The 141381-nt window shown below is 36.1% G+C and overlaps 16 protein-coding genes and 2 pseudogenes across 28 annotated transcripts in view; 7 read left to right on the forward strand and 11 right to left on the reverse strand.

The window, feature by feature from the left end:
* Positions 1-928: 928 nt before the first annotated feature.
* On the forward strand, positions 929-6627 carry LOC145603679 (uncharacterized). 2 transcript variants are annotated; one of them, XM_081659631.1, is made up of 15 exons: positions 929-1160; positions 2554-2673; positions 2934-2993; positions 3102-3203; positions 3617-3691; positions 3775-3893; positions 3972-4073; positions 4158-4274; positions 4534-4602; positions 4724-4790; positions 5326-5379; positions 5481-5570; positions 5902-5964; positions 6052-6090; positions 6235-6627. In XM_081659631.1, the coding sequence occupies exons 1-15, from the start codon at positions 1143-1145 to the stop codon at positions 6349-6351; spliced, it is 1212 nt and encodes a 403-aa protein (XP_081515757.1). In that variant the 5' UTR covers positions 929-1142; the 3' UTR covers positions 6352-6627. The 2 variants fall into 2 exon arrangements, with proteins under 2 accessions (XP_081515757.1, XP_081515765.1); XM_081659639.1 differs by lacking the exon at positions 929-1160 and having other exon boundaries at positions 2644-2673; positions 2934-2988.
* A 213-nt stretch (positions 6628-6840) lies between these two features.
* Positions 6841-11907, reverse strand: LOC145603691 (uncharacterized). Its single transcript, XM_081659650.1, has 13 exons — positions 11613-11907; positions 11470-11524; positions 11118-11173; positions 9261-9361; positions 9038-9107; positions 8643-8712; positions 8403-8459; positions 8209-8276; positions 8054-8134; positions 7752-7829; positions 7459-7614; positions 7204-7356; positions 6841-7116 (listed from the first exon to the last, which is right to left on the reverse strand). The coding sequence occupies exons 1-13, from the start codon at positions 11757-11759 to the stop codon at positions 7033-7035; spliced, it is 1176 nt and encodes a 391-aa protein (XP_081515776.1). The 5' UTR covers positions 11760-11907; the 3' UTR covers positions 6841-7032.
* Positions 11908-12971: 1064 nt separating this feature from the next.
* LOC145590446 (uncharacterized) lies at positions 12972-24159 on the forward strand. Its single transcript, XM_081646994.1, has 9 exons — positions 12972-13128; positions 13621-13699; positions 14670-14749; positions 14889-14991; positions 15087-15243; positions 15541-15669; positions 15806-15892; positions 22953-22997; positions 23589-24159. The coding sequence occupies exons 1-9, from the start codon at positions 13020-13022 to the stop codon at positions 23724-23726; spliced, it is 927 nt and encodes a 308-aa protein (XP_081503120.1). The 5' UTR covers positions 12972-13019; the 3' UTR covers positions 23727-24159.
* A 771-nt stretch (positions 24160-24930) lies between these two features.
* Positions 24931-29238, reverse strand: LOC145590504 (ubiquitin-like-conjugating enzyme ATG10). Of its 2 annotated transcripts, none has more exons than XM_081646998.1 (7): positions 29180-29238; positions 28744-28923; positions 28140-28190; positions 27988-28071; positions 27755-27854; positions 27458-27555; positions 24931-25448 (listed from the first exon to the last, which is right to left on the reverse strand). In XM_081646998.1, the coding sequence occupies exons 2-7, from the start codon at positions 28915-28917 to the stop codon at positions 25248-25250; spliced, it is 708 nt and encodes a 235-aa protein (XP_081503124.1). In that variant the 5' UTR covers positions 28918-28923; positions 29180-29238; the 3' UTR covers positions 24931-25247. The 2 variants fall into 2 exon arrangements, with proteins under 2 accessions (XP_081503124.1, XP_081503126.1); XM_081647000.1 differs by lacking the exon at positions 29180-29238 and adding an exon at positions 29078-29167.
* A 657-nt stretch (positions 29239-29895) lies between these two features.
* LOC145590462 (rhodanese-like domain-containing protein 4A, chloroplastic) lies at positions 29896-32914 on the reverse strand. Of its 2 annotated transcripts, none has more exons than XM_081646996.1 (4): positions 32241-32914; positions 30976-31078; positions 30734-30891; positions 29896-30197 (listed from the first exon to the last, which is right to left on the reverse strand). In XM_081646996.1, the coding sequence occupies exons 1-3, from the start codon at positions 32861-32863 to the stop codon at positions 30751-30753; spliced, it is 867 nt and encodes a 288-aa protein (XP_081503122.1). In that variant the 5' UTR covers positions 32864-32914; the 3' UTR covers positions 29896-30197; positions 30734-30750. The 2 variants fall into 2 exon arrangements, with proteins under 2 accessions (XP_081503122.1, XP_081503121.1); XM_081646995.1 differs by having other exon boundaries at positions 29896-30230; positions 32241-32913.
* Positions 32915-33875: 961 nt separating this feature from the next.
* On the forward strand, positions 33876-37794 carry LOC145590488 (uncharacterized). The gene is made up of 6 exons (XM_081646997.1): positions 33876-34027; positions 34146-34247; positions 36098-36349; positions 36433-36519; positions 36659-36792; positions 37291-37794. The coding sequence occupies exons 2-6, from the start codon at positions 34146-34148 to the stop codon at positions 37391-37393; spliced, it is 678 nt and encodes a 225-aa protein (XP_081503123.1). The 5' UTR covers positions 33876-34027; the 3' UTR covers positions 37394-37794.
* A 9273-nt stretch (positions 37795-47067) lies between these two features.
* On the reverse strand, positions 47068-51743 carry LOC145603699 (TPR repeat-containing protein ZIP4-like). Its single transcript, XM_081659660.1, has 5 exons — positions 50199-51743; positions 48838-49027; positions 48716-48748; positions 47996-48616; positions 47068-47909 (listed from the first exon to the last, which is right to left on the reverse strand). Exons 1-5 carry the CDS (start codon positions 51500-51502, stop codon positions 47250-47252), a joined length of 2808 nt encoding a protein of 935 aa, XP_081515786.1. The 5' UTR covers positions 51503-51743; the 3' UTR covers positions 47068-47249.
* A 578-nt stretch (positions 51744-52321) lies between these two features.
* LOC145603709 (FRIGIDA-like protein 3) lies at positions 52322-56775 on the reverse strand. 3 transcript variants are annotated; one of them, XM_081659681.1, is made up of 5 exons: positions 56496-56775; positions 55977-56025; positions 54175-55260; positions 53466-53647; positions 52322-53012 (listed from the first exon to the last, which is right to left on the reverse strand). In XM_081659681.1, exons 3-5 carry the CDS (start codon positions 55247-55249, stop codon positions 52572-52574), a joined length of 1698 nt encoding a protein of 565 aa, XP_081515807.1. In that variant the 5' UTR covers positions 55250-55260; positions 55977-56025; positions 56496-56775; the 3' UTR covers positions 52322-52571. The 3 variants fall into 3 exon arrangements, with proteins under 3 accessions (XP_081515807.1, XP_081515798.1, XP_081515814.1); XM_081659672.1 differs by having other exon boundaries at positions 55977-56036; XM_081659688.1 differs by lacking the exon at positions 55977-56025.
* Positions 56776-65543: 8768 nt separating this feature from the next.
* Positions 65544-66155, forward strand: LOC145577813 (inactive LRR receptor-like serine/threonine-protein kinase BIR2 pseudogene; annotated as a pseudogene).
* A 1446-nt stretch (positions 66156-67601) lies between these two features.
* Positions 67602-77763, forward strand: LOC145603727 (probably inactive leucine-rich repeat receptor-like protein kinase At5g48380). 6 transcript variants are annotated; one of them, XM_081659738.1, is made up of 4 exons: positions 67602-67731; positions 68643-69588; positions 69729-70756; positions 77630-77763. In XM_081659738.1, the coding sequence occupies exons 2-3, from the start codon at positions 68737-68739 to the stop codon at positions 70737-70739; spliced, it is 1863 nt and encodes a 620-aa protein (XP_081515864.1). In that variant the 5' UTR covers positions 67602-67731; positions 68643-68736; the 3' UTR covers positions 70740-70756; positions 77630-77763. The 6 variants fall into 6 exon arrangements, with proteins under 6 accessions (XP_081515864.1, XP_081515848.1, XP_081515856.1 ...); XM_081659722.1 differs by lacking the exon at positions 77630-77763 and adding an exon at positions 75230-76251; XM_081659730.1 differs by lacking the exon at positions 77630-77763 and adding an exon at positions 75719-76251.
* On the forward strand, positions 77631-78862 carry LOC145603763 (xyloglucan endotransglucosylase protein 7 pseudogene; annotated as a pseudogene).
* Positions 78863-78950: 88 nt separating this feature from the next.
* LOC145603774 (mogroside I-E synthase-like) lies at positions 78951-80951 on the reverse strand. The gene is made up of 2 exons (XM_081659758.1): positions 80067-80951; positions 78951-79769 (listed from the first exon to the last, which is right to left on the reverse strand). The coding sequence occupies exons 1-2, from the start codon at positions 80076-80078 to the stop codon at positions 79047-79049; spliced, it is 735 nt and encodes a 244-aa protein (XP_081515884.1). The 5' UTR covers positions 80079-80951; the 3' UTR covers positions 78951-79046.
* Positions 80952-81409: 458 nt separating this feature from the next.
* LOC145603783 (UDP-glycosyltransferase 74G1-like) lies at positions 81410-84399 on the reverse strand. Its single transcript, XM_081659769.1, has 2 exons — positions 83641-84399; positions 81410-82237 (listed from the first exon to the last, which is right to left on the reverse strand). Exons 1-2 carry the CDS (start codon positions 84316-84318, stop codon positions 81518-81520), a joined length of 1398 nt encoding a protein of 465 aa, XP_081515895.1. The 5' UTR covers positions 84319-84399; the 3' UTR covers positions 81410-81517.
* Positions 84400-85341: 942 nt separating this feature from the next.
* LOC145590531 (UDP-glycosyltransferase 74G1-like) lies at positions 85342-87525 on the reverse strand. The gene is made up of 2 exons (XM_081647001.1): positions 86848-87525; positions 85342-86236 (listed from the first exon to the last, which is right to left on the reverse strand). The coding sequence occupies exons 1-2, from the start codon at positions 87523-87525 to the stop codon at positions 85511-85513; spliced, it is 1404 nt and encodes a 467-aa protein (XP_081503127.1). The 3' UTR covers positions 85342-85510.
* A 1789-nt stretch (positions 87526-89314) lies between these two features.
* Positions 89315-96558, reverse strand: LOC145590547 (uncharacterized). Its single transcript, XM_081647002.1, has 8 exons — positions 95854-96558; positions 92923-93446; positions 92348-92398; positions 92163-92270; positions 90476-90571; positions 90252-90350; positions 89793-89852; positions 89315-89683 (listed from the first exon to the last, which is right to left on the reverse strand). Exons 1-8 carry the CDS (start codon positions 96395-96397, stop codon positions 89618-89620), a joined length of 1548 nt encoding a protein of 515 aa, XP_081503128.1. The 5' UTR covers positions 96398-96558; the 3' UTR covers positions 89315-89617.
* A 1518-nt stretch (positions 96559-98076) lies between these two features.
* LOC145590563 (acyl-coenzyme A thioesterase 2, chloroplastic-like) lies at positions 98077-105588 on the forward strand. The gene is made up of 5 exons (XM_081647003.1): positions 98077-98798; positions 102045-102222; positions 102616-103082; positions 103599-103727; positions 105229-105588. The coding sequence occupies exons 1-5, from the start codon at positions 98412-98414 to the stop codon at positions 105418-105420; spliced, it is 1353 nt and encodes a 450-aa protein (XP_081503129.1). The 5' UTR covers positions 98077-98411; the 3' UTR covers positions 105421-105588.
* Positions 105589-107103: 1515 nt separating this feature from the next.
* LOC145603793 (formin-like protein 1) lies at positions 107104-112634 on the reverse strand. Its single transcript, XM_081659780.1, has 4 exons — positions 110530-112634; positions 110198-110397; positions 108987-109231; positions 107104-108258 (listed from the first exon to the last, which is right to left on the reverse strand). Exons 1-4 carry the CDS (start codon positions 112593-112595, stop codon positions 107443-107445), a joined length of 3327 nt encoding a protein of 1108 aa, XP_081515906.1. The 5' UTR covers positions 112596-112634; the 3' UTR covers positions 107104-107442.
* Positions 112635-140568: 27934 nt separating this feature from the next.
* LOC145603803 (mediator of RNA polymerase II transcription subunit 19a-like) overlaps positions 140569-141381 on the reverse strand; it is a 7823-nt gene continuing 7010 nt past the window's right edge. For 2 of the 3 annotated variants that reach the window (XM_081659804.1, XM_081659791.1), the window contains exon 8: positions 140569-141209. The gene's annotated coding sequence lies outside the window, so the exon portion shown is untranslated. The remainder of the gene's footprint in view (positions 141210-141381) is intronic. The other variant, XM_081659799.1, reaches the window with a different exon arrangement.

Below are 141381 nucleotides of genomic sequence, written 5' to 3' on the forward strand. Positions count from 1 at the left end.
ATTGTCCATGTAAATTTCTTTTAAAATCATCGTCGAGTAGATCTTGCACCGTGGAACATCTTCCGCTTATATCGTTTGAAAATACAGCTTTGTTGGAGAGACAATCTAACGAAATCTAATGATCCTTTGTAGCCGTAAGGATGTTTTCCTTTTGATTCATCTATCTGTATCCGAAAACTTGATCTAATATGATAATATAATAGATTCTAAACTAATTTTTTTTTTCCCCCGAAAAAGAGGAGATAAACCTTATCTTTCGAATGAGGTTGAAAAACCTCTGTCTTTCAAAAGAAATCGAAATGGTAAGAGTTTTTGAGAGAGGAAGGATCATGGATTTGGTTTTTTTTTTTTTTATAATTTTTTTAATTTTTTTTTTTTTATTTAAGGAACAAGCACCGAGTAATTTATTAATCAAGGGACAAACTGTCCAAGAGTACATAGGGAGAAGATGGATTTGGTACTTAATAATAAATGTCACAATACTTACAACACACTATAATTGAATTTTTTTTTATTTTTTATTTTTTTGTTGTGAAAGTTAACTAACTATGCCTTTGTTTCAAGCTTATGACTCATTTAATTATACTCTTAACAATCTCCCAATTTCATTTTAAATGAGTTATATCATGTGAGACCCACATTCATTACATACCGTAAAAAGTGAAAATGTGTAAATAATTCAAGAGTCAAAATATAAATATTTACTTATTTTTTTAATGAAAAAATATTTACTTATTTTAATACAGAATTGACTTAAATGGTAAAAAGTTTGATGTAGCGAATTTTGAGTTCGAGTTCCATCGAATATAGAAAACTTTTGTTGAGAGACTCACTATGAAATGTGTAACCCGGCCACACACGAAAAATTACATCTATCCACACTTAAATACGAGTAGTTATATTCGGTAACTTAACAAAGTATTACACAAAGGCCCCACTTTGTTCCTCCTTGAAAGTAAAAAAATGCTGCCATTTTTAGACTTTAATCAATTGCTAAGCAACCTAAACTATTGGGCCACTCTCCACTCCTTCAAACATTCTTCCCTCTCTTTCTACCTTTTTTTATTACTTCCACCTTTACTACAGTATTTATCAACTTTCAATATCACTGTTTTTCTTCCTCTCTTCATTTTTCCCAGAAAATGAAGTCCTCCAAATTTGTAAGTTTTTATTTTCTTATTTAATAATTTATGATCATTGTAAAGTTTTGATTTTTATAGTTTTTTTTCCATTTTATGATGTGTGAATGCTCTAGCTCAAGCTTTATCATGCTCTTATACTTGTATGTTATTTGGCAACATTTGATTGGAATGTTATTGCATACCATTTTTTTTTTCCTTTTCTTTTAATACATAGTAAATAAATTATGAGTAGGGAGTGGAGAATTAATTGAATAAATTGTGTTAGTGTTTTCTGTTTTTCATGGAATTTGGATGAAATGGGAAAATGAATTGATTGTACTAGGTTGGTTTATCAATGTCACATGAATATTAGTTCTGCTATGTAAATACTAAATAATTAAAAACCCATCACTTTTATCAAAGTTTTGAGAAAGATGACTGAAAGAAAAATCTGGGTTTTAAGTAAATTGTCCAATATTGGTGCCTAAATGGATCATAATGTTCAATTAGTGATATAACAGATTTTAATCGATTTCGGTAGCGAAATTCTAGTGTCTGGATGGATATGGAGCAATCAATAGATGAGTGGAGAAAACTGGGTTCTGATTATCCTATGTTAGTAAATGAAAGTAGAAGAATTTCAATGTTTAGCTACTAGTATGAAGTTTTGGGTACTTCTGATTTTTATGACAAACTATTGTTACTGGATATTACTCATCAGTGATCAAGTTCTGAATTGGGAACCATAGGTCTGGTAGTGAATCACCAGCAATCCTAATTGGGATCAAGAAGTGAGTGTGGCGGATCTAATAGCCGTAGTTTATGTACCATCTTTTGAGCTTTATGTGGGTAGATTAACCAGAAGAATCATTTAATAACAATTCAATAGTTTGTTGTTAGTTGATTATTAGACTAAGCATTTATGCTGTTGATAAGGCTTAGCAATAAATCTTGTCAAGAATTGAACCAGCTGGGATTTATCAGATTTAAAGTTTTGTTCTTGCATTAAGTATACAGTAAGCAGAGGTTCATACTACATTAGTGCATGTTATAGCTGGCTGACTGATAGTGTACAATGGAGTTTTGTGCGTACGCAATGCTACCAACAATAAAGGTTTTAGAATTTTTTCTTGGGTATTCTTTTGTCGGGTGAATTTCGTTCGATTAGAAAGAGTATAAATGTAATTAGGATGGTTAAAATTCATGAATCTCAGCTGGTACCATGTAAGTGACATGCAAAAGATTTTGTGTTGATTTTTCAATGATTTGCAGGAGTCCTAAACCTTGGTCAATAACTATGTCATGAATGTATTACTGTGGTTTGTCTTCCTGTTGCATGATAGAATACATTGGGGTATATAAATACCGAAATTCATTGAGTTATCTACCTATTACATATGATATTTAAATTCGTGTATCATTTACCAACCAGGTGACTTCTTTTGGTTCTAAAAGACGAAGATCCTTTTCAATAAAGTCCCTTCCGACTCTGGCTTTGCTCTGTGCTGCTGTGTTTATTGGCAGTGCATTCGTTATAACAGATTATAAAGAGGTACATATTGTTGTTTGATTTGCTCTTAATTTATATTTTTATCATGTGGATGTAGAGTGTAGTGTTAATGTTTTTTAAGCATGCACATGTTTCTGTTGTGACTTGTGAATTCCTTACCCAAAAATATTTTCAATCGAGACTGCTCATGTATGCACTTTTGTTCCATATTCTAAGCTTAAATTGTGCTAGCTCATATTCATGGTTTCTTTGACTTTTAGCTTAAGTAATTGCTTTGACAATGATGAGCTCTACTATTGCAGAGACTCTCACCAAAGGACATGCTGAATAAATTTATGAGAACAAGATCTAAGAAGTGTGAGGTTTGTCAAAGTAAATGGGGTTTTATGGACTTGTAGTATCATTTCTAATAATGATGTTCCAGAATGTAACATGTACGATTTCCTTGTATTGCTTTCCTTTTCTTTCAGGGGCAATGTAAACCTATTGGAACTGAGGGGTTGCCAAAGGGTATTATTTCAAGCACTTCAGACTTAGAAATGCGGCCACTGTGGGGAACACCTGTTAAGAAGGTTAGCAAATACTATGTCATGATGTCAATAATTTTTGTGCTTGCGTCTTGCCCATCTTTCTTTCACCTTCGCAAATTGAGATGAATCTGACACCAATTATATTGGTCTTTTAATTAAGATGAAACTTAATGTGTAGAATATATTACATTATGTTTCTGATCCTTAGTTCAGGGCCACAATTGGGAATGCTATGGGTGGCTCCTTTCATCTGAAAATTAAATTGATGTGCAATTTGGTCTTTATTTTTGAATGATATAAATTTGTGTCTATATCCTACAAACCTCTGTGTAGAATGATGCAGTACACGTGCGCCATTACTGCCCACTCATGACATTAAATGATTTGGGATTCCTCTGTAATTTGATACAAATATCTCTTCCTTTTTATGTGTTTACCTATTCTGTATCCCCCAGAAAAAAAATATGAACTTGTTGGCCATGGCTGTTGGCTGGAAGCAGAAGGAAAGTGTGGACAAAATTGTGAGGAAGGTGAGAAGACAATTTTCTTTGAAGTTATGATTGAGTTGTTTAACAACTACTGGACTGAATGTTTATACATTGTTCTCCTGCAGTTTATTGTAAACAATTTTTTCGTGATGCTTTTTCATTATGATGGCAATGTGGATGACTGGAAGGAATTTAGGTGGAGTTCCCGTGCATTGCATATTGTTGCTGCTCATCAAACTAAATGGTATTCACATGGGGCTGATAACACGTCATGTCTATTGAATTTCTGGCAACAATATTTATATAATTGTTTTTCCTTCAGGTGGTTTGCAAAGCGTTTCTTACATCCTGATATTGTGTCTCAATATTCATACATTTTCCTTTGGGATGAAGACCTTGGAGTTGAAAATTTCAGTGTTCAACGGTAATGTGACCACTTCTAAATTCCGTCAATTCCTTTAATGTAGGTTCTGGTTCTGCTTCTTACTGTCTGCTACAAATTTTACAGCTATCTATATGTCATTAAGAAAGAAGGGCTAGAAATATCACAACCTGCCCTTGATCCTGATAAATCAGAGGTCCATCATAAACTTACAGCTAGACAAAAGGGCGCACTTGTGCACAGGTTAGCTATCTTTTAAATATTCTTAAAAAAGGCAGTTTACTGTGTCTCCAGTAGCCATGATCGCAATTGCTTTCTTTTGAGAGAGTTTATAATTGATGATGAATTCTTGCAAGCTTTAACATCATTTGTTCATATGGTTCAACTTTTAAAATGTGCTGCAGTGTTTGTCTCTAACATTTGGTAGTTAAAAGCCACTGTCTCCTTGAATAAACTTCGTACCCTTGTAGCTTTTTGGGCTGATATCTTGATGTACTTGCAGGAGAATCAACAACGTCCTTCCTGGTGGGAGAAAGTGTGATGAAAATAGTACAGAACCTCCTTGCACAGGGTAAAAAATGTCTTGAATTTTCTCCTTTACATTTTCTTTATTGAGATGATGAGAGTTGATGAGCCCCCCTTCAGTTCATATGTCTGTACACTTTTAATTGAGCAATGCTGATATATTACAGATGGGTGGAGATGATGGCTCCAGTTTTCTCAAGAGCTGCATGGCGCTGTGCATGGTATATAATCCAGGTGCGCTTTCAATACCATACTATACATTGAACTATACTACTATATAATCCACCGTGCATGTGTTGAATGAATGTTGAGGTCAATAAGATCGTTTGGCAATAATGTTTGTTTTTTCATTGTTTTCGTGAAGGTGAAGGGTAGCGGATAAGTTAGCTTATGTAGGGTTCATTCAAGCGGAGAGGGTGATCTATTTCGAGGTTCCCCCTATCGAAATAAAGAACCTTCTTTGTGAGGATGTCATAGGGGTGGCTATGCCACGGTTTAGTGCTTAGTTTTCTTTGCTGATCTTTGGGCTTTGGCCTCTTGCACCAAAAAAGGAAAAGAAAAAAAAAATTGAAAACTATACTGCTATATTGCAGTAAGTAAAGTTCATGAAGACATTTCCTGCTAGCAAATACTTTATGCTCTGGCTCAAACAAACTAAACCACCTGATCCGATATGTCCATGATACTGTGGCTGGTAAATGTATATTAGGATGCTTGTCCAGACACTTGACTATTATTTGACAACCTTTACATTTCTTATGTTTTGCAGAATGACTTTGTTCATGCATGGGGTGTGGACTTTCAGCTTGGTTATTGTGCTCAGGCAAATATCCTCTATTAGAATTTTTAAATATTCAATTCATCAATTGCCTGAATTCACTAAAATACTAGATTCTGATATTTTTCATTATATATACTTCACAGGGAGATAGAACAAGAAAAATTGGAATTGTTGATTCTGACTATGTTATTCACTATGGTCTTCCTACACTGGGGGGCACAGCACAGAACAAGGTAGAAATTCAGATAATTACCGGTAGTTTGGAATCTTGACTCATGGGCATCAACCTTTTTTTTTTTCAATTTTTTGTGCCATTGAACTGATCACTTTTTAGCATGTAGTTTAGTGTTTTACAATTACATGCCACTTGCTTTTCCCAGTACCTTGATAGACTGTAACAGGAAAGGTCTTACCCTTCTCCTGCCCCCAAAAACAGGCTTTTAAAGAACAAAAGTGTACCTTGTGCGGCATATTATAGTTAATTCTTTACCATACATAGGAAAACCATAGTTGTGGACTTGTGGTTGTATTGCTAAGATGTAACATTACTGTTTGTTTTTGCAGACTGATACAGAAGCCTCAAGTCAGGAAGTTGGAAAAGTCTCTTCATCAGATTCATTGCAAGGGGTACCAACACAAACACAGAGATTTTTTTCTTAAGACATTGAAAGAAGTTACTAAGTGTATTCTTATTCGTCTATGTTACATTTGCAGGAAACATCGACCTCCAACAAAACTGATGCAAGAAACGCAGTGAGTCTTAATTAAAACACTCTGAATGTTTTTTTGCATGAAAATGGAACAGGAACCTGAGAGAACATATCTGAGTTTGTTTGGTTACTGTCGGTCAGATTGTTTTGATAAAGATGATGGTAATTTTATGCCATTCTTCTGCAGGTGCGAAAACAGTCACTTACAGATCTAGAGAAATTCAAGAATAGATGGAAGAAAGCAGTAAAAGATGACGATTGCTGGACAGATCCATTTCAGCGATCTATGAAGAAGAATTGCTGATTCATATGTCTTTGATCACAACGATCTTATTCTTTTGATTAAATTATGTGAAGATGTTGTAACAGAAGTGACACATCTCCTATGATAAGCATTAGTTTTCCAGATAGCTTGTCCTACTGCTGCATATATGACACACCAGCAGATGGAGGTTTTGTTCGATAATTTTTTCTTTGTTTACCTATACAAGGCAAAATATGTAAAGTTGTAATACCATTCATACTTTGTAATGAATTCAAACTGATTAATATATATATGAGCTGGGTTTATTTATATTTTTATTTATCTTTATTGTTCTTTCTAATTTACTATTGCAGACTTGCAGCAACTCTTTGATTATTTTTTATTTTGAAGAAAATGAATATAATACTCCAGAAACAGTTAGCAACCTTAGCATCAAGAAGGAAGCAAACAAGCCAATGTAGATAACATGCTCATGCTATTCTGTAGCTCTGCGTACAGAATTTCTGAGAACTTTTAGTTTCCTAGCTATTAAACAGAAAAAGGAAATTCTTATCATTAGATTAAGTAGAAAGATTGGCTAAATCATCCATTCATTTGACGTACAAAGGAGTATAAACATTTCTGCTTGTCATAGAAATTGCTACAATACATTTTTTTAGCAAGAATTATTTCGCCTGATCAGCAAGAATTGTGTGTTAAACCTTCAATAATATGCAAGTACTATATACGTCTCTGTTTACTGAGCAGCCCAGCAATAATATTCCCAAGCTCTTCACCACTGTCTTCCTGTACATGATGCCCTGCCTGAAAAGGAGAGCAAAAGATTGCTAATCAGAACGTTCAACTTAATGAACACAATTACAGGCATGTCTAAGTAGGAAGAGTCAATACCATGGGGAGTTCAACCAATTTGTGATTAGACTCTTTGCAGAAATCTTCGACACCATCATAGTTTAGCCATCGATCTCTTTGACCCCAGCAAACAGTTGTGCGTACTTTCCAGTTTTCACTCACGAGTATCTTCCTTGACTCCTGAACATAATCCTGTCATATAACACTACACTACATGAGTGTGCAGAAATTTCTCTCTAATTATCTTCCCCCTTTTTTCAGACACCAAAGAAATTCAGCAAAAACAACTATAACCTTCAACTGCTTTTTCATAGATCTGCTGACTGCATTTAGTGCAAAACCAGAGGATCCTGATGTGAGATAGGGGCTTCTATAAACCATAGCATCATCTTCCTTCATTTTGTATGGACCAGAACTAGTCAATGCTTTGTCACTTGCTCTGAGAGGATCCTAAATGAGCAGCAAAGAAAATAAATTTGCACTATCATCGTGGCATATACTTTCTGGCCAAGCTAAAGTAGTCTTTTAACATGAAAATTTAAAGAAAAAGCAAAAATATAGCAAAGCCAACTAAGTTAACATTGTACCTGAGAAAAAATCTCCCCCAGCAGAAAGTTGCTGAATATGGACAATGACGATGGCAAATTGGCGTGCTTTGCAGTTATCTTTAGTAAATTAAAATATGGGAAGAATGTCAAACTTCTACTTGGAATGTAAGGAAATACTTTGTATATTTCAAGATGAATCTATATTTCAGAGCAGTTGAATCCTGTTTACTTATTCGAGCTTCAGTTAGAGTTTGGAAACAAACACAACATTCTCTCAGAAGTTTGAGCTTGACACAAATTTTAAAAAAATAAAATCAACAGAAAAAATTCGACAAACATACGGGTGGATTAATTAAGATGACATCATTGACTTTATCCTGATGATCAAAAGCATATTTCACAACCACTGGCGAGAAATATCCCTGCAGTAAACAATCAATAGAATGTCACTGCAGAAATCATTAAAATTGGAACTGTAAAAGAAGAGAATGAGTACCTGTACGACAAGTGAAACCTTATTCGGAACCAGATCATCAATCAGAGTTTTCAAGGATGCAGTATATTCTGTAATAGCACCATCCATTAGCAATGTGAAGTTCAAAAATTAATATATTTGTTATGCTAAAATACCCAAGAAACATTGCATACAGTTCCAGTGATCCACCAATGAATTTGGTAAAATAAAATCACCTTCCATTGTGTAGTCAAAACCATATTTAGGCTGCGGCTTATCTGAAAATCCAAATCCTGCAAAGGAGTGGAATAGCAACACAAATATATTATTCTCCTTTGCCTCAAAACATCTATTAAACCTGTGACAAATACTACTATACCAAGAACAGAACTACATATCACATATTATATCACATATTACCACAGCATAGAAAAGTTGAAAATGTTAATGATTTATTATGATAGATAAGAGATTACCTAGCCAATCAAAAGCAATGACATGATAGTTCTTGGAAAGTATTGGAAGAACTTTGCGATACGAGTAAGCCTGTTGGAATCATGCACTCGATTAGATACGGTGATTCAGATTACAAGAATGAATCCTTGCCTAAGATTATATGCAGCTGCATCAAATGCTAGCATATTTTAAGTTGTGTTGTGAAATTATTCTAGCATAGCATCTAAATCTAGTTAGATCAATGCTAACTGTGACTTGTAAGATCATTCAAAAGTCAAGGTAGCAAGTATGAACATGAAACCATTGGTATGAGTCATTAATGTCTGACAGTATTACACTCTGAAACATTCATTAACAGTTCAACACTCATTCAGAAATAATTGCGAAAAAGGAAGAGGAAACTAATAAGACACACCTGTGATGGAAAACCATGAATGAGCATGACTGAAGGATTATCAGTACTTCCACTTTCAACACAAAACCATCTATTATTGTACAAAACAATACGTGTATGGGTAAACCCTGCAATTAATCACTCTTCAATTTCTGTATAAAATGAAGCTAGGCCACCAGTGCAGCAAATTATTATCATGGCTATAAATTTGTGATACGAATACCAAATGTTATGAAGAATTCACCTAAACACGTCATCAGAAGCTTGAGAACTGCTGCCCATTGTCAACCCAAATATTGGATCTTTTGCCTTCTCACCTAAGCCGCGAACAACATAAGCTTTCACCTAATTGATGAAAAAGGTAAGACAATTGAAGGTAGATGGAAGCAAGATCATAGAGTCAAAGACAAGCCAGCTGAAATTGAGGTGAAGCACTACATCTGAACTACGCACGCACAACCAAGAAGTAGAGGATATAACTTGAGTATATAAACAAGAGTAAGAAATCAAATTCATATTCCAGTAAAAAAAAAAAAAGAACCAACTAAAGGTATATCTGTGACACAGTGAATAAGTTGAAACAATGCACCAAAAGCTAATCAAGGATATATAGAGTACCCAAAAAAAAAAAAAAAAATGACAAATCTGGATAATTAGGGGGAATAAATGAAAAATCAAGGGAAAAGAAGCATGATGATTTCCCATCAATAATGACTATTCTTGTCAACCATGAGATGAGGTTTCCATTGCCTCATTTCATCATGAATGAATGAACAATTGCAAACAATCAACCAACCAAAGTCAACAAAGATTGGTGTTGGATAACAAACACAACACCAATTCAGTATAATAATATGCATGTATAGCATAAACAACCCATGCTATTTATTGAAGGTATGATATTCTCAGGTAATGAATTTGAGTATAATTCATAACCCAATGACACCTTGATAGGAACCCAGGATGCCAAGTTGGTAAAACAACCATCTCTTGCGGCATTTAACTACAAATGCAACATAATTTCAAATAAAACTACATAGTTAACCAAACTTATTCTCGGGATTTTATAAACATACTGGTAGGCCTCTTATGGTTCCAAACGCATTAATATGACTCCAAGGGACACCCCCACGCATTCAGTTCAATATGGGGAAAATTTCTCAAAATTGGTTCAAAAGCGTGGATTATAGCCTTCCATTTTGGACTTTTTTTTTTTTTTGGACCCAAAAAAGGAAATGGTCGAGGTGCTTCTCATGGGCACCATAACGCCTTGGGAGTCCATTTCGGCGATTAGAACCATTCACTTTTCCTTAAAAAATGTCAACTTGATACACAAAAACGTACACGCCTACTTTTATTAATTCAACTACTCAAGGCTACCTTGGGACTTTATGTAACCAATTAATGGTCATATATGGTTCCAAACAACATCAAATGACCTAAAGATGCATCCCCTTCAATTATGAGATTTTTAAACATCAAGTCCCAAAATCTTTAAATCTGGTCCGATTTAGTGTATTATAGCCTTCAAATTTGGCCTTCGGAGTACATTTTTGGATATGCTAAGTTTATGCATTGAGGTGGTTCTTGAGGGTTCCAAAGGGCTCCGAGAGGCCTACTTAGTGCCCAGAAGGCCACAATTATCTCATTCATGCCTTGGGGACCCTTCGTCGTTGTGTCTTAAGATGTCATCCCTTGTCTAGTTGTCTTGCCTCATCTTGTTACCTTGGCTTGGCTACATTGCCTTGGCTTGTATTGCCTTTTGCCTTGCCTTCCAAGGCCTTGCATTGCCTTGTTTTGGTAGTTTGGCCCTAAGATAAGCCAAGACGCTTCCCTAAATTGCTAAAATAGGTGTTTTTTTAAGGATGGGGTGTGTTTTTATGCCTCGTGCCCATGCCTAGGGCATGGGTGTGCAGCAGCAGCACAACCGCCCTAAGGCCATGTGCATGCTTTAAGGCAGCAACAGCATCCAGTGCCCCACATTTAGGTACTGTGCCTTGGCCCTCCTCCACACTTAACAATTTTTTATAGCACCAAAGGCATAATATTTTTTTCTTTTTTTTAAATAAATGAAAACGTTGTTAAAAAAATACTGACTGACCATTTTCCCCTGCTTGAACCATTCATCAGCAGGACTTGATCCATCTGAATACTTTCCTGCCAAAAAAAATAATGTGATTTTTAATTTTGTTAAGCCATATGTATTATGTTACATGTAAATTGTGATAATTCATAAATAAAATCAAATCTTTAAGTAACCCTGATTCTTATGATTTTATCCCATCAAGTTTATAATTGCATTGCTATTGTAACCCTTATAGATATGATCATTGCAATAAACTCCTGTTACAAAAAGATTTACACAATCTAACAATACTACCAAGTATAAAAACTGGCCTATTACACAACAGATGATCAAATACAGGAGATCCACAATTAATAAGAAACATTACCTCCACTGAAAGAGAAGCCATCACCAGCAGAAACAGGAGCATCCAAGTAATAATCCTGCAACCAAAAATATATAATTAATCTAACAGAAAAAACCCATTTAATTAAAACCATTTTAGAGTTGCTAATATAAATAATTAATCACCTCATCTTGGCTACAAATCAATTTAAATGGTTTCCTCCTTTTGGTAACCACAATTTTGGACTTGGGTAATTTAGAAAGAGGCTTAATTGAAGATTTAAATTGATGGGGTTTGTGAAAAGATGTAACATTGGCAGATTGAAGAGACATATTAACAAGTAAAAGGGTAGTAATTTTACTGAGATGTAGGAAGAATATGATGATCTTGTTTCTGTAAAGACTAGGTGAAAAGATGGATAGGGTTTGTTCGGTTGTTACTTGTTAGCCCCCGTTGCCGCGCAATTTTAGCTACTCTTTTCCCTGCCTTATAAATGTTGCCCTTGTTCTTTAGTGGTTGTGAGACAATTGTATCACATATTCTCCATGTCGAGGCGTATCCGGTATCATTATAGGGATTGTTCCAGACGTTAGGGGTTCGAATCTTAACAAATAAGGATATATATATATATTTTGAAATAAGGATATACGTAATATATAGTTAGAGGAAATTTTTTTAATATCATTTCTCTCGTATTTTAGTGTTTGAAGTGTAAATATTGGATCAAATATATCATGAAAGTTGAAGTTTGATTAGAGTCATTTATTTTGACAAAACTTCTCTAATAAATGAGGTATGTACATACCTTTGAATTTATTCAACATGTCTATTTCGTTACAATTAAAAAGTATTGATAATTACTCGGAGTTTGTAAAAAAATTAATTATTTTTTTCCGTAGAAATATACTTGGATATAGGCCAAGTATATTGACATCAACATGCCAAAAATCATGTGTCTACGCTTGAGTTTAAGTCCCTCTTCTAACATGTTTATTTATTGTTTTGCCTCAATAGTGCTAATTGCCTCTTTTTATAAACTCTTAAGAATAGTATAGCTATGGGTAGCAATTCGGGTTAACAGGTCGGGTTTGGGTTAGATTTCAGGTTATACTTAGAAAGAATCAAAAATATTGTAAAGCTTAATATCATTACGAAATATGAAATTTGGGTCAAATCGGGTCGAATTCGGATTTTGGGTCGGGTTCAGGTTCTCGGTAACTTCGGGCCAAGTTTGAGTCGTGTTATTGGATCGGGTGAATTGCCGCTCCTTAATATAGGGGACATTTATACTCTCATAACAACGTTTGTTTATCTAATGTCAAATTGAAAAAGCTTCCGAACATAACTAGCTAATTAATTAGTTATGACTCACATATCGCACGCATTAACCGGCCCAGTTCATTACTCATTACAATTGGGTTTTGCTCATTATCCATGTGGATTGTGAACCATATGGTAAATTGTGGACCATGTGGTAACTTTGAATACCTTCTGGGTTGGATTCCTGCCTGATAACATCTCATTGAACTATTGAAGTACAGTCGTTTCTTGAACCCAAAATCCCCCAAAGAGAGGGAGAAAGAAAGGCGAAAATGGTGTTTCAGAGTCTTAGGCTTCCTTTCACAAACCACTCTTCTTATCGAACGGCTTATCGTTCTACTCTTTTCTTCTTCCCTAACCATCATTCCTCATCTTCTTCAGGTAATTTCTTTTTTTCTTTCTTCTTAATATTATTATGTATGCTCTTCACTTTTCTATGCTTCTTTCTTCATTATATCAAACAATAAACTTAATGTTCAATGATATTCGTGCTAATTCTATTATTATTTGTGGGGTTCTTCTAATTTATAACATAGATGAGTCAAAATTGAACCTTTATAATAGGTTTTTAAGTATCTGGGTCTTGCTAATTGCCTAATTGGGTACTAATGTTTTGAACTTTTGTAACAATTCATAGCATGATTAATGTCAAATCTTCTTGTTTTGCCTCTATATGTTATTCTAGCTTAAATTATCATTTAATTTGTTAATTGTTATTGCAAGTATTATCAAATTATTATCTTTAATAATACCAGTGTTAATAGACTAATAGTATTGCAACTAATTTTCTAAAAAAATTCAAGTTCTGTGCTGTTAATAGAGTTTAAGTTGATTTATTTATATTTTTTTTTGGGTCATGTGAATTGTCACCAGTGAGATGGTTCAGAGGTAATCAGCATTGTTCCATCAGAAGTTTCTCTGCAAAGTCAGCCAAGTTCTATCCATCAAAGAAGTAAGCTTTTGGTGCTAAAATATGCATTGATTTGTTACAGTAATTCAGTGGATTAATTTGTGTGTCTTTCACACTTATTGTGTCATTATAGTCATTGGGTTATTCATTTCTTCCAATTGTTAAATTATCTCAATGAATTGGATTTGTTATGGCCATTATCGACTATTCATCTTAGAACTGATTCTGAAAAGAAATGTTGAAGCACAAATAATTCATTACTGAGGTCATCGTGGAGCATTGATACTAGCTATATGAAAAGTGCTGAAATCAAACATATAGCTCGGGTGTCTCAAGAGTAGTGTTATTCTGTTTGTTAACATTATTTTGCTCACATGATATGTGTAAGAAAACATGAATGATTGGGTTTCATAGATGTGGTGCTGTTAGAAAGGAATGTTTCTGGATTGCCAGTCAGAGTACATTGCTTAATATTGTATTTCATGCAGTAGCTGTAAAGATATAGTGAACTGCACATGTAGTTCAATGCTGGTCACATTCAGCCAAGATGTATCCACAATATGGCAATAAATGTCCTAGTTGTTTTGCTTTTTAGGATGGTGCAACTAATGAAACCCGCTAAACAGCTTGAGAGTGAACTATTGATTCTACCTGTCTGATGGTAGCAATGTGCCCTATATGATGGGTCTGTTAGGCATCATCTTTTTCCTATGAACCATTAATTCTTTTTATTTTGTATCTTCGACTCTTCTAGGTTGCTAAATCTTCTTTTCAACTTTGAGAATGGTGATGTATGCCTATTAATTACTTCAAAATGTTTTTGAACCACTTGAATGTTCATGTTTTTGTAATGACTTGACATGGTGCTTGTCTAAAAACTGCTTTGAGTAAGATAACATGTTCACTCGTGCTTTGGTTTGACAATGATCCATTTATCCCTACCCTGATCTTTCGAATCTCTCTTTCTTAATAACTCTCTTCTGATATAATATATAAATTTTGACATTCTTAGGAAAAAGAGACTGGATGAGGTATGCTTGGAGAGGTTTCAGCAATATAGCCGAACCTTCATACAGTCATGGATAATACAAGGTAAGATTTGCCTCAATAAGGGCCTTATATGTTCATTTACTTTGTGTTAGGAGTCTTGTTGGGGACAATGCAGTTGCAACATTCAAGTATCTCATATTTGCGTGGAAGCTGATTTCTTTTGTCTCTTTTTTGGTTGTAGGGAAAGTGTGTGTGAATGGTAAAGTGGTGAATAAAGCTGGGACACCTGTCTCAAATGAAGCTGTTGTGGAGATAATTGCAGAAATTCCTAAATATGTATGTAGGTGATTACTCTGAAATGAAACCCTGATGCTTTTGGTATTGCAAAATTTGTGCACATTATAATGAGAAACTACTTGTATGCTGACATCTGCTTCAGAGCAGGATACAAGTTGGAGGCTGCTATTGAGCAACTAGAAGTCGATGTTACTGGGAAAGTTGCTCTCGACTCTGGATTGTCAACTGGAGGGTTTACTGATTGCCTGCTCCAGTATGGTGCGGTGTATGTATATGGAGTTGATGTAGGCTATGGGCAGGTATCTTTACAACTCTTGAACCCAAGTAAATCTTGAAAGTTTAAACACCCAAAAGATATTAAGAGCAGTGTAAATGGGACTGGGATAAGATTGGCATGATTTTGACGCACTTGATTAGATGCTATTAGGACAAAAGGAATATACTTAAGTTGATTATGACATATGCTTTGTGATTTGCAAAGAGAAATTTGATGTTTTATTAAAACTATATTACTGAAAGGATCCTTGTACCTCCGATATTCAGACTTTTTCACTATTATATTGGCTTGCTGAATAAACTTAGTGACATATCCACAGGTGGCAGATAAAATTCGTCGAGATGAGCGAGTCTCTGTTATTGAGCGGACAAATTTAAGATATCTTCCTGGACTTCCGCAACAAGTTGATTTGGTGACTTTAGACCTTTCATTTATTTCTATACTCGTGGTACGATCAAGCAGTAGTTATAACTTCTTGTTTAAATGTCTTTGATGCATGAAATTGCTTGTAAGCTGCTGTATCATTTAATGAACTTAAATTCTAGCATATTGAGCTCTTCTGTCTTATTAATATATCGACACAGGTGATGCCTGCGGTGATTAAGGTGATGAAGGAGCAGTCCACGCTGATCACCCTTGTGAAACCTCAATTTGAAGCAAGGAGATCCCAGGTAATTGCGTCTTCTGCTGTCTCTTGATTATCATCCTTAAACTTGTTTGCCCTTTAGCTACAAATATTACTGTTTGACAAGATGAATTTTTCAGAAGACAATTTTATGTTTTGTACTCCAATTTTTTGTGTTTAATTACTAGGAAGTTCACTTTATCTTTATAAGATTGTCTGGAAAGATATTCTGGAGTTATGTAACAATTGAACTAAATTTGGTATCCAAGTTCAAGAGTCATGTTTAGTTAGAGCTGTCAAAAACTGACTCGACCCAAGAACTCGACCTGAACCGGTAATGATCTGAGCCCAACCTGTACCCGGACAATGGGGTGAAACTAGTGACCTGTAACCCGACCCGAACCTACCCGAACCTGACCATATGTTAACCGACAACCGATTTGATCCAATACTTTTTTACCTGAACCCCAACCTGCTCCCGACCTGAGAGTAACCGTCAACCGATTTAAACCGACCAAACAACAATCTGTACCAGAACTAGTACCCGACCCAACTAGAACATGTACCCGAGTCATGGAAGGTTTAATAAAATTTGTATGCCTTTTGTTCAACTTATATACAGGTACAAATCCAGCAAGCCCACAATCCGATTCAGCTTGTACACCTTTTGTTCTCTATTACTCATATATAGGTTTAATAAAATCTTGATAAAGTTGATCAAATTATGGAAGGCGTAATTATAAAGGTTCAACTTGAGCACATCGACATTTATTGGAATTGAACTTGAACCAAAACCCAACTCAACACTAACTCGAACCCGAATGTACCCGTTCACAACTTGAAGTGATTTTACCCGTTCACAACTTGAAGTGATTTCGTAAGATCAAGCCTACCACGAACGTTTATGAAAACATATAATGATCATATGTGTTTCAAATGCAATTGTATAACCCCGAGATGTATTCCTTAGGGTCTCAAGGCTTTTCGCCACCGGGCCCCGAAACCTTTAAATTTCCTCAAAAAATGTGGATTATAGTCTTCAGTTTTGTAATTTTTTTACCTTCTTTTGCCCGGAACTAAAAATAGCCAAGATGTTTACTATGGTCCCTAATACCCCGCGGGAGTACAATTGGGTCTACAATTGGGTCGATGGAACCATCAAATATGCCCTTAAACGGTCATTTTACCTATTCACAATTTGCAGTGATTTCGTAAACTCAAGCCTACTATGGACGTTTATGACAACATATGATGATCATATATGATTTCAAACGACATTATATGACCCCGAGATGTATCCTTTAGGGTTTCAAGTTTTTTCGCCACTGGGCCCCAAAATCTCAAATTTTCCTCAAAAAGCGTGGATTATAAGCCTTCAACTTTGTAATTTTTTGACCTTTTTTCTCCCGTAAACAAAAATTGCCGAGATGTTTACCATGGCCCCTAATATCCTCCGGGAGTCAAATTGGGTTGGTGGAACCGTCCAATATGCCCTTAAACGGTCATTTTACCCATTCACAACTTGCAGTAATTTCGTAAACTCAAGCCTACCACGAACATTTACGACAACATATAATGATCATATATGGTTTCAAACGAAATTATATGACCCCGAGATATTTCCCTTAGGGTTTCAAGGTTTTTCGCCACCGGGCCCCGAAACCTCAAATTTTCCTCAAAAAGCGTGGATTATAGCCTTCAAATTTGTAATTTTTTTTTATCTTTTTTCGCCCGGAAATAAAAATTGCCGAGATATTTACCATGATCCCAAATATCCTCCGGGAGTCAAATTGGGTCGGTAGAACCGTCCAATATGCCCTTAAACGGTCATTTTACCCATTCACAACTTGAAGTGATTTCGTTAACACAAGCGTATCACGTACGTTTGTGACAACATATAATGATCATATATGGTTCCAAACGGCATTATATGACATCGAGACATATTCCTTAGGGTCTCAACACTTTTCGCCATAGGACCACAAAACCTCAAATTTTCTAAAAAATCATGGATTATGCCTTCAAGGCTTCAATATTGTAATTTTTTGACCTTTTTTTCATCTAGAAATAAAATTTGCTGAGATATTTACCATGGTCCCTAATACCCTCCAAGAGTTCAATTGGATCGGTGGAACCAACCAATATGCCCTTAAACGGTCATTTTACGCGTTCGCAACTTGCACTGATTTTGTAAACTCAAGCCTACCACGGACGTTTATGACAACATATAATGATCATATATGGTTTTAATCGGCATTATATGACCCCGAGATGTATCCATTAAGGTCTAAAAGCTTTTTGCCACATGCCTCTAAACCTCAAAATTTCCTAAAAAAAGCGTGGATTATAACCTTTAATTTTGTAATTCTTTAACCTTTTTTCACCCGAAAATAAAAATTATCAAGATGTTTACCATTTTCCCTAATATCCTCCGAGAGTCCAATTGGGTCGGTGGAACCATACAATATGCCCTTAAACGGTCATTTTACCCGTTCACAATTTGCAGTGATTTCGTAAACTCAAGCCTACTACGGACGTTTATGACAACATATAATGATCATATGTGGTTTCAAACGGCATTATATGACCCCAAGATGTATCCCTTAGGGTTTCAAGAGTTTTTGCCACCGGGCCCCGAAACCTAAAAATTTCACCAAAAAGCGTGGATTAACCTTCAATTTTGTAATTTTTTGACCTTTTTTCGCCCGGAAATAAAAACTGCTGAGATGTTTACCATGGTTCCTAATATCCTCCGGGTGTCAAATTGGGTTGGTAGAACCGTCCAATATGCCCTTAAACGGACATATTACCCGTTCACAACTTGAAGTGATTTCGTAAACTCAAGCCTACCACGGACGTTTATGATAACATATAATGATCATTAATGGTTTCAAACGGCATTATTTTACCCTGAGATGTGTCCCTTAGGATTTCAAGGCTTTTCGCCACCGGGCCCTGAAACCTTAAAATTTCCTAAAAAAGCGTGGATTATAGCCTTCAAATTTGTAATTTTTTGACCTTTTTTTGCCCGGAAATAAAAATTGACGAGATTTTTACCATGGTCCCTAATATCCCCTGGGAGTCAAATTGGGTTGGTGGAACAGTCCAATATGCCCTTAAACGGACATTTTACCCGTTTAAAACTTAAAGTGATTACGTAAACTCAAGCGTATCACGTACGTTTATGACAAAATATAATGATCATATATGGTTTCAAACGACATTATATGACAACGAGATATATTCCCTAGGGTCTCTAACACTTTTCGTCACTGGACCTTAAAACCTCACAATTTCCTAAAAAAGCGTGGATTAGCCTTTAATATTGTAATTTATTGACCTTTTTTCGCCAGAAATAAAAATTGCTAAGATGATTACGATGGTCCCTAATACCCTCCAAGAGTCCAATTGGTCGGTGGACCATCCAATATGCCTTTAAACGATCTTTTTACGCGTTCGCAACTTGCATAGAATGTAAACTCAAGCCTACCACGGACGTTTATGACAACATATAAAGATCATATATGATTTCAAACGGCATTATATGACCCCGAGATGTATCCCTTAGGGTCTCAAGGCTTTTCGCCACAGGCCTCTAAACCTTAAAATTTCCTAAAAAAGGCGCGGATTATACCGTTAAATTTTGTAATTTTTTAACCTTTTTTCGCCTGGAAATAAAAACACCAAGATGTTTATTATTGTCCCTAATAACCTCCGGGAGTTCAATTGGGTCGGTGGAACCATTCAATATGCCCTTAAACGGTCATTTTACCCGTTCACAACTTGCATTGATTTCGTAAACTCAAGCCTACCATGTACGTTTATGACAACATATAATGATCATATATGGTTTCAAATGGCATTATATGACCCCGAGATTTATACCCTAGGTTCTCAATCTCAAAATGTCCTTAAATAGCGTGGATTATTATAGTCTTCAATTTTGTAGTTTTTTTTTTTTTTTTTTTTTTTTTTTTTTTTTGACCATTTTTCGTCCGGAAATAAAAATTGTCGAGATGTTTGTTTTGGTCTCTAATATCCTCCAGGAGTCCAATTGGGTCAGTGGAACCGTCCAATATGCCCTTAAACGGTCATTTTACTCGTTCACAACTTGCAGTGATTTCGTAAATTCAAGCCTACCACGGACGTTTATGACAACATATGATGATCAGATATGGTTACAAACAACATTATATGACCCCGAGATGTATGTACCCTTAGGGTTCTCAAGAATTTTCACTACCGGGCCCCGAAACCTCAAAATTCCTTCAAAAAGCGTGGATTATAGTCTTCAATTTTTAATTTTTTAACCTTTTTTCGCCCGGAAATAAAAATTACCAAGATGTTTACCATGGTCCCTAATCCCCTCCGGAAGTCCAATTGGGTCGGTGGAACCATCCAATATGCCCTTTAACGGTCATTTTACCCGTTCACAACTTGAAGTGATTTCATAAACTTAAGCTTACCACGTACGTTTATGACAACATATAATGATCATATATAGTTTCAAACGGCATTATATGACCCCGAGATGTATCCCTTAGGGTTTCAAGGCTTTTCGCCACCGTGCCCCGAAACCTCAAAATTTCCTAAAAAAGCGTGCATTATTGCCTTCAATTTTGTGATTTTTTAACCTTTTTTTGCCCGGAAATAAAAATTGCCGAGATGTTTACCATGGACCCTAATATCCTCCGGGAGTCAAATTGGGTGGGTGGAACTGTCCAGTATGCCCTTAAATGGCCATTTTACCCGTTCATAACTTCCACTAATTTCGTAAACTCAAGCGTACCACGGACGTTTATGACAGCATATAATGATCATATATGGTTTCACACGGCATTATATGACCCCGAGATGTATCCCTTAGGGTTTTAAGGCTTTTTGCCGCCGGATCCCGAAACATCAAATTTTCCTCAAAAAAGCGTGGATTATATAGCCTTCAATTTTGTAATTTTTTGACCTTTTAGCCCGGAAATAAAAATTGCTGAGATGTTACCATGGTCCTTTATATCCTCCGGGAGTCATATTGGGTTGGTGGAACCGTCCAATATGCCCTTAAACGGTCATTTTACCCATTCACAACTTGCAGTGATTTTGTAAACTCAAGCATATTACGTACGTTTATGACAACATATAATGATCATATGTGGTTTCCAACGACATTATATGACACCAAGATTTATTTCCTAGGGTCTCAACACTTTTCGCCGCTAGACCCCAAAACCTTGAAGCCTTCAATATTGAAATTTTTTGACCTTTTTTCGTCAGAGAAGCTTACTATGGTCCTTAATACCCTCCAAGAGTCCAATTGGGTCGGTGGAATCATCCTATATGCCCTTAAACGGTCATTTTACCCATTCACAACTTGTAGTGATTTCGTAAACTCAAGCCTACCACGGACGTTTAGGACAACATATGATGATCATATATGGTTTCAAACAACATTATATGACCTCGAGATGTACCCTTAGGGTTCTCAAGGCTTTTCGCCACCGGGCCCTGAAACCTTAAAATTTCACCAAAAAGCGTGGATTATAGCCTTCAATTTTGTAATTTTTTAACCTTTTTTCGCCTAGAAATAAAAATTGCAAAGATGTTTACCATGGTCCCTAATACCTTCCGGGAGTCCAACATCCAATATGCCCTTAAATGATCATTTTACCCGTTCACAACTTGCAGTGATTTCGTAAACTCAAGTCTACCACGGACGTTTATGACAACATATAATGTTCATATATAGTTTCAAATGGCATTATATGACACCGAGATATATCTCCTATGGTCTCAACAATTTTCGCCACCGGGTCTTGAAACCTCAAAAATTTCCTTAAAAAGCGTAGGTTATAACCTTCAATTTTGTAATTTTCTGACCTCTTTTCGTCCGGATATAAAAATTGCTGAGATGTTTACCATGGTACCTAATACCCTCCGGGTGTCCAATTGGGTCGCCAATTGGGTCGGTGGAACTATCCAATATTCCCTTAAATGGTCATTTTACCCGTTCACAACTTGCATTGATTTCGTAAATTCAAGCTTACCATGTATGTTTATGACAACATATAATGATCATATATGGTTTCAAACGGCATTATATGAACCCGAGATATATCCCCTAGGGTCTCAACACTTTGTCACCCGGTCCCGAAACCTCAAAATTTCCTCAAAAAGTGTGGATTATAGCTAGAGGAGACAAAATTTGACCCGATCCGAGAACCCGACCTTAATGGAAACCCGGCCTTTACTCGAACAATGGGGTGAAACTAGTGACCTGTAACCTGACCAGATCTTAACCGAAAACCCATTTTATCCAATACTTTATGGCCTGAACCCGAACCTGCCCCCGACCTGATAGTAACCGTCAACCCATTTAATCTAACCCGACAATAATCCAAACCTGAACTAGTACACGACCCAATCAATACATGAACCCGAGTCATGGAAGGTTTAATAAAATTTTATATACCGTGTATTCAGCTTATATACTGGTATAATTCTGTAAATCCTCAATCCGATTTAATAAAATCTTTTGTTCAGCTTATATAACTTATGTTCTTTGTTACTCGTATATAGGTTTAATAAAATCTTGATGATGCTGATCAAATTATGGAAGACGTAATTATATAGTTCAACTTGGCCACATCGATATTTATTAGAATTGAACTTGAACCAGAACCCGACTCAACACTAACCCGAACCCGAATATACCATCTTGTTAACCCATCCAAACCCGACTCAACACAACCCGAACCTGAAATTGAACCTGAACTGATTTTAACTCGAATTGAACCCGAACTATATCCGAAAAGGTGAACGACCCGTTATAACTTGAATTGAAATTGACCCAACCTGCACTTGAACCTGATTTGAAGCTAGATTGACCCGATATAACCTGATCCTGATTTAACCTGAGACCTAATTTGACCCGACCCAAACCCAACTTGAATACCCTAATTGACAGCTCTATGTTTAGTCATGGATCATGTTAGAGCAAGAATGAGATTTTGGTGGTGATGACTGTCTTAATTGATTTGTACTTTAACATTTTTCTTAGGTAGGAAAAAGGACGTAGAGTTGAGTTAACTTGTTCTTTTCATTTCTTGTTGCAGGTGGGAAGTGGTGGTATTGTTAGAGATCCAGATGTCCATAAAGAGGTAACTCATCAACTTGTTTTAATGGTTATTAAGTTGGTTATAATATTCGCCACCGTCCCTCTATATGTTGCCTTCTACAAACTATTTCACGTCTAAATTTTGCACTATAAAGAGGCAACTTATCAACGTGTTTTTGTTACGGGTTATTAAGTTGGTTGGATGATTATCTAGCCTTCTACTTACATTTGCCTTTTAAGCTTTTGCATCTCTGTACTTCTTAGGGTTACTCTGAATCTTGATTCTTCTGAGGACATGAGATCATATAAACTCTTATTCACTTTATCTGTTGCCTTTCCCTCCCAAAGTTGAGGGATTAAAATACTTTGTATAAGAAAATGCTTGAATTTCAAGAAGTGGCCTTTCCTGTCATTGAATGGTTGGCAGCAAGGCCAGCCACTTATGTTACAGCCTAGCTTTCTAACTAGGAATTCTTGTAGAATTTTTGGACTATTATGACCTTGGTTAAGTTTGCTTTCTCTATACTATTATTATAAGCCATTGTAGCTTTTGTTGCTGCTCTGCATCACGCTTTTGTTGCTGCTCTGCATCACTGAAAGTGAGTATTTGGTTTTACTGGACTGCTTGCTGCAGGTTTTAGAGAGGATCATAAATGGGGTGCAAAGTTTTGGGTTCGAAAGCAAAGGGTGGATTGCGTCTCCTTTGAAGGGGGCTGAGGGTAATATAGAGTTCTTGGTTCGCTTTGATCGAACAGCTGAGGCAACCACGTAGACGTGTTTTATCATTTATAAAGGCAATGCACCATGTATTATCTGACATTCTCCTGGGCACTTCATGAAAGGAAACGGCACCATTGGAGGAGAAGATTTTTGCTGATGAGTAACAAGGAGTAGAGAAATGAATGTCTTGCTCAAAACGTCAGCGATGTTGTTTTAGAATGTACCAGAAATTGTGATGATTTATGCATATGCTTGGATTTAGGAAAGAATGAAGAGAAGTACGAGTTTGAAGATAATTCCTGATTAAGCTCTGTCAATAGCTACGCAAAATAACTGTGATTCCTGGTTAATATTCTGATCACAAATGGGTAACCAGACCATGTTGCATTTTCCCTTCTGTTCGGAAACATTAAGTCATATCTGTTTTATGTTTGGGGGTCTTTATGCTGTAATTAATCTCTTTAATAATTTTATCTTAAGTACTTTGATCGGAGAATCTTTTGAGTTTCCTTCATCTCAATTCAATAAGCCATATGTAAATGGATGTTAGCTTGAAATATAATGAAAATGCATTTCTGCACTGGTTTTGTCGTTATCATTCACTAACTTTTAACTGAAGCTTTCGCCTAAAATATGAACTAGGGTTGGCAATTTAATCCGAGTTCGATTCGAATTCGATCTGATCCGAAGGAAAAAAATCCGATTCGAATCCGTTTAATATTAGTCCGAATTCGAATCCGATAAAATAGATCCGAATCCGAATAGGAGGTAAATCGGACTTGGACCCTACGCAAAGTCCGATCCGAGTCTGAATCCAAAAGTATAAGCATATATATGCTCTATAACTTGGGACAATTATTTGCTTGTTTTGTAGTAAAATTTTGTTATGTAACTTAGTTATAATTTTAAATATGTTATGTTTATACTTTAATTGGTATGACAATACAAGCAATTATAGGTATATGACATTACAAAAAAAAATTCGGATCATTTCGGAGGTCCGAATAAACGGACCGGATTCGGATCCGAAAATTACGAGTCGGATCGGATTCGGACTCGGATTCGGATCCGAGTCCAAGGTCCATTTACTAAACGGATCGGATTCGGATTTAGCCACATCTGACCCGAATCCGATCCGTTGCCACTCCTAATATGAACAAACCAAAGAAGGCCAAGATACCTTTAAGCAATGAGTTGGTCTACAAAAATTGTTCTGCTATATTATGAGCAACAAAATAACTTAGCAAAACCAGTGATGTTTTGCACTGGACAATGTTGATAATTTCATTCAGGTGCTTTAAAAAAAAGACCCAAAGCTCTCTACAATGGAAGCCAGGCGTTCTCCAGCTAGTTCTTGTATGATTATTTACAGGCATCAGCCAAACAGCAAAGAATTAAGCCTGCGCAAATGACCATCCAACACTATCATGTTTTTACCGAAGCCATTGTGGACATAAAGGAGCATGTTGGAAAAAAAATACATGAAGTATTGCACCAAAAATCAAATTACACAATCAGCACTTTTAGAATTGCCCGATTTCTCCTGAGGTAGGGTTAAGGAACGTGAGAAGAACTACTCGTGACATAGAGCTGCCATCTGAAGGGGCACCCTAAGACCAACAACCTGGCTAACAACTGAGAGCCATGATATGATATAACATTCTGTTCCAACTTTATCTTCAGACAGAGAAGTATTACTCAGGAGTAGCTTCATCAACTCATTCGTTCCACATGGATGTAGTGTGTGCCAAGGTCTATTCAAATAGGGATGCTCCTGTAATGTAGTGAAACTGACAAACATTAGTTAAACTCAAACAAGATAATCTGAAACCTGTTCTTGCATTAGTTGAATATATGTGAGTTAAATATTATATAATTTACAACCAGTTTATTTGCAGCCAATAAAAATCAGTGTATCAAGAGATGCCGGTTTCAAAGTTGCACCAACATAAAATTATCCAAAATAAGAACAAAGAAAAAAGGACAGGATTACAGAACTTAAAGTTTACTCGGGTCGATTTAAGACCACAAATATTATTTAGGAAAATTTCACATTTGCTACCAGCAAAAGGACCCTATTTCACATTTGCTACCCCTTTAATTTTTTATTTTATATTACTACCACCCAAACACACTAACTGTTATAATCACTACCACTTGACTTACACCGTTAGTATTTCCGTTACCACCACCCAACCACCGTCCAGCCACCACTCCTTCCCACCCACCAGCTGCCAATCCGCCGCAACCACCACTCACCGTCCAGCCCAGCCACCAAGCCACTACCATAGTTGCCTGAGCCCAATCCCCTGGGCCCGCGACTCCGACCACCCTGATTGTCGGCGCCGGCGTCGCATTCCCAGCCCCTCGAAAACCCGATCAGCCCCTCTCTCCCCTCGAAACCCACCTCAATCTCAGCCCCTCTCCCCTCGAAAACCTCCGTCGATCCCAGCCCCTCTCTCCCCTACCCCCGTCGATCCCAGCCCCACTCTCCCCTCGAAACCACCGTCGATCCCAGCCCCTCTCCCCTCGAAACCCCCGTCGATCCCAGCCCCTCTCCCCTCGAAACCCGATCCAGCCCCTCATCGTCCCCCGTTCCCTATTCTGGCCGCGACGAAGGATTTCCCTGCCACCAAAAACCACCCTAAGCGAAACCCTAAAACTCGTTTAGGGTGGTTTCGGGCAGGGGGATTAGTGTTAGGATTGTCGGTTTTGGGTGGGGAAGGGGAGGGGTCCGATTCCGACCCGAATCGCCGGCGCCGGCCGCAGGTTTGGGCGCTGGCCGCCGGCCGGGGGAGGGGGGAGGGTGGATGACGGGGAGGGCTAGGGTTTTTTGGGTGGTTTTTTCATTTTATATTTATTTATTTATTATTTTAATTTTTTTTTTTAATTTTTTAATTTTTTTTTTTAATAAACTTAACGGAAATCTAACGGATTCCGTTAAGTGGTAGTGATTATGAAAGTTAGTGTGTTTCGGTGGTAGTAAAATAAAATAAAATTTTAAAGGGGTAGCAAATGTGAAATAGGGTCCTTTTGCTGGTAGTAAATATGAAATTTTCCTATTATTTAATTGGGGACAATGTGCGGCATAAATTTTTACAAACTTCAGGACCTACTAAGCATTTGAGAGAAGAATAAAAAAAGGATCAGGGAGATGCCAACTAGTTCATTTAGGTCAAATGGCAAGCATGAAACTTACTAATAAATATATTCTCGTGACTGAAACATCCTTCATACTTTACTACGCTTTTTCACAAGTTATGTTCACACACCATGACTATGAATAAACAACCAAGCATTTGGACCGAAAAAGCATGAATATGTGGGGGCCCTATCCATGAAGCTTAAGGTAAGTATTTTGAAGGGTTATCACGGCTTCAACCTTTTCACACGTTGATGATTGTTATTCAATTTCTTCCTGATATGCAAGGTGTGGGTGAATCCTTTTACTATTAAATTCACAACTTTTAAGATCTCTACAGCTCTTGATAGATGAACTACTAGATGATTGACTTTAATCAAACATTTTAGGCAGCACCACTTTGATTATTTCAATATTCAGCAGAATTCCTTAACATCACCTGACAATTGTTCATATGCTTTCTGTTACAGCATGAAACAATAGTCAAGTGGGATATAGCATGAATCCATTCAGCATTTATGACAGTTATAGTCAAAAGTATTTATACATGTGAGATATATAATATTATTATTAAGTATGACACAAAATCTACGAAGGATTTGCAATAGAAAGCCACTATAACAAGAAAAAAGAAATACCACCTGTTGAGTTATAAATGTCCACTTTGATTCAGTAAGCACCTCAACAGATCTGGGAGGAAGATCTCTTTCAATTTGATCCAACAATAATGTTTGTCCATCTGCGTTTCAACAAAACATAAGCTTTAAATGAGAAATTATTCATTTATGTAGTTATACAGCATGCAACACCCCTTCCTTTGTCACAGTTGACTAGATGAAGAAATATGGATTAAAATGATTTACAAGCATGGAAAAAATAAAATCCAAGGGATCATACCACCTATTGACAAATAGCATGATTGCTTAATGGACACATACCTGAATTATAACCACGGAAATATAACACCGGAATCCTGTAGGAATTGCTGTATACTATATGGAAGTCATAATAATGCACTTCCTGGGCAGCCTCCTGAACCTAGCAACCAGAATCATTTAAAAGATATCTCAACTACCATATCACATTCTAGCAAGATGTTCGACAACCTAATTATTAAGTCTCTTACATTGAAGCACAGTTATAGGAGCATGTTAATGAAACAGTTTTATACCAGCCTTGCAGGATCAGTACACTCCTCGCTCTCTAAGCAGTTAGGCATTTCCTCCACAGCATAACCAATTTTTTCATCATCTATCTGCATATAAAACAGGAAATCAAAACTAACACATAGCCAACAATTTCCATCATTCATAAGAAACAGACCTTATCAGACCTCAAAATGCACATCTTCTCCAGTGATAGATATCCATCTACCTGCAACAATACAGCTTAACTTAAAAGACTGAACAGACAGCTATCGCGAAAAATCAGCACAGAAGAAAACTAGAAAAGTATGAAAGAACAGCAGTTACAGCACATTTTAACCAACAAAAGCTACCTTCCATCACCAAAAATAAATTAAAAAAGGTGTGTCATAAGAAAGTCAATAACAAAAAAATATTATGTAGATAAATATGTTCTTTAAAAAAAAAAACAAAAAATTTGTAGATAAATATGTCACATTTAAAATTATCAACAATAACAATCATCCTTGTTCAAATTCAAGATCAAGAAAATCAAATATCAAAATCTCTTACTTTTACTCAGCTTAATTCCCAGTAAGCAATGTAAACATCATATTCAGCAAGTAGCAGTGACAAATCAAAAAATTCAAAATCATAACTATAAACAATAACCAAAGTAAAATAATTTCCCCTTCTGTCCGAATTTTGTAATATGATGTTACTAGTTCAAAATTTTATGTTATTACTAAGTTCAAAATACACTATCAACTCAAAAATGAATTCTGGAAAAAAAAAGACATTACTTCGTGGGAATTGAGGAATGGTGGGTTTAGACAAGAAACCCAAAACCAATTAGGAAGATCATGATTATGATTTAGGCAAACTTTCTTCCATTTCTCAGCAAAAGCAAGAGCTCCTTTAAGAAATTCATCTGGTGAAATTGTCCCATCCCACTTTGATTTTTCTGAATTCATCATCAAAGCCTGAAATTGAACAAAAACCCAGAATAAAAATGTTGAAAATTAATTAGCCAACTGAAAATAACCCCAGAAATTGAAGCAATGCCTAGAGTTTCACAAATGAATGGGTGAAAAAAGTGATGAATTGTTTGATGATTAGAAGAAATTAGATAAATACCCAGCTTATGAATTTAATTGGGCAAGAAATTTGGCATGGTATGATGTACAGTAGATTACAACTTTGAGAAAAGGGAAATATGACTATATGAGTGTAATATACCTGAGTAAAAATGCTGGAGGATTCGCCAGAAAAACGAAGATGAGCAATTTTGACCAGGGGTTGTGTAGCTTAACAAAGACTAAAGACTGTGTTTAAGCAAATTTTGATCAAATTAGCCTTAATTTTGTCGAATTTTAATTCATTGGGCAATTTTAAAATAATGGTGTTGATTATAAATTTGTTCTTGATTAAACTTATTTTAATTAATCGAGTTGTAATTACTCTTGTAAATTACCAATTTTTTATGATTAGAACTAAGGTCTGTTCTCTTACGTTGAAATTCTGTTCTGTTCAGTTCAGTTCAACTCCTAATATCCTTCTCTTATAAAATATTCATTTCATTTCAGTTCAACTCAGTTCAGTCAATGTGAACAGGCCCTAAGTTTTGATTGGGGTCTTAACGGTGTTTTAGTGGCTAAATAAACAACTTATAAAGTACTTCGTATTAATTAATTTAATTTTAGTAAATATTTATTGGAAAGCACGGAGTAAATTTTTATTCAATTGATTGGTTTTATCGGTACAATTGGTAGCACGGATATTTTTGGATTTTTGGTACGAAGAGAAGACTATAAGCCAAAAACGTCTAAAATGTAAGAAAACCTTGATGAATTAATGTCAATTTTTGGGGTAGAGAGTAGTGACTAGTGTACTAGTATGAATGTGAGCGTGAGTCCTTGTAACAAGACTAATTTGTGAAAATTCTCAAAAAAAGATTAGTAACAGAAGCCCAATGCAATATCCAAGATTACCACACAGATAAATGTCCAACTCTGTACAAAGCTCCTGGTAGCATACAATATACAATTATACAGAATAATAATACAAGACTTTTTGTTCTTATGTTCTTCACTTCTTCCCATCAAAACTGAGATCAAAGTCATATGCAGAACAGAGCCAGGAAACAATGACTACAATCAGGATTTTCCTGCATAGGCGCATACACTGAACTGGATTGCCTCCAGCTGCATTTCGTGTTCGACAATTGCATCTGCAATACCACTTCCCCCACAAAGCCCTGCTCCAGTTTAAGCAGTTAAATGTAAATTACCTGAAAAAAATACTATCAAATTACAGTATATACAAATATTGAATAAAGTGGATAATGAGTATGTAATGTCTGTTTACATTCTGAAAATGCATACTACAGCAATCTGCTGGTTATAAAAAAGAAAGCCATGTCAAGATAACAAGAAAGATGAAAGGGAAAAAAAGACAGACATATATGTAAAGAAAATATGCTTTGGCAGAATCAAATGTATCCGACACTTTAAGGGACTATAACTGGGTGCAATCCTTCTAAACAACAAAATAATTTTGTAAAAACTAGATATACCATATCAAGAGTCCGTAGATATGGTCTACTAATTTCATATATTCTAGCATCATAGACATTTTAAAACAGAACATAGGCTTTTTATCTATCAACTATCATGTGCCTGTACATTTATGCATGTGTCGAGTTGTTCAGCTACTTAATGAGAGGCGTAACAAGGAAAATATAGAATGACCATGCTTTAAAGCCCTGCGAAAGAAAATGGAAAGTTGATGTACCAAAATGTCCTCTTAAATCACTTCTCGGAAGTGGCAGCTTGAACTTGATCCGTATCAGGCTGAATGGCAGCACCATTACTTTCACGTTGTTGTGATCTTTTGGCCTTCTTTTTAGGGTATACATGCACAGATGGTGGAAGAAACTCCTGTTGAATCTCCTGCAAGTTAAGGCAATACTAGGTTATGAAATAGAACAGCTTTGAAATGCAAGATTGATATGAATTTAGAAGCCAAGAAGGTACCCTCCAGCCGTTCTTGCCACTGATACCGCCCTTGACTGCATATGCCTCTTTAAAGCCATTCTTCACCAATAATTCAGCCACTTTGATTGAATTACCATCAAAACTACCTTACAACCAGAGAAAGCACATTATAGTGATGAAATTATAAATTTTCAAAATTATACTACTCAATAAATGGTTATATTCCAAAACGAAAATCTATTAACACAACCTATTGCTCTGGATAATAAAAGGAGACATGAACTACACTAGAGTTGAGACTTGCTAGTTGCTACAGAACATCATCTCAATATGTGCTTGTCGATTTCATTAAAACACAACACATTCACATAAACTCCTTCATGTCAGATGCACATAAAAAAAAAATTTTAATTAATAATAATAAAATATTTTCATCCATTAACTACATCGTCAACACAATTTAGAAAGCAGCTTGGCATGGAATGGAAACTGAATAATTGATACAACCTAAATGTGAAATAAAAATAATTTCGTTTCAAACTTTGTCATGGCATCATGTACAACGTCACTGCAGAGTCCTTGTTTAATATTTAGGATTCATAAGAAAGATAGGATAAAATACAAGACCATGCAATGCTTCACCTAGACTAATTAGACAGGAGACAGGGTAACTAGCATACAGTCCTCCGGCATATAGAAAACAGAACAGAATCATGTTATAGACCCATTGCAAGGCAACTTAAGTTAAATTCCACAGAATTACTGATAAAAGACCCTCACTAAACACAATTTCGTGGGCGTGGGGTGTATAAACATGTTGGCAATGTTGCTGCCTCAAATCTGTTATGAAAAGTAGCAATTGTCTATTTCACCCATGAATTCAAGTGCTTTCTATTAGGGGATAAGTTATTGAATAATGCCTACATGGACCTCACATTGATGTGCATTGTACAGCACCTTGCTTATTTCTTGTTCACAATGAGATCGTTTTTTTTTTTTTTAATTGAAGGGATATAATGTACAACTACACAATATAAAATAATCAAATGTGTTTTATTCTCAAACTTGTGTTCACCCATTAAAGTTCAGTTTCGAAACTCAGAAAGCAATTGAAACATATCAGCTAAGCAATCATAACGCACCAAGCATGCCGATCCAGTTCAATTCTATGTCATCCAAAATACTAAGCAAATTATAGGTGAAATTCATCACATAGCTAAAATTAAATTAACCTAATACAATATTCTAACAATAAAAGATGATTTAATGCAGAAATTAGAAAGATAATGAAAGCAAACACTCACTTATCCACAATGCAAACACTAGTATTGTTGGGATCAGCAAATTTTTCCAATACTTTCTTCAAAAACCCATCTTCATCACGCTCATCAAAAGTGATCTGAACCACATCCTTCTTAAACATCCTCAAATTTGGAGAACCCAGAAACCCTAACATCTTCTCATCCCTAATATCCAACATTTGAAGACTGGAATCATCCCGCAATTTCTTAAATGCATTAAGGGCAGATATAAATTTGTATTTTCTCAAGTATTCTTCAGATAAAGGAAGAACTATTAGCCAAATGAAGGTAGCACTAAAAACAAAATAAGGGTATTTGTTGAAAAAATCATTGATTGAAACCAGAATTGATTCAAGGTTGATTCTTTGGCCAGATGGGTCTGCAATTTCGGATGCAAAACAGGGATATGAAGGGAGAAAACCCATTAAAATGGGGAGAGAAATTTGGGGTTTTAGGGGGGGTTTAGAAGAGAGAGAATGTATAATAGTTGAGATTGGATTTCCATGGAAATTATTAGAGGATAAAGGAATTGGGATTTGGAGGGAATTTGGTGGGGTTTTGGGGATGATTTTGTGGGGTTTGAAGATTGGGGAAGAGGAAGATAAACAGAGGGAAAGAGACTCCATTGAAGAAAAATGGGAGATCACAATTCACAAATGAAGTGGATATGGAGTTAAATTCAGATAAAATACCGCGCTATCCTCTTGCAGTAATTTGTATACCACTACGTCACTAGACAGTGGCTCATCTATATTCGGGCTTTAAAAAACACGCTAAAATTAGTGAAATTTGGCTAAATAAACAAGCATGGCATGGTGGCATATTAGAATTTGTTATTTATACTCGATTGTATCCATATACTTAGGGTTGTTTGCTCGTTAATTTTATAGCAATTTATTAAATGAGTAAAAAACTTTGAATGTACGGTACACCCGAATGTATTGAATAAGCTCTTTTAACATGTAACGTAATTCATAGGCTAAGTTGTGGAACGAACCTAGCTAACCCTATAACTTGTGGGTTTGAAATGGCACAACCCGCATGACCATAAGTCCATAGCCCACAAGTGCCATGACCATTTTACCAAAGCATATTATAAGTCCAAATTTTTACCAATACACATTATGAGATCAACAATATTTTGTTGTGCCTAATCTTATCCGATGTTTACATTTACATACAAACTTTATACTTCAATTATTTGACACATTTTGCATTTTTTCAATGCATAACTATAACATTAATATTTTTGGTTACGTGCAGTGACAAATCAAACAAGTTCCTACTCGTCTTTTTTTTTTTTTTTTTTTATGAAATTAATTACAATATGAAGCAAATAACTTGTGAAAATAGTGGTGAAATTAAAAACTAGTCAACTAAAACAAAATGAAGAAAGTATTATCATATTTATACAATAAGTACATAGGTATTCGAACCAAATATAACCTAATTCGACCGAAGTTAAACCAATACCAAACCTTCAATTAAAATTAAATGAATATTCTCTCAAAATGACCCGAATCAAGTCTATTCTGATCCAATTTATTCATACCTTTTTATAAAAAACGAGACATAAAATGATATCATGACATAATCATGCTCCCGAGGGCACAATCCAATTGAGTAACCCGCCCCGTAACCAGGCAAAGCTGTAAAATTGGGGGTAGTACCGTACTTTCAACTGTGATAAACCCTCCAAAGTCACAACAGATTCAGAGCTACTGAACCAAAAATTAAGAAGAAAGGAAGTAGGGTTTTTGCAGGATTTCATCTTCGTCTACCTCAATAAGGTACCCGCCATTAATTCTCAATACTAGTTCTTGATTCATTGCATTTCCCCCCATTTTCATCATTCAATTGATCTACTAATTAATCAAATTGTTTCACTGTTATTTCGAAAATTTTCAGATGCAATCCCTAATTAGGACAGTTCGATCGAAATGCAGATTAACCTCGGATTTCGCCCTTTCCAACATTCGCAGCTTCGGTTCTCTCTCCTCCATTGTTTCGGTACTTGCATTTCTTCTAATTTTCTTTGTTTCTGCCTTTTATTGATTATATATATTAGCAATATCTGGGAAATTTGTGGTATTAAAATATTGAAATCTAATTTATAAATTCTGCAATTATTGTTACAAAATGTTTATCTGAACTAGTAAATTGCTTGGAAATTTTGAAACTTTGAAGCATTCACTGAAATTTTTAAAGCCCTCAAAGCTATGTAATCTTTGCTTTTAAGTGTAATTATTAAAATGGTGTGATGATATTGTGGATGTGATGATATTCTCACCTCAGTTGTATGCAAAATCTTGATAGGAGGATTAACTTTGGTTCATCTCCTTGGGCTGTGTTTGGTTGGGGGAAGAATCCTATTCTAAGAAAACAATATTCTCAATCTCAATTTTTCTATTGTTTGATTTGTACATGAGAGTGATTATCTTAGGTTGAAAATGTTTTTTCTTTTTCAAGTTACTAAGAAGAGTTTTAATTTGAGAAAGGAATGCTAACCCCAGGCTTCTCTATTCCTCCGTCAATAACAAATTTTTTAGTGCCAAGCAAAAAATTGTTGTTGTTCTTGCTTCACGAGTTCACGTACTCTATAAAATGACTGTTATACTTGGTGATGAAACAAAACAGCAAGTATGCCAACTTGATTAAACTTGTTTTGGCTGTGTCCAATATTTGAAAGTATTGCTAAATTCATTGTTAAATGTGCAAAACTTGTTTCAATTTGTGAGAGAGTAAAGATTATAGTGGTTAAGAATTGGAGTTATGGAATGGGAAGCTTGCATGCAAGAATTAAGATTTTTTGGGTAAAGGAGAGGAAAGTGAGAGAAATCAGACTTTAATGGAAGCTTTATCTTGCATATGGGATGTTTGGTAGATGAAGGGGCTTATAATGGAGTAAAGGATTCATATTCACTCAGTACATAACCTAGGCAGTTAAACTTGATTCGACGTTGAACCTTCTGATCTGAGTAAGCCTGCCTACTGGAAAATTTCATGACTGAGTACATGACCTTCCTATTAAGAAGATTTTATCTATAAGAGGACAATTCTTGGTATGAGGTAATCAATTAGGGGTTAATATGGAGTAGTAAAAGTGTTCTGGGATGTAATCATGTAAACTTTTGTGTAATTTAGTTAGGGAAGTAATATCAGTTCCTGATTGAGCTAATAGGTTCCTCAGCCCCCCCCCCCCCCCCCCCCTCTCTCCCCCGCCTTCTCTGAAGAAGTTAGATCCCTCCGCCTAGTCTATAAAACCGTCATGGTTACATCTGTGCATCCACCACTGTCTTTCTCTAGGCTCCAATTTATTTGTATGTCCTCCAATCCAATTAATTTTTTTCTGCTCTAATGAACCATCACTCTTCTTTAAATACATCTGTTATTTTAATGGAGACTGGATGTCTGGATAAGATATTCTGAGATGTTGTGGCTGCAGTAGTCCTAGGTTAATTACTTTCTTCTCTTTCTCTCCTGTTCTATCTTCTACCTCATCTCCATGTCCTTTGTTTCCATTACCTTTTTAAGGTTGGCATTGCCCATAGTAATATTTATTGAAGTGGCATCTACTACATCTGTTTTGAATACTCTTTTAACATTTATGATGCTGAAATACCCCCCTCTCCTTTCCTGTGCTCATTTTATGTCCATTTCAATATGTTCAATTTTCCATTCCCTGTTCTGCTCAATTAAGTAGAATCTTTTGAATACCCTGACTGCAAGTATTTGTTACTAACTGTAGCATACTAGGATGAATTCTTTATTTTTTTTCATAGAGATGGAAAAAGAACTATGAAGTATGACTTGCCTTATTCTAAAGCTGAAATGGGTTATTTATATATTCAAATTCACAGGGAAGGGAACTTGGCCATGAGTGTGCTTCAAAACATGGATATGCTGCACCTTCGTTTGCATTCTTCAGCAGAAGTGCAAAGTTTGGTGCCATTCAGGAGGGTGCTTTCTCTGAGAGATTTTTTCACAGGTGCTTCTCTACTGCTGGTACTCCTGCAGCATCAATCACACAGGATACTACAGCTCCTGAAACTGATGTGCCTGCTCGCATAAAATTTAAGAGGCTTGATAAAACAGCTAGGCACATAATGCAGGTATGCTTGCTTTCACTGCATCTTTTTTACAAGATAAATGCACTTTATTTTCATTCTTATGTCCATCCAATATTTTTCAATAGATTCTGGATAAAGAAGCAGTTGAGGAGGTAAAGGGACAGAGAGAAATTCCTGATATCAAGCCAGGTTATATCATCCAGCTCAAATTGGTATGTAAAACTTGGTAGAGGCAAATTTTGATCTTGCATACATGTTGGCTAGAGGCAACTATTGATCTTGCTTTCATGTTGGGATGGGAACCCTCTTTGACATGTTATAACTCTTCTTTGTTTTCATGTGTAAAATCAGGAAGTTCCTGAGAACAAACGACGTATTACTACAATAAAAGGCATTGTTATAGCAAGGCGGAATGCAGGATTAAACTCAACATTTAGAATAAGGAGACTAGTTGCTGGAGTTGGGGTTGAGAGTCTTCTTCCAATGTATGTGAACTTAAAAAGCCTCTTTGCAAAATGAAATATTTGCTTTAAAATGTAGAATTGAATATAGCCTAGTACTCAACCCAAACAGATCTGTCCATTTATTAGCCTGAGACACCAGTCTAGCCTTATTACTAGCTCTGAAAAACTTAACCAAAGCCAGTAAGATTTAGGATTGAACAGGCCAAACACAAAATTGGCTAGAATATTTATTTGGACTACACCACATCCCCAAAAAAATGGTTCACAACCACCCTTTTTCTTGTTTTTTTTTTACAATTTTCTTTCTCCAGAAAACCACATGTTTCCTCAAATTATCTTCCTTTGATTCTGAAACTTCTGGTGACCTCTCTGTCATAATTCCTAACTTCCTGTCTTTAATTAATTTGTTAAATTAGTTCATATCTCTAGATAATGGATTGAGTATAGTATATCGACTTACAAATTTGAGATAATTATTCATGTCTGAATTCTTGATGACCTGTGATTTGACTGCAACAGGTACTCGCCTAACATAAAGGAGATTAAAGTGCTGGATAAGAAGAAAGTGAGAAGAGCCAAATTATACTATCTTAGGGAAAAGATGAACCCCCTAAAGAAGTAGGATCCCGACTTTGTTTCAATTGTACGGAGATCAAATTATTTGCCCCCTAAGAGGGAAAAAACAGGGTTCTTCATAAAGATCTGCTAACAATCCTGCACTATAAGTTCTGTGGAACCAATGATAGCTGGGCTGTGGCCATTATAGGGTGGCAATGCAGATCGTTTTTGTGAACAGATCCAAAACCAATCTAATGTATGTCCAGAATTCATTTTGTGTAACTCTTAATGCTTAAAATAGTGCAATGGTATATCGAGGTTTAGCAATGTGGATAACAGGTAGTCAAATGGCATTAAGCTGCCAGAGTAATAAATCCTTTTGTTAATTCCTCTTGCTTTTTTTGTAATGAATTTACTTGCTTGGATGCTGGATTATTACGTAAGTGATGTGAGATGTAAGTCTGATATACAGAGCAAGTTATATTAAGCTTCCAGGGAAAGTAGCAATGCGTTTATCCATAGAGTTTCTGACAGTCGAAGCCCGTGCAGCGTGAAGAACTGCATATTCTAGCCAGACAACTTTCTCAGTCCTTGTACTAGCCATATACAGGTTTGATCATTAACTAATGCCTCTGCTCTAAATTCTTAGATGCAGTGTCTGAAAAATGCTTCAAATATTACCCTTTTCATATTCAACTTCAAATTTAATCTATGCCGGTATGCCCCTCCCTGTAATTCATATTATCAAGATGGACTAAGATGTCAATTAGCTAAAAATGGCTTGTTCACTATTAAGTAAGCCTACCATGCTTCTATGGATATTTTTATTAATTTCGAGCTTTACACAATAATTTCTCGTTGGAAAAGAATGAGAAGCACTTGAAATTTAAGGTTCCTTTCAAATACAGAATTCTCCTTTAGAATGTAATTAGAAACATCATTTCTATTGCAAGTACTTTGGCAACAAAACTATCCAACTTTAATATATGCATTCAACATAAGACCCTCTGAAGATAGTCTGTATTTATTTTATTTTATTTATTTTTTTTTATTTATTTTTTTTTTTTGTAAGAAATTGTCGAACCCTGACTATGATATATCTATGTTTTTTATTTCTAGCATTCAACAATCATGTTCCTACTAACTGTATCATTCGATTTAACGATTTTTGAATTATTTTCAAATGTTAATATTTGATTTTTGTCTAAAACAATCGAATCTGATTTGAAGAGTATTGTACAAAAAAGTAATCAGTATGGTTTACAGAATAATTACTAGCTTTTTTTTTTTCCTTCCCCTTTCTTGTAGACTTTTTTTCCAGAATCTCCTAAACAAAGAATAACTGTTACTCTGATTTGAAGAGTATTGTACAAAAAGTACTGAGTAATCAATATAGTTTACATAATTTGAAGGGCGTGATACTTCTGCTTCAGTGTACCGGTCACCTCTGACCTTTGATATCAAATTATCAAGTCAGATGCCTGGAGCTGTGGCATAGTCTTTATATCGATCATCAATCGATATAGAACCACTCCACAACTCCATATGTCTACTTGATTGTGATGCAGATACAACTAACCGCCTTAAATGTTAGATGGTTGCTACATGAAGGAAGGGCAAACGCGATAGAAAAGATAACTGGGTGACTGAGAAAAAAATTATCTGGTGGAGTCCTTTTTAGAAGTTGAAGACAGAGAAACACATTCAATTCTACCATGACAAACTTTTTCCCATTTGGCATGGCTATGAAGCAAGAAGTAGGACAGCCTCTTCAAACTTGCAAACCTCGACTGATACTTTGTGGACCTGTAGCGTTGTGTCGTTCAGTCACCATCTCTGAATGGGCCAAGGTCCTTCCTGGCATTTGTGCCACTTTCAGGTGACAGGCGCAACGCCGAGAGGAAGGCTATAGCCTTAAGAGTTGATGACTATAACAAATGTTACTTCCACAGTTGCTCAGTTTAAGTCTCATAGCCATGAGAGTATAATCTGTGTAAGACAAGAAACTCTAGTTAGTCCTTTATTCATAATAATTAGAGTTGTGTGACTATGACATGTTTTGCATATTGATTTTTGTTTTAAATCAAAAATAAATCGAAAAATCAAAATTTTAAAGCAGTGCAATTGCACGAGTTTTATACCAATTATGGAACTCTAGAGATTAAATAATATATTATTGCTAGAATAAATGTTTAAGAAAAGGAGAAAACAAACTTGGTGAATTGCAGATGCAATAATGTTGATGAATAAACATCCTATGAATTTGTTTTTTCCTTTTTCTCTTTCTTCTAAACCAATGCTCTTTGCCCAAGGTGACCATTGAAAATTTGAAACTGGTATTCTGAGCTTCTAACTAAATTTAAATATTAGAGGAACCTATGATTTCAAGAATTGGTTTGTGTTTTGGTTATTAGTATGAGGATTGATGAGAATGGTTGTGCTAGATCAAGACCTATTTATAATGGTTGGGTGGATCATATGAGATACGATATGTTTCCTTGAATGATAATCAAGAAAAGTTTTACGCGTAATTCCTTGAATGAAAATCCGGATAAGTTTTACGCGTAATTCCTTGAATGAAAATCCAGATGAGTTTTACACGTAAGGACTTACACCATTACACGTAAATGCCACGCATTCAATGCAAGGCTCTTGTGCATCATATGAGATATGATCAAGCTTCCTAGCAATCAAGGGCAGACCTTTCAAGGGCACGACCTCCCTAAGTATTTTGGAGTTGTTCATTATAAGTAGTTTGATGTCTATTTATTGCATATAAAACTTTGTGGCAAAGTGATTAACTTTTGTTATTTTTGAACAAAAGGTTAAGGGATCAAATCTTGACCCCCCTAAATTTTTGGCTCAAGATATGCCACTGGTAGCAATCTATATAGGCTCGGGCAGGATGATTAATTATAGCCTCTTAGCACCATCAATAGAGCATGTATACATTTTTTTTTTTTAATAACACGTGCTAGTTTTAGTTATCACTAGCTTAGGCCCCGTGCCATGCACGGTAAGTCTAATTTTTTTTATTAAAAAATAATTATATCTAACAAATAAAAGTGATGCTTTAAAGTAATTTTAAATATCAATGAAATGAATCAATTTTAATACGAAGTAATAATTTTTTTGCAAAATTTAATATTACTTTTTATATCAAATAATTAAAAAGAAGTTGGAATAATATTTTAGGTATATGTATATGGAAGAATTATGAACACTAAATAAAAAGTAACATTTTTGTCATAAAGATCGATAATATAATAGATTTAAAATGATATTATTATAGTTGCAACAAATATTCAAATACATAGAAAAAATGGTTACAAAGAAAAGAAAGTTTTGAAGGGAAAAAACAGCACCAGGATGTGACATGTGTTACTCTCGGTGTCTGTTTTAGTATTAAGTTTTTGATTGATTATTGATTTTCGATAAAAAAATATTTAAATTATAAAGTTGTTAATAAAAGGTACAATACTAAGGAAAATTGTTGATGCTTGGGTTGTTCAATCTCATGCCACCCACACCAAGCACTAATAATTTAATTTTTGGGCCTCCATCTCAGTTGGCCTCAAAACAACGCCCTAGGGTCAGTCCTGGATATGATATGGTTACTTGTACGAGTTGTACCATTCATTGTATGTAGTTGTCTTTGATGTCAAGTAATTACTTGTGAAGTTGTGACATACTTCATTTTTTTTAATGAAATCACATGAATATCTTAATTCTTAACCTAGTAAAAGCTAGCCTTCCATGGAGGTGGAGGCGAACATTATTAGATCATCAAGTGAAGAAGGTTACACTTCATTCTTCAAGACGGTATTCAATGGCCTCAACACAATCATAGGTAATAATAACACAATTTCATGAAACATATTGTACACTCGAGTTTAATTTTATGACCTCAACACAATCATAGGTAATTTTACACCTCTCACATAAAATTAAACTCGAGTGTACAATAAACACGCTGAGTCAATCTATTTTTTTAGTTTATTAAACCAGTATCTCAAAACATGTTACACACATAAAATTAATTCATTTTCATGTATGTACGTAGGAGTGGGAATTCTATCAATGCCATATGCCCTAGCATCAGGAGGATGGTTAAGTTTTTCTAACGTGTGCCCATGGACACACATTAAGATAACATATTAAGTATAATTATTTAATGGTAAAGGATATATACAATTAAAATAAAAAGTAGGTTTGAAAATTTTGCTAGGCATTAGCATGGTTTCCAGCTCTAACAATGGCAGAAATTAGGAAAGAACAATGCCGATGGTATTGAATCTATTGATAATATGTGGATTACACTAATTCAACGATAATTCCACTTTCGAGAGGTGGATTCTCTCCTAACATGAGCTTTCGAGAGGCTCACTCTCGTAAAATAAGAATCCTCACAATATTCATAATCCCGATTATTCCTCCTAATGAGGCCTATGTATAGAAAAACTCTCATAACAGACTACTCCCCCCGTCCCCAAAAGAATGACCCATTTGGCCTAATTTTAGTCCCAAAAAGAATGATCCATTAGCATAAAAATATCCACCAATTTGTAACAATATTTGTGCAAAATTAGCTTTCCATATAAAATTTTGTTTTCCGTATACTTTTATTACTATCTCTCCCTACTTTTTTGTAAACCCCATATAAATTTATCTTTTGAATATACTTTTACTTCTTTTTATTTAACTTTATTAAAACCCGCGAAATCAACCTAAAAGGGGTCGTTCTTTCGGGGACGGAGGGAGTATAACTTATCCCCCAAGCTATTACTAATAGGCTATGACTAACATACCCCTCCCCTACTATTTAGAAAATAATTTTGTCTATAATAATATTTACCACATTTTTCCCAAAAAAAAAAAAAAAAAAAAAAACTAAACTCACCCAATACTGTCTGTCATACGTACAGTACTACTACTCCTGTTCATTCCCACCAAAACAACAGAGAAAGAGAGAGAGAGAAAAAGAGTAGAATCTATGGAGAAAAACAAGGAAATTGATTCAACAGAAGTTGATGAAGAAGCAGCATTATTCATCAATAAGAATATAGAGGAAATTCCAGAAGAAGAACTAGCTCTTAAAATACTTTTTGTTTCAATCAACCCACAAAAAAATAACCAGTCCGCCATTAAAGAGGAGAAGATTTTGCTTATTCCCAGAAACCATATAAATCCTGTCATATTTCCCTTTGATTTTCTCAGTATTGATAATGGAGATTACACCAACAAGAAACCGACTACATTCAACTTCAAGGTAGTTCACGATGAGAAAAGGCCATTTTACTCGGATGATTTGGATTTCTTTAAAAATTCTAAGGTGATTCTTTCATAATTTTGGATTGTTTTTTTATTTTGGGGCTAATTTTATTGTAAAAATAATTGATGGGTGTTTGTGTTACAGGATGGTAGATGGATTGAATGGTGCAATCATCAAGGTCAAACTCTGATTTTGTTCCGACCTTTTTTCAAGGTATGATTTCTTCTCATTAAATTATACTCTTAATAATTGTTAAGAACTATTGAGATGGGTGAAAAATTTGGAAATGGAAGTAGTACTTTGCACTTAGTATTTGCCCCTTTTTTTGTTGTTGAAATTCTTGAAAACCCCTGTTTTTTTGGTGGTTGTAATTTGACATTGTTAATGTATTGAGTTCATGTTAATGATAAAAAATTATATTTGATTGTTGCATGTCTAATTAATGTATAACTGTGTTGAAAATATACAGTGATGTATGTAGATTGTAGAATGAGCTACTTGACAATTTTGATTTTAGGGGAACTGAGTTGAAATTTACAGTGATAAATTTACAGTGATGTAGAATGGGCTACTTGAATTGACTGATTTTTCGATATTGATCGTTGGTTTTATGTATTCGTGTAGACTAAGCCCGATTTGGATGATTATTTCTGTTATGATGGCTGCAATAAAAAATGTTGGATTAGTCTTGGGTGTCCATTTCTCAAATTCAGCCGTTGGCCTAATATCACTGTGTCTCTTCGAGTCTCTGTTGTTGCTCAATACTTGTTAGGGTTCTTTAGTGAGCTATTATCATTAAGGCTTCCCTGTGAAGAAGAATTTGGTGCAACTGGCTTTTCTGTCGGTTTAGTCTCTACCAAGAATCATCAACTCGAATATGACTTGACACTTTTAGAGACGACTGATTTGTTGAGTGGGAATCTGAGGCTGGGAAATCTCAGTTTACTATCCTCTTTGTACTACAAGTTTACAATTGATGAGAGGGATTCAATTTTGAGGCCTACTCAAGGGTATGCTGTTCAGTCTGCTACTACAATTTCAGGCCTGCTTCCTGATGGTTGGAGTGCACGATTTCTGCGCCAGGTAAAGAATCAGAAGTATAATATATGTTTCTTGCATTATATACATTTGTTTGACAAGCTTTTAAACTCTCTGACTCTGTAATTATAACAGGAGTTCCATATGTGCTATGCATTACCTCTTGATTATAAGAATGCTGCGTTCAATTTGGGATTCTCTGGTGGTCTGATGCTGCCATGGAGTAAATCATGCGTAAATAGGCCATTGTTTCCACCGCGAGCCAACAAAATTTTCTTAAGTGAGAACTCTTCTGTATTTGGCTTCATGGGAGGCTTAGATTCATTGTGGAGCCTTAGATACAGAGGAGTACATGGTCCTAACATTGGAATGCAAACTCGCGATGATTCAAGTTCTTCCTTGATGAATATTGCTCTTGATGAAGATCTTGCATTCTCTGCCTTTGCAGACCTTTCTTTTGATCTCCCTGTGAAGGTCTTAAGGGATAAAGGGATATATGGTCATGTATTTGCTTCTGCTGGCAGCGTACTTAAACTGAAGGAGATTAAGCCAAACAACTTTTCTTTGAGGAACTTAATGGAGTCATTTCGGACTTCTGTCAAATGTGGGATCGTTCTTCCTATCAAAAACCGATACAATATGGAGGTTAGGCTTTCTTTCTCTTGGAATTATTACTTGAACTTATTGGTTCTACTTGTTTTAGTTGTGAATTAAACTTGGGTAGCCCTATACACTTATTTGCTCTAAAACGTGGTTGAGCTTAGTAGTAGCCCTCATCATTCTAGTGTCAATCCTACTAAGAAATCCGAACAAATCATAGATGAGCTAGTTTGATTGTTCCTTTCTACAAATCCCATATATAGATAAACTTCTTATGTTTATTTTCTTACATGATATCACAGGTCAACATTTGCCACATTATGGAAAGATCCTTCAGTCAGATTGAGTCGAAGTTTGGTCTGCAGCTTTGCTTCTCAATTCTGAGGCCTCAAATGGTTACCCTCACAGCTAAGAAAAAATGATTCTCTATACGACACTATCTTGTGCCTAAGATCGCTGTTTGAGTAGTTGATTTTGTCTACTTATACTAATGTTGCTTGACAGTTTACATAGAACTTGGAGGCAGTTATGAATTTACGCGTATGTTTGTCATTTAACACTATTGCTAGTGCTTGGCAATACTTAAACCAGCAAATGCCATATTATGTTACTTATTTTTCTGAGCACTTAATAGGTTTTCATCATGTATATGCTTTGCCTGCTCATGTCCTTCTGAAGGAGTTTTCAGGGTATTAAACTTATTCTAAACCCTCTAGATATACCATATTCACGAGTGCATGAAATATAGGTTCTGATTGATGTTGTTAACTACACTGTAAGCAAATTTGTTAGCAGTTTCTGCCTAGGATTGTAGATACTACGTATAACATATCAGAAGAATTACAGGTTTGCTCATCTTGGCTTCCTTAGTTAGAGACAAATACATCAAGGAAATATATTGTATCCAATATGATTTGCCCCTCCCATCAATATAATGCAAGTGAGCCACGACGTAGTTACATACGTGACATGTAAATGACACGGTGTAAGTCCTTACCTGTAGGTTGTAGGCTTGTAGCACTTATGATAGTTTACTTAACATGCTCTGTAGATGGTGCTAAGAGGCTCCAATTAATCATCCTGCCCGGGCCTATAGATTGCTAGGAATGGGCTTGATCATTTCTCATATGATGCACATGAGCCTTGAGATTGCATTGCATGCGTGGCATTTACGTGTAGTGGTGTAAGTACTTACGTGTAAAACTTATCCTGATTTTCATTCAAGGAATTACACGTAAAACTTATCTGGATTTTTATTCAAGGAATTATGCGTAAATCTTATCCTGATTATCATTCAAGGAATTACGCGTAAATCTTATCCTGATTATCATTCAAGGAAACGTATCATATCTCATATGATTCGCCCAACCATTATAAAAAGGTCTTGATCTGGCACAACCATTCCCATCAATTCTCATACCAACAACCAAAACACAAAGCAATTCTTGAAATCATAGGTTCCTCTAATATTTAGATTAAGTTAGAAGCTCATAATACCAATTTCAATGGTTACCTTGGCCAGAGACAATTGGTTTAGAAGAAAGAGAAAGAGGAAAAAACAAATTCAGAGAATGTTATTCATCATCATTATTGCATCTGCAATTCACCAAGTTTGTTTTCTTCTTTTCTTAAACAATTTATTCTAGCAATAATCTAAAATTTAATTTCTAGAGTTCCATAATTGGTATAGAGAACTCATGCAATTGCATGGCACCTATATAGATCTGTACCAAATATTTTGATTTAAAACAAGAAATCAATATGCAAAGCATGTCTAAGTCACACAATTCCTCTAATTATTATACTATTATCATGTATAAAGGACTAACTAGAGTTTCTTGTCTTTTACAGATTATACTCTCATGGGTATGAGACTTAAACCAAGCAGCTGTGGAAGTAACATTTGTTGTGGTCATCAACTCTTTAAGGCTATAGCCTTCCTCTCTTCGGCGTGGCGCCTGTCACCTAAAAGAGGCTCGACTTCCATGAAGGGACTTGGCCCTTTGAGAGATGATGACTAGACACACAACAATACACTTCCACAATATATTTTAAGAAGGTTCTCTAGTTTGAAAAGCAGTCTCATACCTCTTCAAATGGGAAAAGGTTGCAAGGGTAGAATTGAATTCTTTTTTGTATGTCTATGACATTCAAGAGAGATTTTCTACCAGCTAATTTTTTCTCTCAGTCACCCAATTATCTTTTCTACCATGTTTGCTCTTCCTTCCTTTAGCAACAACGTTGTTGAAGGCGGTTGTATCTGCTTCAATATTAGATCAAAAGTGGACATATGGAGTTGTGGAGCACTGGTTCTATATTGATTTGATGACCGATATAAGACTGACACAACTCCAGGCATCTACTTGACATCAAATTAGAGTTGACAAAATAAGGTGCTGAGAAAGGAGGAAGTGATTGATGATAGAGGATACAAATAGACTGAAGTATTTGAAATATTGCAGCTGCTACAATATAAGGGGCCTTCAAATTATGTAAACCATATTGATTACTTTTTGTACAATACTCTTCAAATCAGAGTAACTGTTATTCTTTGTGTTAGGAGATTCTGGAAAAAGACTACAAGAAAGAGGAAGGAAAGGGGGGAAAAAAAAAAAAAAAAAAGCAAGCAATTGATTACATTTTGTACAATACTCTTCAAATCAAATTCGATTGTATTTGACATTCTGGCCAATATATATAAAGGTTAACATATCATAATATATATCTTTGGTGTCAAATTTTGCAATAGTTCTGTAGTCTCAACATACAGCCGCGTATACATATGAATTTTCTACAATGAAAATATTTCAAATCAAGAAGTTTGTTTTCTCTATTCTCATGTCATATTAGACATTTTTCATTAAGTTTATAAATGACAAGCAGACAAGGATTTAGCTTGCTCCTCTGCAGGTTATGTAGTTCTCAAACATTTCTTCTGTGTCCTGTAGTTTTCGCCTTCTATAATCTGTACAAAATATCTACTTCAGCTCATCTTCACGCTAGTTTTCATTCAGCTAGTTAGCTTGCTCCTCTTTTCTTCATCCTCTTGTTGTTTCTTCTCAAAGCTGGCGATAAAGTCTTCCATACATGCCTTATAAGTTTCCATTCCTGGGACCTTCTTTGCAAACTCCAACGCCAAACTCATCCATTTTTTTGCCCCATCAACCTGTCTGAGTCTCACAGGGACTGCTGCCCTGTTCCAAGATGTGGTAGCAAGCCATTTCCCCTCGGCAACAGGGTACTCACCTTCTCTGAGCCCCACCATAATTCGTTGTGCCTGTTTATATAGATTGTACACCGCCTCATCATCAGCATCTCCCTTATAAACTACAGCTATAGTAATTAGCCGTCTTATAACTATAGCCACCTCATTATAGTCTGGTAAAGGTGAAGCAAGCAGACCAGAGAGGCAAGCATTTAAAGTGGTGGTTGCTACTTCAGCATTAAATTGGGAACCTTGTGAGAAAGCAAGGCCTATCTGAAGAAGATCCTTCGGGTTAGAGACCTTTGAATTCAAATAACTTTTCACAAGGAGCTGCTGGGATCTTGAATCTTTAAGCCTTCCATATAACTCGTATGCATTCAACATGTATACAAGTTGGAATTTTGGATCGAGGCTGCTGTCTTGACAGTCTGATGGATTTTCTGCAGCTGACAATGATTCCACCAACTGACAGCATGTTGCATGAAAATTTTAGTGGGACTTCATAGAATTTAGCTAAGCTACCTTTATTTACGAAGGAAACTATTGCGTACCTTTCCAACTCTATCTAGCAGTTCTATGGCTTTCCTCACTTGTGCATCCAACATCGCAACCTTCTTTTGCTTCTCAGTGGCTATCATTGCAGAAACAGCCAGGACAAATGATTTGCAAACCATTATGTTGTTTCCTTCTGCTTCCCTGTCAATCTTAACATCATAGAATTCAGCTGCCAAACTCAAAAATTCAGCACATAATTCATAGTTTTCTTCCAACCCTGCTCGTGTCCCTGCATTCCATGCATTTGTTGCGATCCAGTTTTGTTCTCGCCTTCCAACCTCACCTTTCCCAAAGAAATTATCAGGCCCTAGCTCAGTCATCCTAGTTTGGGCTCTCTTCATATGCTTCAGGAGATCGTACTCGTGACCAGATTCTTGAACAAGGATCGCCAGAGTGGTGCGAACCACAACTATCTCAGCTACTGGCATTGGTTTTCCTGATGTGTAGAAGTTGAGGAGATCAGACAATGAAGAAACAGCAACTCCAAGTGCACGACATGCAACAGCTTCATGCGCTGCAAGTGAAAGAAATTCTGTAGTGAAGTCAGTGCAGCCCATCATAGCTTTCATCTGAGTTATGGCAGCAGCATGATCATTCTTTTGCAAGTATATCTTGAACTGCCCAAATCATAAGAAAAAAACAACCTACTACAGTGAGGCTAAGATAGAATAAAACAAGGTTGTTTTTAAATATAAAGCAAGCAAAATTTACAATACCTTCAGAAATGCACAGGCTATGTTTGGCTCAAGCTGCAGGAAAAAAATGCATCAGTATCATAAACATCTTTAGTCTCTCTTTGTAGCTCGGCCTTATACCAGATGAGAACAACACACAATACCTTCTCTGCCTCATCAATGTATTCCTTAGCTTGATCAAGCTGGGAGAGACCCAAGTGGCATAGACACAAAACTCTGTATCCCTTTGCTCGTAGAATTCTGCTCTCAGTGCCACTGGGCACATAAAGCATAGCCTTTTCGAATAATCCCGCACTAATCTCATAGTCCTTTGACCGAAAATGAGCTGCAGCACTGCTCAGGGAAATTAAGTGGGTCAAAAGGTCGGGAGTTTCTACAAGAGAAGTCTCTACAAAAAAAAGATATGCACAAAAGCAGAAAGATCAACATAGATAAGAATTCAGAAAATGAAAAGCTACGACTTATGCACAACATCCCATCTAAAGAAGGAAAACGCCATGCATTGTCTAAATTTTCTTAAGTATCCTAATTTTCCTCATTTTGTTTTTGTTCATATTAATTGCTTCATAAATTCAAATCCGAGGCATATGTTGATTGCATTCTCTCAAAAATCTCTTCCTGCCACACCATTAATCTGCTTACATACATATCATAGCAAATCTCAAATTCTTCAGCAAGCAGATCCTCAGAAGTGATGTCATGATGTCACCAGTGTATAAAAAGACGGTTGTATTGAATTACTAGCAATAAGCCAATAACTCCCTCCACCATTTCCTGTTAAAACTACATGTATAGTCTAGTAAGAGTTCCTCAGTCTCTCTTTCTAATCAAAACCTATGTATCTTATGACACAAGATACAACACCATTAGGACTTGCAACTCCAGGTGCATCTACTTTTCAGAGCTAAAAATATGTTGTAGCTTAGATTTAAGTCCCCACAAGTCCACAACAACCTAAGTGATAGAATATATAAATCAATACTGGTTAAGCTAATGGTTGAAGCCCGGGATTGGTTTATATATTCTATCTTAGGGTCTCTAAAACAGATGAGACCACAGCCACATGATTTATAATTACACAGGCCAAACATTAACCACCAAGAGGAAAAAGTATACAAGAACACATCTAATAATGCAAATCATTCATTACAACAAGTTCAATACGAAAGACAGAGGTCCCATGAAAAAGTAGACATGAAGAAACCAAAGGAGAGCACCATATCACAGCCAGAGCGAGATCAAAAGGCAACAAAAGGATCCAGCAAACACAAGGCAAAACAATACAAAGTGCAAACAAACAAACACGACAAGATTATGCCTTGAAGATAACTATCATAGGCAAAATTGGTTCACTGGGTACTGAAGAGTAGCAAGAACAAAGCATTAGTTGCAAAATTTTCATGCGGAGTATTAATTATTCATGTTCTTTAGTATCCACTAAGAGACTAAACAAACAACTAAATCACAAGAAATTGGACTAGTTCATACTGTAGTAAAGCCTCACCAATTCCACAAGACAGCATGTAAGGCTGTTCTTTCCTTTGCAGCTCTCTCACCAGCAAAAAGTGTCACCACCCTTTCATCACTCACCAACTCCTCCGCCATGATCTCTCTAATCCGTAACCCTTCCCCACCACCACCGCCTTCCCCAATCACCTTATAAATCACACGAACTGCTGCACCAGCACTAACTTGGCACCGCCCTAACAGCCCTAGAAAAATACTCTTCACTGTCTCAACTCCAGCCACACCAACTGCCTTAAAATACGCCTCAACAGCCGAAACCCAAACAGCCTCCGGAACCCCCTTATTAACAACCATATCCCTCAGCTCCTTCTCTGCCTCACTAAACCTCCCTAATCCCAACCATGCCTTCAATGCTAAAACACTCAAACTCGGGTGCTGATCGCCGGTTTTAACACCACTATAATCCCTCAAAATCCTCACACATTTAACCACACTCTCAAACTCTTCCCTCTGCAAATGCGAAGCAGCTATAAAACGCAGCGTTGTATCCCTCAAAGTCTTCAAACTCAGCGTTTCATCCGTCTTCTTCACAACTCTAAGCCCTTTCTCACACAACTCCAAACCCTCATTCATCAACTTCAACGCCTCATTACCCTCCGAAACTCCGCTTTTCATCAACACCGCCTTCCCAAACGCCAAGTATTGCTCCGCAAGAATCCTGTAATTCTCCGCCGTTTCAAACAGAAACCTCTTCGAACGATTCAACAACGCAATCGAAACGTTTCGATCCGAAACCTCCCACGCAGTTCTCGCCCTCGCAATATTAAGATCGAGCAACAATTTTCTCTCTCCTAGGTCAGAAATCGAATCAATCTCAACCTTGGCAACAAGATCTGTTGCTTTCTCATAACAATCATTCGCCAAATCGAACTTCCTCATCTCATGCCAAATCAAACCAGTCTTGTAGTAGAACGAAGCCGCCTTCATCGCCGGTGACGGAACTCCAGCAACATCACCGGCGATTGCGAGAATGTCGGCGGCGGATTGCCGGAGCTCCACGTGTCCTTTTAAGCCGGCGTTTGTGAGATCGACGCAGGAGTTCCAGAGACGGTAGCTGAGCTTCCATAGCTGAAGCTTGACCGATTTGGAGAAGGAAGAAGGACCGAGTTGACTCAGTTGAGTCAGGCATTGTCGAAGCTGAGGAGAGAGAGAGGAAGGTAAGGGAGAAGTTTTAGGAGAGAGAAGCTCGATTTGTTTGACGAGTGATTCGATTTGTTGGAGGGTGAGTGTAACGGCGTCATGTTGCCGGAGGTCCGGCGAGTTTATCTCTGCTATTCTCATTTTGTGTCACCGGAGAAATGTTTTTTTTTTGCCGGGAAATTTGGGCGTTTATTTGAATGATGAAGAAAAGAAAGTGACGGTTGTTTAAAAAAAGCAGAGGAAGATAGAGAGATTTTGGAGGGAAAAAGGTTGTGATTTGAAAATAGTACTCCATATTGAATAAATGATATGATTGTCGTTTGGACCATGGTTTAGACACAAGTGCACTTTTTTTTTTTTTTTTTTTTAGAGAGCCACAAGGGCGGGCAATGAGAATCGATCCCAAAATCACCTAAAATCGAGAGGAATCTCTAATCACTTGAGCTATTTTTACTCTCAGACGAAAGTGCACAACTGCACACTACAGTATAACTCTATAAGAATCGTGCTCTTAGATTGAAATTTTTTTTTTTTTCCCGAGTAGTTTGAAATGAATCTATTTTCAGCTCACGAATTCTTTAATACACCTTCACGGTTTTTTCATAACTTTATATATACAAGTACTTTCGTATATAAGCTTTACATATTCCAAATTTCCAATACAAGAAAATTGTTGAAGTAACTTGCCATCAAAGCTAATATGATACAGAGTATGAAACTTTGACAAGCAACCAATTCTCATTTTAACATGTACTTGTATAAGTACACATAAATTATGGTAGTGGTATGGTCCAAGCAGGTCTGATACTCTGGCTACAGGTCCTAGTCCCAGACCTATAGCCATGGTGGGCAGCACTCTCATACGAGTAACAAATTCACTATCAATTTCAGCTATATTCGTAACAGAAACCATATAAGCTACTTGTAAGAAAGTAAGAAACATGAGATAAGAGAAGAGAATTGTACAAACACAAAACACGGTACATATATTAGAGGATTAAAAGGTCTCGTTATACATGAAACTGAAAGAGGCTAAAACACTAAGCTTGATCCTTTTTTTTTTTTTTTTTTTTTTTTTCCTTCACCTTACATTATCTCAGTTTTTTCCCACCTAATACTAAGATTAAACGTACAGTACCTGACATCTTAGAAAAAGGGTTAAAAACTTAGTAGTTAAAATCAGACGTTCACGACAGTCACCAAATTAGCATCAGTACTGATAAGGAGGGGCCTGGTACTGGTACCCATTGGCGTAGTAATTTCCATGGCCAGGAGGAAAGCCATAAGCTGGGGCACCCAAGACAGGAGGAGGGCAGTGATTATCAGTAGGTCCGGCAGTGTAAACGTAGGGTCTGTTGTCAAACACGTACTGGGGAGGAGGGTACCTGTCAGTCAGCCTAGCAGCATACGGAGAAGTGTTGGCAGCAAGGTTAGTGACGCGGGGTGCAAACCCCACGTTGGTAGCACGGGGCCTCTTGGATTGAGGTTTAGTAACTTCTGTTGCTCGTTTCTTATCTGCTTTTGCCTTCTCGAGCTGGAGTACGCGTTTTGCCAGAGTCTCCATAGGAAACTGTTCTTCAAGCTTGTGCTCTTCCACACATTTCAGGACAGCCTTCAAGGCACTGAGCTCTCGTTCATTCACATCGTTGTTCTGAAAAGAATAATACAACTATAAGTTAAGAGAGAAAATTGAGTTCAATGTTTGCAGCATAAGATGTATTACTACCAAGTTTTATTATCATACACCCAAGTGTCTGAAGGAGTATGAGCAAGTGCGGGGGCAGCTGGACATGCACAATCATAAGCAGAATATGTACAAGACTATCAAGAGCATCTATGGAATATCCAATTTCAACTAATATGCATCAAAAATTGAAGTTATAGCAGATTACACATGCTTTCAGCCCTTTCACACACGTAGTAAACCAATTTGTAGTTATATATGTTACAAAAATTTATTCAATCCACATAGTAAATACATCATGGCCTCAGAGTCACAGGGTTTTAGGGCAATCTTTAGGCCACATAGGAGTAATATAAAGTGAAAAGGAAGAACATAACCATAAACTAAGCAAAGAAATAAGCAACAGAATGAGAAGGAAACCTGTGCATTGGGAGAAGACGGTGATGCATTTCCAGGCTTAACTGGAGAAAGAGCTTTTTTCGCTTCCTTTAAATAGTTTTGCAGCAGAGGAACGGGGGGAAATTGTTCAGTCAGCTCAAATTGAGAGGCCAAATTAACAGCATCAATTTGTCTGCCACTATTAATCAGCACTTCAATTACACCTGCAGATTCCAGCTTGAAGTCAACAACCAGAACACATAAATGCAAAGCCATGGCTTTACTTGTTGATATGCAGTGTTAATCAAGAGATGATGCAGAATATGCAAGTTATCAACAAGCTTCCAATAAAAAACCAGGGAGCTAATATGCTCTCCCAACAAACAAATTAAAATGAACAGACACACCCACACACAAAATTCTATCCCTCTCCCAATAAGAATCAGTGAAAAACATCTAGCCTAAGAATGAGAAATGCCAGAATTTATAGGTAAAATTATGTCAACGGGAGATGGAACATTTGAAGTAATTAGGTTAGTTTTACTTCTCAACTTAAAATGTCCACTGATAAGTACCACAACCAGACACCCCACCTATGCAGTTAAGCCTATCCCTGTTTGGGGAAAGGCTTGATTAAAAAAGAAGTGTGTCAATGTAAAGGGGGTCCAGAACAGCAGTTCATAAAAGCCTCCCTGAATATTTCATACCACTCCAAGACTTTGGCTTGTACATAATAATACACAAATCTGACCTGGCATTTTGTCAGATAACCCAAGTGAGCGGCAGAGATCAGCAGCTTGGCGACGACGTGACACCAAAGGCACTAGTTTGGTTAGTTCTTCTGTGTCAAAATCAGATGCAATATAGAAAGTAGCCATAAGTTGTAAAAATGCATGAGCCTCCAAGGAGTTTCCACTTCCAGCTTCCATGTCAAGTTCATTAAGCTTTGGCTTCCATGCCTCAGCAATAGCCTTTGCTCGTGCCTTAACATCTGCAGAGACTATTTCAGAAACAGAGGTTGCATCCAGACTCGCAAACAAAATGCTAAGACACTCCATCAACATGATGCAGGTGCGGCGAAGACCCAAAAGACTGGAATCCTTTTTTGCATCCAAGTTTGTCACATCACCACGGTAGAAGTTATTCAGCGAATCAAGAACCAAACAGGCAGGGTCAGCAGCAGCATTCAAAGCTTGTGGTAGTTCCTCCCGCATTGATGCAAGGTTCTTGCGGTTGTCAGATATAAAATTATGAAGACCCTCAGCATCCATCTCTTCACATAGTTTGACGAGCTCAGGGTATGATGTCACCTCCCCGTTTCCATTATCAGCTGACTGCACTTCTGGACTTCCATCTTCAGCGGTTCCACTAGTATATTCAGAAGTAATTTCAGATATCATAGAGTTAGTTGGTGTGTCCTCCATGGTTCCACCCTGGCTCTCACTGGTGGCTTCAGAATATTCTTCACATGATACCCTCCACTGCTTCTCTTTAGCATTAACAATAGCAAAAACAGCAGCATCCCTCTTTTCCTGAAGCCTCTCTAAAGAAGCCTGCTCTTTGGCCACAACTGCTGCTTTACGCTTCTCTAGAATCTCTTGTGCTTCCACTGTCTTGTTTTCATATTCCTTTTCCTGATCTTCCAACTCATGAAAACGCCTCTTAAGTGATTTTTCCAAACCATGGAAATGGGCCTCCAGCTCTTTCCATTTCAAATTGAGGGAAACAGCCCTGTGACTTTCAAGCTCAGCAAATGATTTCTGAAGTTGCTGTATCTTGGAGGTTGCAGAGTCTATGAGCACGCCAACAGATTGAGTATCCTCCATCAAAAATACCGCTGGAAAAGGGAGCAGCAATCAACAGATTAATATTAATAAGGGAAGGCAAAGAAGATTAGATACATAGGCACACAGTTTTGACAAGCAGTGTCATAATATGCAGCAGATAAAATTAGGAAAATATATATGTAGTATATATACTTCCTCAGTTCCTTTTTTTTTTTTACTTGCAACAGTTTCCATTTCACGCTTGCCAATACATTAAGTCAATCACTTATCAAAAACATAAGCCATATGAGGCACGAGGAACAGCCAATAGGCACCAGGTCACTTATCAAAAACCATTTACTAACACATAAGCATTTAAAATGCTGAGTTCCTTGCCCACACAAAATCACAAAACCAACATGACAGATAAGGGAAGTAATATGATCATCGATAACAGTAAAAGCGGTAACAATAGAAACAGATTTCACATACACAAGGAAGAAAATAAGCGCATAGAAACATCACCAAGGTTATTTAAAATGAGCAAATACAACACACATCTAAATTCTAAACTAACAAATTCGAGGATCTAGTTACCTTAAGCGTATAATCTAAGTCGTAGCCTGGAGGTATAATAACCTCACCACCACACATACATACACGCTAATTGAAAAAACAATTATAGGCAAACTAGGAATATCAAACATACAATCACAACAACAAATCAAAATCCAAAAAAGGCACATTATAAAGTGGTAAATGAATGAAATGAGTAAAAGAAGCTTACTAGTGACTACAATACCAGCGGCTTCAACTTCTTCAGGCACCAACTAGATCTACCATAAACCTAGAAAAATTAAATGAAGAACAAACTAAAACACCGAAAAATCGAACATATCTCAATTACAACAGCTCAACCGGAGATAAATTACCAGAAATTTCAGAAACTAAAGCGAAAAAGGAAACGAACGATTACTTAGATCTACAACACAATAGCAAAAAGCATTAAGCTACACCAAGCTCAAACAATTAATTCCTCAAAAATCAACAGAAATCACATCATTTAGCATCAAATTAACTCAAATTTTCATCAATTTCCAGCTAATTAACTGTAAAACTTCAACAACAATAGCTCAAACAAAAATTCCTCAGAAATTGACAATAATTACAACAAAATCGTTCAATTCCTGATCAAATTCCAGCAAAATTAGGTCAAAAAATCAGAAATTAACATGATCTAAACAAAAAAAAACTGAAGATGAATTAAAAGCAAAATTAATAAAATAAAAAAAGGCGAGAAACGTACCAAAACGAAGAAAGTAGGAGAGAGAAAAACATGAGGAGATAGATAGATGGATAGTAGTAGTGCGGCGGAAAATAGGTTTGATAAATAATTCAGTCAGTCCATAGTATATGTATCTGGATAGTAGAGTGCGCAATCCAATCCCTAGAGAGAGAAAGAAGAGAGAGAAAGAGAAAGAGGAAAGTGAGAGAGAGAAAAACCAAAGAAAGCTTTATCTTTCTCACTCAACAACTTTCTCTCTCCTCCAGTTGCCTACCCTCCGACACAGGAATTTCTGCTTTTTTTTTTGCCAGTCTAGCGGGAATTTAAAATTAATAATAATTTATAAATTGTGTAAGTTTAATAATAATAATAATATAATAATAGAGGAAGAAAATGACGGGGTTTTGAGAAATGAAATCCCGTTGTAAGAAATCCTCGTATTACGGTGCACATTCTTCTATTCTATTCTTTCTATCTGGAACATTCAGAGACTTGTCTTAATTAGAGAGCACAAACTAGAGAGAGAATGAGAGATGAATCAAACAAAGATTTTCTGTATTTTGGCGCCGCGTAATTTCAAATTCCCACCTTAATGCTTCTATCACTGTTGCCATTAATTCTCGTTACTTCTTAAGCTTTTTTTTGTTGTCGTATTCTTAATCTATGGTCCTGTATTTTCTTCATTATTTTCACTTATACTTACTTCTATATTGACTATGATGTATATAAAGAATAAAGTTTACATAAGTTTGTAAAAAGGTTGATAAGCTCATACAGTCATATAATAAAAGTTTGAAAAGAAATAAGAAAGTAAGGGGTTTTGTGAGGATCATTCGTTAATAGAATATTATTAAAAAAAAAAATAAAGAGAAGTTGTTAATAAAAACGAAAACGCTTATTTATGTAAACATAGACATAAAAGAAAAACATTTCCTTTTATTTAATCACGAAGGGAGTATACAATACGTACTTGGTATAATAAAAATCTAGACAATAAGTATTTCGTATAAATTTCCTCTGCTTCATTTAATTGCAATATTATGATTTTGACATAGGGCCTGTTCATATTTACTGAACTTAGCTGAACTGAACTGAACTGATTGGAGCTGAACTGAACTGAACTAAACTGAACTGAAAAATTAAAATGCATAAAAATATATGAAAATGTTTATGAAAATTAACAACTGAGCTGAACTGAACTGATTGGAGCTGAATTGAATTGAACTGAACTGATTGGAGCTGAACTGAAAATAAGTAAATATGAACAGGCCCATAATTAAGCATACTCTTTCGTATTAGTATCAATAATCATCAATCAATAACTTAATACTAAAAGCGAAACCAGTGATGATACATGTCATGCACTGGTTAAAAATTTTCCCTCCACTCTTTCTCTTTCCTTATGAAAAATATTTATAGCCTATAATATTTAATTTCCATTTTAGCGATTATATTTTTGTCATTATACAGTAAAATTTTACATACATCAATTGAACTTTTAATTTTGTCAGTACATAACTATAACCATTAATATTTTGAAATATCATTGAGTAAAAATGTAAAAAAAATTGAATAAAGTATTTAAAAATATAAACCGCATTAATATTTTGAAATATCAATGAGTAAATGTGAAAAAATTGAACAAAGTATTTAAAAATATCGACCAAGACAATTCTAACAAACTCCCATTCAATTAAGGCAATTTAGCATCTAAAGTCATACACTAAACTCGCATCAGTCCAAAGGTCTGTACTACAAGTGTATGCTACGGATTACTGTACTGTCCTGTACTAAATAGAAGTAACACTGTATTTTGATTCCTAGCTGTAATATCACCTTGTGTCTTGTGTCAGAAAATCACAAATGGGTTAATTTATGAGGCTATGCCAAATATGTCCGAATAGCAGCTAGCTTCGTGTATGCAATCATTACTAGATTTACTACTTCGTATTTTACCAAGTACTACGTATTTTTTTACAGAGTATTCTACTCATTTTTAATTTTTTAAATATTTGTTCCAGTTTTCTTTTTCGAGCGGTTTTAAATTTTAGCTCCAACCTCGATGTTGTAAGATGTAATCTTTCCCATTAAACCAAACTTAACTTAATTCATGTATGTATGCCATCATTAGCTATGAAAATTTGAATAACATAAGTAGCTTCGTATTATTTGGTTATTCAATATCCTCTTAATTTTCGTTTAAGGTTATGTGTTCATCTGTTTTGCTATAATTTTATATTTATTTTTAACTTAGGGCATGTTCTGATTAACTATACTAAGGTGAACTGAACTTATTGAAACTGAACTAAACTAAATATTTTATAAGAGAAGGAAATTAGGAACTGAACTGAAAATAAGCTGAAGAGAATAGATCCTTAAACTTTTTTTTTACTCTAATTTTATTAAAAATATATATTGTATATGAAATGTTATTATTAGATTTGTATTTATATACACTTCATATAAATGAAAATTTTCACTTTTTTAAAATCACAAAATTAAAGATGTTTAGCAATAATATAAGTAAACACAAACATTAAATTATACTCTAATCTGATTTGGTTTCACTTTGACAATTGATAAATTGTTGTTAATTTGGAAATTTATGTGAAGTTCATCCATCATTCTGATATATATGAATAATACTACTCCCTCCGTCCCATAATACATGAGACGGGTGACTTTTTTTCACTATTCATGCATTAGGTTTGACTACAATTTTTTACTTACATAATAAAAATATATCTTATCATAAAAAGTGTTGTTAGATAGGTTTTAATATAAAGTTTCATAATATAATTTTAAAAATAATTTTTATTAATATTTAATTATATAAAAATAGAGTCAAACTAATGCATTGATATGTGTGCAATAATTGATTGTGTCATGTATTATGGGACAAGGGAATATATGTCAATTGGAGTTTGACGACTCTAGTGCTTCGTCTCTTTTTTTAACAAAACATGTTATGTAAACCGTATATGAATAATTATCATTATTCTTATTACCCTTTTTTTTCCGATTGTAATAAACTATTTCTTTCAAGGGAGACATTATTATAACCTAAGAAATAAAAAACTAAAAAGAAATAAAGATTGGGAGTGGGGAATTCTACCAATGAAAGCCCTTTCAAAATAACAAAGAAGGCTAAAGTTTAGGATAGAGAAAAGAGAGAAGAGGCTAAGGTTTTTAAAGATTCTAAACCATTATCATTCTTATTAATTAAGACAAAGTATTTGGTGAGTATATTTTATCATAAGTCCATTCAACCAAAAGCTGTTATATATGTCCAATAATAACTTGTATGTATGAAAATTTTAAAAACCTATATAAAATGTTTGATAAATAGATATTATATTTTACGAATAAATTTAAAATGAATGAACATAATCATGTGAACAATGCCCCTTGTTGCTAACATTAAAAATAAAATAAAATAAAATAAAAAAAAAAAAAGCCTCCGCTCTCCCCAATCACAAGGGCACAAGGCCAACCCTTACCGTGTGCAGCCAGTGGCACAAATTTAGTTGGGGCCTCAAGTGTTAAAATGAGTTAAGTATAATGTTGGGTACTAACATTTTAATTTTTTCACCTTTTGAGTACTCCCACTTTTTTTTTTTTTTTTTTTTCACTTTTTGGGTACTCTAGTTAAGTTTCCGACCAATTAACTCAACATAAACTCACCGGAGAAAAAGTCAGTCCCCTCTTTCAATTATTTGGCAAAAAAAGTTAGTCCCCTCCATGAAAAACGTTAGAAATAAGTGAGTACCTTGATTAATATGATCATATAAATGTATTCCAAATTTTTTTAAACAAAAATACTAAATTCCCAAAAATTGATGAGGCTGCTTCAAATATACAACTAGCCGTTGAATTTAAAAATAAAACAAAAAAAATTGTAATACCCCGTATTTTCATACGTATTTTATAATTAATTAATTAAGAATTATTTTATAAAAAGGGTATTTTAGTAATTTCATTATTTGGGGCCAAAATAATATTTGAATTTTAGCGCCAAATATAAGTATTTAATCATTTGAATAATTAATTATTTTTGGATTTCTAAATTAATAATATAGGTTTAATTATCTTTTTAAGGTCGGTCCATATTTTACTAACTATTTCAAGAGAAATATTTAATATACATTATGTATTTAACTAATTTTGATATTATCTAAAATATTTATTTATTCAATTATTGTATTATTATTGATTGTTATCACTTTAGTTTGTTAATTATTATATTTTAAATTATCCTCTAATTTTCTTCTTCATTATCTCATTTTGTTCCTATCTTTCTTCTCCCAACCATATGTATATCCATTTAAATTTTCTTATCTTTTAACCCAACTATTAATCTAGACTTAATTTGATTCAAGTACCTTAACAACCCCAAAAACTTATCACATTTTCTAGTAATCATATCACACCTTAAACTCTATCCTTTCTACATCCTAGCCTATAAATACCCCTTCATACCTCTCACATTCTTCACACCAATTCTCTTCTTTTCTTCTCCTCAATTTTACACAAATCATCCCGTTTATCTTTGAAGCCAATTTTCGGGCACTTCTGCTCAGTTTTTGGGGTATGAACGTTTCACAGAAAGTTGTTCCTATCGAAAAGTCCTTGAGGTTAGGCTCAAAAATCATCCAATTCCGAGCTATATCAAAGGAGTTATAGCCTCTGAAAGTTCTGTCTATTATTTTCTATGCAAATCCAATTCTTCTCTTTTCCTTGGTCTCTTATCTTTTCTTCTTCCCTTCTCTTATTCAATTATTATTATTTTTATTATGGGGGATTTATAAAAATTATTATGAGTAGTTTTAATTATATAAAATCATATTTTTATGATGTTTATGAGAAATTAATTAAAAGGTTCATGTACATATAGTTGGGGGTTTTTAATTATTTGTTAACCTTATATTGATTAAGGTTATATTTATTTGTAGGGTGTGTTCGACCAAGATTCTTGAGGTTCTTTTGGTGTGTATAGCTAAGCAAGGATCAAGGTACGTTAGGTGGCTAGATACCTTTGAAAGTGATTGGTTTGAATAACATGTTTTATTTGATTTGATTGGTGATTGAATTAAATTGATTTGAATTATGATTTTGAAATAAATCATGTTTGGAGGTATTGATAAAAGTATTTTGGTTTTTAAATCATGTTTTAAATGGTTTGAATTACTTATTGTGTTTAAATAATTTGATTTTTAAAAGGTTTGTTGAATTAAATAAAAGGTTTTTCAAGGAAGAGTTATTGATTTTGGAAAGCTATTAATATGAGATTTTATCCTCAAGTATTTATTTAAAATGTTTTGATTTTGAAAGTATGTGGACTCATCAAAAAGGAGTTTGAATTATATTGGATTTGTTGGATCTTAAAAGGATTTATTGAACCATTGAATTATTATTATTATTATTAATGCTTTATAAGCAGGTTGGTAATCCCACTATGCGGATTTGGTTTATTGATAAGGCCTTGGACTTTGTATGACCGGGTCTTTCCTCAAGAATAACCTTGTAATATAAGGAGACTAGCTTGGGGGGTGTGCACACTTGGGTGAGGAATTGGATTTAAAGAAATTGGTTCAAAAAGGAATTGGATTTTTAAAGGAATTGGTTTATCAATTATTTTGAATGTTGAATCATTGGAATTGGTTTTGAATCATGAGTTTTGGAATTAGTGGATTATTTATTGGAATCGATTTTAAAAGCATGTTTGCAAATAAATTGAGTTTACATTATCTTGCACTTATCGTACTTAGCATATTTTGTTAATCTGTATTTTCTATTTGTTTTGGTTCGCCCTGTTTACCGTAATGGTAAGCAGTGTTGACTATTTTCAGGTGGAGTCATGAATGAGCATATGGGAGTCCCGGGATTTGCTTCACCTAGTTTAGAAATGTTGGTCTTGTCTTTATTTAGAGTACTCATAACAATGTTACTATTTTCATAAGTATTAATAAAAGAAAGTTGAGTTTCCGCTGCAAGTTTTTGGTATTGAGTTAAGTATTTTGAGTAGCCTTGCGTAATCACGCGGCGGTAATACGCCCAAGTCTATCTCTACGGTATAATTATACGTATTATACTGGTATTTCCGTAGAGGGAGATTTAGGGGTGTTACAAAAATCATATTAGCAACATAAAGCAACAACAGGAAGCCATCAACAAGTCTTCATTCCTTCAAGTTTGTTCTCCAGTCTCTGCAAGGAAGTAGGAATGGCTAGTGTTACTAATTTTTGTAGATGTTCCAGACGGGTTGCTCGGAGAATTTCAAGAACAACCAAAAATCCTTTTAGGAGATTTCATACATGCCAAAATTACATGAAGCCTAATGGATGTGATTTTTGGGAGTGGATTGATGATGATTATGAATGGGAAGTGAAATACGAAATGATAAAACTGATGCAGAGCAATGACAGGCTACTTGAAATGGAAGAAATCAGGAAGAATCATATTTCATTTTATAGGATTGTAATCTTAACTCTACTTATGGTTATTGCTGTAATGTATATGTACAAGTGAATTAGGGATTGTTAAGAAAAAAAAACCTGGTTAAAACATGCGCACCGTTAGAAATACGAAAGAATTAATTTTGGACCACTGATTTAAGTCACTGGCAGCAGAATTTTCCGCTTCCCCATGGACACGTGTATTTACCCTAGAGGCCCCCATCCAATCATATGTTAGTCGCAATTAATAGGGTACTAACATTTTTTGCTGATTTTATTTCTTAACCCAAGGTACTAACTTTTTTAACCTAAGGTACTAACTTTATCACTGGACTGTACACTTGAGTACCCAAACGGTGAAAAAAAAAGTGGGAGTACCCAAAAGGTGAAAAATTGTAAATGTTAGTACCCAACATTATACTTAACTCTGTTAAAATAAATAAATAAAATATGTTGCATTAAATATACATACATACTAATTGTGGTCTAGTGGCTAATGATCTTAAGTGTATAGTTGGAGATAGTGAATCTAATCTCGCCATCAACCAAATTATACACTTCATTCCTGCATAGGGCCTCCAAAAAGGTTGGGACGGCCCTGCCCATGGGCGGATCTAGGGGGGTTTAATGAACCCCCAGATTTTTTTGAAAAAAAATTATAAGTTTTGATTTTTTTTTTTAAAAAAAAGAAAAAAAAAAAGGTTAAAAGAATTTTTTTTTGAAGTAAATAACCAAATAAGTAAGTCTGGCACATTGGTAAGGGAGTGACTAATAGAGTAGTGATGCTCCTTTTAGATCATGGGTTCGTGACCAGTTGCCCTCATTTATTCTTTTGGTTTTTTTTTTTTTTTTTTTTTTTTTTTGTTTCCTTTCGATTTCTTCCGTTGTTCTTCCTGAGTTTGTCAATAGTTGGGTCAGTAATTTTAGGAGTAGTATGTTGGTCCTTTTGTTAAGTTAGAGAGTCAAATGAATTTAGAAGTTAATGAGTTTATTTAGTGGGTTTAATAATGGCATTATACTTTCAGTTTTTTAGCTTATTATTTGTTGTTTGTTAGCCTACATATATGGCTCTTGTATTTGGTGAATTAAGCATGAAGAAATATTATTGAGTTCCTTATTTTACTTGCTTCATACTTATCTAATATTATTATTATTTTTATCCTTTCGTACGTATTAGTTTCAACAATCCTCTTATTCCTCTACTCCTCTTAATTCTTAAATCTTTATTTTTTGTAAATTAGTAATAATTAGATTAATTACTGATTTGTTTAATTAGTTTTGATATATTGTTGAATACTTGAATTGTTGACAAATTGAATTTTAGAAACTTAGAATTTAAAATTTTTACTCGGTCTTTTAATTGATAACTAGAAAAATTTTCCATTGTCAAATTTGTGTTTATTGGGGACTTGGAATTTTGTTTTATGAGTAATATTGATTTTTTGCAATAGAATTATAGATTTATCATTTATAGAAGTACTAGTGTATTAGCACGCTTTTAAAGTATAAAACTCGAAAAATGCTTTTGTAGGGTTTTTATTTTTAATTTTTTATTTTGTAACTGTTTAATCCATCCATTTGCAATAAAAAAAATTGAACTTATGTATTGAATATTTAATTAATATATGAGCATCGTTTGTTTTTTAAGATTCCGAACCCACAATTCGGAATTCCTAGATACGCCACTGACCCCGCCCAATCACTTTGGCCCACTATTAGTTCATACTCATAACAACAAACCTAAAAAATAAGCACCTCACGACCCTAGATCTCTTAAAGCATGTAATATCCATCATCCCATCACTATATTATCCCCTTCCCTTAATTTTAACTCGAAGGATGTACTCATTTTTTGTAATTTCGATTTAGCTCAAAGTTTGACTATGAAGTATGAAATATCACCAATATGGCAATATGCATGAATAGCCAATAAACATAGTTACGTAAAAATTTATGTGATACTATCTTGATGTATAGTTTTGAAAAAGTAAATTATTTTATAACCTTTTTTTTTTTTTTTTTTTTTTTTTTTTAACCCAAATTATTTTATAACCTTTAACTATTGCTAAAATGAAATTAAAAAAAATGACTAGCTCGTTTAAAGTGCAAGAAAGCAAATTGATAAATATTACTCCGTGTTTAAAAAATTAATTAAAAATACAAATTATTAAAATCTATATTTTTTTTTTTAAAAAAAATTGTTTAAAAATAACCCGTAAGTCGTCATACGGTAGCACCATGCCAATAAAGTCAATGAACGAGAAGAAAGGGACTGGAGTCACTGGACTATTCAAATGGTCAAAAAATACAGCAATTTGTAACTATTGACCAAGCCAAAGATCAGTAGACGAAGATTTTTGTGGACATTATTTCGCATTTCCTAGTAATTGTGTATAAAAAGCCTAAGAGGTACGGTCCATATCCATCATTCAAGCTTTCTCTTTTATTTGTTTTTTCCTCTCATATATATTTTGGTATACAAGTTATGTAATACTTCATAGTTAGTTCATACATAGGCTCAATTAAGTCACACGTTAAAAAGTCGAAGCGTGACACCATGGCACGAAAATTCTTTTTCAGCATCGTAATAACAACATTGATGCTGAGTACAACTATGAGCGAAAATACGGCACCAATTGACGAGGATGATGTACTTTGTTTGAAGTCCATTAAACACTCCCTTGAAGATCCACACAACTTCTTAAAATCTTGGGATTTTGATAATCCCAACATAAATTTACCAGGATTTATATGCAAATTTAACGGTATTATATGTTGGAATTCTATGGAAAATCGAGTTCTAGGCATGAACCTCTCTTATTTCGGCCTAAAGGGCAAATTCCCAAGTGAAATTTCCAAGTGTAGTGGGTTACAAAGTTTAAATCTCTCGCACAATCGGTTTTATGGGTCAATTCCTAGTAACATCTCTACTATGCTGCCATTTTTGGTCACTCTTAAGATGTCATCTAATCGATTTTCGGGTGAGATCCCGGCTAGTCTAGGAAATTGCTCCTATTTGAATGCGCTTGAGCTTGATCATAATAGATTTTCGGGTCGGATACCGGATGCTATTGGGGAGCTTCAAAGGGTTTCAAAGTTTAGTGTTGCTAATAATCTCTTGGTTGGACCTATTCCTCGTTTTGTTAATGGGAGGATGTTTAATGCAACAAGTTATGCTAATAATCTTGGGCTTTGTGGTTACCCTCTCAAGCCTTGCAAGCCTTAGTAGTATGAGTTTGATCGTAATTAGTTCAGGTTTTAATTTTTAAGTTTTTGATGGATGAAATCTTCTTCTTCTTTTTCCTTATCTTTGCATTCAATGCAGAATTTTTGCTCAATATGAGCGTATGGCTGCTCGAAAATAATTGGTATCAAAGCATGTTCATTTTAGGCTCTTACAATTCATGTATGTTTGAATAAATGTTAACCTAAATTATAAGGAGTACTTTAATGGATCCACATATTTCTTGCACAAATTTTATTTGGACTTATTAAATCTAAAATTTAATGGATACACATATTTCTTGCACCAAGTTTAAGAACTACTTTAATGGATACACATATTTCTTGCACGAATTTTACTTGGGTCGATTAATTTAATAATTAGTGGATGTAACATGATGTATTATTTCGCGTAAAGAACCATAAGCCGAGTTTGAATCACAATTTTTTTGATTTTTTTTTTTATATTAAAGGATTAGTAGCTCCATTTGACGTAGTGATGGCCTGATGGGTATTGACTATTAAGTCATATGTAATGTAGCTGATCATTTCCACATTTTTCAACATTTTAATTATTTTTTTTCAACAATTCAAATGTTACATGCATTTAGATATACCTAATATTGGGGCATTTGATTTTTATTTACTTATTTTAAAACCTTTGATTATATATAATTAATAATTATTAACAACTATATATAGCTATACATTCAAACATATAATAGAAATTTTCCAATGATTATATATAATTAAAAATTATTTTTACTCTATAAATATATACGGATTATCCTACAGAGTCTACCTATTAGGGGTGTTCATAAATCGGTCCGGACCGAAAAAATGGACCGGACCACCCCGGACCGGACCGAATTAATCGGTCAGGTCTTCGGGTCTTGAAATTCATTTTTTCGGTCCGGTCCAAAACCCTATAAAAAACGGTTTTGGACTGGACCGATTTTTTATTAAAAATATGTGTGAAACCTTAAATAATGGTTAAAATCATCCTTAATAAGCTTAGAAAACTTTTAATTTATAAGCTTTTTTGCACTAAACATACAAAAAAAAGACGTAAAAATGACGTTACAATATAGTTTTTCCAATACTTTTTTTGTGCTTTCCTAAACTTTATAAAAAATTTAGTATTCTTTTTAAAAAAGTTCTTAAATCGGTCCAAGCGGTCCAGTCCGGGTTCGATCCTAACTTAATCGGTCCGGTTTTCGATTCTTAAAATTCTAATTTTCGGTCTTCGGTCCAATCCGGGTCGGTTCGGTCTGATCCGATCTTGGACCGATGAACAGCCCTACTACCTATACATCCGAAGATATAATAGAAATTTTCTGATTGCCATAAAAGAAAGTCCAATGTTGACCAATAAGTCTTTGCATATGGGTGCAGTGCAAATCGGTTTAATATCGTTCCTTTAATTTGACTATAGACCAAACAACAACAACTTTGGGGCATTGTGTGGAAAATTAGCCCCTCTTTCTCTCTCTCCATTTCTCTGTTTTCCATTACAGTTAACATCAACCTCCACTTGCAGAAACTTCTCTTCTTTTAACCATACATTTCTATAATTTCATGTAAGTTTACTTTGTTTTTCTTCGCAGTATTTTCCAAGAATTTCTTGTATATTTGCTTAGCAACGCCTCTAACCCCAGAACAAAAGAGCAAAAATTTGGGTATTTAGTTAAATTAGCAAATGGGTGTAATTCTTGTATGTTTTAAGCTCTGATTATTCCCCTAATTAACCTTGATTAATAATTGATAATTAATCAATAATAGTTGATTTGGCAAAAAAAAAAAAGGGGGGATTTTTTTTCCCTCACCAAGTCAAGGTCTATGCACTAGTCAACAGTCTAAATTCTAACGTTAATCTATGTGAAATCAATCTTTATTTTCACATTATTTGACCACCATTATTAAAGTTATGCTATTTTCTTGTAATTGTTTTTTGTTAAATTTGTTGGGTGTTTTAGTTTAATCCCAGGTTTATTGCCAAGTTGTGGTGAACTGGTGAGTGTTGCAAACTTTTTGTTTAATTTTGAAATTTTCTTAAGCCATAAGCTATAATTATTGAAGTTGCTCTTATACGTCTTAGTTCAAATCTTCAAAGATTTGTCTATATATTGGCTATTATTTGTGATATTATACATTAATCCGTCTTTCTTGGGAGTGTCCATTATACACTCGGGTGTACCTTATCACCTTGTGGTTAGGTGTTGATAAAAATTGCAGTCTTACTTTCCAACCATTGATTAATTTCAGTAAATTTTTTATGAATTGGTTATGTTGTAATGTTGTATAGTAATTGATTGAAGGTTTTTGATTTAGGTTATTTGATGAATTTGGTTAACTCAAGGATTATTGTGAGTCTATGACTAGTCTTTTGTTTTTTTAATTCTATTATACTGCATATATTTGGTATGAGCTATTTCCTTATACTTGTATACTGAGTTTCTAAATGGAGATTGTAATTATGTGTTTTATTCAGATTCTTGCAGGATATTCTTGTAATATGGAGATCAGAGGTTCTGGTGTCAATTATAAGCTCTGACATAGATTTTACAGCAATCTAAAGGTGTTTAATGGGCCTCGTAACTTGTATGGGGTCGAATCAAAGAGAAATATCTGGTTTTCTTGGATTTTATCTAGTGTTTTTGTTGATGAGTGGTTTAAGCTATGGAAATGAGAATGATATTGCATGCTTGAGGTCCATAAAAGAATCCTTGCAGGATCCCAATAATATCTTGAACTCTTCCTGGAATTTTAGCAATTCTACGAAAGGATTCATTTGCTCGTTCACTGGGATAGATTGCTGGGCTCCGAATGAGGATAGGGTGTTGACCATCCGACTTTCAAATATGGGATTGAGGGGCAGCTTCCCTCTTGGGATTTATAACTGCAGCAATCTACAGCACTTGGACCTGTCCTCTAATGAACTTGACGGAGTAATTCCTGCTAATGTTTCTAAAATCATGCCGTATGTGACTTCAGTTGTTCTCTCCTCAAATAGGTTCTCAGGTGAGATACCTGAGAACCTTGCCAACTGCAGCTATCTCAATGTTATTCAACTTGACCACAACAAATTTTCTGGACAGATTCCTCTAGAATTAGGCCAGCTTTCCCGGCTCAAAAGATTTACTGTTGCTAATAATCTCTTGGTTGGGCAAGTCCCACGCTTTAATTCTACTATCGATGTTGATTTCTCCAACAACCCAGGGCTCTGTGGACCTTCTCTAAGCCCTTGTCAGAAATCATCAGGAAAGTCCAATACTGGAGTTATTGTTGCTGCTGCAGTATCTGGAGTGACTGTTGGTGCCATAGGAGTAGGCCTAGCTATGTTCTTCTGTGCACGTAGAGTCCCAGTAAAGAAAAAAGAAGAAGATCCTGAAGGAAACAAATGGGCAAAGAGTATCAAAGGGATCAAGAAAATTAAGGTAAAACCGATTCAAATTTTATTTATAGCTTATATTCCAGTTTCCTTATGGTTTATTTTTGTTATTGTTGTTTGATGCTACTACGGAAGTGTACTAATCTTTACCATCATAGCACTGAGAAATTACGTTATGATGTATAGGTGTCCTTGTTTGAGAATTCTATTTCGAAAATGCGACTGAGTGATCTCATGAAGGCAACAGATAATTTCAGTAAACATAATATTATTGGTGAAGGAAGGATGGGGACTATATATAAGGCAAGACTAGATGATGGCAGTATGTACATGGTAAAGAGGTTGCAGGACACTCAACACTCTGAGGAAGAATTTGTGTCCGAAATGGCTACACTTGGGAGTGTCAAACATCGCGACCTAGTTCCCCTCATAGGTTTCTGTCTTGCTGGTAAGGAGAAATTGTTAGTTTACAAGTACATGAAAAATGGTACTCTTTATGATCAGTTGCATCAGGGAGAAGATGGTTGCTCCATGGAATGGCCAACACGACTCAAAATTGCCATAGGGGCAGCTAGAGGATTAGCATGGCTTCATCATAATTGCAATCCTCGCATCATTCATCGGAACATAAGCTCTAAGTGCATCTTACTAGATTCTGATTTTGAGCCAAAAATATCTGACTTTGGCCTTGCGAGGCTCATGAACCCCATTGATACACATTTGAGCACCTTTGTCAATGGAGAATTTGGGGATATAGGTTATGTGGCGCCAGAATACTCGCGAACTTTGGTTGCTACTCCAAAGGGAGATGTTTATAGCTTTGGAACAGTCCTCCTCGAGTTGGTAACTGGAGAGAGGCCAAATGAAGTGACTAAAGCCCCTGAAAGCTTCAAGGGTACCCTGGTGGATTGGGTTATAGAACTCACAAAGAACTCTAATTTGAAATATGCCATTGACAAATCATTGGCTGGGAAGGGTGTTGACCACGAAATCTCACAGATTTTCAAAGTAGCTCGTAATTGTGTGTCCTTGAATCCCAAAGAGAGGCCTTCAATGTTTGAAGTTTACCAACTTCTAAGAGCCATTGGGGAGAGGTATCACTTCTCAACTGATGCTGAAACTATGTTGCAAATGGATACCGGCGATGATGACATACAAGAGCTCATTGTTGCTCAAGAAGCAAATTCCGATCAGTGATTATTTCATTTATAAAGGTATCATTTCCAATGACACGTAAACGTAAATATTATTGTGTTGTTCAGTTATCATATGCTCTCTTCCATGTGATCCATGTACAATCAATCAATCAATCAATCAATCAAAGCCTTAATCCCAAAAGTGGGGTCGGCTAACATGAACCAAATTTGATTATTCCGTGTAGTCATCAACATAAATCTTTCTCCTCCATCCCTTACGATCCAAAACTTCATCCTCACGTAAATCCATGCACTTCATATCCTTCCTCACTCCTTCCAACCAAGTCATCTTTGGTCTCCCTCTTCCTCGTTTAATCCCTCCATGGTCCCACTCTTCCACTCTTCGCACCGGTGCACCCTCGGGTCTCCGTCTTACATGTCCAAACCAACGCAGACGATTTTCCCTTAATTTATCTACAATGCCCGCCACACCTACTTTCTTGCGAATAACCTCATTTCTGATTCTATCTCTTAAAGTGTTTCCACACATCCACCTTAACATGCGCATTTCCGTAACCTCCATCTTTTTAATATGCTCTTTCTTAGAAGCCCAACATTCTGTACCATAGAGCAACACTGGTCTTATGGCAGTCCTGTAGAATTTTCCCTTCAACTTTAAGGGAATGCTGCGGTCGCATAACACTCCCGTGGCCGCTTTCCATTTAAGCCACCCTGACTTAATCCTGTGGGTCACGTCTTGATCAATGTCACCATTCTTCTGGATGATCGACCCTAGGTACTTAAAACATTCACTCATGGTCAAATCCTTTCCATCCAAACTCACCACTTCATTGCTTGTCCCCCTCTGAGTGCCAAAACGACATACCAAATATTCAGTCTTACTCCGACTTAGCTTAAACCCTCTAGATTCCAACCTTTGCCTCCATTGCTCCAACTTGACATTAACCCCATCCTTAGTCTCATCCACCAAAACGATATCATCTGCGAACAACATACACCATGGAACCTCATCTTGAATTGGTCTAGTTACTTCATCTAGAACCGTTGCAAAAAGAAAAGGGCTTAATGCAGACCCTTGATGCAATCCGATTGTAATAGGGAAATCTTTTGTCAACCCTCCGCATGTCCTCACATTTGTTGACACATCCCGATACATATCCTTAACTAGGTCTACATACCTTCGTGGGATACCTTTCTTCAACATTGCCCACCAAAGTATCTCTCTTGGCACCTTGTCATATGCCTTCTCTAAATCAATAAAGACCATATGAAGATCTTTCTTCTTTACCCTATAAAACTCCATCATTTGTCTTATCAAATGGATTGCCTCCATAGTAGATCTCCCAGGCATAAAACCAAATTGGTTATCTGAAATGCTTGTGCATGCCCTCAACCTTTGTTCAATCACCCTTTCCCACAACTTCATAGTATGGCTCATAAGCTTAATTCCTCGATAGTTAGAACAATCTTGAGCGTCTCCTTTGTTTTTATAAACCGGGACCAAGGTGCTCTTCCTCCAATCTTGTGGGATCCTTGTAGCCGTCCATATCTTGTTGAAAAGGTTTGTTAACCAATCAATACCAATCTTACCCAAACACCTCCACACCTCTATCGGTACCCCATCAGGGCCAACCGCCTTCTTAGGTTTCATCTTCCTCAGTGCAATCTCCACCTCTACTCTCCTAATCCTTCGCACATACTCCATGTTGATTTCTTCATCACTCATAGAGGTATCTCCTATCACAACTCCATTACTTCCATTAAATAATTCATCGAAGTACCCCTTCCACCTGTCCTTGATGCCCTCCTCTTGCACTAGGACCATTTGGTTCTTATCTTTGACACACTTCACCATGCCAATATCCTTCCTTGCCTCTTGTCTTCTCTTTGCCATCTTATAAATGATCCTTTCTCCCTCCTTGGAATCAAGCTTTTCATAAACCTCCTGATATGCCTTTTCTTTTGCTTGGCGAACAGCTGCCTTTGCCTTACTCTTAGCCTCCTTATACGCTGCAAAGGTTTCATCACTCCTACATTTTCCTAAGGCTTGATAGCATTCCCTTTTTTGCTTAATTACTGCTTTCACCTCTTCATTCCACCACGAAGTATCTCTCTGTACCGAAGTTCTTCCCCTTACTTCCCCTAAGACCTCTTTGGCCACTCTTAGGAAACAGTTCTTCATTCGTAACCAAGTCATGTCCGGATCCACCTCTCCATCCCAATCCGCTTCTTCAATTACCTTTTCTGTAAAAACCTTAGCTTTTGCATCCCTTAGGGTCCACCATCTTATCCTTGGTTCTTCTTGTCTAACTTTTTTCTTCGCCTTCTCTTTCAGACGAATAGTCATTACCAATAGCCGGTGTTGGGTGACCACACTCTCCCCTGGGATAACCTTACAGTTTATGCAACTTTGTCTATCTATGCTCCTTGTGAGCAGGAAGTCTATTTGAGTTGCATTTGCTCCATTCCGAAAAGTTATCAAGTGTGAATCCCTCTTCTTAAACCAAGTATTAGCCAAAATTAAATCATATGATTGGGCAAAATCCATAATAGCTTCACCACCGGCGTCCCTCTGCCCATACCCAAAGCCTCCATGGACACTCTCATAGCCATCTCGGCTCGCCCCAACGTGCCCATTTAGATCCCCTCCAATATATAACTTCTCTGAGTGGTGGACACCCTGCACCACCTCGTCTAGGTCCTCCCAAAATTGTCGTTTCTCTTCTGCATCTAAACCCACTTGGGGAGCATAAGCACTGATAACATTCACAATCTCCTTGCCACATAGCAACTTCAGCCTTATCAACCTATCGTTCTTCCGATAGACCTCGATCACCTCTTTTGCCAACCTCTCATCGAGAACCACACCAACTCCGTTCCTAGCTCCACCATTCCTTGTTCTGTGGCTCGTTTCTTGCCCAACATACCATACCTTATACCCCAAAACCAAGCCTCGAGCTCCTTCTCCTGTCCATCTTGTCTCTTGGAGGCACATGATGTTCACGCGTCGTCTTTTCATTACTTCTACCAATTCTGCTGATTTTCCCGTAAGAGACCCCACATTCCAAGAACCAATCCGCAAACTAAATTCTTTTCTCCCACGCTCCCTCCTGATCCCAACTCCAAGCCCTTGATTATTTGACACCACAATTGGGCAATATGGCGCGTCGCTTCTGGGCGACGACCTAGCAACCCTTACATACTTATCACTGCACCCGGGTCTGGGAAGTGCAGCGCGTCGCTCAGTAGGGAACGCCCCAATGGCACGCCCTTGCTCATTTGACACCACACTCGGGCAATGTGGCGCGTCGCTTCTGGGCGACGACCTAGCAACCCTTGCATACTTATCACTACACCCGGGTCTAGGAAGTGCAGCGCGTCGCTGAGTAGGGAACGCCCCCACGAAAATATCTGTTTGGCTCATGTCATGGGATGTGACGAAGTTTTATACTGGCTGTCACTGGCCTACCGTAACCCTCCTCCTTTATCCAGGCTTGGGACTGGCAGCGGGAAACCCACTGGCGGAGTTATGTGATCCATGTACAGAATATTTTTTTTTTTGGAATTGAAACCATATATTTACAAGCTTGGCCTCACTTTCATTTGTATCACTATTTTCTTGGGTTTGGCTGGTTGTGAGAATGTTATGTTTCATAACCATAAAAACAGAATTGTTACCTATACTCTTCTGCACTTCTATATCATAATTGTTGTTTAAGCCAACTTTTCTGTTGGGAATTTTTCTTTTGATCTTTTCATTCATCTTTTCCTTAGTACTTGTCTTGTGCATTTGTTCACTTCCATCTCCTCAAAATCACTTCTTCTCAATTCAACTTTTAATGGCTTCTGCATTTTATCGGACAATAGTGAAGAAAATGTGGGCTGACACTGAAACAGTTAAGATCGAGTCAGATGCTCTTTTTCTGTCATTATCCTTGTAAAACAGCCAATTTATTTGTTTGTAATCTACTTTTAACCTCTATTTAGGCCAGATGAAGATAAACAACCAGCCATAAAATTCATATTTTTCTAGACCAATGCTACTCTAGGTCTCTAACCCTGATTAGCCAGCTTGGATAATATCCATGTGGAAGTCAAGCAGATCGTAGTTGGATTAGCAGGCCTTGATGAATTGGGGTGTTGGCACCTTGTAAGATATTGTAGGCTAGGCTCTGGGGAATAAAGTAGGTTTGGTGCCTTTGGAGACTAGGAGAAAAGTTCATGGGATACACATGTCCTTGACCGGAAACAGAACCACAAAGTTGTGTCCTTGTGGGCATTGTGCTCTTCCATTTTTCTGTAGCCGTGTCTCCAATATCCGTTATACTTAGAATGACCATTTTGGTAATAGGATTTGAGAGAGTGCACTGTATAGAATTAGGACTGCTTCAATCCAGGCATACCCTAAACTAAAGTAGCGGATGTGGTTAATGTCATTGCAACTTGCCCACCTGGCCACCTGTATCATTGTATAAGGGGAGGGGAAGTAACAACTTTGTAATGATATATTTTATTAATGTAATTGTACAGGGTTGATAAATTAGTAACTAGTCAAGGAACTTATAGAGCAAGAAGTGTTCACCCACTCAGTCTGAACTTTCACTTCTTCCTAAGCTATTCCCTTCCATCACTTTCTTTATGCATCCTCCACCTCCTCTCTTCTTGCAATTCCTTTTCCATAATTTTCGGTTCTGTTCCCATTTCCCCATACATCCTCCAGAGACTCAGCATTAGTGGATTGGTCTGTATACTGTGGAACCCCCCATTTCTGGTACCTCAAGGCACAATGCTTCGAGGACTGGGCTAAACTCCATCAGAAAGCAGCTTATCGCCTTGTGGGCCATGATCCGTAGACCTCACCACCAGGCCTTGCCTAGAATTTTCATCTGTTAATCCCATCGGAAGTTTTGGCTGCTACAGGATTCTCTTACCACCTGTAAGAATTTTTGGTGTCTGTTTTTAAAACCTTGTGCTGATTCTCCACATTGTTCTTTGGACAATTGGCCTGTGCTTTTGAAGACGTCGTATTCGATGAAGTCTCTTGGTTTAGAATTCAGTCAGCTCTTGCAGAAGGCTGTGTTGACTTGAAGAGCTGGAGACTGTAGTTTCTGTCATCTTCTAGACTTCTGTCAAGGTATTATTATGAGCTGTTAGTACTGCGGTTTGCCAAAAGCATTTGTTAATGAAGTACTATGACAATAAGGTAGCTATCAAGTATTAGCAGTACATTGATGATTTGTAAAATGTCATGTTTATAGACCAAAACTCCAAATCTATCAATAGGTTAAGTTTATTTACCACTGTCTCCAGCTCCGCCCTTATGTTAGCTTAATAATTTTTTGAGTCGTTGATTTGATGCTATTCAAGTAGGCCGCACAGACTCACTCAACACGGTTTTTTCCGTTTTCGTAACTGTCTGAATTGGGCTGTTGTTGGATAGCTGAACCATTTGGGTTGGTATATATGTGGTGGTGTGTTAACAGTTTTAGATGCCAACCTACTGAAGCATTCAGTTCATGATATGTAACTATTAGAACTTGGGCCTTCTGCTATTTAAATACTTTTTGTTCTTAGTTTGAAAAATTCTCTCTTGGCCAAAAAAAATAAAAATAAAAAATAAAAAAAAATTGTTTTTGTAGTTACTGAAGTTGCAGATTAAAATAAGTAGACCACACCATCAGATTCATCACATGCAATTCTCGTATACTCGTATTATTGAATGCTCCTCCATTAACTATAACCAATTAATCAATAATCATCACTTGTTTGTTGAGATTTTGATTTTGTCAACTTTCATTTTTTTAATTAGTCAAATTTATTTTGATTTCAACTGCTACACACTTCATAAATGTTCCGTATATTCTTTGATTCATGTAACATTTTTTTTTTTTTTTTTTTTTTTTCCAATTCCGTAAAAAACTAAAAATTATTTAATTTCCTTTATTTTGTATCTAACTTTTGCAACATTTTGACTTTTACATTATTCACATAACTTAAAGAAAACTTAATAATGTAAGAATATAAGATTATGAGTATTGTATTAGGTTTGTTTCAAAATATATTTTCACAATATCTCAACATTTTATATCATTAAGATATTAATGAGTGAAATTATATATAATGTTAAATAAAAGCGTGAAAATAAAAATGTTGCTAGTTTAGTACTCCGTTGCTAGTTTAGTACCCCGTAGTATGTAAGAAACGGAAAAGCGTAATTCAACACGGTCCATACGGTCCAATCAAAAACAATTATGCTACTGTACCATATAATTAACAGACAATTAAGTACCACCAACTTTTAATTTTTAATTTTGTTTTGGTAACATTACCATCAACTAGTAGACTGCATGTTTTCATATCATGTAAATAGGCGCTCACACGTCTTTTAGATGTGAAGGTGCTTCTCTGTATGCCTAAGACATTCAATGTCACAATCTTAACATTACTTTTTTATTTCTTTACTCTTTGTTTAATTTCTTTAATCTTTGTTTAATTTCTTTTGGTCTGATTCTTTCTCAAACTATATATAGTAAGACCACGAATTTCATGGGAAAATACTATTCTCTTACCACACAAAAAACACCCTCCTCTCTTCCAATCTTTCCTTTTTTTCCCTTCACAAATTCTCGTATTCGATTTCGTTTTTCGCCTTTCTTCTCTTAGATCTCTCTTAATTCTTACATTGCTAAGCTGATCTTGTTAGTCTTACATTCAAGAGCAAGAAAACAGAGGAAATATTAAGTTAGATTATTTTTGTTTTCATCATTGACTTTGAAAAGAGGGAGCAGATTAGATCTGTGTTGCTCCCTTAATCACTTTCAAATGCATATGCATCGGTCATCTTCGTCGTCGTCGTTTTTGCCATCAATATGCTCTCTTCATACTTTCATTGGCTTAGCCGTGATCTTATGTGTGTATTTCACATTACAGACCTCAATATCACTCCAAGATAAATCTCTTCCATCTGAACAAATCAAAACTACCCTTCCTTCATCTATTCTTCTACCTCAACGATACGATTCCAATGACATGTATTTCCATGAGATTCCGACGATGGAGCAACCACCTCCTCGCTCCAATGATAAAGCAGTACTCCATTCTCCTCCGAAAGCTGAGGTCCTAGGCGGCTTAGCCCGAGACTTTGATATTGCTTGGGGAAATGGTAGAGGTAATTTTCATGATAATGGTACGCTTCTTACTCTTTCCCTAGATAAAAACTCGGGTTCAGGATTTGAGTCTAAGAACAGATTTCTGTTTGCAAAGATTGATATGAAGATTAAGCTCATTCCTAATAACTCTGCTGGTACTGTCACGACTTTTTACATGTCCTCAAATGGATCCACCCATGATGAGATAGATTTCGAGTTCTTAGGTAATGTGAGTGGCCAGCCTTATACTATACACACCAATATATACTGTCAAGGGAAGGGAAATCGCGAGCAACAATTTTACTTGTGGTTTGATCCTACCGCGGAATTTCATAGCTACTCGATTCTGTGGAACCCTGCTAGAATTGTGTTCTTCGTAGATGATACGCCAATTAGAGAGTTTAACAACATGGAAGAATTTGGTGTGCCTTTCCCAAATAAACAGCCCATGAGAATATTTTCGAGTTTGTGGAATGCTGATGATTGGGCTACACAAGGTGGAAAAGTGCATACTGATTGGTCCAAAGCTCCATTTGTTGCCTCTTTTAAGAGCTTTATATCGAGTTCTTGTGTTTGGTCTCATGGATCCTCGTCGTGTGGGTCAGAGGACTTGGATTCTGAATCGTCGGGTTTTGAGAATGCTTGGTTAAGGGCAGAGTTGGATTCAAAGAGTTTAAGGAAAATGAGACGGGTGCAACAGAATTACATGACTTACAATTATTGCAATGATAAGATGAGATTTCATGAAGGCCTTCCTAAAGAATGTACTATTAAAGGGTCTAACAGAGGAAGACAGTCACAGTTTAGATGATTCTATTTTCATTTTTGTTATTACATTTTTTTCTTTTGTATTTCCACCCTTTTTATTTCCTTAATTTATATCTTTTTTGTGAGTTCGTTGTAAAATCATATTAGTCATACCACGCGGGTTAATTACAATGTATTACACTATAATACGAAGTATTATTTACATGTAATTACAAATTTAACGAAGATGAGGATGTTATTTACTCGATTTTCATGTTTGTTTGGAATCTGATGCAGAATATGATAATAAGATTTCAGGAAGAACATATCTTTTAACACAGCATTGGAAGAATATGTAACAGGTAAAGAAAAATAAACATATCAATCATATATAAGAACCATACAACCATATTTTATACAATGAATTTCCTCTGAAATATTATTATCAACATTTAAGATTCTGCTAAATAAGCTACAAATTCATCAATGTTTTTGTCAGAACTTCCACCTTCATCAACTGCTTCTTTAGCCAACTTCTTCCACTTACTCAAATTGTTCTTAATCTCTTCACTATTCTCACCCTCCATGACTTCCCTAATGCATTCCTCTAATTGCTTTCTTTGCACAATCCCCTTGTCATCTACCTTGGCTTTGACGCCGACTCCCCATATATCCTCCACAAACTTAGCATTAGTCCCTTGGTCTGTCCACTGTGGGACACCCACCACTGGCACGCCGAGGGACAGTACTTCCAGGACCGAGTTAAACCCACAGTGTGTCACGAAACAGCCTGTCGCCTCATGGGCTAATACCTCCAGTTGGGAGGCCCATCCTACCACAAGACCTTGCCTAGAATTTTCGTCTATGATCCCTACTGGGAGTTTTGCTTGCTCTGATTCTCTAACAACCCACAAGAAATTTATTTGGCTGTTTTTTAAGCCCCATGCTAGTTCTTGGAATTGTTCTTCAGACAATTCAACTGCACTTCCAAAAGACACGTAGGCGACTGAGCCTTTTGGTTTGGAGTCGAGCCAGTTCTTGCATAAGGTTGTATCAGGCTTGAGGAGATGAAGGCCGTAGTCTGTGTCATCTTCTAGTCTTTTGTCAAGGTAATATGACGGAACTGTTGGTCCTATGGTTCTTACTTTCCACAACTTGGCCATCCAATCAACGACCTAAAGAACGAGACAAAGTATAAGAGTTAAATCACGATCAATATCAACATCAACGTTATCCCAATGCTTTTAAGGACACTCTAATTTTAGACAGGGTAACATCAAGTCTAATACATCCAAATACGAGTTTAGAGTGAAAAAAGGACATGTATATGAGTAGTATGACCTTATGTTACAAAAAAAAAAAAAAAAAAAAAAAAAAAAAAAAAAAAAAAATGGTAACATTTACAAATATCCAATTGTAACAAGAGTTCACATTTGAGCACCAATATATTAGTTTAGCCGTGTAGGATTTACCTCTTTCTCCATGTCATAGAAGATATTGCACAACACCCAATCTGCTTGATCAATATTAAAGAACTGTCCCAAAATCACATCAAACCAAAACGGGTATGACCCATAAGTGTGCACGAAAGACGGAGCCTCCAACGGGTGGAGCTCCGGAGCCCCAGGAACCGAGACTTTAATCGAGTCAGGACCCGTTAGAGGGAGCTGGATCAGCCCACGTTGAACATGGTAGTAAATGCTATTCACTGTACAAGACTGGGTGAAAAACAGCCCAGCAACAAGCCCAAATTGCTTAGCAACATCCAAGGCTCAAGGTAAGAACCCATCATATATGATCGCTTGAACCGGGTCGCCTTCCTCATTTAGCTTCATAATAAGTTGGGCCAGAGATTTAGCCCCATTGACCCGAAGACTATCCAAGTAGGCCGCAATAGACTCCGGGTGGTTACCTCCATCATCGTCGTAGCCATCGGATATGGATCGAATTTGAATCGGAGGGCCAAATTGGGTTTGGATGGTGGTGGTTTGCATAGATTTGAAAATGTATTGGGCTGTGATTAAGGTGGGCTTGATTCCTTTGGAAGCCAATCGTTTTGAGAATTGGAGCATTGGGTTAACATGGCCTTGTCCTATAAACGGAAACACAAGAACATGGGCTTTATGGGCCTGCTTAGTAACCTCCATAATGGTTGATTACGGAGTTTTTGAATGGAAGTAATTGTTCGTGACCTATGTTTGGTACGTAGTTTGTCAAACAAAATCGATTTGTTACTGTAACCAATGAATTCGGGGTTACAAGCTTAGTATAGATGAAGTTTTTCTTGGTGGGGTGATGAAGGGTGAAGGAAGAGCCATGTTCAAGGATATATATCCAAGTAGATAAAGTAAATTAATGAAAAGTTGTACAAATTACATAATAAAATTAAGTAAATTAATGAGAAGTTGTACAAATCACATTATAAAATAGCAACACCGAGGTTAAATTCAACATATGCCATGTGTGACATTGGCGATGACATCAACAATTGCATTAGATATTGGAATTATTGTTTTATCTCAATTAAAAAAATGTTGATGTAGAGTTGACTAGTTGTATAAAATTTGGAAACGAAACTACATTAGTAACACTAGTGTTTGTCTCAGTCTAGTAGACGTGTATTTTAGTAGTATAGTACCACCTTCTTAGCCGCCGGAATTGGGCCAATGAAAATAATATGAGAAAGTCCAAAATACTTTGAAGTACATACGTACAATGACGATGGATTAACTTAACGTTAAAAGATTAAGATAATATATAGATTTTCTATATCGTGAATAACATGAAATTTGAGTGTAATGTGAGAGTAAAAATGTGATGCCAGTAAAAATTACGTATAAATAGACGAGTTGTAACAAAATTATAAATTCAGCTAGACAAGCCACAAATGAACAAAAGTGTAATATTACATTATATCAGCTTTCTAATATCCGGCTAAATAAGCCACAAACTCATCAATATTCTTATCAGAAGTACCACCTTCATCAACTGCTTCTTTAGCCAACTTCTTCCATTTAGCCACATTTTCCCTAATCTCTTCACTTTTCTCACCTTCCATGACATCCCTAATGCGTTCCTCTATTTGTGTTCTTTGCACAATCCCATTCTCATCGACCTTGACTCTTACACCAACTCTCCATACCTCTTCTACAAACTTGGCATTAGTCCCTTGGTCCGTCCACTGAGGCATCCCCACTACAGGCACTCCGAGGGAGAATGCTTCAAGTATCGAGTTAAACCCACAATGTGTCACAAAACACCCTATCGCCTCGTGGGATAATACCTCTAGCTGAGAGGCCCATCCCACCACAAGACCTTTTCCAGAAACTTCGTCTATAAAATCCTTAGGAAGTTTTTCTTGCTCTGCCTGTCTTACCACCCACAAAAAATTTAGGTGGCTGTTTTTTAAGCCTTGTGCTAATTCTTCGAATTGTTCTTCGGATAACTTTGCCGCGCTACCAAAGGATACGTAGATGACGGAGTGTTTTGGTTTCGAGTCTAGCCAATTCTTGCAAAGGGTATTTGGCTTGATTAGCTGAAGGCCGTAATCTGTGTCATGTTCTAGTCTTTTGTCAAGGTAGTATGATGGAACTGTTGGTCCTATTGTTCTTACTTTCCACATCTTAGCCATCCAATCAACTCCCTAAAGAAATGCCAAATTAAACCATATGTTAAATGACGATTAATAAAATCATATATTCATATAAATATGCATAGTTTCATGATCTAAATTGGGCAGAGGAAAGTTGATTAAAAGGTGGTCCATGTTCAAGTTTTCAACAAGGAGTTAAGCCATGTCTAAGATAAAATTAAAGTACCACCTCTATTTTTCATTAGTTGCAACGACAAATGAATATTCCACACCTTATAAAGTAACATACTATAATCATATACGTAGTATATACCTTTAATGACGAGGATATTATGGAAGACTTTTCAATGGTTATATAAAAATTGTAGCTATTGTAACCGTTTTCAATCTCAACCGTTTATATATTAATGATAAATCTTGTACGTCCATTCATACATTACATTTGACTTATAATTATTTTTAAAAAAAAAGTTTAAAAACTACTTTATTTTGGAAAAAAAAATTTAAAATTGGTTGTCGTTGCCATTGTTGTAGAAGTAGCCATCTTTCAACTTAAGTTTAAATTTCCATTAATAGGTAAAGAGGAACAATTAATATTGATAGGATTATACTATAACCAAACAATCAATGAAATACTACCCTATATCTGAAAAACAAAGGTATGATTTTATACATTAGATAGTTTTATACAATTATACATGGATAAGATTAAAATATAACCTAAACAAAATTGTTCCAACTTTAAGTTATACAGTTCATAGTTTTAATTACTCCATATTATTCTCCGTAACTCATCCTGATCATTGTTGCACTGTTTGATGGATTTTATGTTAATTAGTTATTCAAACTTTGTATAGACATTATCAATGAAGCTTTCGCAGCAATTAATTTGACATTATCAATGGGTCCTATTACACATAATTAAGTTGACATAAAATTAATAGTGTAGATTTTGTTTTTATAATGACCACAATTTTATTGTAGTCATTACAAAACTGTCCATTATACAGAGTATTTTTAATTCCAAATGAAGACAAAATTTATTTCTAACTAGATATTAAATAAGTTGCAGATAAGTACTATAATTGCAATCAATAAATTCAATAACAAAAATGAGTGGACCAAATACTTCATACTCCCTCCATCCCCTCTTGATAATCCCTTATGGGCATTTTTCACGGGAATTAATAAACACAAATAAAAATAGTTAAAGTGCATTGAAAAGGTAAATTGACATTGGGTATGCAAAAAAGTAAAGAGAGAAACTAATAAAGTACATGGGAAAACAAAATTTACATAGAAAAGTTAAATTTGCACAAATATTATTGCAAATTGGAGGGAATTTTGGTAAAAAATTAATATTAATAATTGTTGGAAAAGGTAAATGGAGTGAATATTTTGGGACTAAAATTTGCCTATCATTTAGAAACGGAGGGAGTATATAGATTATGTACCTCTTTCTCCATCTCATAGAAAATGTTGCACAACACCCAATCTACTTGATCAATATTTGAGAATTGTCCCAAAACCACATCAAACCAAAACGGGTACGACCCATAATTTTGCACGAACGACGGAACCTCCCACGGGTGGAGCTCCGGAGCCCCAGGAACCGAGATGGTAGTCGAGCCGGGGTCCGAAAGCGGAAGCTGGATTAGCCCACGTTGAACATGATAGTAAATACTATTTACTGTACAAGACTGAGTAAAAAACACCACCCCAATAAGCCCAAGTTGCTTAGCCACATCCAAGGCCCAAGGTAAGAACCCATCATATATAACAGCCTTAACTGGGTCCCCTTCCTCATTTAGCTTCTTAATAAGTTGGGCCAACGTGTTGGAACCGTTGGCTCGAAGGCTATCCAAGTAGGCCGTGGTAGACTCAGCTTGGTTATAACCACCATCGTCGTAGCCATCGGAAATAGGTCGTACTTGTATTTGTGGGCCATTTTGGGCCGTAGTTATGGTGGTAGTTGGCATTAATTTGGAAATGTAAATAGTTGGGACTAATGTGGGCTTGATGCCTTTATAGGCCAAACGTTTCGAGAATTGAAGCATTGGGTTAATATGGCCTTGGGCCGGGTATGGTAGCACAAGAACATGGGCTTTATGGGTTTTTTTAGTGTCCTCCATGATGGTTGTTATCGGAGTATCGAATTTGTATGCAAATAATAATCGTGAAACGGAGGTAGTATAAATGTTGTTTAGGAGTAGTTATGAGAAAAATACTGTACAAATGTTGTTTATGAGTTTATGAAGGGTTGAGGAATGAAGTGTATTTATAGGGAGGAAATTAGAAGAGCCTTGAGCTACTTGGAGAGTACTTCACCGCATACAAATTCCCTGACATCAGTGGTGATGTCAATTATGTTAGTATTGAGTATTTTATTCTCGATTTAAGAGTGTTATTATTCTAATAAATTAAATAATACCCTATAAAAACAAAATGAATTTATTATTGGGTCCTAGAACAAAATGGATTATTTAAACTGGCTGGGACCCAATTAAAATATTAAATAATTACTTTGATATGGGTAATATTTAAATTACTTTGTTTAAAAGAAAAGAAGTTCAATATGATTTTAAAAAAAATAGCAACAATTGAATTTTGTCTAAAATTTAATAATATATTAATATGTTTAGGACTCATGAAATGGACAACCGTACCTATTAGATACTTAGCTTCGTATTTAAAAACACAAAATAAAATACAAAGAACTATGTGGTAGAAATTAATACCATGCATGTCATGTCATTGGCCAAATCTTTGTCACTGGAAGCTTGTGTTGAATCATTTGATGAAGGGTCAAAGTTTTTCAACGTAGATGCATGAAATCTTTATTACCCATATCATAGCTATATCAATTTGTGAGACAAAATATATGGGTCTTATTTCTAATCTCCATTTTACACAAAATATGAAATCAATTGTTTCATCCAGAAATTTTAGGATATTGAAGAAAAAAATAAGAAGAATTATCTCCATTTCCCATTTAGTTTATTGCCTAAAATAAGGGTGAGATTTACAGCTGGTCACAGTTAGACATTTACCAATGTTTATCATGACAAAAAAAAAAAAAAAAAAAAAAAAACATCTTTTTTTTTTTTTTTTTTTTTTTTTCGGTCAAAATCATGAAATTGGCTTAGAAACAATAGTATTTTTTATGTATATTCATTTGGTATTGTAATGCTACTATGCTGTCTAGCTTCTAAATGTATCATTATTTGCAAAAATTGCAATCAACACCATATTAAGTTGTCCTTACCACTATCAAATGTAAGCAACATCTTTAACACAATAAACAAAATTTAAAGAGCTAATTAATTAACATTTACCTAAAAAAGCCACAAACTCATCAATATTTTTATAAGAAGTTCCACCTTCACTCATTGCTTCTTTAGCCAACCTATTCCATTTATCAGCATTCTTCCTAAACTCTTCCTTTTTCTCACCTTCCATAACTTCCCTTATACACTCCTCTAATACCTCTCTTTTCACAACCCCCTTTTCATCCACCTTAGCTCTTACACCAACTCTCCAAACATCCTCCACAAACTTCGCATTAGTCCCTTGATCAAAACATTGTGGTACACCCACCACTGGTACTCCAATTGACAACGCCTCAAGTATCGAGTTAAACCCACAATGTGTCACAAAACACCCGATCGCCTCGTGTGACAAGACCTCTAGCTGTGAAGTCCATCCGACCACTAGGCCTTGCCCCGATGTTTCGTTTATGAACTCCTTTGGTAGTTTTGCTTGCTCTAGCTCTCTTACAACCCATAAGAAACTTTGGTGGGTGTTTCTTATACCACATGCTAGCTCTTTAAATTGTTGTTCGGATAACTTAGCCAAACTTCCGAAGGACATGTAAACTACAGAGTTTTTAGGGTTGGAGTCTAACCAATTCTTGCATAAGGTTGTGATCGGCTTGAAGCGTTGGAAGCTGTAGTCTTTGTCATCTTGTATTTTTTTGTCAATATAGTATGATGGAATTGTTGGTCCAATGGTTCGTATTTTCCAACCCATTTTAGTCATCCAATCAACAACCTATATATATACAAATCATAATAAGTCAACACGATACGTGTTAGCCATCACGTAACGGTGGATATCAACATTAGCTCAACCCCTCAATATAACTAATTTACTACCTCCTGTCCAAATTACTCGCAACTTTGGGGTATTATTTGTGAGATATAAAATATTCCAAAGTTGCGAGTAATTTGGAACGGAGGTAGTACAAAATTACAATACACATACAATTATAATATTTCATATCATGTTCACTTGTCGTTACTTTTATTTGTTCTTTTTGTTGATTCATTATAATTTATATATTTACCAACGCACATCTTTAACCATTTAAATTTAGTGGAGTACTCAGTATTTAATAATGTATAAAGAGACAATTCTAACAAAATCGAGCGTAATTACATCAAGTACTTTATATTTTAATTTATCATGTATAATATTAATTAGCAACTGTGATAATGTCAAAAGTCAGAAACGGTGGAGGTGGAATTATAGGTTGTAGGACAAAAATGTACCTATCAAGCAATCAATTACTACGTATTAGGGATATTGGTGGTCACGTTAATAGACCAAACATAAAAAGTATAATTATTGAGTTTTTGCATAGATTGGAGTGTACGACTTACCTCTTTTTCCATGTCATAAAAAACACTACACAACACCCAATCCACTTTATCAATATCAGAAAACTGCCTCAACAACCAAGCTAACCACTCCGAGTGCGACCCGTTTGCAACGAACGATGGAGCCTCCGATGGCTGGAGCTCCGGAACACCGGGAATCGATACCGTTGTTGGGCTTGGGCCCATAAGAGGGACCTTAATTAGCCCACAATGTACATGGTAGTACACACTGCTCACTGAACAAGACTCAGGAAAGAACAACACCCCACTAAGCCCAAACTTCCTAGCCACATCCAAGGCCCAAGGAAAAAGCCCATCATATATAATAGCCTTAACTGGATCACCTTCCTCAGCTAGCTTCTCGATAAGTTGGGCCAGTGTTTTTGGGCCGAAGGTTTTTAAGCCATCTAAGTAGGCTGAAATGGACCCAGCTTGAATAAACCCACCGTCGTCGAACCCATCAGAAATGGGCCGTACATTGATTGTTGGGCCATAATGGGTTGAGATGGCGGTGGTGTCCATCATTTTGGAGAAGCAAAGAGTTGGGCTTAAGGTGGGCTTGATACCTTTATGGGCCAACCTTTTGGAGAATTGGAGCATTGGGTTGATCCGGCCTTGACTTGGGTATGGAAGCACAAGAACATGAATGTGGGCCTTTTGGGCTTGGTTAGCATTCTCCATATTTATGAAGTTGAAAATGAAGATGAAGTTTTTGGTGTGGATGAAAGTATGAAACTAATAGATGAGCCAATAAAAAGAGAGAGTGAATGATTTTTTGTAAGGAATTGTAACAATTGTTTAGGGAATTATTTGCGTACAAGCTTAGGAAAGTGTACTTTTTGTATATACTAGTGAAGTGTGAACCGCACCATTAATTGTGTTCTAAATTAAGCCACATATTTATTGTCAAGAAAATTTTGGTTGGTTTGTTTTGACTTTTGAAGGCAATTGTTTTGTCACGTTATTTTTTGCTATTTGGCTCTTTGTAATTTTGCATGCAATTAGCTATAAATTACTGAGTTTTATTAGGAGCCCAAGGCCCCACCATGGTTGTATGAGGAACTAGAAATGGAGGAAAGTTAGGCATTTACAAATGCATAACAAGGGGTATTCATGTAATTATACATATGTACAAACGAATGCATATTCTGGTATTATTGGATGATCAAACGGTACCACTGAATATACGGTGATACTATATATGCACATAATGGTATTATATATGCATTAAGTTGTACAAAATTTATGCAAAAATAGTACCACTGAGGATTCAATGGTATCATATAAACTTTCAGTGGAACAATCAACATGTGATCCCCTATCACGTGATACAATCCGATGAAAAAAATAGGTGGGGTCCACCTACAGACCTCTCTTTCTATCTCGCTCCTCTTTTCTCTCTCCATCATGAGTTTTACTATATTTTAATCAATGTTATGCATTTACAAATGCCTAACTTTCCTCCCTTTAAAATTCCTCGTATAATGCATTGTCTCCCCTGTTGGAGGGTGGCCATTGGATGACCAATGACCTGGTCATGAAGAGAGAGAAAGAACTTTTTATATTAAAAAAATGGAAGAAAGAAAAAAATGGATTAGAGAAGTTCCAGGTCTTTGTAATGACCAAGATAAAAGTCTGGTCATGAATATATTAATTGACAAATGGCTAAATATTATTGGAAGAAGGAAATGGGTATTTGTATGGTAAAAGTAGGAGAGAGAAAATCACGACCAAAGTTATTTTGGGCAACCATTGAGAGTCTTTGGTCATGATTGGTCATGTGGCTTGGTCATGAATGAGTGAAAAGAGAAAGAAATTATATAATAATTCATGACTAAAAATTTTTGGTCATCCATTGGGTATACTCTTAATGGCAATGTTCAGTTTTTTTTTTTTTTTTTTTTTTTTTTTTTTCACTATTCACATATTCCTTTGATACTAGTGGAAAGAATATAATCTCACTATCATGAGATTGTGGGATTAAAACCCTTTAAAAGTATTTTGAAATGGAGATTTTCTTATCCTTTAGTTAAAGATATTAATGAATAATGACGTAGGATGTGGATAAACATATTTGCGATTACATTTGTAAGAGTAGATTTTATGGCTTGCTTAGGCGTCTTTGCTTTAATAATAAAGATGTGACCACCTAGAAAAGCCACAAATTCATCAATGTTTTTAACTTCTCATGGTATTGTGTAAAACTCTTGGCTAATTTATAATTAAAACTGCATAAATAATTAACTAAAGTTGCATAAAACACTTGTTAATCATGCGAAAATATTCTATTAAAACCTAATATAGTATATATATTAAGCTGGTTATCTGATTAGGTCTTGCAATTCATTGACTGACCCTTGGTTAACCTGTTGATTGATATACACTTGTTCAATTAGGGTTTACAATTGTCAATTCCACCAATCAATTTTGCACTGATACACAAAATAGCAATTGAATGGTGAAAACAATATGAAAATGTAGCATTCCTTCCCCCCGAATTTGGAAGATTATTCAATATTAGGTAAGCTGAATATATGACTGTTTTCGCCTTTACAATCCAAACAGAAGAACATTTAAAACTGATATCCTGGACAACGATACTCCTCTGCGGATACAATACTAAACTACAAAAATACAGTGTTTAAGCAGAGCGAACAAAATTGATCTTCAGCTCTCTCCCCTTTCTATTCCAAAAGAAAAAAATGATTCTTTTGTAGACAGAAACAAGAAAAAAATTGGGCAAGTTTAAAAGAAAATGGCAGGGGAACTTCAACTATAGAAGATAAGATTCAACAACAGTTCGGCCAAACTTCTCCTGAACGTCTTTTGGAGTTTCGATCTGTGCAAAACGCATAACAATAAACAGCAATGAGGAAACAGTGATGAGGATTCCTTGACCATGGGAGTAAAAGGGGAAGGGGGAATTGCAAGCTAAATCTACTACTCACCGCATTTAACGCTTGGAAAAGAGCCTTGACAGTGTTATGTGGATTCCTTGAACCAATAACCTAAACAGACAAGAATAATACACGTTCATAAACAATGATATATCCACCAGAACGGTATTGAGAAGGCAGGGTCAATTGATCTAACAAAATGCATCATTAAAGATTTTAAATTTTATTTCCCTGTGTTTAGTTCCTTAAAAGAGAAGTTGGGGAGAAAAAGAAAAAGGGGGAACAGAAGTGAGAGGAGAAGAATAAGCTGAGGTTCTTTGAGGAAAGTATTTTCCACCATTTAGAAATCTATGTTCAACTGAAAATTATCGTGTTCATCCTTTTGCAAACAGCCAGCAGAGAAGGAGAAATCCTGTGTTCTTGGAAAATTGGAAAATGATTCCGTCCAACCAAGAGAGCCTACAGGCCCTACAGTGTAATAGCTAATAAAGCTGAATAGCTGATACATACCTTTGATTTGACATTTTTAAAGCCAGCCAAGTTCAAAATTGTGAGTACAGTTTTGCCAGCCTTCATTCCCGTTGCAGTTTTTGCAGGCCATAGATAGACCTAAAATAGCATTCAGAGCATAATATGATATTCAGTGAGCATCAGTTCACAGCTAAGTGAAGTTGTAAGCAAAGTGCCAAAGTACGAGTACAAGATTGCAAGAAAAAGAGAGAGGGGGGAGGAACCTTTGTTTTTTTGTATGTAGTCTGTATGGCATGTGCAATTGTATGGTCCTCATATCTATCAATATAATGGAGATTCTGAAAGCATTTCTCATATGCCTGTTCATGTAAACAAAAATAATAGTCAGATGACATCCAATAAAATGGCATTACTACAATTCTGCTAAAAAATACGGTGGTAAAAAATAAACTCAATTATAGCAAGTCACAATAATGAACCGGTAAATGATGGTTTATAAACAGACAAAAAATACTTATCTAGCTCAGTAAACAGACATACAATACTACTATAACATCAAATGCCAGGTTAAATGAAGAGCCAGTCATAGTTTATGTAAATTTCTCAATAACAGGCAAACATCCAGTACATATAGGTGCTTCCTCAACAACACCTCAATGCATAATCTTGTCGGGTCCAAAAACGTAGTATACATTTAGTCATGTAAGTATATAACATACATATTTTCCATCTTGAGATAAAAGGCTCCCATTTCCATTCCATTATAACTATTGGTGTTGACTGTTGAGTAATCTAACACTAATACTAACACCAACACCAACACCAGCACCAAAATAGTGTAATGGTATAACACTAAATATGCATCATGATGGAATGTTGGTAAGTAATGAATTTGGGAATAGTCAACAATGCCAATGAAGATGAAAGCCCCATGCAGCTGAAATGCCAATTTGGTTATTAATGGAACCGTCTCTAGCAGTTTTTACTATCAAAAATACAACATACCAAACTAGCCACGTAATTGAACCAAACTCATTCTTAGGACTTTATAGGCCTATTGATAAGCCTCTTATGGTTCCAAACCAACTTATATGACTCTAGAGGACACCCCACACATTCACTTCAATTTTCAAAATTGGCCCAAAAGCGTGGATTATATACTTCAGTTTTGAAAAAATTTAGACTTTTTTTTGGAAGTCTATTTGGATTGTTGGAACCATCCACTTTTGCTTTTAAATTGCCTATTTACCCGTTTACAACTTACGCGAAATTCATTAACTTAACGCCACCAAGAGGACTTTATATGACCAACTAGTGGTCAGCTGGTCATATATGGTTCAAAACAATGTAATATGACCCAATATGCATCCCCTAGAATCTCGAGTTTTTTGGACATTGGGTCCCAAAACCTCTAAATTAGTCCTAAGCGTGTATAACCTTCAATTTTAGACTTTTCCGCACCAGGAATGAAAAGTGGAAGGGTTCCTCCCATGGATTCCACAACACCTTGGGAACAGTATGCCACTAATTTTAACTGGATCTTAAATTTAATTGTTGGAGATTTATTATTTCAAAAATGTAAAAACTGGCAACAATTAGCTTGAAAGAAAAGTTAATACCATGGCCCTTGATAGCCAAGTGCATATCAACATTACACACTTCCCGAGTTCTCCAACTACAGGAAAATCGACAAGAGCAATTCCTTATTCAGACTACAATACTGTATAACATGACTCATGGCCTAAATTACAGCAATTGTTAACTGTTAATTTAAAGTTGCATATGGCCATGCTTATGTGTCAAACCTGACAATCAGAAACTAAATAATGGGTTTAGGAAAGTAGTTCACGACAAATTGTAAACGTATTTAAATGAAGGAAACTTGCATTGACAAATTAAACAAGTCATCAAAGCCAAGCTAGAGAATCATTTAGCAACTTAATAACATACCTTCTGAAGTGCAATAGGTATTGCTGGACCTTTTGCTTTGGCATAACCAACTACACCATTATAATTCCCACATGCAATAATTGCCGTGTACTTGATCACTTGACCACCCTAGAGCGTGAAGCCCAGTTAGAGAAGAGATTATAACCAGCTAAGAATAGAAAACTAAAAGAAGGATGCAATTATACCTTTGTTACTTTGCATGTCCGGTTCATATCAATCAATTGTGCATCAAAGCCCTGTAATTCAATACCAAAAAGTCACTTCGTTGAGTGTCACATACACTATATAGAACAAGCTATGCAATCTTTGTTGTACACTAAAATTTCTGTCAAAAGGACACGAAAAAATGATTTGACACATCAAACTACTACATTACAGCTGCAACTCGCCACCAAATTAAGCTACAATCATTATTATATAACTAGCATCTATCCAGCTAATTTAGTTTACATTTACTTCCCAGGCAGAATACTGTCAGGAAAAATAAATCCCCATATCAGTAGGTTGTACCTCATTCAAGTACATGTGATAATTATATGCGCTGACAAGATTTCAACTAGAATTATGAACTGAAAATTTTTCATAGACGTTTAAAATATCAGACTGAGATGAGAATATTAATATCATAAGAATAATTTTTAAGCCAACACAGAAGAGCGCATTGTAAGCTAAAGTCACTGTAGGTTTTTTTTGCAAAACTTCTGTATAAGGTGGCATAGGAATGAAATATCAGTGTGATAAAGACGATGCTGACACTTACTTTCCTATACATTGGTCTTCTCTTCTTCTCTGTCAAGGAGTTTCTCTCCTCTGCAAGATCTCTAATTTCTTCTTCCAAAAGTTTTCCTTTCCTTCCAAATGTATGATCCAATGCTGTTAATTTTTCTTCTAGCATTTTGTCAATAGCATTAAGCTTCTCCAGAAGTATATCGTCTCTCTCTTTCATGTCATCAAACTCTTCTTCATCACTATCATCGATCCTACCTTCTATCATTGACTTTTCTCTCTCAACTTCACCATCATGGACGACTTCTGCAGAAGGCAATTCCTCCCTGTGTATAATTCCATAATTGGCAGGATCTTTAGGATCGAAAGTTTCCTTCCACTCCACCAACCTCATAGCCCTGTTCAATTTCTGGGCAAGCAGAAACTTGTCTTTTCCAGTGGCTTCCTTGAAACGATTGATCAATTCGCCAATGACTCTGTACTCCAGTCGGAGACGGAAATGCTTCTCCTCAAACTTATCAATCTTTTTCATCCATTTCAAGCCATCATCAAAAGTTCCTGTGAGATAATTGATAATTTAAGCACAACTTCATAAAGTCATGCTCAATTCTCATGCATAGACAGAAGCCAAGGCCACACAGGTGACATATTTTGACTCTTACACCGTCCAATAAAGCAGATCCTAAATAAACGGCACACATCATTTGGGGAAGAGGGGGGGGGGGGGGGGGAGGTACTTTTAACAACTCTAACAATATTTCCCTCTTACAAAACTGGAATTTCCAAAAAAATTTGTGTACAGTCTCCGGAGATATTTGGTTCAAGTGCTGAGGGGGCTTATACATTTGACCATCTCAACCTCCAAGCTCCTGTTTTTGGTAAAACATTTTCTAGGTAAGAGCCTTAGAAGTTTGTGTCTGAACAGCCGTTCATTAAAAGCTACTAGCTCAAGTTTATTGTTTTCTTTTTTAAAAAAAAAGAATAAAAAAATAGGCAAACTCAAGTTTATTGATTCCGAAAGCTCTTGACACCTTTAAACAGTTACAGCTCACAACAGCGCTAATACAAACAGTTTGTCAAATATTCGTAACAACTAGCTGGCCAAATCATCAATTACATTCAGCTGTTTGTCATTTCATATTATAGCAGGCCCAAGTTTGATGATAAAAATGGACAGCAAGATGGTAAGTGATCAATTATATATGTTAATTGTTTACAAAAATGTCTCTAACTTACCAATTCTAAGTATGATAAAACTACATAATAATGCAACCCAGACTTCAGCAATTATTCAAAGTAAATTTTTACGCAATAATAAATAAATAAATTACAACTCCTTGGGTTAAGCAGACCATATGCAGAAGTTGAAAGCCAATACACTTTCGAGAATTTTGAAAAAAGATCATAAATATACTTTCTTACATAATTGTCCACACTCCACATTAGTTTCTGTATCTCCAATATTTCCACATAGCTACTACAATTTTTTGTATCTATTTAAGCAACAATCACATGTTTCATATAGGTTTTGCTAAGTTCAATGCATGCATCGACTTAGGAGATGATATGAGCTAATAAACTAACAAGAATTGAAAGAATTTAAATTTTCAGGTTCTGATTAATCAAGGCAAGGGCAGACATTTAAATTCATAAATAGCAACAACATATTGCACTTAGCTACACAAAGTAACTATGCGTGGTAACATACCATACACTGAATTTTTTTACCACCCCAAGAAACCATTCTTCAGAAATGTAAGAAGATAAATTAAAATTTCCCTGTCCTGTTTCCACTATCTAGCCTCTATAATCAATAGAACCTTCATGAAAGCATTGCAAGCTTTCATAACCCACAAAATATTCATAACATACAATACAATCTTTTTGAACCCACTGCCTCCAATCCCAAATAGCTACACTAAGTCACTAAGGGATGCCTTTTTTGAAAAAATCCTTCAATCAACTAGCTAGCATATTACTCCAGAAAAGTATTAACAACATATTTATGAAAAATTCAATTATTGTCCCTGCTAACACAACATTACAAACTTATCCCAAAAGGTGCTGTAATAGCAATTACAATAGCTACTATTGCCAAAGATGGTCCAACCCTACTCAATTTGACAATTTTCCATATCAGCACATTATTGCAGCAATTCCCCAAACGAGGCTCTAACACCATCTAATAGTTACTATGACACCTAACAACAATAACAACATCTACCTTCACCAAATAGGGTCTAATACTACTCGATTCAAAAGGTCCTAACTTACAAAGCACCAATAAGCTTCCCATACAACTAAACAACAGATTGTTAAGACATTCAATTATTATCCATATTAACCAACAATTCCCCGACGGGGCCCTAACACCTAACATCCAAGTATGCAACAGCTACTACAACAATCAAAATAGCTACTTTCAACACAGAGTATAATTCTACTCAGTTGGTTGAAACACTATCTTATAACCCCAATCCCGTTGATCCTGGTTGCAGTAATTGGTGTCAATTTGTAGATCCTTCAATCAACTAGCATAAAACTCCATACAAGAAACAAAAATACCATCTAGACTTTGAATTGCAGTCCATATTAATAAACCATTGCAATATTTCCCTAAAATGGACTCTAACACCTTTTACACCTAAAATCCAAAAGCTACTACTAGCTACATTCCCCCAATCATGGTCTAATCCTACTCAATTTTTTTAAAAAAAAATCCCAACTTTCAAAACAACTAATCTAGCTTTCTACCCAACTAAACAAGAGATTGAAAAGACATTACAACATTGCAAAATTTCCAAATTTATCACAATAGCTACATTTGCCAAACATGATCTAATCCGACTCAATTCAAAACCAAACTAGTTCTCAAACCTTAATTTTAAACAGAACAATCGAAAAAATGATAAGCTAAAAGCATAATCAAAATATAAACAATAGAAAAAGAGAAAAGAGATCATACTTGAGGTAGCAAATTCCTTGAGCAACTCCTGATAACGATTAAACTTCCTTTCAACCATCAAATTAAACTTCCTAGTCTCCTCTATAACTTGAGGATCTTCAGCTTCATCATCTTCAGAATCCGAATCACTATAATCATCAAAACTGGGATCCCATTTCACCTTATCATGCATACCATAACCCTTTGCTTCTTCCTTCTCCAATTTCTCAATCAAAGGATTAACACCCATCCAATCCTCCTCTTCTTCAGCTACTTCATCAACGAAAATACCCGCTTTTCGCTTCTCCTCTCTCTCATCATGCTTCATCCTTTCTGCTTTGTTTTTCAGGTCTTGGAGTGCCTGCGCCATTTCATCTTCTGTGTGGTTGTAATCGCAAAAATGGCGGATTTGCAGAGGAGATTTGAATGTGGGTATTGAAGAAATGGGTCGGAGGAGAGAGAATGTACGATAATGGTGATGATGATGAGAGGTTGAGGTGGGTTTAAGGGTTAGGGTTTTGGTGGAGATTAAGCGGGAAAGCCATGAAAATGGAGGTTTGCTCATTGTGAACTCTTGATTAACTTTATTGGGGTTTTGGGTTTAAGGATGGTTTTACTCCATTGTTGAAGTTTTTCTGGGTGTGTGAGTTGAAGTTTTTGGGAGAAAGAGAGAGAGTGTTTAGGGTTCAACTGTTGAAGGAAGTGAGTGACGAGAGGACGATGGTTGGCTCAGTGTTTGGGTTGATCAGAATCTGGGCCCAAATTTTAATAGACTCGGACAGACCCTATGAGGATGTGAAATTAATTAGGCGGAGGAGACGAGTCGAAGTGACATTGGGTTAACAACATCTTGACTCGTCTTAATTTGAGAGACATGACGTGAATAATAAACGAGGCAAGATGTAAACTTGACTAAGGTGTGACATAAGGCGTGGTACGAGGGTCGAGGGGTACAAAGGTATGGAGTAAGGCATGAATGATATGGGTTTGGACTTTGGAGCTTCGGACACCAAATAAGCTTCACAAGGTCTCTTAGAACATGAAAAACCACCTTGATAGATAATCTAACCTTGTTAGGCTTGAAAGTTCTCCATACGACTAACTTTTTTAATGTCGAAAATTCAAGTAACTATGGGGAGTACAGTTCGAAATTATAAAAGATTAATTGTTAGTCACATTAAGATTATTTGGTGGTGCGAGACAGGTTTTAAACTGGTTATATTGATAGCTGAGACATGTTGAATGGTTCCAACTACCCAAGTGACCTCCCAAGCCCATGTGAGGAATCATAAGAACCTTGTTCTCTCTCCTCTACAATTAATTTTTTAACACTGAAGGCTAAAATCCGAGTTTTGACCATTTTAAAGAAATCATCAATTTATTCGACAATGGTTGCTTGATATTCAATTACTCCCCTGATTGATTAGTTTTTATACTTAGGGCCTGTTCATATTTACTTATTTTCAGTTCAGTTCAGCTTCAATTAGTTCAGTTCAGTTCAGCTCCAATCAGTTCATTTCAGTTCAGCTCTTAATTTCGCTCTCTCATAAAATATTCATTTTAGCTTAGTTCAGTTCAGCTCCAATCAGTTCAGTTCAGCTCAGTTCAGTAAATATGAACAGGCCCTTAGAGCATCAATAATGCATTGTTTCTTATATGGTAGTTCTTATTCTCTCTCTTGTTCCACATCATCATAAATTCTTATTAAGCTCCACCCTTCATATACCCAAAGAAATGCACTAGGTCTTAACACTATATCTTAATCTCTCTCTTCTTTCTCTTTTGGAGCTCTTTTGCATGCATGCATTTGCCATGTGTAAATGTTGGAGGCTTTCTGCATTTCTCTGAATTTGCTCTGCCAAAATGCAGAGTTTCAGTGGATATTTTTATCAAAACGCACATACATTATAGTGGCACCCATGTCGTTTAATGCCAACTCATCACCAGTTCTTATTTTCAAGACCCATTGCTTATTTCAGAATCCCTTAACACAATTTCTAAATTAGAAACTCCCATTTCTCACCTAAGAACTAGCTCTTATATTTTCTATCTCCTTAAGAACCATCTAAGAACCCCCCATTATTGATGCTCTTAGTATCATAAGTTCATGACACATTTGATTGACTTTTATGCGGTTTATCTCGTGTCTTTAATTTGTGAGCCATTGGCTAACTCAGATAAACGTCCTATTTGGAAAGATGGTCTTACGACAAGGGGCAGGACTGCAGGCAAGCCATAAGCTAAGCTCCACAAATGCTCGAACAAGTCAAAGCAACTTAGCCATGTTATCCAATTCTGCACTCCACGTCTCCACAGGAAATATTCAGGAACACTCTTTCAACATGTTCATAATTCAGAATTCAAATGCTTCCAATTATTTGACTTGAATTATTTAATCACGAGACAAACAAGCGCTTTTCTCTCGTCATCTCAATTCCTTACCAAACTTTCACCTGCAAATCTTCTCAAAAAGCTCCCATCTTTACATTAAACGAACAACCTTATTGATTTGATCACCCAATTGCCCACCAACTGTTCGACGAATTGCCTCAAAGAACAATTTTTATTTTTTTTCAAAAATGGAACATCCCAATTATACACCCTCAAATTTCATATCAGTTTACTCAAATTTGCCAAAGCCATTTGAGGATTCAAGCACACAAGAATTAAGTGATGGGAAGCAGAAGCCCTTGAGTTTGTGGCCTGGAATGTATCATTCACCTGTAACAATAGCATTATGGGAAACAAGGTCTAAGATTTTTGAGATTATGAATGACCCTTCAATTGATCATCCACCACAAACCCATTTGCTTACTAGGACTCCTGCTCAATCTAGGATGACTGTTTTGTACAATTTCTCTTCTGATTTTATCCTCAGAGAGCAGTACAGGGATCCTTGGAATGAAATGAGAATTGGGAAATTGCTTGAAGATCTTGATGCCCTTGCTGGTACTATCTCTGTTAAGGTAAACCCAAATTTTTATTTTTCGATTGTCATTTGTATTTTTTTTTGGTGTAGAGAGGTCTGAAAGAACAATGATGTAGACCAGAGTTGAACTCGAGTATTTGGGTATGACCCTAGACTTTTACCAACTAAGCTAGCTGGCATCCGGTTCAATACTCTATGCTGTTGTTTGTTCTTTGTAATGCTACTTTCTTTGTTTAGTTGGTTTGCAACTCTAGTTGTTGATTGTATTCAGATATTGTTGTACTGTTGTGTCATGAGTAAATAATAAGGGCTTCTATTACTTAATTTGACATAGAATGCATTGCATGTTCCACATTCATATATTGTTCTGAAGTCAAGGATGCCAAGTACATATGGGGTATATTTTCACTGTTGTGTAGGCTACAGCGAACTTTGCCCTTATCATTTCAATTTTCGCAGGAATTATGCCACATTATCGAAAGAAGCCATCACCAAACCTGTTCAAAATTTGTTTTTGTTTTGTTTTGTTTTGTTTTGTTTTTTTTTTTTTTTTTTTTTCCCATTTTCAATCTGACCAAACACTCATAAGAGCTGAACTTAATCTTTTTGTCAAGACTCATACTACACCTTATTTTGAAGGATTCTTCACTTCTGGTTAGCTTTGGAGTTTGGATCACTTTCCTTGCTTCTAGTACTGCTGGTTTCACAGAACAACTTCCCTATAGGAGAACAGCCTGTCTTACTCTAGCCATTGCACCTTCCTGTCTATCCCCTTAAGGCCTTAATTACATAAATATATAGCTTTTTTCATCCATCTACTGTAGCTGGTTACATCTCCTATCATGTCTTTACTTATTAGCATTAGTACTTCCCTGATCATATCCTTACTCTTAGAGTCTTAGTTTACCTAATATTGTCTGAAAATTAAGTGACTTCAACAAATGTTTTGACAAACATGGCTTCACTATAGTGTGAAGCTCTAGCTTCTAGGATGACAAAAGAGGAGGAGCTTACAAATTACAATGTATTGCAAGATTCCTCAAGGAGATAGGAACACAAGAAGGACAGTTTCCAATCTGGATAAATTTAAATTAGAGTTGTAACTTGCTGAAGAGGGCGAGAATGCTGTTTGATGAGACTAAACAAAACTAGTTAGTTGGTTAGAAAATCTTGCCAATCCAATATTGCTTAGATGGCCTTTTTAGATGATTAGCCAAAGCTTACATGGTAAAGGAGGTTGATCTTGTTTGAACATCTTTAATGATCTATCATGATTATGAATAGAATTTTTACCAATCTGTAGGTTCAACCCCACAGCCATTCAAATATCCATTTATATCCTACCCCTTAAAAAGCTAGATCCTTTGCCATTTATCTTAATTTGCTCACATAAGTACATAACCCTTAAAGATTTATTATCAGCCCACCTTAGGGTTCACAAGTATTATCAATATGTATTGCAGGATCAGCAAGAGTTGCTATCACAAGTATTGAAGTTGCAACAACAGGATATTGTCCATTTTAAGAGCCTTAGGGCATCCATTTCCCTACGACCCTACCGCAAAATAAATAAATAAAAAAAGGCCATCCATTTTAAGAGCCAAGTGCCTGCTCAATTGTATAGGGTGGAAAACAAGATGATTTGAGTAGCTAGCAAGCACCCATTCAAGCAGCCGTTCAGGTTCATTTGTAGGACTAGCGGGTGACCTTCACAATGAACCATCCACCGCCTCTTATACGATATGGGATCATCTCATATATATTTCATTGAATTGAGCAAAATTTTCTTCCTTTGTTAAGGTTTACCTTGGGCAGAATGGTGCTTCAAACTAGATAATTCACTAAATCCGCAGACCGCGGTAAACTCTTGCTTTGATTGGCGGACAACAAATCATCATGGAACTTGTCATCTATATGCAATTGTCCAAGTCCTTCTTTCACAAGCTCTAACCTTGATAAATGATTTGGTACCACAATCTCAGGCCTTTTCTTATTTTTCACCTCAATGTCGAATTTTAGTAGCAATAATATCCACCTGAGCAATTTTGAGCCTTTTGGCTTCACTTCTTTATGAACATCAAATATTTGATTGTCGAATGGTTGGTGAAAACAATTGTTTTTTAGCGACAATGTAAGTGTGGAACTTCTAGGTGGTGGTGTAATTCCTCAATGCCTCGTTGAGCGCTTCACCCGCATAGTATTTCAAGACGTTCGGCAAGCACTGATTCAAATTGTCACTACAATTTCTAAGCAGATTTAAAGCTCATTAGAGGATGCTCAATGTCAGGAAGAACTTTCAACAACTCTTTCAAGGTTCCAGTGTTCCATGTCTCCTTGGTATGCTCAATGTCAGAAACCCATACATATTCAATGAATTTTGTGTCTAGTATCTCTTGTCTGTAACTTGCTGGCTATCGAAAAAATCAGGAATGTTTAATTCCTAATTCTTGTGAAAATTTTCATCCACCCTCACAGACTAGAGCTATAACTTTCAAAATAGGCTGCACTAGGGATCTTCAGGGTCTTCTGTCAATCCCTCATCTGCGTTGAAGGGATCTTTTATGGATTGGAGGATGCGTTGAAGGGATCTTTTAGGGATCTGAGGAAATCAATGATGGATTTGAACTAACCCATTATTCTAGGAGACTTAGAACCTTACAGGAGACATCCCTCCCATTTACTGTTGGCAGTTAGAATTTCAGAATGATCTAACAAACAAGCTGTAACCTTCACTGCTGGCCTGATGAATCTTGGGTTGTGTTTCTCCGATAATCCTGTTAGCCATAACAGACATAACACCTAAGTATACTTCTTTCTATCTTTCTAAGATTTAGTTTTTACTAGGAGAGTTTGATGTGTGTGAGCTACATCTTTCACTGGATTCATTATTTGGTCCGGTATATAGATTCTGCGGTGACAGAGGACAAATCATTTTCAGCTTCACCATTTTAATAGATTTGATTCCATTTTATGACTTACTAAAAAAAAAGCAAAATAACAAAAAATAACCAAAAAGAAGGAAAGCTTTTTAGGCTTTAAGCAGCTTAACTTATTAGTTAAACATTTTCTATCAAGATCTTCCCTGAAGGTATTAGTATGACTTAACTGTCAGCAAGGATAACAGAACGGTAGTTGAAAGATTTTCATGCACTCTGATCGTAGTACTTGTATACTGGTGTTTACAAAACATTGATGAGATATATCTTTTATATTGTACTTGTACATTTCCCTCTGATAGTAAAAACCCCCATTCTCTGAACCTATTCTATTTTTGGTGGTTCAGCATTGCTCTGATGACGACTACACTACAAGACCACTGTTGCTGGTCACTGCTTCTGTTGACAGGATAGTTTTGAAGAAGCCAATCAGTGTAGACAGTGATTTGAGGATATCTGGATCAGTCATATGGGTTGGGTGGTCTTCAATTGAGATTCAACTGGACGTTAGTCAGGCCGTTGAAGGTACTGATAGAATTTTGCATCTGGTCTCATTGTAGCCTCTGGAGTGCACTTTATGAAATTAAAACTGGCTCGAAGATAGATTGAATTTGTAAATTTGTTAGGATAATTGAGCATGTGAATCTCTGCTTGGTTTAGTTACACTCCTAGTCCAAAACTAACATTTCCAACCCTATTGGCTATATAGAAACCAAAAATAGCCAGTTACAATAATTAGCTGCTATTAGCATGGGATTGCCATCACTTAGTAATAAACCCATTACATTTCCATTTTTCTGATTCAACACAAAAATATCAAAAGTGCTAATTTTAATGTATTAGTACAATATATGCCAAATGCTCAACATGTCTAGATCTACTTAAAATTTATCTTTTTAATATAACTGTCTTATGCAGGATCATTTGCTTCAGATTCAGTTGCTCTTACAGCTAATTTCATTTTCGTGGCCCGGGATTCAAAGACACGGAAAGCTGCTCCAGTTAACAGGCTCTCTCCTGAAACTGATAAGGAAAAAGTTTTGTTTGAAGAAGCAGAAGAGAGAAGCAAATTTAGGAAAAGGAAAGGAGGTTTAAACAAAAAGGATTATGCAAATGGGGAAGTAGATAGATTGGCAACTCTTTTATCTGAGGGGCGCATCTTCTGTGATATGCCAGCATTGGCAGATAGAAATAGCATTCTTTTGAGGGACACCCGTCTTGCAAACTCTTTGATATGCCAGCCTCAACAGAGAAATATCCACGGTAGGATCTTTGGAGGGTTTCTGATGCATAGAGCATTTGAGCTTGCATTTTCTACAGCATATGCATTTGCTGGTGTGAGGCCTTCTTTTCTAGAAGTTGATCATGTTGACTTCTTGAAACCTGTAAGTAATCTTGTTTGTTTGATGATCCTTACATTAGTCTGACATGGATATCCTAATTTTCCTGGTTGTGGATTTGTTGTCCCTGACTCTTTTTTTGTGGAAGTCCCAAATTGAATTTGTGCCTTTCAATTACTTGACATTTATCTTAGTTCTTTATGGAAGCTAAGAAAGTGATATGATTAGTTTGGAACATAGAGAAGCTGATGCATTTTTTCATTCTGTGACGTGCAATTAGTTGTACGAAGTAGTACTCTAATTTTGGTTCTGTAAACTACTTTAAGGGCTATGATTAGCCGACTGCAAAAACTGCATTGTAAATTGTTAATCTCACTACTGAGTACCGAGGCTGCTAACATATTGTTTTGCCAACAACGGGATATATATTTTGTCATCGTTCTTGTCAATATTCATCCAGCTCTACTCTTGAAACTGTCTGTTTTTTTACTTGAACCACTGCATATTTGAGGAAATCTTATAGTAACTGTGATTGAATTCTTTGATAATATTTTCATGCAGGTGGATGTTGGTGACTTTTTGCGTTTTAAATCATGTGTCCTTTACACAGAATTGGAAGATCCAGAAGATCCTTTGATTAATGTTGAGGTTGAAGCTCATGTTACAAGGCCTGAAATCAGGTCAAGTGAGGTAAGCGCGACTGCACGAGTAATAATAATTTATTTGATCAAGTGTTAGCACATATTTACTAGAATATCCTCGTGCATGTTCTGAATTGGGTTTTGTTTATCTAAATTTTGATTTATTGAATGATTGACAACTGTTTAATTTATATCCATCTTGCTAGTTACACTAGGGGGTGGATATTGGGTCAATAATTGCTTAGTAAAAATACATACTAAATTTGTTTTATTTTTGTGATAAGAACGTACTCCCCCAATTCTTATTTTGTTCTACACTTCTACCTGTTATGCTTCATACAATTATTCGACCCAATATCCACCCTACAATTATTACACTTTCGGTTGTGTTTGGTAAATAGCTTCTTTGAGCAAATTAGCTTATTTCACCAACATTAGCTTATTGACTATTAAATAAGCTAATTTAAGGTGTTTGGTGAAAAACTTATTAAAAGAGCTTATTCCACTAAATAAGCTTCTTTTAGAAGTTTTTTCAATTAGCTTATTTAATATTATATACAAAATGACACTTATACCCCCGCTTAATTTAAAATCCTACATAAACACTTACCCCCACAATTAGCTTATTAGTCATTTCACATACTCAAACAACTTTAAACAATCATCTATTTACCAAACACTTTTATACAATCAGTTAATACGATAAGTTAGTCAAATCAGTTAATACAATCAGTTAGTCAATATAAGCTAATACAATCAGTTTCAACTTCAACTTTAACCTTTTCACCAAACATGGCCTTACACTCACTTTATTCACCTATATCTACCCACCCACCTTTTTTTTTACATTCTCTCTCTTTAATGTGTCCTACTTTATTTAACACCCAATCACCTTTTTCCAATAGTTTTTTAAGCTGCGTATCTATGGTAACCAAGTAAAACATAAAAGAACGGAGTGAGTACTTTACACTTGACTCATAGGTAGATCTATCTTGAATAATCATAATTTTCTTGAACAAATCCACAATAGTCTGAATATGATTAATTATTAGACTATAGTGGTCATGTGGTTGGACATAGGAAGTTGCATTGCCCAGGAATGAAACTGTAAAAAAAGTTGTTTGATTGATAGCAGGAAGAACCTATAGAGTTACAGGATGTACTTACCTAAGTAGGCAGAGTTATGCAAGTCAATTTCCCAAATTTGTTGGGAGTAGAATTTCTTAATAAATGTTTTTGTCAATCAGATAGCTTGATTTTTCTACTTCCCAAGATATTTTACATCTTGTGTTTTACTTTGTCAACTAATTGGCCACTTAATGGTCCATTTTCATGAAGACAAGCAAAGCTTATTCCCGTTTCACTCGGTGTAGCAGAATGATCCAATTTATCTAGCATCTTCCAGTTAGAACCTCGAAACTGAGCATACTGTGATGAACTTTTGTTTTGTGCCTGTGTGATCTGTTAGACACATCAATATCATGCCTAAGCCATTATTTTGCTTAGTTGCTTGAAAGTTTTTATTGATCTGCATAGAATCTATGATACAGGTGTCCAACACATTCTACTTCACGTTCACCATCTGTCCAGAAGCGAAAGCTGAGAAAAACAAAGTTAGTATCCGTAACGTTGTAGCAGCCACCGAAGAGGAAGCACGTCATATTATAGAGCGAAAGGATGCCAAGGCTTTGCAAGTTAGCAAGTGTTCAAACAAAAATCTGACCAGCATTATTGAAGAATAAGGGTTAGAAAATTGCTCACTGTATTTGTTTATGTATGTCTTCGTAAAATGACTAACTTCAGAATATGTGATGCATTCTGATATCATTCACATGTTTCTGCAAAAAACAATACAACAGAACCACTTTCTTATACCTTTATTTATTGGCATTTTTAACCATTGTGTAGCAGCTGTATGAATTTGCACATGTTCATGGATCAACTCTTCTATATTTTAAGAGTTTCAGAAATTATATGAAATTGTCTACTCCTTACAAGTATATCTTCAGATTCTCAAGGCATCTTTAATTTATTGGGTGATATTCACTTGTTTAAAGTATATTTTAACTTGTTAAGTTGACCTTTCTTTAGTTCAAGTCACATCGTACACAATTGTATAGACATTTATGGAATATGAAATGGCTTGAGCAAGTTTCAGATGGTACGATAGTCATATCGTGAGATTGTCTCATACCAGAATTTTTCTATAGACATGTGTTACAGTAAATAGTAAATTCAGCCAAGGTCGTTGATTTAGAGGTCCTTTCGCGTCTAATTTGATCATTATTAAGTGAACTTTACTTGTATAATTATTTTTGCTACCCAAGGATGATTAATTTGTCAAATGATAAATACAATCATCCAACAGAATAAACGTACTGGTTTAAGGACACCCATCAACCCACACTCAGAGTGTTAGAGTCATAACTCATAAAGAGGCAATAAAGATACTTAATGAGCATTTATATATCCTTTAACAAGTTTTATGAGGACAAATCAAAGGTATGTTTACAAAAATAATTATGTCACCATTAACCAAATAGATGAGTAAAGCAACAATATAAAGAGGTGGACATTAAAACTTCATCACAATATAAAGCATTTAAAAGGATAATATGCCAAGTCAAAAATGTGGTTTGGTTGATTTGTTGAGAATAAAAAGTACTCTAGTTGTTGCACATTCTCTCAAAACAATGCATGTTCTTTCCATCTTAGGGTTGAACACTTGGAAGGTGGTTACATGACACATTGACACACCATCCTTCTTTTTCTTTCTCTTTCTCTATTTATTTTGTAATTAATTATTCTTTTTATTTTGTAATTAATTTTTACATAAAGTTTTTATTATTTATTTATCTATTTATTACCATTGTAGAAAAAATGGGACAAAAGCTAGCATAAAAAAAGGAGTAAATGCAACCCATGCCATAGCCCAAGTTGTGCATGTTTGTCTCTCATCCTTGATCTACATTATTTTGTCTACAAATTTAAAAATTATGGCTTTCCCATGTGCTTTATGGGTGATTGGGAATTTATTTTTATTTGTCTTCTTGTCCTCTTCTAATAAATAAAAAATTAATAATAATTATACAGTAAAACTGTCTAGTATTTTTGACAAATTGGTTGTTCTGGAATATTCGCCCATAATTATTGACCCTTTAACTATTTTCATGAAAGGGAAGTGAGAACTTACATCAAATGGTAGAAAAAAAGACAAGATTTATAAGAAATTACAGTGAGTAAAATAAAATAAATAAAATTCTAAAATAGAATAAAAATTGTGGGTACTTCCTCCTTATTTTGACCTGTATCCATTATTAGAACAAATCAGTTGATTTCATAATAGGGTACTTGTTTTCCCCAAAAAAAAAATTAAAAAAAAAAAAAATAGGGTACTTGTTATCTTGTATTTGTACTTTATATATTGTACATTAGAAATTTCTGCTCCTACCAATTATTAGTTCTCACACAAATTGGAGTGATTTTAAAAAAATTATGCATATATATTAATTGTAAAATGCGAGCAAATATCTATGTTTTTGTCTTGGCCATTGATGAATTATTATCAATACAGCATGAATCATCTATTCTGGTACCTCCACTACGAGATCAAAATCAATTTCCAAAATTATACTTATATATAATAATTACAAAAATATGGAAATTACATATAATTAGATGTTAAAAAAAAAAAAAAAAAAAAAAAAATCCTGCAGGCTAGTTTCTTTATACAGAGCCTCTCTACCAGGCTAACATCACCAACACTACGGCGAAAAATCTTCAACAGAGGAGCTAGACTGTCTTCTCCCAGGAAAACCAGGCAAAACTTGGGGGAGGAATGGATTTACTGGAACTGGGAGCATTGGGTTTACTGGTACTGGAAATTTATGCGCAGAGCTGACTATTGTCCGTTCATTTATCATCCCGACTTCCTTACAAACACGCTCTAGGACTGAAAGGAAATCTCTCACTACCATGAAGATTCTAAATGGATGAGCTTCTTCCTTAGCCGAGTTTCCGTGGAAATATTCTGTTATCTCCTTTACGAGAGAAAGAGCCACACTTTCCTGGGCTTGAACTCTGAAGATTTCTTCTTCAGCCATTTTCATGAACTTCGTCAGTGATTCAGAAAACTTTCTGTTACTTTCCTGGGGAAGTGTTTGCTCATTTAATCTGACAATCTCACCAATACTTGCAAGACCTTGAGTAAGCTTTGCAACATCATTACAGAGAGCATCAGAGTCCATGGCAGCAGCTTTTTTGACATTGGAAAGCTCTGAGCTGAGACTCGAGACAACTTGCAATCCTATCTTCCGGCACTTGGCTTCATCATTTGAAACATCGTTGTTGGCAGTGGATTGGCGTTGCCCTTCAGTTCTAGTAATTTCCTGCACGACAAAGTGCAGAAGCGTGGTTTTGCCATCAGCACCTTTGACATCGACAAGCTTGAGCAATGTGTCAAGCTTGAAAGCATGAGCATCACCGCGGTTTGTCCCAACATTCATGCGGTTCCCTGTTTTTAGGACTGCTTCTAAAAGCTTCAAGAACATTCTACTGCTCCGCAGCTCATCACATGCTACCTGTTGGACACAGATGAGTAATAAGCCGTGAGTTTGACAAGTTTGAAAAATACGATGGTAGGCCAATCAAAGGACAGATAAATGGACACAGCATAATTATTAATTTCCCATCTTTATCCAGCAGCAACTAATTGTTCTACTGTATCCCAAAAGGGTTTAGCCACACAAAATCTCTCCCTCAAGTTTACTTATTATCCAAAACTTTTGATTAGCTGTCCAGTCCTGTTCAAGCTTAATCATCTTACAAACTTCTTTACTCGTGATTTTCAAACATGGATATTCAATTATATGCCTCAGCCAATCAGAAATAACAAGATTGTCATAGAGTGGACAATTCACCTGACAGCCAACTAGCCAAGACTAGGCCTTTCAAATGAAAATTTTAGACCAAAATTACCGTATTGCAACCAAGCATTATATCTATACAAGGTATTTGGTATGCAATAAGAAACAATAGCTGCATTCCATATCAAGAACAATGGATCAACATCTCTGTTTGTAATGGCCATATGGGTAAGACTATACGCACAACATAATATTGATGTACATGTCCTGTATGTCAAGATAAAATGATATTTCACTTTTGTTATCTGTTTATCTGGACCTATTTCACTCCCAGCCCGACACTCACAAGGAAAATCAAAATTCACTTTCATCACAGAAATCCATGAATAGGTTCAAAACAAAAAATACAAATTGAAGGAAGAAAATCTAAGATGAAGAATTACCTCAAGCGTTTCAAAAGATTTCTTTAGGTACTCAACCTCTGACTCAAAATTGGTCATGTACAACATTGCTTCCACCCTCTTGAATGCAAAAGGTATATCAATCACGGCCTTTAAAAACTTCTCAGCATGCCCAAGCTTGACAGGTGAATCATCTTTGTAATCTTTCAGTTTGCGTTCTTCTTCCTTAGATGGTGCCATCTTCAGTAGACTCTCTAGAAGCTCTGTTCCGAGAGTCTCAGCATTACCTGCACAAAATCAATCCTATTAGCTTCCATCCTATTATATGATTTGACGCATTATTCACACTTCACAGTAGAAATAAACATAATGTCAATAGTGGAAGAAATCTAGATGATATATTCAACCCTTCTAAAAAAAAAAAGAAAATACAGAGTCGCGTTACTATTTTCTATGCAGATCATACTCAACGAGTGAATTTTCTTCCGTAGTGGAAGCAGCCCAAGCATGTCAGCCTCTTCCAATTTTCCATATGGTTTTCTTTCAATACACTTCATGATTGGACCCAAAGTTATTCTTCCCATTTCAGAACATTATCTGATTACAGTCATATAAGGAAGCAATCTAGACCAAGTATTGTAGCCATCACTTGGCCTAGGGCGAAAAAAACTACTTTAACAATAAAATGCTTCAATTTTCGCAGCCAAACAGATGAACTGCCATCAGAAATACCACCTTAGGTCCTTAGTCCTACTATGTTACTAGTGACATCACAAACTTGTATCTTCCATCTACCACAAAGCGAATAGTTCATGCCCACAGCATCTAACCATCCAAGAACACTGCCTTTCTTAAGAAAAAAAAGGATCAGCCACCATTTCAAAAGTTCACAAATCCACCTTTTATGTGCATCAAATCTAATTGCTTGCCTCAAAAACAGAATCTATTGACCCATATGGAATCGGTCCCAGCAAATATAGTAACTTTAACGTTATTGGAACATCTTTATTACCCCTTTGATCATATCAAGATGGGAGCTTTCTTAAACAATGAATCTCAAACTTCTTGCACATATTCAGAGAATCCAATGCTAGCTTCGGAAAAGCATTCCACCAACGGACACAAACGTATTATGACAATTAGCAACAAATTCGAAGTGAACATAGCTCGGCTCAACAGAACTCTTATGGGCACAAACAAACACAATCAACACACAATTATCAATCTAATGCAAGTAATTAAAGATAATATACCTTCCAGAAGAGCCTCACAAACTTCCTCCATTGTCACATGAAGCGCCCTTAACAATATGGCAATATTCTGAGCTTTCTTTGGATCAAGTACCCTATTCTCTTGTGCCGATGAAGGTTGAACATGCTTTCCCGGTGTTTCCTTCTGATTCGAATTAGGAGTTTTTACTACGAACAACGTCTCGATCATTTCCTCATTCAATCTGCACACACAAAAACACCAATTACATCATCATCAATATAATTAATACGAGGATAAACAGCAAAACCTAACAAAATTATAATATACAGTAATCAACTAATCATTCTATAAACAAATGCAACAGAAATTTTACTTGAACGAGCTTGATCTCATTTGATCCCACACCATTTCCCTATCTGAACTCGCCCTAACTTTATCCCAATGCAATGGCTTCAACTTCGGCCTCGGCGTGGTTTCCTCACTTCCAGAACCTTCCACCGAGTATTCACCCGCTCGCTTCTCAACTGCCACTGGTCTAGGTGGTGGAGTCGAAACCGATACAGACGATTCACTCATAGGCGGTGGCGGAGGTGGTGGCGGTGGACTCTGAGACCTCCTCATTGGTGGAGGAGGTGGCGGCGGCGGAGGTGGTGGTGCAGGTGGTGCAACACCGCAGCTAACCCTAGCAGGCGATGAATTGTTCAGCTTACTAACATCTGGTGATTTCGACGAGTATCGAGCTGAAGCATTCGAGTGATTCGACAATGGCGAAGCGCAGTAAGATCTTGAGGATTGTGACGATGAAGCAGATGATGAGATCGGAGATATCGGCGAAGGAGGTGAGTGAGGTGAGATTGGAGAATTCGACATTGTGGTTGATTCTGGTGATTCCTTTCTCTTTCCTCCGCCCAAAAACGCCGGTAGTTTCAGTGATGAAAGCGGTGATTTCCGACTCCGAGTGCTTGAAGCATCTGACAACGCCGGCGATGTCGGTGCCGGAGAACGTGGTTTTCGACCTAAAACGCCCCATTCTCTCTCCTCCGGCGACATTATCCCAATTTTTCCGTTCAAAGGTGATAATCTCGGCGATTCTGGAGGTGAATTCATTCTACTTGAGCTCGAATTATTCGACAACAATGGCGATTCCTCTGCTTCCTCTTCTTCCTTGATCGGCTTCATCTCTCTTTCCGGCGAAGATGTGAGAGAATACGGCGGTGAGAATGTCATCTCCGGCAATGGCGGCGATGACACCGTCGCAGAAGGTTGAATTTGCATTGTGATGAACTCTGGTGAAGATTTAGGGTTTGTAGACCTGTCCTTCGGACTCGCGCTCACTCCAGGAGAGATACTGATTGACGCTGATCGAGCTGGAGAACCACTGCTCGACGAAGACGATGATGACGACGAAGTATCTTCAGAGTTAGCTCCTCCGCCATTGTTGAGTCCTTGAGCTTGAACAACAGCTGCAAACACTCTTCTAGAATCTGATCCACTCTCTCTCCCACTTACAGAACCTCTTGGTGAGTAAAACTCCTCTTGATCTTCTTCAACTTTCTCTCTTTCATGGTTGTGTTGTTGTGTTTGTTGAGTTTGTTGCTGTTGTTGTTGATGATGATAGTAATGTTGTTGTTGTTGTTGTTGTTGTTGATGATATTGATATTCTGATTGATGCGGTTGTTGCTGCTGTCCACTGAGATTTTGCTGCTGCAATCCACTGAGATTTTGCTGTCGCCCGCTAAGGGGCGGCAGAGGGTGGAGCTCGGGGGAGTCGAGTTTTCTCGGGCCGACACCCCTCCGAGCTCCACCCGAATTAGCTGCTCTTCCTCCTCCACCACTACCATTAATGGTAGTGGAATCAACCAAAGTTCCCAAGTAGAGGAACTCCGAGCTATTACTAGACGGATTCCTCAGCTTGGGAGGGCGAGGGGGAAGAGCAGCATTACTATTAAACGACCCGCCCCCGTTCGTAGTCTCCGATCTAGACGTAGCCTTATCATTATCAAAACACTCTCCTCGCCTCCGGCTTCTCCCCCGAAAGTAAAAGAACAGAGCAACCGCGGCAATGACAACAGCCGAGAGCGATAGCGCGACAGTAACACCAATGAGCTTCTTAGAAACAGGCTTAGAGGAAGGAGAATGAGGGAGAGTGAGGGATGAGATGTTAGCAGGGAAAGAAGCAAAAGGGGATGCCGGAGTAGTGGTGGTTGACGACGGCGGAGGCGGAGGAGAAGGGTAAGTTGGGAAGAAGGGTTGATCAGGGGTGGGCGGCGAAGTAGGCGTAGGAGGTGGCTGAGAAGGTGCAGGGGAAGAATCAAGTGGGAAGAAAGGCTGGTGAAGGATCCTACGGTTGAGATGAAGTGTAGGAGAACTGTAAGAGGGATTAGAACCGTTGGATAAGAAGAGTAGAAGGAAGAAGAGGAGAGAGAAAATGGTGGGCATTGTGGGATTTTCTCTCTCTTCTCAACACATTCAGTTGAGTTTAGCTTTCTCTCTCTAAAAGGAAGGTGAAGGTGAAGGTGAAGGTGAATGTGAGTTAATGAAGATGAAGTTGGAGAAAATGGAGATGGTTGGAAATGAAATGTGTGTTGGAATTGTTTTGAGAAGTTCCAGCTAATATTATGCTGTTTTTTGGGTTAATGAGGAGGTTGAAGAGAAATTTGAGTCAAAATTTGGGGAGTGTAATGTTTTTGCCTTGTTCTTGTTGTTGGGGGGTTTTTTTTTTTTTCTCTTTGTTTTTTATTGCTTTTTTGTTTTTTCACTTTCATTCACTACCCTTTTCACACTCTTACCTCTTGCTCTATAGGGATTAGGGTTGAGGTCTTGAGGATTGGGGGTTGGATTGGTTCGGGTTAATCATATTCTTCATTAAAATTACTCCGTATTATTATCGCTTTCATATATTAATGGTATACTTTTGGTTTATACTAATTTCCACTTTTAGCCACTTTTATTCATAAGAGAGATTGTTACAGTGTTATATTATTTGGAATTGGCTATAAGAGTCTGTTCTCATTGACTGAACTCAGCTGAGCTAAATTAAACTAAACTGAACTGAATTGAACTTATTAGAGCTAAACTGAACTGAAATGAATATTTTGTAAGAGAAGGAAATTAGAAGCTGAACTGAACTCAACTGAACTGAAAATAAACGTATTAGAACAGGCCCTAAGTATCACCACATAAGTGTGCTCAAGTGTCATATATGATCAATCATAATTTTTTGCTTGTAAGTATAATTTATTTGACGATATACATAATACTTTGTACACCATCAATTTATGTTATTTATCGTTCATGTAGGAATTCCTGACTGAGCTAATCTATCAAGACTCGAGTTCTATGTTAGGTTAAATTAAACTTGTAGCTTGGTTTATAATTCAAATGGGTAGAAAAAATCAAGTGTGAAGAATATAAAGATTAATGAGACAAAACTTTTAGTTTGAACATTCACAATACATAGTACTATTATTCTGACTTTATTGTCTAAAACGATGACTATTACTAATCCATGAATCGAATTAAGATATACTGGATTGATACGTATTATACAATATTGACAATTATTGCCTATAGAAGATGTCAATTGTTCTTAATTACATTTAAGCGAGAAAAAAGATTTATATTTTAGTTATGATACACAAGATCACGTAGTAGAATGACATTGCATACAAACTAAGCTAAGGTATTGGTAGGAATAATGTAGGTTAATAGTTTGATTGTGAACTTATGATTGCTCGGATGCACGAGGTGTGAAGGCCTTATGATTTTTATTTTAATTTTAGCATGTATAGGAGAGTTAAAGTTATGAACATCACTTTCTTAAACTATTTATTTGATTAATAAATCCTATCATAATTATTGGAGGACACCCTCTTAATCATGGACCATCATAATAACCTCTACAACCTTACTAATAGGACTAGCTAACCAACTAAACCCAATAAGTAGAGATTAAGAAGATTAATAGAGTATTTCATTTTTCTTAAAATCTAACTATAACTTATCAACATACATTAATTTCTCATTCAATCAATTCATTGTTACTTTAAGGTATTATTCATTTGAAGATCAACTTATCATTGGACTAAACCTCAGAATACAAGTTCCATCAAATCTTTCATTAAAAAACAATTGCATTCAATTATTTTATTTTATTTTTTTTTTTTTTTGAGGAGATTGCATTCAATTAACTAATACGCCAAATCAATTAATATGATAATAAAATTGGACAATTTAGGTTTTATATCTAATAACCAAAAATTAGTATTCGAGCCGGGCCCAGTTCAAGATTTTGCCCTTAAGGAGGCATGCTAAGCCAACCTAACTCAATTATGACCTCTAATTAGCAATATTTATTCTAATACAATAAAAGTTAAATGAGTTGGTGGGAAGAGAGAAAACAAAGAAAAAAAAGGAAATAAATGTGAGATGAATGTGGTGAACAAAAGAGCATATATTTCCACCGACACAAGTATAGAAGTAGTAAAAATTTCCATGCAATTAACCAACGTAAACGTAGTAAAAGTTGACTGACAATTCAAATCAAAAAATTAAATTCCAAGACCAACAGAAGTCTTTGGATTCGTACGGTATTACTAATTGCTTATTGCTATTATGGTGTTTCAATGCCTTGGTACTTGGGATCTGGATTCTGGGGTATATCAGTCTTATTAGTAGTACCATACTATAGTATATATTGGGACATGAGTATTGAGTACCCTAATTAACAAAAAGAATTGCCGCTAAGATTACTTTAACAAGTGGAGATCCCATTACCTTATTATGGAGTACTCGTACTACAAAATCTATGTTACATGTGTTTTAATATTGAATCATGTGATCTATTGAGAAAATTGCAAGTCTTGTGCAAAAATAAATATGGCTTGTGAGCACAAAGCAACACAAGCATGCATTTGAATCTCGAAGCTAGCTAGGGCCGGGGGCACATACTATTATCTATTGGTGAGAAAGTGAAGGTGATTGAGGCATGTGAATGTTAAGCTAGTTGAGACCGACAAAAGGACTGAATCATGAGCTTTTTATACTATACAGTAAGGGCTTTGTTCTCATACGTTTATTTTCAGTTCAGCTCTAATAAGTTAAGTTCAGCTCCTAATTTCCTTCTCTTATAAAATATTCATTTCATTTCATTTCATTTCAGCTCTAATAAGTTCAATTCAGTTCAGTTCAGCTAAGTTCAGTCAATGAGAACAAACCCTTAAATCTAAGTTGGATTGATCTGTGTAGGATTTTAACTCATCAATAGATACAAAAACAAATAAAATCTATCATTATTTTTTATATGAAAGTACAACATTGAAGTTAATAATCTTATCAAAAAATTTGATGCAATATAAGATGAGTAAATTATCACAAAACATTTATGACAATTATGAGTACTTGTAGAAATAATCACGATTTTACAAACATAACAAACATAATTGTTGTCAATCGACCTCGAACACAAATTATGCTTATGCTAAATGTCATACCCTTAGTACGCAATAATTCACTGAATTTAGTACACAATTATACTACAAGATTCACTTTGAAGCATGAGAAGTAATGTTAAAATAAACAAAGGGCACGTATGTATGTCTCATGAATTAAAATAAATAATAATTAAGAAGAAAAAGGTGATTGACCCAACTTAACAGAAAATATGATTAGTTTAAACCGATAAATAATGATGGCCCATTATTATTCTTGCTTTGCTTGTGATGCTAATCTAAGGTTGTTTTTGCCTGGATGGCATTTATTGATCATCATTTTAATTTTTCTTATACTGTTACAATTTAGACATCATGAACTCTCCACTATACACATTATTAGATCATTGTCAATCATGATTTTTGAGAGAGACTAGTATATACGTATTTTTTTAGGTCAATTCTTGAAGGTGAAGTAATTACATCAACCGATCAACTCGCAATCTTTCTACAAATTGATAGTGTTTTGTTGGGCATGGAAACTTACATTTAGACGTATATTTTTTTAAAAAGGAGTATGATATATACCACTCTTATGACTACATATATGAAAAACAAAATTATTATAAGTGTTTTTTGAATCGATCACTCCATTATCTTATCATGGAATTAAATTTATACCAATCTAGGCTATGTATTAAACAATTATTATATAGTTTAATGACTTTAATCCTTATTTGTATCATGATGATAAAGGACAACTAATCAACCATTATATTTAATTTGTTTCATTTGTATCTAAGCTACTTCGATTTTTATTTTTGATGTTTTGACTAATAGTTGATCAATGTATCATTAATCTCTCATTATCTAAATTATTAGATCAATTTAGTGATTATCATTGTTATGGTGTCTACAATGTATAGGAGCGAGAGATGATTAAGAGAGAAGTGTGTAAAATTTATCAGATTAAACAAATATTAATTGCTGAAAAAAGACATTCAATTAAATAAAGGACATGAAGGATTTTTCACAAAACTTTATGCCACATATGAAAAAGTCTAAAACACAAGTAAATAAATCAATCATCTTATGGAATATAATTTTCCAATGATAATAATAATGTATCATGCATATTAGTAATCAAATTAAACTTTTGCGTCCACTAGCACCCCATACACCCAAAAATATTCCTAATAATAAAGTCAATGAAAGTAATTGAGTGACAAACCATTAAATTCAATAACAAAGATCATTATTACAATAAATAAGATTGTGTTTTATTAACTTGAATTTCACTTATTCTTCATTTAAATTATTTATATGATGTTATCTAGACTAAAATAAACGTATAATCTCGTTATCATCTTCTCTACAAAAATTTTCTTCTCATATGAATGATAATAATCTTATAATAAGGGGAAAAAAAAAAGTCAAAACATGAAAAACTTTTAGACGAGAGAGTAATGTATATTATCTCCATTAATTCAAGAGGATGATCACCTAAAATCTATGGATAATAATGAAACGGTAACAGTAAGATTGTAGTAATTAGTAAGCCAATCTATGAAATGATTTTGTGCAGGAAACTTGCAACTGTAAAAGCACTCCTTTTAGATCATCTTTAGGTAAAAAAAAAATGAAATCTTATGTTTAGTCTTTTAATAAGAATATTAAAATTGGTCCAATTTCGTTGCTTTATTATTATGCAATCTTATCTTTTAAAAAAGTGTTACATATTTGTGCATGACCGTTGTATTATGCATTATATTTCTGTGTTTGAGTTATTAGCTTTAATATTTAATTTTATTTCTTTTATATTATGCGCAATTATACATATGTGGCGCGAATCTTGAGTTGGAGAAAAATATAATAGCAAATGTTTATTGATAACGTGCTAATTTCTGAAGTCATTTCTAGTAGCAACAAATTAATGGCACTTTTGGAACACCTGTGGCTTGTATAGAGACCTCGATCTATAGCCCGGTACGTACGTTGGATGGTCAAATAAATAAATAAATCGTCGTTAACATATTATTATCATATTACACATATATGGAGTAATACTTAGCTCGATGAATTCATGGTGTGTTTTTAAAAGATGATTTACATTAATGAAAAGAAATTCGGGTAATCTATACTGATATACTGTAATGATCCACATTCACATTAGCTTTTTAATGATCTTGTATATATCGAATTATTATTATTATTATTATTATTATTATTATTATTATTCCGAAGACGAATCTGAATATTCACACAAAGAATACATGCAAGGTACAAGTAAGACCCACAATTTCATATCATGCCGACAAAAATAAGCCCCAAAACATAGAAATATAAAGATAACAATTAATAAGAATAGTAGTAGATTCAATGATCTTGTGGTTGGACCGACGGTCTCATGGCATATATTGACAAATTGACTTAAATAAATTTCTTCCCTCAAAAAAATGGAATACAAAAATTATAGAACTCGTAAAGTGGGAAAGAGAAGGCCAATTATTATGATAAATTGGAAAGTGACAGTTACACTTACATATCACGTTTGAAGCTTTAGTATGTATCTTAAGATGAAAGATGACCCCATGATTGTATAAAATCTATACTTGTTAGTACTATTTCACTATGTGATTGCAACCTTAAAACGGTACCTATTACACATCAAACAATTTTACTCGAAGGTGGCTAGTACATGATGATGATGATACCGTAACTATTACGGATGGAGGAAATAAGAGGGTATAGAGAACGACCTAGGCATAAGGGATGTCAATGGGTGTGGATGGATTCAATGTTGGCCTTCTCATCGCCATCTCTACATAACATTTTCATCCCCGTTCTCATTTCCATTCCCGCGACGACGTGTACAATAACAAAACTATCCTCGTCCACTTGGATATCCACCCCCACCTAATCCCCACCCAGACCCGCCTAATCTCCACCTCTTAAACACACATAATTAATTTTGATCACAATAAAAAGAAAAAAAAATCATCATTCTTAATATTACACACTTTTTTGTTTATAATATAAGAGTATCATAACTAAAATTTTATTTTACATAATTGTTTTATAAAATAGTATAAACGTATACTTCGTATAATTTTGTTTTTAAATATATATAGGCATATAGCCATATAGGTGTGGGTATGAGGTGGGGTGGGGTGGGGCAGGGCGGGGATGAGGTGGGTACAACTAGAGCTGTCAAAAGTTGACCCGACCCGAAATACCGACTCAAACCCGATTATTAACCAACCCATCTGAACCCGAAAAAATGGTGATGACCCAAACCCGACCTGACCAGACCTGAAACCAACCCTAGACCCGAGTATGTGAGACCCAAACCCGAACATGAACTGACTTGGAGATGACCCGACCCGAATGTAACCCGTAAATTATTGACCTGAACCGAAACCCGACTTGAACCGAACCCGACTTGAACCGAAATTGACCCAAACCCTTTTTAACCCGTCAAAACCCGATTTTAACCCGACTTGTTACTAACCTAACCTGAATTCAACCCAACCTGTTCCTAATCCAACCCGAATTTAACCCAACCTGTTACAAACCAGATCCGAAATCAACCCGACTTGTTATTGACCTGACCCAAATTCAACCCGACATGTTATTGACCCGACCCGAATTTTACCACACCTATTACTAACCCGACCCAAAAATTCAACCCGGTCTGTTACTAACCCGACTCGAAATCAACACGATTGATATTGCCCTGGCCAAAATTCAACCCAAATTGTTCCTGACCCGTTTTCAAATCACCTTTAATGCAATTTAGACCACCTTATTATATATTGTTGATCAAAGCATTTTGTCTAGGAAGACCAAGTCGGCCCAGGCCAGCAAAAGAAAGGAGCATCATCCTCAAATTTAAGAGTTAAATATAGTATATATTTGTTGTATGGTCAAAGGAGATATATCTTCCTAAATTATAAACTATAGTTCCCTATTATATTGCCATATATATTATAGTCAAAGGAAATAATTAGCTTGATAAAAATGATAATTATCTATTTATAGTTACTTGAACCCAAATATGACCTGACTTGGAAATGACCTGACCGGATTGTAAGCTGCAAATTATTAACTTGAACATAACCCGACTTGACTCCGAGAATGAACTGACTTGGAAATGACCCAACCTGATTATAACCCACAAATTATTGACTTGAACCGAACCCGACTTGAAACCGAGAATGACCCGACTTTAAAATGAACCAACATGATTATAACCCACAAATTATTGACTAGAACCGAACTCGACTCAAACCTAAAAATGGCCCGACCTAATTCTAACCCGCAAATTATTGACTTGAACCAAACCAGGCTCGAACCCGAGAATTACCCTAACCCGTGAAAACCCGAATTAAACCCGAATTGTAGTTCACCCGACCCGAATGAAAGCCGACTTGTTATTAAACCGACCTAAACCCGAACAAAACCCAATAAGAAGTATGACCCGACGTGAAACGACTCAAGCACGACCAAACCCAAACCCGACCGCATAGGTTATGGAAATAATCCGAGTTGACCCGAACCGAGTTGACCCGACCCATTTACCCGAATTGACGCCTCTACCCGGAACCTCCAAAATTTTTCAAAAAGCGTGGATATTAGCCTTTAATTTTGAATTTTTTTTTACTTTTTTTCACCTTACAAAAAAATTGCCGAAATGTTTACCATGGTCCCTAATATCCTCCAGGAGTCTAATTAGCTAGGTGGAACCATCCAATTTGCCTTTAAACGACCAATTTACCGGTTTACAACTTGCACTTATTTCATTAACTCGAGCTTAACACGAACATTTATGACAGCATATAATGATCATATATGGATCCTTTTAGTTTTTTTCGCCCGGAACCAAAAACTAAACGTGGATATTAGCCTTCAATTTTGGAATTTTTTTGAATTTTTTCACCCGAAAATAAAAATTGTCGAAATGTTTACCATGGCCCCTAATACACTCTAGGAGTCCAATTGGGTGGGTAGAACCATCCAATTTGCCTTTAAACGACCAATTTAATGATTTACAACTTGCACCGATTTCATTAATTCAATCCTCTACCACGAACATTTCTGACAACATATAATGATCATATATGGTTCCAAAGGGAATTATACGACTTCGTGATGTATCCCCTAAAATCTCAAACCTTTTTGACATCGGGTCCCGAAACCTCCAAATTGACATTAGCTTCAATTTTGGATTTTTTTTTTTACTTTTTTTCACCTGGAAGTAAAAATTGCCGAAGTGTTTACCACGGTCCCCAATGCCCTCTCGGAGTCCAATTGGATGGGTAGAACCATCTAATTTTCCTTTAAACGGCCAATTTACCAATTTACAACTTGCACCGATTTCATTAATTCAAGCCTACCACGAACATTTATGACAACATATTATGATCATATATGGTTCCAAACGACATTATATGACTACATGATGTATTCCCTAAAATCTCAAACCTTTTCGACACCGGGCCCTGAAACCTCCAAAATTTCTCAAAAAACGTGGATATTAGCCTTTAATTTTAGAATTTCTCGACTTTTTTTCGCCCTGAAATAAAAATTGCCGAAATTTTGACCATAGTCCCTAATACCCTATGGAAGTCAAATAGGGTGGGTTGAACCATCCAATTTGTTTTTAAACGGCCAATTTACCGATTTACAACTTGCACTGATTTCATTAATTCAAACCTACTACGAACATTTATGACAACATATAATGATCATATATATGGTTCCAAACGATATTACATGACTCCGTGATGTATTCCATAAAATCTCAAGCTAAGCTTTTTCGACATCAGGCCCCGAAACCTCCAAATTTTTTCAAAAAACGTGGACATTAGCCTTCAATTTTGGAATTTTTTTACTTTTTTTCGTCCAAAAATAAAAATTTACGAAGTGTTTACCACGGTCCACAATACCCTCTGGTAGTCCAATTGGGTGGGTGGAACTATCTTATTTGCCTTTAAACGACCAATTTACCGATTTACAACTTGCACCGATTTCATTAATTCAAGCCTACCACAAACATTTATGACAACATATTATGATCATGTATGGTTTCAAGCGACATTATATGACTCCGTGATATATTCCCTAAAATCTCAAACCTGTTTTACACTGCGCCGTGAAACCTCTAAAATTTCTTAAAAAACGTGGATATTAGCCTTCAATTTTGGGATTTTTAGACTTTTTTTCACCCGGAAATAAAAATTACCGAAATGTTTATAATGGTCCCGAATACCCTGTAGGAGTCCAATTGGATGGGTGGAACCATCCAATTTTCCTTTAAACGGCCAATTTATCGATATACAACTTGCACCGATTTCATTAATTCAAGCCTACCACGAACATTTATGGCAACATAAAATGATCATATATGCTTCCAAACGGCATTATATGAACCCGTGATGTATCCCCTAAATCTCAAGCCTTTTCGACATCGGACTCTGAAACCTCTAAAATTTCTCAAAAAACATGGATATTAGCCTTCAATTTTGGAATTTTTTGACTTTTTTCATCCGGAAATAAAAATTGCCAAAATGATTACCATGGTCCCTAATACCCTCTGGGAGTCCAATAGGGTGGGTGGAACCATCCAATTTGCCTTTAAATGACCAATTTACCGATTACAACTTGCGCCGATTTCATTAATTCAAGTCTACCCCGAAAATTTATGACAACATATAATGATCATATATGGTTCCAAACGGCATTATATGACTCCGTGATGTATCCCCTAAAATCTCAAGCCTTTTCGACATCGGGCCCCGAAACCTCCAAAATTTCTCAAAAAACGTGTAATTAGCTTTCAATTTTGGATTTTTTTTTACTTTTTTTTCGCTTGGAAATAAAAATTGCCGAAGTGTTTACCACGGTCCCCAATACCCTCTCGTAGTCCAATTGGGTGGGTGTAGGAATTGCAACGGATCAGATTCGGGTCGTATGTGGCTAAATCTGAATCCGAGTCCGAAATATCCGAGTGTGAATCCGATCCGACTCGTAATTTTCGGATCTGAATTCGGTCCGTTTATTTATACCTCCGAAATGATTCGAATATTTTTTTTTTATTTTTATTTTTTGTAATGTCATATACCTATAATTGCTTGCACTGTCATACCAATTAAAGTATAAACATAACATATTTAAATTATAAACTAAGTTACATAACAAAATTTTGCAACAAAACAAGAAAATAATTGTCCCAAGTTATTGAGCATATGCTTATTGACAGGGTAAAGTCGTATCCCCTAATCAAAAGTAAATACCTAAATCCTCTAACTAAAGTAGATAGGGAAGTAGGGTCGATCTCCACAGGGAAACAAGTCTTTTTACTCCTAATTAATTATTATAATCTAAATTATCTAAGTAACCAATATTTATATTTGAGTATGAAACTAAACTACAAAGAATAGGAATAGGGAGAAATAATATATAAAAGGATCTAGGGCATAGGTTCACCAATAAATAATACTCCAGGGTAAAACAGGGTAATCAATCATTGACATGGCATAGATAACATGATTAACAGGCTCTCGCAATTTATTAATCAACATAGATCTAACAGGCTCTCGCAATTTACTAGATCTAAGTTCTTATTGAAAATAGCCTTTAATATCAAATTAACATCTGCTCGATTCATCAATTTAATATTGCTATACTTTTACAAGCCGCAATTGTAAAACATTAAAACAATCCAATAAGAAATTATCATGCAATATCAATAATCAATAATAGTTAATCATCAATGCATCAATTAACCAGATTGTAAAGGGCTCTCGCTACTTATTACAATCACACAATTAATTTATCGGTATTAAATCTCATCTCTCGAATCTTGACTTAACCATTTATAAACTAACTTGCCTATTGAAACTAGACCTAAACATTAATTCTCATCTCTCGATTCTCGAATCAATATTGTCAAACTCATGCATAAAAGATAGGCCTAATCTAGTCACAGAGCATTAATCCAATCAATAGTAAATTAATCTAGCATTGATAATCAACAACAATAAATCACCCCTTCATATTATTTATGGATCCCCATAAACCCTAGAAATTAAACTACTCACACATATTAAAAACTAAACTAATCAAGGTAATAAAATAAGACATGATGAAAGGAATAAAAATAAATAATATTAAGGAAGAGAAATCGTTACCAAAATAATCTGGAATTAATGAAAGAATTAGGAACAAAGGTTTAGAGAGATATTAAGAGAGAGAAGACTAAGTAGAGAGAGAAAATCTAAGAGAGAAGGATGATAAGTCCCATTCATCGTCCTCCAAAACGTACTTAAAACCTCACTAAAACAACTCCTAATTAGAAACTAATTGCTCGTCAAAAGAGCCTTTCCAGAAACACGCGCCTGATCGGGCGCGCCTTTTTTCTCGCACTGCTCTTCTCACTGCACCGCCCGATCGTGCTAAGCCTCGCAGTATCGGGCGCGCCTTGAGCCACGCACCAGCACGCATCTTGCCCTTGCGTGCATCCGCCCGATCGGGTCTATGCTTGCCCGATCGGGCCCGGTCTTCTCCTTCGAGGCTTGGACTTCGATTGGGCTAGATTTCTCGGCCCAATCCATATTTCCTCTCAGGTCTCAAATACATGGTCCAAATGCCTCGTGATCCAAATCACCGAGCCCTTAGTCACCGGCTCGATGGCTCTAGCCGGCCTTGGGCTTCAACGACGGTCGTGCTCCTCCAATGCTCGTAGTTGCTTCATAAAAATCCCGGGAAAATGCTCCAAAGGTGCAATTCCCTGCAAAACTCAACCAAAACTACAAAAACACTAGAAAACACATATTAGTAATAAAAGTGGCTCTAAAGAGCCAAAAACACTACTAATTATGACCAAGGGACGGGGGTAAAATACTATATAAAATGGACACATCAAACTCCCCCAAGCCAAACCTTTGCTTGTCCCTAAGCAAAGAGCTTATCGATGAACATATAAAACATGCCTCACCCCAATATAAAAATCAAGCTCAACCGATCCAAGGTAAATCAAATAAACATGCTTCAAGGTCAACCAATCAAATCCATCTAATTACCTTTCCTCCCTAACAATTGTCAAAAAGAGCAAACCACAAGAGCATATAGAATTCAAGACTAGTGCTCACACACTCAACTCTCATTTTATGTGGCGAGTAAAGAATGTACTCGATCTCTCTCCAACCAACCCCTTTAATGTGAACAATGCCCTCCCAACTCACACTCTCGTGTGTATAAAAACATTGAACGCTCATCCTACTAGTCGACTCGAAATATGCCAAGTCATAACTTGCATTGAAAAACAACACTTTCACATTTACATAACTTCTATGCACAAGGTCGGAAGGTCTTTTAAGCTTGTAATGTAAGGCTAGGGTAAAGGTAGGATGAATTTGGGATTATGTGAGAGAAAATCTATTCATTAAGGGAGCCATATCCTAATAAAACCCATGATCAAAAATAATGATCATACACATCTCCAACATAACCAACTCCAAACAACAATCCACCAAATATACTCCAAACAATATAAACAATCCAAACACTTACAATTTCACTCATAAGGTATGATAATATGGAACTTTGAGTGAAAAACAAACTTTGAACTCATTCTTTTTTTTCTTTTTTCCTACTTGAATTTTTTTTTCTTCTTTTTTTTTTCTTTTTCCTTGAACAACCTTCAAATAGAACATTTGAGCATTAATAAATTTTTTTCTTTTACTCTTTATTTTCTTTTTAACTCATATTGGAAAATTCAACTTTGAAACACAATATCAATATTTTCCAATCAAAAATCAAAGAACAATAACTCTTCTTTTATTCCCACATTGTGCAAATAATATGCACACCACAACTCCCTCACCTCACCAACTAATAGCTCCCCCAAGCCAAGCTTGGGATTAGTAACCAATGGGCTCATATAGGCTCGTAATGTGGCTAAATAAACAATAAAAGGGCACAAGCAACAACATGGGTAACAAGAAGGGAACAAATGTATCTAAATACTCTGAAGGCTACCTAAAAGAATGAACGCCTTCGTCCTCCTCATGTGCATAATAATAAGTCATGAAACACTACTTATAGTTGCAAATCAATACTCAAATTCATTGACATACCAAGAATTATGGAACTATCACACATTTCCTAACCAAATCAACTAGTCAAGCACTATATTCACAAGTAGTTGGGCAAAATTAACGCAAGTTTAGGAATCCAAACAATTAGACTTCAAATCATGACCAACAAATCCACAAAATTCATCATCAAATACCAAGAATCAAAACAAATTTTCTCAAGTATGGGGCACAGGGAAGCATGATTTACAATTCATTGGAACGTATTTCATTAATTCAAGCCTACCACGAACATTTATGACAACATATAATGATCATATATGGTTCCAAACGACATTATATGACTCTGTGATGTATCCCTTAAAATCTCAAGCCTTTTCGACACAGGGCCTTATAACTTCCAAAATTTCTAAAACACTGTGGATATTCGCCTTCAATTTTAGAATTTTTTGACTTTTTTCGCCCGGAAATAAAAATTTTCGAAGTGTTTACCACGGTCCCCAATACCCTCTGGGAGTCCAATTGGGTGGGTGGAACCATCTAATTTGCCTTTAAACGGCCAATTTACCGATTTATAACTTGCACCGATTTCATTAATTCAAGCCTACCACGAAAACTTATGACAACATATAATGATCATATATGGTTCCAAACGGTATTATATGACTCTGTGATGTATCCCATAAAATTTCAAGCCTTTTCGACATAAGCCCCTGAAACCTCCAAAATTTCTCAAAAAACGTGGACATTAGCCTTCAATTTTGGAATTTTTTTACTTTTTTTCGCCCGAAAAAAAAAATTGCCGAAGTGTTTACCACGGTCCCCAACACCCTCTGGGAGTCCAATTGGATGGGTGGAACCACCTAATTTGCCTTTAAACGGCCAATTTACCGATTTACAACTTGCATCGATTTCATTAATTCAAGCCTACCACGAACATTTATGACAACATATCAGGATCATATATGGTTCCAAACGGCATTATATGACTCTGTGATATATTCCCTAAGATCTCAATCCTTTTCGACACCAGGCTCCGAAACCTCCAAAAATTTTCAAAAAACGTGGATATTAGCCTTCAATTTTGGAATTTTTTTACTTTTTTTGGCCCGGAAATAAAAATTGCCGAAATGTTTAAAATGGTCCCTAACGCCCTGTGGAAGTCCAATAGGCTGGGTTGAACCATCCAATTTGTTTTTAAACGACCAATTTACCGATTTACAACTTACACCGATTTCATTAATTCAAACCTACCACGAACATTTATGACAACATATAATGATCATAAATGGTTCCAAATGATATTATATGACTCTGTGATGTATCCCCTAAAATCTCAAACCTTTTCGACATCGGGCCCTGAAACCTCAAAAATTTCTCAAAAAACGTGGACATTAGCCTTCAATTTGGAATTTTTAAACTTTTTTTGGCCCGGAAATAAAAATTGCTGAAGTATTTACCACAGTCCCCAATACCCTGTGGGAGTCCAATAGGGTGGGTGGAACCATCTAATTTGCCTTTAAACAACCAATTTACTGATTTACAACTTGCACTGATTTCATTAATTCAAACCTATCACGAACATTTATGACAACATATTATGATCATATATGTTTCGAAACGACATTATATGACTCCGTGATATATTCCCTAAAATCTCAAACCTTTTTGACACCGGGCCCTGATACCTCCAAAATTTCTCAAAAAATGTGGATATTAGCCTTTAATTTTGGAATTTTTAGACTTTTTTTCACCCGGAAATAAAAATTGCTGAAATGTTTGCCATGGTCCCGAACACCCTGTGGGAGTCCAATTGGGTGGGTGGAACCATCCAATTTGCTATTAAGCGGTCAATTTACCGATATACAACTTGCACCGATTTCATTAATTCAAGCCTACCACGAACATTTATGACAACATATAATGATCATGTATGGTTCCAAATGGCATTATATGACTCCGTGATGTTTCCCCTAAAATCTCAAACCTTTTCGACACCGGACCTCGAAACCTCCAAAATTTCTCAAAAAAACGTGGATATTAGCCTTCAATTTTGGAATTTTTTTGACTTTTTTCGCTTGAAAATAAAAATTGCCGAAATGATTACCATGGTCCCTAATACCCTTTGGGAGTCCAATAGGGTGGGTGGAACCATCCAATTTGTTTTTAAACGACCAGTTTACCGATTTACAACTTGCACCGATTTCATTAATTCAAATCTACCACGAACATTTTTGACAATATATAATGATCATATATGGTTAAAAACGGCCTAATATGACTCCGAGATGCATCTCCTAAAATCTCAAGCCTTTTCAACACCGGGCCTCATAACTTCCAATATGTCTAAAATACCGTGGATATTAGCATTCAATTTTGGAATTTTTTGACTTTTTTCGGCCGGAAATAAAAATTGACGAAATGTTTACCATGGTCCCTACTGCCTTCTGGGAGTCCAATTGAGTGGGTGGAACCATCCAATTTTCCTTTAAACGACCAATTTACCAATTTACAACTTGCACCGATTTAATTAATTCAAGCCTACCACAAACATTTATGACAACATATAATGATCATTGTTTGGGGGTAAAAATACCCCCTATATATGTGGACCAATGCCACCTCGACACGTGTCCGAAAGCTCAGCGCTCAATGAGCCAATTAGATCATAACACGTGTCACTCAATGATAGAAGGGTGAAAATGGGCTCTAAGTCCACAACCCTAGAAACCGTAAAACGGTGGAAAGCCAATCTACTTAGGTTAAATAACCTAAGAGGCACATATCCCAATGCTCTATAAATACTGATTATTACATCAGTTTTAGAGGATCCAATTCTCTCTCCAAGGGCAATGCCCCCCCACATTTACTCTCCCTTCTCTCTACTTTCTCTCTCTAAAATACATTATTTCGGTCACTGACTTGATCGTCGGAGGCGGACCTCCGGCCCTCCGGGGTCCGTAGTTTTGCAGGTGAACGGGCCGTTCGAGTGTTGCATTGCGGATCTGTCTCCCGCGGGACGTACACGCCCTCCACTCGAGTACGTACAAAAAACCCCAAAACATTTGGCGCCGTCTGTGGGGAGACACATCTGTAATGGCACAACGGTAGTGTATCGCCGACTCAAGAAGGGAGCCTCCTTTGGGAGGCAGCAGGCATCATGAGGCCGGATGTCAAGTACATCAGGCGTCGTGAGGTTGAATGTTGAGAGTCAGGCAGCCAAAAAGGCCTGTCAGACTAAGTCATGCATATTTGAAGGTTAAAGGGCAATGCCGTTTAATCTAAATTTTATTAGGGGAGAGACGGCTAAATTGGCCAACTCCACTATTTTAAACGAACTCATTCAATGAGTCGGCCGCATGCTATTTATGATTGATAGTTTGATACTATCAACATCATGGCCGCATGCTATTCATGATTGATAGTTTGATACTATCAACATCATATATATTAACAAATATATATGTATATGAATGTTACTAATTGTATTATACATAATATAATACAATAAATTTTTAAGAGTAAACTCTTGTAATTAGTGGAAGTACATGCGGCAAGTGACATTCACTTCCATAATTCCAAGTTTTTGACAGCTAGCCTGGTCATTAATTTTATTCACTAAAGTTCACTAGATCATTAACTAGTGGAGTGAGAGATTCATCATTTTTTCATTTTTAAAATTGAGCGGCTTGCTTTTTACTATGGTGGCCGACACTGTGCAAGTAACAGTTGGTTTTGCTTGCAATAGGACAACCGGCACTATATACCAAGCTACTCCGCTATTTCATTAATAAGCTTCTCCCTATTAACATAGGCGGCTTTTCTCCATTTAAGGTAATTTGTGAGCTCCATGATTAGCAATAACTCAGGCGGCATTTAAGTGGATGCCTGATTGATACAACCGGCCTTGCAACTAATATAGCAGCCTCACGAACCCCATAATGCATAGTCATCATGTAATGCAGGCGGCATAAGGTTAGCTTTGCTCCAATGGTGTCAGCCGGTGATCACTATCAATGGTGGCAGCAGGGGCATCTCTGCTCACCAATTATTTGGGCAGCTTTGCTCGTCAAATAAGCCGGTTGCAGGGCTGTTTTCTTTATCAAAAGTCGGCTCAAGTTAATTTTATTAAACTTGATAGTTTACATTTCAGTTATCATGTGTGGGAAAAATAGCCCAACCGGCATATTAGAGTCAATTATAATGGTAATTGATGATGAAAAAACATTATGAGAAGTATAGCTTGAATTCTACACTTTGGTGAAATTGAATTATAAGCTTTGGTGGAGTGTAGTGTGGACCAACTACTCCACTACGCAAGGCTCTTGATCAACTCCATTAATTTCAGCTCCCATACCCGTCTGACATTGGAATTTTCATCAAGAAGGAGCTCAATCGGCATTCTAGAGTAGTTGCATTTCTTCATGCGACACTTCAAGGCCAAACTATTTTCTTGTGGTAACATACACAAGCGGCCAAGCTATTTTCTTGTGTTAACATACACAAGCGGCCAAGTCTTTTTCTTGCGTTAGCATACACAAACGAGGAGTATGCCAACTCTTATTATAGCAGCCGGTCAGAGCTAGCAACGGTGGCAGCCGGTCAGATCAGAGCTATGAACGGTGCCTCAATTAAGTGGTTGCCATGGCTCAACTTCTCATCCATTTATCCCGGTTGCAAGGGCAGCTTTGCTCACCAATTAAGTCCGCCTGCAGGGCTGCCTTGTGCCTCAATTGTACCCGGCTGTGTGATGCTTTGTTAATTCTCAAAGACCAGCCGTAGGGGCTGCTTGGTTCTTCATTTAGACTGGCTGTGTCATTGGCTCTTTGAGCTTGATGAAGGGCTGCTCTGTTCATTGATACCTTCGGCTGGTCTATTCAACCTCATCATTATTAATCATAATAATCATTATTATGATTGTGATTGATTCATCCAATAAATATATATATATATATATATATATATATATATATATATATATATATATATAGTGAGTGGGTTAAATTAGCCAACTACACTTATATAATCTATTAGTAAGTCGGCCATGTGTCAAGTGGCATCATGTTGGCACCTGATCAATGAGGCAGCCGGCATTTGATGATTTTTTGTTCAAATAACATAAGTTGCGTTTGTGTAATCTGATAAGAGTAAGTTTGTTTCCTTAAGCTTAGTCACTCGGCCTCCTATGATATGGCCGCCTATATGAAATAAAGACTCGAGAATGCTGTCGCATATTCATCCAAACGGTTGAGTACCAAGCTCCTCCCAGTCGGGAAATGATAATGTTGAAAGCAACAATGGAGATCGACTCTTTGGGAGTATAATGGTCAGGCGGCATAAGTGTCGAGCACCCTTCGCATTTGGTTAAGCTCGGCAGCCGGCCTTCCAAGGTTCTTCAAGGGCTAAGCTACCCAATTACATGGGTTAAGCATCAAGCATTGAATATTTGAGGTAACAATTGACTTACTCTCCTCTAAATAATGTTGATGCATTAAAATAAACTAAGTTAAAAACTTAGTAGCTACTAAATTAAAGTCCAAGTCACGTGAGGCCAATGGCCGGATAATAAACTAAGTTTGAAACTTAGTAGCTAAACTAACGTCCAAGTGACGTGAGGCCAATGGCCGGATAATAAACTAAGTTTGAAACTTAGTAGCGATTTCAACGTCTGAGTGACATGCGGCCAATGGCCAGATAACTAAACTAGGCACAAAACCGCTTAGTGGCTATACAGCCGGTCTCAACCTAGACCAGAGGCCAATGGCCGGATGGTTGCTTTTTTCATAAAATCGTCTGTCCCAACATGGACAATGGCGTCCGACGACACCCCTCCGGGTGCAATCGTCGCAGAGAGCAGCCTACTTGCTTGCTCTACGTACCTATGCAGACGACAAAGATTGAACGACCAAATTGGTCAACTCATAGCCGTCTGACCAGAACAGTCTAAAGAACGACTAAGTTTTCGGAACACCGGATGTCTAAAAGACATCAGCCGGTGATCGACCAAAGTTCTAACCTAGATTACCTTCCGAAATTATACAAGTCCTCCCAATGGGGTAGAAAGACATTGAAAGTATAATTGGATTACAAACACCCCAGGCGGCCATTTGCCTCCGGAAGAGTCAGGCGGCCATTTGCCTCCTGCCCTGTGAATAGTCAGGCGGCTATTTGCCTCCTGCCTCCAGGCGGCCATTTGCCTCCTGCCCCCAGGCGGCCATTTGACCCCTGCCCTATGAAGAGTCAGGCGGCCATTTGCCTCCTGCCCTGTGAAGAGTCAGGGGGCCATTTGCCTCCTGCCCCCAGGCGACATTTGCCTCCTTAGCTTCCCTATGAAGAGTCAGGCGGCCATTTGCCTCCTGCCCCCAGGCAGCCATTTGCCTCCTGCCCCTCAGGCAGCCATTCGCCTCATGCCTTATGGGATGTCAAACGTCTCAAAAATATTCTAAGTCTCCCAAAGGTCATATGACCACCATAGTGGGGCTAAAAGAAATAAAAGTCGTCATCTGTCTAGTTCAGGCGGCAATCATTATTATGATTGATTAACTTAGAAAATATCATACCATTTAAGGTATTAGATTTTCCAAGTTAATCAAATCCCTCTTTTATTGAACTAGACATATGCCGCCCATAAAGCTTTTGAACAAGCGGAAAATAAAGCCTTGATTTCGAAAGGAGTAATTCCTCTTGAAAGAGAAATTATCTCTTCCGAGGGGCTAATGTTTGGGGGTAAAAATACCCCCTATATATGTGGACCAATGCCACCTCGACACGTGTCCGCAAGCTCAGCGCTCAATGAGCCAATTAGAGCATGACACGTGTCACTCAATGATAGAAGGGTGAAAATGGGCTCTAAGTCCACAACCCTAGAAACCGTAAAACGGTGGAAAGCCAATCTACTTAGGTTAAATAACCTAAGAGGCACATATCCCAATGCTCTATAAATACTGATTATTACATCAGTTTTAGAGGATCCAATTCTCTCTCCAAGGGCAATGCCCCCCACATTTACTCTCCCTTCTCTCTACTTTCTCTCTCTAAAATACATTATTTCGGTCACTGACTTGATCGTCGGAGGCGGACCTCCGGCCCTTCGGGGTCCGTTGTTTTGCAGGTGAACGGGCCGTTCGAGTGTTGCATTGCGGATCTGTCTCCCGCGGGACGTACAAGCCCTCCACTCGGGTACGTACAAAAAACCCCAAAACAATCATATATGGTTCCAAACGGCATATTATGACTCCGAGATGTATCCCCTAAAATCTCAATCCTTTTCGACACCTGGCCCCGAAACCTTCAAAATTTCACAAAAAAGCGTGGACATTAACCTTCAATTTTGGAATTTTTTACATTTTTAGTTCGGAAATAAAAATTGTCAAAATGTTTATCATGATCCCTAATACCCTCTAGGAGTCCAAATGGGTGGGTTGAACCATCAAATTTGCCTTTAAACAGCGATTTTATTGATTTACAACTTGCACCGATTACATTAATTCAAGCGTACCCCGAACATTTATGACAACATATAATGATCATATGTGGTTCCAAACGACATTATATGACTCCGTGGTTTATCCCCTAAAATCTCAAGTCTTTTTGACACCAGGCCCCGAAACCTCCAAAATTTCTCAAAAAAACATGGATATTAGCCTTTATTTTTTGACTTTTTTTTTTTTTTTTTTCACCCGGAAATAAAAATGGCCAAAATGTTTACCATGGTTCCTAATACCCTCTAGGATTCCAATTGTATGGGTGGAACCGTCCAATTTGCCTTTAAACAACCAATTTGCCTTTAAACGACCAATTTACCGATTTATAACTTGCACCGATTTTATTAATCCCACGAACATTTGTGACACCATGTAATGATCATATATAGTTCCAAACGACATTATATGACTCCGTGATGTATCCCCTAAAATCTCTAGCCTTTTGGACACCGGGCCTCATAACTTCCAAAATGTCTTAAAAACCTTTGATATTAGCCTTTAATTTTGGAATTTTTTTGACTTTTTTCACCCGGAAATAAAAATTGTCGAAATGTTTACCATGGTCCCTAATACACTCTAGGAGTCCAATTGGGTGGGTGGAACTATCCAATTCGCCTATAAACGGCCAATTTACTGATTTATAACTTGCACCGATTTCATTAATTCAAACCTCTACCACGAACATTTCTAACAACATATAATGATCATATATGGTTCCAAACGGCGTTATATGACTCCGTGATTTATCCCCTAAAATCTCAAGCCTTTTCGACACCGGGCCCCGATTCCTCCAAAATTTATCTAAAAACGTGGATATTAGCCTTCAATTTTGGAATTTTTTGACTTTTTTTCACCCGGAAATAAAAATTTCCGAAATGTTTACCAAGGTCCCTAATACCCTCTAGGAGTCCAATTGGGTGGGTGGAACCATCCAATTTGCCTATAAACGACTAATTTACCGATTTACAACTTCCACCGATTTCATTATTTCAAGCCTATCACGAACATTTATGACAACATATAATGATCTTATATGGTTCCAAACGACATTATATGACACCATGATGGATCCCCTAAAATCTCAAGCCTTTTCGACACCAGGCCATGAAACCTCCAAAATTTCTCAAAAAACATGGATAATAGCCTTCAATTTCGGAATTTTTTGAATTTTTCGCCCAAAAATAAAAATTGCCGAAATGTTTACCATGGTCCCGAATACCCTCTGGAAGTCCAATAGGGTGGGTGGAACTATCCAATTGCCTTTAAATGATCAATTTACCGATTTACAACTTGCACCGATTTCATTAATTCAAGCCTACCACGAACATTTATGACAACATATAATGATCATATATGGTTCCAAACGGCATTATATGACTCCGTGATGTATCGCCTAAAATCTTAAGTCTTTTCGACACTGGGCCCTGAAACCTCCAAAATGTCTGAAAAAACGTGGATATTAGCCTTCAATTTTGGAATTTTTTGACTTTTTTTTCGCCCGAAAATAAAAATTGCCGAAATGTTTACCATGGTCCCTAATATCCTTTGGGAGTCCAATAGGGTAGGTGGAACCATCCAATTTGCCTTTAAACGGTCAATTTACCGATTTACAACTTGCACCGATTTCATTTATTCAAGCCTACCACGAACATTTATGACAACATATAATGATCATATATGGTTCCAAACGGCATTATATGACATTGTGAATTATCTCCTAAAATCTCAAGCCTTTTCGACACCGAACCCCAAAACCTCCAAAATTTCTCAAAAAGACGTGGATATTAGCCTTCAATTTAGAAAACTTTTGACTTTTTTTCGCCCGAAAATAAAAATTGTTGAAATTTTTACCATGGTCCTGAATACCCTTCGGGAGTCCAATTGGGTGGGTGGAACCATCCAAGTTGTCTTTAAACGACCAATTTACCGGTTTACAACTTGCACCGATTTCATTAATTCAATTCTACCACGAACATTTATGACATCAAATAATGATCATATATGATTCCAAACGACATTATATGACTCGGAGATGTATCCCATAGAATTTCAAGACTTTTTGACACTGGGACCCGAAACCTCCAAAATTTCTCAAAAAACGTGGATACTAGCCTTCAATTTTAGAATTTTTTTATTGTTTTTCGCCTAGAAATAAAAAGGAAAAATTGCTCCCATTAATCTGATCTTTGCCTCATCCGTCGAAAATAATCCCAACTTTCGTTTATTATCTATTGCACCCAACTTTAGGGGGTATTAATTTTCGTTGCACCCAAATGACATGCAACCGGTAAATCAGGTAAACATTTCTAATTTTTTTTTGGCACACGTGTCAACATGTAATTGGTTGAAAAAAATAGAAAAAAAAATTAAAAACATAATTATAAAAAAAAAAACAAAAAAAAATTAAAAACATAAATAAAAAAAAAAAGTTTAAAACAAAAAAAAAAAAAAAAAAAAAGTAAAAAAAAACGACCACCACCAGCAACCCCCCCAACCACCGCCAAACCCTAACCGTTCCCGTAGCCCCACCAAACACCGGTCGGCCGCCGCCATAAAACCATGAAAACGGCCGGCCGGAACCCCTAACTATTGAAAACCACCCCGCCAACAAAACCTACCCTGAAAATCGCACAATCCCACCCCAGAAACCACCATAACCACCACCCTGAAAATCGCACCTAGCCGCCGTAAACCCGTCGAAACCCCACACAGCCGCCGAAAATCCCACCCAGCTACCGATAAACCGCCGATAATCACCAACAACGTCATCCCAACATCCCTAACCAGCAGGGGAGGGGGTTTTCGTGGGTGGGGGAGGGGATTTCGGGGGTGGGGGAGGGGGTTTTCGGGGGTGGGGGAAGGGAAGGGGTGGGTTTCGAGGGAGGGGGAGGGGTTTCCGAGGATGGGTGGTGGTTTCCGGCACCTGGGGAGGGGTTTTTCGAGGGTGGGGGTGATTTCCCGGCGGGGTGGGGGTGGGGGTGGGGGTGTGGTGGCCGGCTGCTGGGTATGGGTGGTTTGTGGGGTTTTTATTTTTTTTTTTGTTTTTTTGTTTTTTTTTTTAAAAAAAAAAAATTAAAGCCAATCATACGTTGACACGTGGCTAGGTGACTTGCTACATCAGGTTAGATGACCTGTTGGGTGCAACGAAAATTAATACCCCCTAAAGTTGGGTGCAATAGATAATAAACGAAAGTTGGGATTATTTTCGGCGGATGAGGCAAAGTTCAGATTAATGGGAGCAATTTTTCCAAATAAAAATTGATGAAATGTTTACCATGGTCCCTAATACCCTCTGAGAGTCCAATTGGATGTGTGGAACCATTCAATTTGCTTTTAAACGGCCAATTTATCGGTTTACAAATTGCACCGATTTACTGGTTTACAACGGCCAATTTTATTAACATGAACCGAACCCGACTTGAACCGAAATTGACCCAAAGCCGTTTTAACCTGTCAAAACCCGAATTTGACCCGAGTTGTTACTAAGCTGACCTGAATTCAACCCGACCCGTTCCTAACCTGACTTGAATTTAACCCAACCTGTTACAAACTCGACCCGAAATCAACCCGACTTGTTATTGACCTGACCCAAATTCAACCCGACTTGTTTTTGACCCGACCTGAATTTTACCATACCTATTACTTACCCAACCCAAAAATTCAACCGATCTTTTACTAACTCGACTCGAAATTAACACAACTTGTTATTGAACCCGACTTAAATTCAACCCAAATTGATCCTGACCCGAATTTAAACCACCTTAAATGCAATTTAGACCACCTTATTATTGTTGATCAAATCATTTTGTCATGGGAGACCAAGTCGGTCCAGGCCAGCAAAAAAAGGAGCATCCTCCTCAAATTTAAGAGTTAAATATAATATATATTTGTTGTATGGTCAAAGGAGATAATTATCTTCCTAAATAATAGACTATAGTTCCCTAGTATATTGCATATATATTATAGTCTAAGGAAATAATTAGCTTGATAAAAAATTATAATTATATAATTATAGTTAGTTGAACCCGAATATGACCTGACCTGATTGTAACCTGCAAATTATTGACTTGAACATAACACGACTTGAATCTGAGAATGACCCAACTTGAAAATGACCCAACCTGATTATAACCCGTAAATTATTGACTTGTACCGAACCCGACTTGAACCCGAGAATGACTCGACTTGAAAATGACCCGACTTGAAAATGACCTGACCTGATTATAATCTACAAATTATTGACTTGATCCGAACCCGACTCAAACCCGAGAATGACCCGACCTGATTCTAACCCGCAAATTATTAACTTGAACCAAACCCGACTCGAACCCGTTTTAACCCGACCTGTTATTAACCTGACCCAAACCCGATAAGAAGTATGACCCGACGTGACCCGACTCAAGCATGACTCAACCCAAACCCGACCCGCATAGGTTATGGAATTAATTTGAATTGACCCAACCTGAGTTGACCACTCTTACCCGACCCGTTTACCCGAATTGTCAGCTCTATGTACAACCTAAAATCCACCCATGGTGGGTATGTTTTTATCCCTGTTCTCGCCCCACCACCCGCCAACCCGAGACCATCCCCGCCTCACTGGGGTGAGTCTCCTACTTGATTGATCCTACTGACATCCCTAAAACGACCCTATCAGCCTAATTACATAGGTCAGGGATAAGAAAATTCTCACTCTCAAAATAATGTCGTATCTAGTAGGAATAGAATCCATGGTTTTGAGGTTATGATGAGGCGAAACTCATCAACTACACTAAGTATTTTCAGTACCTCCTTTTTTTTTTTTTTTTTTTTTTTTTTTTTTTTTTTTTTGAGGGAAAGTATTTTCAGTACTTTGTAGTGGATCAATATAATTAATTTGGAAATACAAAGGAGTAATTTTTTTTTGGTAACGCAATAGGCTTTGTAAGACTAACTATTTATACGGCTTCTCCAGTCTTTAAAGCCCAATCGATGGCCCTTAGCCCCTTAGTTAAGATTGTTAGAGTCAATTCTCTTATGTTTTCCCTTAAATCTACAAGTCATTTATATCTTAATCATCAAATGTTCCTTTTATTTATTTATTTATTTATTTATTTATTTATTTTACTAATAATAAAACAATATTTTAAACAAGATTCATTCATTTGCAAAAGAACAATTTTATAGGATTTTTTCAGATAAGCTTTTATTTATAGGACCACCAAAAAAAAAAAGTTTCAAAGGTGCAAAAACAAATACTTCATGTCAAAGATTTTTTTGATGTCAGCTATAACAATGATCTGAAAAACAGTCCCTTTCAATTGCACTTTGTAATTAGACAAAAGTTTATATTATCTCTTGTTGTCAACATGTTTCAGCTTCCAAGTAGTGCCCCTCATAATTGAATAAAAAAAAAATAGATAAAAATAAAACAATGCTATTGTCATTTGTATAATTTTACAAAGATAAAATACATCTAAAATTTGGAAGCTTTACAAAAGTTTATATAGTGGCTTTAATGGGCTTTGTAGTCTATAATGGCTTCTCCACTGCTTGTACACCAAAACAAGGTCTTCAATATTTATATACACAACACTATCAATAATACAATGTTATTGAGGACTGCTATTATAAGGCATAGTAACTGTTAACTGTTGTTATAGAAGGTCTTAGAAGGTGACAAATAGATTAATTTATAAAAAGTTATGCTTCTAAAAATGTGAGATTGGAAAGAGGTTTGGTTACGTTCCCACCAAAATTTAAAAAGTTGGTTACGTAGTCTAATATATTTAACGTTTCATTTTCAACTAAATGACCACTAATATGGTTTCCATGAATTTTATGTGATAGCCCTTTACACTAAACATACGAGCTATTTAAATCTCCTCATCAAATGTAGTCAAAGGAATTTTTTAATTTAGATAAGTCAACTACCATATAAATTTGTTTCAAAAAAATAAAAAACTACCATATAGATAAACAATATTTTATTTAAGTTATGGAGTCATGGTGAAATTGTGAAGGGTTAAAACTATGTGACAATTAATTTTCGGAGGCAAGTGTGGAATATTAATAATTTCAAAGTACTAATTAACAACTGAATCATCTAACAGGAAGAATAACCAAAAAAAAAAAAAAAAAAGCATAACAAGAACATGCACCCTTATATAGGCCTAAAAGGGTCAAATCAAGCTCATAAATTATTGAGCCAATTTGAGGCATTAAGCAACAAATTTTGTCTACATAAACTTAAATTGAAGTTATAAAGCATTGCATAAGTTCCTATCACACAACAATTGATCTGGCCCAAACTAAGAAAAGTCCCTTTCATTTGAAATAGACAACAACCATTTCACATGCAAAACAGCTATTGACCTAAAATTAAACCTACTAAAAGAGTGTAACACAAACAATTTGTACTGTAGGTTTCATCTTCTTTGAATATGAGGATATAACATGATCATTTTCATCAAAACAATGTACAACTACCACAAAATGGCAAAAAATTTTGAACCTATTTGTTGCCAGAAATGGAACAAGTAGAAATCCTTAAGACGTACGAGTAATCGAATAGTACATTTTGATTCAGAAGCTGTTTACAGATTATTGAGTAAAACTGAAATTATTGGGACATCCTAATTCCTAAACTGGAAAGAAGCAAATATATACACCTATATGGACCACAAAATGAAGGACATTCTCTAATCTTGTGGTGGTTGTTTTTTTACAGTATTCAAAGGTACAACTGTAAAAACTACCTTCAGGCTTCAACCTACGCCGTAATTCAGAAATATTTAACAAAGCTTTGGCAAAGAGTTTCTTCTACTACTAGTTTGGGGCTTATTGTAGCAAGTGACATGCAGATTTTACACAGATGTATCAAGTTTCCCAAAAAAGAAAGATGTACCCTAGGCTTGAGTCAAAAGGGTTCCAGGCAGACGCTGTGGGTAACCGAATATTACAGCTAAATTTCATATATTAAAGGCTTGTCTAATACAAGGTCATGAACTGAAGGGATTGACTACATGGCAACAGATTTGTTTGTAAAGTTACATAGATGATGTTGGAGATCGAATGTCCCAGACATATTCTACGTAATACATCTATTGGTGGTTGTTATCACTTATTACCACATGGTATATGTTAAGTACTAAGTTGTGATTATTAGGGACAATGAAGAAAATCAAGTATTTGATAATATGCATGCATCATCAATAAACATTCAATTAGGACATTCATAAACTAATGAACTCATGACTCTGCATTGAACAAGCATATAGGTCAAAAGGTTCAATACTTGGATCTACCAGCTTCAAATATACAGTCCTGTTTAACTAAGCATCAAGGCAACAACGCAAAAGATAATGTCCACCCTCTTTGGATTCAAAATCTGCAAGACATTCAAGACACTCTGGAACCAAAGATGCAAAACTGTTTTCATTAATCTATCACTTGCTTAAAAATACAGAAGAGTTTTCACATATTACAGCAGGCTTTATGGGAGAGGACCAATTGGTATCGCTCATCAGTCACCTACACAAGGCAGTGGCTTCTACAAACAATCTCATTACTTCAATGAACCGTACTCCCATATGGATATAATTTACAAAGAATATTTCACCATTGATAACTGGAGACATTAGTTAGGATACACGCAAGCCTACCCTTACAATCTACCTACCCGTCTGGACAAATTGACAATAACAAAAATGACATTCCTAGAAGTAAAATAATTAAACGAGGAATACATTAGCACCTTCACCCAATCCTACCATTCTACTCTACATACCCAGCTGTAATTTCTAACTCAGTCACCTAGATTGGTAAGAGAGTGCTCAGAATTGGACCTCTAAAAAGTAAAAAATTATCATAATGGACAAGAGTTGGGAATTTCCAATGCGCCATATAAACTGAAAACAAAATGATCAGAATTTGATAGAGGTTACTAGCAATAAAATTAAGGGACCTCTAAACGATACATGAAAATTCACCACCAGCAATCTGTACCTCCAATCATGCCACAAAGAGTTCGCCTTCCACACAATCCTCAACTCATTAAGTATTCTGCAATCCAACAGTAAGAGGCATTATATTTTGCAGGCAGCAACATTAAATTACAGAAAAATATATCATGGCACAGGAAAGAAGCTGCTCAGCTTCCATAGATGTCTACGAGCCAAAAATACAGTAGAGGCAACTAAAGTTAATATAGCAGAGCTAAAGTCATATTCATCAA

This window comes from Chenopodium album, chromosome 2, assembly GCF_948465745.1.
Source record: "Chenopodium album chromosome 2, dcCheAlbu1.1, whole genome shotgun sequence".
Taxonomy (NCBI): domain Eukaryota; kingdom Viridiplantae; phylum Streptophyta; class Magnoliopsida; order Caryophyllales; family Amaranthaceae; genus Chenopodium; species Chenopodium album.

What these genes read in the sequence shown, in the direction of transcription:
- LOC145590462 (XM_081646996.1), bottom strand. Translation starts at nt 32,863, where the DNA reads ATGGAGTCTCTTTCCCTCTGTTTATCTTCCTCTTCCCCAATCTTCAAA. An exon ending in AGTGTTTGCATTGTGGATAA is followed by an intron (nt 31,079 to 32,240) that starts GTGAGTGTTTGC and finishes GTTGTAAGGTAG; the next exon opens with TTTTGATGGTAATTCAATCA. An exon ending in GTGGCAAGAACGGCTGGAGG is followed by an intron (nt 30,892 to 30,975) that starts GTACCTTCTTGG and finishes CTTAACTTGCAG; the next exon opens with GAGATTCAACAGGAGTTTCT.
- LOC145590504 (XM_081646998.1), bottom strand. Translation starts at nt 28,917, where the DNA reads ATGATGAATTCAGAAAAATCAAAGTGGGATGGGACAATTTCACCAGAT. An exon ending in TTTCCGTGGTTATAATTCAG is followed by an intron (nt 27,556 to 27,754) that starts GTATGTGTCCAT and finishes GTTGAAACGCAG; the next exon opens with ATGGACAAACATTATTGTTG. An exon ending in GGACATTTATAACTCAACAG is followed by an intron (nt 25,449 to 27,457) that starts GTGGTATTTCTT and finishes ACTACATTACAG; the next exon opens with GAGCATCCCTATTTGAATAG.
- LOC145603709 (XM_081659688.1), bottom strand. Translation starts at nt 55,249, where the DNA reads ATGGAGGATACTCAATCTGTTGGCGTGCTCATAGACTCTGCAACCTCC. An exon ending in GTTATCTGACAAAATGCCAG is followed by an intron (nt 53,648 to 54,174) that starts GTCAGATTTGTG and finishes TGGAATCTGCAG; the next exon opens with GTGTAATTGAAGTGCTGATT. An exon ending in CGTCTTCTCCCAATGCACAG is followed by an intron (nt 53,013 to 53,465) that starts GTTTCCTTCTCA and finishes TATTCTTTTCAG; the next exon opens with AACAACGATGTGAATGAACG.
- LOC145603783 (XM_081659769.1), bottom strand. Translation starts at nt 84,318, where the DNA reads ATGGAGGACACTAAAAAAACCCATAAAGCCCATGTTCTTGTGCTACCA. An exon ending in TCTATGAGATGGAGAAAGAG is followed by an intron (nt 82,238 to 83,640) that starts GTACATAATCTA and finishes GCATTTCTTTAG; the next exon opens with GGAGTTGATTGGATGGCTAA.
- LOC145603691 (XM_081659650.1), bottom strand. Translation starts at nt 11,759, where the DNA reads ATGTCTCTTCAATCTGCCAATGTTACATCTTTTCACAAACCCCATCAA. An exon ending in TTCATGGTTTTCCATCACAG is followed by an intron (nt 8,713 to 9,037) that starts GTGTGTCTTATT and finishes TGATTCCAACAG; the next exon opens with GCTTACTCGTATCGCAAAGT. An exon ending in TCATCTTAATTAATCCACCC is followed by an intron (nt 7,830 to 8,053) that starts GTATGTTTGTCG and finishes AATTTACTAAAG; the next exon opens with ATAACTGCAAAGCACGCCAA.
- LOC145603793 (XM_081659780.1), bottom strand. Translation starts at nt 112,595, where the DNA reads ATGCCCACCATTTTCTCTCTCCTCTTCTTCCTTCTACTCTTCTTATCC. An exon ending in ATGAGATCAAGCTCGTTCAA is followed by an intron (nt 110,398 to 110,529) that starts GTAAAATTTCTG and finishes TTGTGTGTGCAG; the next exon opens with ATTGAATGAGGAAATGATCG. An exon ending in AATCTTTTGAAACGCTTGAG is followed by an intron (nt 108,259 to 108,986) that starts GTAATTCTTCAT and finishes TGTGTCCAACAG; the next exon opens with GTAGCATGTGATGAGCTGCG.
- LOC145603679 (XM_081659631.1), top strand. An exon ending in TGGACAAAATTGTGAGGAAG is followed by an intron (nt 3,692 to 3,774) that starts GTGAGAAGACAA and finishes GTTCTCCTGCAG; the next exon opens with TTTATTGTAAACAATTTTTT. An exon ending in CATCAGATTCATTGCAAGGG is followed by an intron (nt 5,965 to 6,051) that starts GTACCAACACAA and finishes TTACATTTGCAG; the next exon opens with GAAACATCGACCTCCAACAA.
- LOC145590488 (XM_081646997.1), top strand. Translation starts at nt 34,146, where the DNA reads ATGCAATCCCTAATTAGGACAGTTCGATCGAAATGCAGATTAACCTCG. An exon ending in CAGCTAGGCACATAATGCAG is followed by an intron (nt 36,350 to 36,432) that starts GTATGCTTGCTT and finishes ATTTTTCAATAG; the next exon opens with ATTCTGGATAAAGAAGCAGT. An exon ending in ATATCATCCAGCTCAAATTG is followed by an intron (nt 36,520 to 36,658) that starts GTATGTAAAACT and finishes GTGTAAAATCAG; the next exon opens with GAAGTTCCTGAGAACAAACG.
- LOC145603727 (XM_081659738.1), top strand. Translation starts at nt 68,737, where the DNA reads ATGGGCCTCGTAACTTGTATGGGGTCGAATCAAAGAGAAATATCTGGT. An exon ending in AAGGGATCAAGAAAATTAAG is followed by an intron (nt 69,589 to 69,728) that starts GTAAAACCGATT and finishes TATGATGTATAG; the next exon opens with GTGTCCTTGTTTGAGAATTC.
- LOC145590446 (XM_081646994.1), top strand. Translation starts at nt 13,020, where the DNA reads ATGGTGTTTCAGAGTCTTAGGCTTCCTTTCACAAACCACTCTTCTTAT. An exon ending in TTGATGTAGGCTATGGGCAG is followed by an intron (nt 15,244 to 15,540) that starts GTATCTTTACAA and finishes ACATATCCACAG; the next exon opens with GTGGCAGATAAAATTCGTCG. An exon ending in CATTTATTTCTATACTCGTG is followed by an intron (nt 15,670 to 15,805) that starts GTACGATCAAGC and finishes ATATCGACACAG; the next exon opens with GTGATGCCTGCGGTGATTAA.
- LOC145603699 (XM_081659660.1), bottom strand. Translation starts at nt 51,502, where the DNA reads ATGAGAATAGCAGAGATAAACTCGCCGGACCTCCGGCAACATGACGCC. An exon ending in TAGCCTGTGCATTTCTGAAG is followed by an intron (nt 48,617 to 48,715) that starts GTATTGTAAATT and finishes TGATTTGGGCAG; the next exon opens with TTCAAGATATACTTGCAAAA. An exon ending in TGCTAGATAGAGTTGGAAAG is followed by an intron (nt 47,910 to 47,995) that starts GTACGCAATAGT and finishes ACATGCTGTCAG; the next exon opens with TTGGTGGAATCATTGTCAGC.
- LOC145590563 (XM_081647003.1), top strand. Translation starts at nt 98,412, where the DNA reads ATGGAACATCCCAATTATACACCCTCAAATTTCATATCAGTTTACTCA. An exon ending in CTGGTACTATCTCTGTTAAG is followed by an intron (nt 98,799 to 102,044) that starts GTAAACCCAAAT and finishes TTGGTGGTTCAG; the next exon opens with CATTGCTCTGATGACGACTA. An exon ending in CTGAAATCAGGTCAAGTGAG is followed by an intron (nt 103,728 to 105,228) that starts GTAAGCGCGACT and finishes TCTATGATACAG; the next exon opens with GTGTCCAACACATTCTACTT.
- LOC145590531 (XM_081647001.1), bottom strand. Translation starts at nt 87,525, where the DNA reads ATGGAGAATGCTAACCAAGCCCAAAAGGCCCACATTCATGTTCTTGTG. An exon ending in TTTATGACATGGAAAAAGAG is followed by an intron (nt 86,237 to 86,847) that starts GTAAGTCGTACA and finishes GTATATATATAG; the next exon opens with GTTGTTGATTGGATGACTAA.
- LOC145590547 (XM_081647002.1), bottom strand. Translation starts at nt 96,397, where the DNA reads ATGAGCAAACCTCCATTTTCATGGCTTTCCCGCTTAATCTCCACCAAA. An exon ending in GGACATGCAAAGTAACAAAG is followed by an intron (nt 92,271 to 92,347) that starts GTATAATTGCAT and finishes TTCACGCTCTAG; the next exon opens with GGTGGTCAAGTGATCAAGTA. An exon ending in TACCTATTGCACTTCAGAAG is followed by an intron (nt 90,572 to 92,162) that starts GTATGTTATTAA and finishes TTACATGAACAG; the next exon opens with GCATATGAGAAATGCTTTCA.